We start from the raw sequence: 102,999 nt of genomic DNA on the forward strand, positions 1-102,999 counted from the left end.
TAATGAGCTTAATTGGGACAGTGTTGTCCTGGAAAATGGAGGGACCCAGATAACGCCGAGTCCGTGGGACCCGAACGGCTCCATGGTCTGGGCTGGGACACGAGTCCCAAGGGGGAACCAGATGGACCTGCTGCCTCCTGGCTCCACTGGGATAGAGGTGAGTGGTGGTGGTTAGCTTTGGCTCCAGACAGCTCTGGCACATCGTGGGTGCTGCAAATCCCTGGCTCCAGCCTGGCGTACGGGGTGGTGAGGGGCACAGTGCTGGGGGGATGCCCACTGGTGGCTGAGTGGGTGTGAGCCATGTGGGACCAGGCTGAGTTGGGGTCCTGGTCACCACGTGCCAGGGAAAGGAGTGGGGATGGCGGCAGAAGCCCCAGTAGTGCCTGTGTCTCTGTTCACTGGCTGTCGGCCATGCTGGAGACAGGAGGAAAGGCAAAGTGAACCCCTTAGGATGTGGGGAGGTGACTCTGGCTCAGTCTGCCAGCCAGGGAAGCTGTGCATCCCTAGGGTCCTGCCTGGCCTTCCTTGGTAGAGTGTGTGACTGCCAGACACCATGTGGACTCATCCTCAGCAGCTCCTGCAGCTGTGCTCAGGGCTGGTTGGGACAGAGGGATTGACCTGCCATCAGTGGTGGCTAGAGTGAAGTGAAGCATCCTGCATGCTGTCTCTCTGTGGCTGCCTTGCGGGTTGGGCTCCTCCCTGTGCCCAGCTGGCACTACTGAGGGTGGCAAGGCCAGGAGTCCTGTCCTCCCCTGCTCTTGCCTTGTCCTTTGGGCTGCCCTCCCCAAGTCCCAGCCCCAGCCAGGGCTACAGGGATGGTTCCTGTGACACAGAGTGACAGCCAGGTCCAGGCCCTGAGACTCAGAAATCTGCTCCATCCCCGGCTGGCATCAACTGCACCGGCTGTGGGGGAGACAGGCAGGGCCTGGCAGTGGTTTCAGGGCTCCTGACACTGTCACTGCCAGGAACAGAGAACAGGGGTGCAGCAGCCATGAGGCTGGACACATGTGGCTTGTGCGGACTTTCCAGGGTCTAGCAGGGAATGGCTCAGCCTTTTCTTCCCCGACGCAGAGCTCCTGGCAAAGCTGGGAACTTTCTAAAGTGCTTTGTTGTCCTTGGGTTTCCCTTTTGGTGCTGGAGCAAGTGGACGCGAGTGAGGAGACAGCAAAGGGCTGGGCAGCCAGGTCCAGCCCTGTGCCTTTCCTGCCCGTGCAGCAGGGTGGCACAGGAGACAGCAGGACATGGGACAAGGTGGGGCTCAGGAGGAGGTGTCTGGGCTTGGGCACCACATAGAGTTTGCCATGGACATGTCTGGGAAATGTCATGGCAGGCACTGGGCATCAGCCCCTTTCTGTGATTCCCATGGGGCCAAAATGGGACATGTCTGGGTGACACAGTGCCCAGAGCCTGATTTCACCAAGGGCAGCACCTCGGGGCAGCATGGGATCTATGTCCTGGTGCCACCAAGAATGTTCTTGTACTGAGAGAATTGGAAGTCTGTGGGTGCCGTTCTCAGTCCTGGTGGCAGTCCTGCCTGCATGTGTGTCCTCACCCTGCTGCTGGTAACCCTGCTGTGTCATTGTCCCCAGGGCGGCCCTCCAGGTCACACTCAACGATGTCACTGTCTGTGCGCCCGCAGCGCCGAGTCCTCGTCACCAAGATCAATAGGAGCCAGTCCTTTGCCGGAGTGAACTCATCGGCCGACCGGCCCTTCAGGTAGGAGATGGGTGCTCACTGTCTGCCACAAGGGATTGGGACAGGGACAGGCTTGGGCTTTGTGGTGGGACCTGCTGTGCATCCTGAGGCTCTTTCCCATCCAGCTGTCCCAGCATTTCCTCAGGGGCCATTTTGTTAGCCAGAGGCTGTTGCATAGGGGGCTGCAGGGAACACTGAGGCCATGTGGGAGGCAGAGCTCGTCATCCCAACCTTCTGTCATGCCATGTCTCGAGTGAGGTGAGGACCCTGCAGCCCTGTGGCTGCTGCCACTGGAGCACAGAGGGGGAGGTGTAGTTCACCTCATTCTTCAGCCAACTCTTAAGAGCTTCCCTGTGACCATCTCATAATGTTTAATGGGTGCAGTAGAGCTGGGGTGGCTTTGAAGTGTTGTGATGGCCTTGACATCCTGCGGCAGCCAGTTTCGGGGTTGAGTGCTGGTGTGAATCAGGGTTTCCTCAGGGTCACCTCAAACCTGTCACTGAAAGGTTTTACTGGCTGCCCATCAGCTGCAGTGTGAGGAGCAGCTGTGCCCATCAGCTGCAGTGTGAGGAGCAGCTGTGCCCTGCTCCATCCTCTCCAGCCACTGGTGATATTATGGTCCCTTCATATCCTTGCTCCTCCTCTCTGCTAAACCTCTCTGCACTTCCCTGCCAAACCTCTCTGCACCCTCTCTAGCTCCTGCCTACCTTCTCGTAGGTAGTTCTTGGGTCCCAGGCAGACTCTCCCTGTGCTCTAACCTCCAGCCCTGCTTGGCTTTGTCCCCAAGTCCTGTCCAGCCTCTGAGCCAAGTGACCCTTTCCAGGTCACTAGCACATCTCTGGATTTGTGGGTACCAGAGGGGCCCCTTAGAGACAGAGAAGAGGGAGGACTTTCAGATGCCTGCAGTGAAGTGGTTGCTGGGGAGATGCTTGTGGGAGATGCCTCCTGGGACCATGGAGAATGGGAATGAGGAGGAATGGTGGAAATTAGGTGCTTACCCATTGCTTGGGAGGAGGCCGAGGCATTCATTTCCCCACCAATGGTTCGGGGAAGTGTTTTGGTCACTTCTGTGAGGAGCAGCACAGGATGGGAGGTACAGCCTGAGGCTGGGAAATGAGGAGCCCGTGGTGTCTCCTGGGCACTGATGGCGTGACGATGCTTTGGAAGGAGGAAGGGAAGAGCCGGTCTGAGCGAGGCGTTGCTGGGCTGGGGAGTGACTCCATTGCACAAGGCAGGAAGGGTGGTGTTCGGGTCCTGGCGCTGGGTCGGCATCTCGCGGGTCGACTGGGGGAGGCAGCTCCATCCAGCAGGTTTGGTGACATCTGGAGAGGCATAGCATCAGTGAGGATGTCCCTGCCCCACATCGCTGTGCTGTGTGATGAGGTGACAAGGCTGCCGGTCTCCAGGGTGCTCCCATACTGGATTGGGATCCCTGCCTGATCCTGGAAGCACAAGGTGGCATATTTCACCCTGCCACAGTGCCCAGGGAGCATCTCTATGTCCCTGGCAACCTGGGATGCTGGTATGGAGCAGAGCATGGCTCCTTTAGAGGGCCACCAGGGCTGGAAATGTCCCCATAGGTACTCCAGAAACTCAGTTTGACTCCAGCTGGTGCCATCTTCATTCACCTTTGCTGCTCCTGAACAGCACCAGGGATCCCCTCACCTCTGTAGACACTACATCACAGCCAGACTATTGGACCCCGCTGGGATAGCGTTGTCTCCCTGCTCTTCTCCATCACCACATTTGTGGGTTTCTCCTTGTCTTTCCCATGATGTTGGGGCAGCCAGATGCACTGCCAGGGAGCTGCAGGCACGTGGTGCAGGCAGTGCTGCCCAGTCTCATGGCTCCATGTCTTCCATCCCCACTGGACACTTAGAATGGCTGCCAGGGAGTCCTGGGAGGGGCAGGCAGGTCCCAGTGGACCTGGCTTTCATCCCAGAGATCGCCATTGTCTTGACACAGGGTGCCTGGCTGACTGGGGCACCCAGCAGGACCCTGCTGTTGTATGCTGATCCCAGCCTCTCTCCCCAGGAATCTCTCGCCTTTCACCCCCACTGTCTCCCGCAAGACTGGCTCCAGGGTCAGTAGGATGTTCTCAATGTCCCACAAATCCCCACCACCCAAGGTGCCTCAGCCCAACCGTCTGGACGAGGTGTACGAAGCTCTCAAGAAGGGCCTGACGTAAGTGCCGGGTGGGTGGAGGCAGGGAGCCCCTGAGAGGCGTGGGGAGAGCTTGTGACATGGGTTGGGGTTGGCAGGTCTCTGCTCTCACCAGGCAGGGACATACCAGGTCTCCTGGGCATGTTGCCTTGGGGTCCCACATCCTACCACATCCCATGTAGAGGCATATATAGGTTCCCACACCTGGGTGCTGGAACAGGGAGTGGGAGTGTGTTGTCACATGTGCTGGCTTGGTGTGGGCTGTGGGGAGCAGGAGCCCTGGACAAGGTATCCCAACCTGACCCCCATGGTGTGGTTACCCCCAGAGCCTATCTGGAGGTGCACCAGCTGGAACTGGAGAAGCTCAGCACACAGATCCGTGAGTCCAAGAGGAATTCGCGCCTGGTGAGTGCCGCTTGGGAAGAGCCTTACAGGGAGCAGGGCTTTGGGTAGACAGGTGGGGTTGTGGGCACAGCTGGGGCAACTTGTGGTCCATCTGTTCCTGGTGCAGAGCCTGTTTCTGTGGGATTGTAGGGGCCAGCCCAGGCTCTGGTGTTGGGGCTCCTGTCCCTCTGTCATGCACTCTCCAGCCCTGGCTGGGTGCTGCATGTCCCACTGCCATGCTATGGGTGGTGGGTGCCATGTGCTGGGTCTTCTTTGGGTGGGCAGAGCTGGCTTTGTGCTACGTCTTATCCCTCTCATTTCTCCTCCAGGGCTTTCTCTACGATCTGGATAAGGTAAGCGGGATCAGTGTCTCATCCCCCTTGTATTCCCCTTCCTTGTGCCTGGGATGTGCTACTGCCAGCCCTGCTCTGCTAGCACTGCCCTGCTGCCTTGTCCCCTGGGAAGGAGAGGGACTGGGGCTGTGCAGGCAGGGTGGCCCTGGGCAGGGGATGAAGCAGAGATGGTCTTGTAACCCCGTTCTGGCAAACAAAAGCTGTTGTTAGTGAGTGCAGGGCTTGGGTTAGCTCAGAGGCTGGGAAAAAAGCAACCTGGAGCCTGGCTTGGCTGCTGAAGGACCTTCTGGAGCAGGGGAAGTTGGAGGAGGCTGCAGCACATGGGTGCTTCCCACTGGCTGCCATCCTGCAGCTCCCAGCCAGGGCTGGTGACCAAGACACGCCCCAGTCTCAGCTCAGGGGACACAGAGAGCACATCCTGACCTGTGGGTCCTCCATGGAGTGGCTGTGCTGCCACTCACACCATCTCCTCTGCTTTTCCAGCAAGTGAAGTCAATCGAGCGCTTCCTGCGTCGCCTGGAGTTTCATGCCAGCAAGGTGAGAGCTGGGACAGTGCTGGGCTGGCCATGCTGTCCCCAGCCCTGCCCCTCACTGCAGCTTGGGCCTGTCCTTGCAGATAGATGAGCTGTATGAGGCTTACTGCATCCAGCGGCGGCTCCGTGATGGAGCCCACAACATGGTCAAGGCTTACAGCACGGGCTCGCCGGGCAGCCGGGAGGCACGCGAGAGCCTGGCTGAGGCCAGCAAGGGCTACAAGGAGTACACAGAGGTGAGGCAGCTGCCTGGGGTGGGCTGGCAGGGTGCTGAGTCCATGGATGGTTGCTGATGGGTCCTGTCCATCCGTCTGTATGTTCCCAGAACATGTGTCTGTTGGAGAATGAGCTGGAGAGCCAGCTGGGCGAGTTCCACGTCCGGATGAAAGGTACCATGTCCTGCTCCATCCCTCTCCCGCTGCCTGCTTGCCTGTCTGCTGCCTGCTGACGCCTCTCTGCCTTCTCTTGCAGGACTGGCAGGCTTTGCCCGGCTTTGTGCTGGTGACCAATATGAGGTTGGTGGGACCATATGGGTTGGGTTCTGCTTTTCCTCTGCCCTGTTGTCCTTGGGGTGTCTTGTGGGTGTAGGTGGGTGCTGGTGTGGAGGGCATGTTGCAGGGTGCTGGTGGGTGGCGTGGGTCTGTGGCCATGCCTGGGGGCATACAGAGGGCACCCATCACCCTGGGGTCATGTCTCCCCCATACCCACACCTCTGCATCCTCAGATCTTCATGAAGTATGGACGGCAGCGGTGGAAGCTGCGAGGGCGCATTGAGGTGAACAGCAAGCAGGTGTGGGACAGCGAGGAAATGGTTTTCTTGCCCCTTGTCACCGAGTTCCTCTCCATCAAGGTACAGTGCATAAAAGGGCAGGGATGGGGTGGGCCAGTTATCCTCCTGCATCATAAAGTCATGTAGGTTGGAAGAGACCTCTGTGAACATCAAGGCCAACTGCTGAACAGCACTGCCAATCCCAACACTAAACCATGTCCCCAAATGCCACATCCACATGTTTTTTGAACACTTTCAGGGATGGTGATTCCACCACTTCCTGCGCTTCCCTCCAGCATCTCACTTAAACCTCACCTTCCCTGACCCATGGCTTCATCTCCCCCTCTCCTTCCTCTCCTCCTTCTGCAGGTGACGGAGCTAAAGAGCCTGGCCAATCACGTTGTGGTGGGCAATGTGTCCTGTGAGACCAAGGACCTCTTTGCAGCTCTGCCCCAGGTAGTGGCTGTGGATATCAACGACCTGGGCACCCTCAAACTCAGCCTGGAGGTGACCTGGAAGTGAGTACCTCAGCAGGCACTGCTGGTGGCACATGGCAGTGTTGGGGATGCCCAGTGGGCCATGGCAAGAGATGACCTGCCCCAGGCTGTCTCCCATCCCAAAACTGGGCTGTAATTATGGAAAACCAGAGCTGGACTGGAGGAGGTCCTGTGTGTCTTGTGACCCACTGGGCTGGTGCACACCTCTCATCTCCCTGCTGTCCTCCCCAGCCCCTTCGACAAGGACGACCAGCCCTCAGCTGCCAGCACCGTCAACAAGGCCTCCACAGTGAACAAGAGGTTCTCTACCTACAACCAGAGCCCGCCTGACACGCCGTCCCTGCGGGAACAGGCATTCTATGTAAGTGTGCACCAGGCAGGGCTGCTCAGGAGACATGGCCAGTGGAGGGGTCCACACAGGGATGTGCCTAGGCAACGTCTCAGAGGGTGGCACAGCTCAGGGACGGGTAGGCAGCTCCTTCCTCTCCAGCCATCCCACCAGGACTCCCCAGTACCGGCACCTGCTCCTCCCTCCCACGTTCACAGCTCCTCTTCTCTCTGCCCAAGAGCCCAGAGCGGGCGGCTGACAAGCATGGTTGGTCCTTGCTGGACATCTTTCGGGAGACACTCTTCGAGAAGCTGTCTCAGAGCTGCTCCTGCGGCGATGTCTCCTCGGCCGAGCTCGGGAGATGGCCGCAGCAGGGCCGCGTAAGTGCAGGGCTGGAGCAGGCCAGTAGCTTAGCTCAGCGCTGTGGCCATCCCGCAGTAGCTGTAGCCGCTCCTTGTCTCCTACTCACTGTCCCTTGCTGATGCCCTAGGGCGTGATCCTGCCAGGCTGGGTCTGGCTGGTTCTGCAGAGCTAGTCCCCAAGCTAGGGGAGCCTGGGTTCACCCCTGTGCAAGAGCTGGGCACTAGAGAGTAGACAGCTTCTCCGTGTCCCTGTGCTGGTGGCATTGGTGCAGTGCTGGTGGTGGTGCTGGTGAGATGGTGCTGGTGTGACAGTGCTGGCGTGGCACTGGTGTGATGCTGTCATGGCACTGGTGTGCCTAACGTGGAAATGGCATGGCACCAGTTCAGTGATGGTGAAGCATGAAGTTGGTGTGGTGGCTGGTGCTGTTCCCACAAGCCGGTGCTGGAGCTGTTGCTGTCCTTGCAGCCATGGTGGCTGGTGTCCTTGGCTCCAAGTGTTGCATCCCACTGGGGGATGCTAGGGGGCTGCTGGCTCCAGGACATACAGGGCTGGTCATGGGAAGCTGGATTGCCTGCTGGCAGGGGGTGAGATGCAGAGCTGGAATCTGCCAGGTCCTTGCTGACCATCCTGCTGTTCCAGCAGAGCCATGGCAGCCTCAGTACCCTCCAGCTCAGATCGATCCTGCCCCTGCTTGACACGCAGACAGCTGGAGGGGCAGGGGCAGCAGGAGCTGGGTCTCAGTTGACACCATTCTCCCCCTCTGCAGAACATGCTGCGGCGCCAGGAGGAACTGGAGAACGGCACAGCCTGGTCCATCTCCTCTGAGTCCTCAGACGACTCCTCCAGCCCCCAGCTGTCTGGCAGCGCCCGCCATGCCACACACAAGCCCATCGTGCAGCCTGAGGTGCAGGCCTCCGCCCCCGCCATTGAGATCTCCTTCTCCCAGCAACCAGAGGAGGTCGATGCTGCACTTGGGGCCAGTGGCAGCAATGTCCCCTCCAGCAGGAGCCAGCCGGAGGAGCCAGGCAGCCACAAGAAGGAGACAGTGGCCAATGGGCATGTGCCCTACTCCCGGACTCTGAGCCACATCAGCGAGGCCAGTGTGGACGCCACGATGGAGGTCAAGACTGCAGAGAGCTCTTGGGAGCCCGTGCCCAGCCTGGAGGACACAGGGATGGGCGAGCAAGACGCAGATGCCCTCGCCAGCGCTGCAGTGGCAGCTGCTGTGGCAGGGCAGGACAGGGCCAGCGAGGCCAAGCCCCGCGCCACTGTGGCATGGGCCACCTCCTGCGAGGAGGAGACTGGCAGGGCCGAGCCAGTGCAGAGCCAGGCATCAGCACAGGGTGACTGTGGCACCGCGGTCCCTACGGCACTGGCACAAACCTCTGCAGAAGAGAGGCCTGTCCCAACCCCACAACTACCTACCAGCATCCCCGAGGTGCCGCGGGGAAAGATGGTGGATTCAGGTCTGGAGGAGGCAATTGGCCTCCTGGGCTCAGCTCTGGATGACTATCGGGGACAGTTTCCAGAGCTGCAGCCCCTCGAACGGGAGCTCAAACATCTGGAGGAGATGCTGCTGGTGAGGGGCTCCCAGGGGTGTCAGGGGGCGAGGGCGACACGATCATCCTGGTGGTCAATGCCTAGGGATGATGGGGACAGGGCCAGCTGTGGTGGCAGTGCACAGTCCCTGCTGGCAGCGCCCAGGGAGAATGGGGATGGGGCCATTTCTGCTGGCAGTGCCCAGAGGTGATGGGGATGGGGCCATTCCTGATAATGTGGGTGGTGGGGCTGTCTTGGCTGGTGATCCAGGATTTAACTCCACCATGCCTTCCTCCACAGCAGAAGCAAGGTGTCTTCCTCAGCCGAGCCTCCAGCATCAGCCTGACAGTGGAGCACGCGCTGGAGAGCTTCAGCTTCCTCAACACCTCCGACATGGAGGACTCAGAGGGCTCTGAGGAGGAGCCTCTCCAAGACGAGAGGTGCACAGTGGGGCTCATGGGATGTGGCAGAGGGCAGAAGATGGCCTTGGGGCAGTTGGAATGGGGGATGTTCAGCTCTGTCAGGATGCCCAAGCATACTTAGACCTGTTCATCACAGCTTAGAGAAGGTTCAGGTCAAGAAGCAGCAGTACCTGGTCCTTCTGGTGGCACAATGTCACCCTGCAGCTCTCCATGAGAGGTGGGCTGGAGGCAGCCCCTGTGCCCCAGGACCTGTCCTCTGCTCTGTGGGTAGGAAAAGGGCCAGGTCCAGGGCTCCTGTGCTGATCCATTGCCTTGATCTCTCCCTGGCTTGCAGGAGAGCTGGCAGACCCCTGCGCAGTGCCAGGGCCCCCAGCGCTGGCGAGATGGGGGCAGATGACACCGGAATGTGCAGTGGCTCTGAGGCCAGCACTGACCCCATGAGCACCGGCAATGAGTTCCTGGATAAGGCATTGGTTCTTCACCTTAACAACTGCAACCGCCTGCTGCTGGTGAGAACCAGGGTGGGATGTGGTGTCAGGAGACACCCTGGAATGGGCTGTGACCCCTTGAGGAGGGTCTTGCTGCAGCCTGGAGGCTGTGATGTGGGCAGTGGGCTCTGTCACTGAAGTTCCTCGTTTGGCTGTGCCTTGCAGAAGCTGGGCACCTTCGGTCCCCTGCGGTGCCAGGAGATGTATGCCCTGGACAGGCTGCTGCGGGAGTCGCAGGTGCTGGAGATCGTGTGCCAGCTTACGGAGGAGCGTGCAGGAGCAGCCAGCTCGGCTGCTGATGGTAAAGAGACACAGATGAGGGGACCCTCTGTGCCAACCCAGAGGCTGTGTGAAGCCTGTGTCCCCTCGTGGGCATGGCTGGGCAGTGAGGGACCATGCCAGATAGAGGGCAGGAGTCACCTGCCTGCTGCCATGGCCTCGGGGAGGTCTGACAGCACCTATCTCTGCAGTGGTGCAGTTCTCGACACGGAAGGAGGGTGTGCTGCCCCTTTGGGACCTCTGTGTGGAAGTGCCCAACATCTTCACCTGCCCCGTGGAGCGGTTCCTGCAGGTGCTCAGTGCCCAGTATGCAGCTCCCATCAGCGAGCAGCACCCTGGTTTGGCTGATGCTGGTGAGTGGGTGCCCAGGGGTGTTTGGGGAGTTGCCAGCCTCGCTCAGTGACCATGAGTGGGGGCATATGGGTGCTGGGAGTTCTGCAGATGGGTGACTATGGCTGTTGCACATCCTGATCCTGGTTCTTTCCCACAGTGTGTGTGAAACTGGTGGAGGATGTGCTGAATCGCCGGCTGCCCCGGCGGCCAGGCAGCACCCAGAATGAGCAGGTCACCATCTTCCAGTACTGGAGTCACTTTGAGTCGCTGGGTACCCTGGAGCTTGACACCTACATGATGGAGCTGGCAGAGGAAGGTGAGTGTCCTCTCACCCTCCTTAAACCTTGGGATGGGGTGCCAGAGTATCACCATGGTGACTGATCACTCTGCAACACTGCCGTGACCATTCTGGGGCATCACCCAGAGGCTGTGCCATCCTTGGGGTGGGCAAGTCAGTCTGATCCAGAGCGTAGCCCACTTCCATGCTGCCTTCCCATGTCCTTGCTGTAAGTATCTGGGGGGCAGCTCCATCCGTTGGCACCCTTTGTGGGGCCACCTCTGCCCGGCATGGATCCTGGGTGCCCAGTGATGGGTGGCAGGGGTGCAGGGACAGCGCCATGTGACTCCCCACACCTTGGCTGAGCTGATGGCTTCCTGCAGCGCTGCTGGCACAGAACCTCAACTCAGATGACCAGGATGTGGTGCTGCGTGCCCTGAAGCGCATGCCCGAGGGCCGCCTGAAGAAGGAGGGACTGAAGGCACTGAGCTTGCTCCTCGTGGAGGGCAACAGCAAGGTGGTGAGCGCTGTGTCAGCCCAGCTCCGCAGCCTGGCGGAAAACCCCCGATTCCGCCAACGGGTACGTGCCAGGCAAGCCAGGGACAAGGTGGGCTGGTGCTCTGCAGCAGATGATGGCACTGACTCCCCCATCTCCCCCAGGCCCTCGTGTGCTTCCTGGAGCAGCTGGAGGACGAGGAGGTGCAGACACGTGTGGCAGGGTGTGCAGCGCTGGGCTGTTTGAAGGTGAGGGACACAGGGAGGAGGCAGCAGGGCTGCATGTGCCAGAGGAAGAGGAAACATGTGGCCGGTAACTCCGGACACACCTGCACAGCCTTCTGCTCCTCGGAGAGAAGATCTGGGGATGCCCCAAATGTGCTATAGCAGCAGGCAGGGGCAGAGCAGGAAAGAAAATGAGAAGGGAAGAAAGAGAATGAGGGGCTTTTCTGCAACATGGGGCTGCAGCGTCCTGTGCTGCCTTCCCCATCTGACTGTGTCCCTGCTCCAGCCCTGACAGCCAAAACTCACCTCCTTGTCCCTTCTCCTGCAGGCCAAGGAGAGCATTGAGCAGCTGGTTTACCTGTGCCAAACCGACAAGGAGCCTGTGCGGGAGGCAGCCAAGCAGAGCTTGATGCTGTGTGGTGAGTGTCCCACTGCTTCTCTGCTTGCTCCCCACCCACAGCACCCCAAGAGGCATCTCCTGGTGCCAGCAGTGCCCGTAAGAGATGGGGCTCCATGGCTCGTCCCTGCCTACCCCACACACTGGTTCATCGTGCTCCAAACTCTGCCAGGCAAGAGAAAGCTGGCAGCGAGGGCCAGGCATCCTGTGGCCACAGCACTAAGCCTGGTTGTTATTTATTATTTGCTAGATGGCCCTGAGAGAACCATCTGAGTGAGTTTCTAGGCTTCCAGATCGTGGCAGCTGCTGCACAGGTTGGGACACATGAGCTGTCCGTGTCCCCCTTGTCCCTGCTCTGGCCGCTTTGCTCACGAATGTCTCCGTCATAGAGCCTGTCAGCCATGTCATGTTTTGGAGTCTGTGTGTCTTGGTTGTTGATAGTGCACATCCCCCTGGCACCCTGACACATGTAGATGCCTTGTGTCCTATGTCCCAGCAGATTGTCCATGTCACCACCTCTTGCTAGGGATGGCTGCTGCGGGCAGATTTGCGGGCAAAGAGCACAGAGTGAGCCTGTAGCATGGATGTATGCATCCTTGTGTGTGACTGGGGGTCCTGGGAGAGCCCTCAGGATCCCCATGCTAGTGCATGCAGATGTGCACAGCTGTTGGAGCCACTGGAGCTTGCACAGCCCTGAGCACTGGTGCCTTGGCCCCAAGTGAGGCTCTCCACAAGCCAACACTCCTGCAGCCCAAACACGGGTTATCCCTGCCCTGTGTGGGCAGCTGAGAACAGGATTTGCAACCTCTGAATCAGGAGCTCTGGGGACTTTTTGATCCGGATCCCAGCTGGGACCTGCCCAGGGGTGTGCTAAGGAGAACATGAAGTTTCCATGCTGTGGCCATAGCAAGCAGGCTCAGCTTTGCCAGGTGTTATGAATGTTTCACTGGAAAGGCTGGGGTAGATGACCAGGGATGGGCAGGGGACAGAACTTCTGCAGTTTGGATCACTGACCGTGGCGTGTACTTGCAGGGGAAGATGGTAAATCAGCTCACCGGCGACTGGAGGAGACCCTGGACAGCCTCCCACGGATCTTTGCACCAGCCAGCATGGCCAGTACAGCTTTCTGAGACCCACGCACACCCACCTGCCATCCCTGAGGGCAAAGGCACCGCTGGGCCGCCCGGGCTTGCACGGACTGGGGACCCGGCAGCTCCGCTCTCGGCACCACACCACAGTATTACCCCGCCCGCCGGCAGCTCGCCACGGCCGCACACTGCCTTACGGAGCACCGCTTCCCTGTCCCTGGCCACCAGCCCCACGGGTGCCACCTCCGCACCACTGGGCAGGGGGCTCGCTGCACATCCCACCCTCTGATCGCTATTTAAAATACCCGGGAAGCCCACCCTTCCTGCCCCCCTCGTTGGCTACAGCTGCAGGGACTGGGGTGGCAGGGAGAGGTACCAGATTTCTCTGCCTCCTCTTGCCTTCCTCTTGCTTGAGGGCATGTGCCCTGTCCCAGAAGGACCTGCACTTTGGAAACCTCGCTGTTTCTTTCCAGGAGCTGCCAGGGCCATGGGGACTGCTGCCCTCTGCCACCTGGAAGTCCCCAGGACTTAAATAAAATGAAATATGAGATATTAATATATTCTGCTGGCGTTTCTTCTTTCCAGCTCCATGTGCTCCTGTCCCTCCCCAGCTTGTGGCTGTGGGAAGTGTAGTGAGATGTGGCCTCAGCCCAGAGCCTTTCCTGGCTTGTTGGGAAGTGCTGTGGAGGGCAGGGGCAGGAGGAGCGATAGAGGGACGGACAGACGGATGGACAGAAGCTGCCACCTTTCTTTTTGTTTGTTGTTTTATTTTATTTTTTATTTACAGATTTTTGCAGAAAAACAAAAGCAAAAAATTCTTTTCTATAATGTCTCTATAAATCTATATATAATGTTATTACAGAGAATGACTAATTTTGATTTTAAACCAGAAATAAAAACAAACCTTTAAAGAGTGATGGTCTCACTGTGAGGATGTTTCTTTGGCCCCAGTGCCCTGGGGCAGGGCAAGCTGGGGGTCAGCATGGCTGCCTGGAGGGTGACAGAAGATGTAATGGGAAATAATTGTGATTTTTGGCATTTCCCTGCCCTGCAACTCAGCCAAATGTTGCCAAAATCTGGCTGCTGAGCAAGGGATGCGTTACCCAAGGTGGTACAAGGTGGCCACGCAGGATGGGGCCCACTGAAACCAGGGCTGCCCTGGGAATGGAAACAGCCCTGTGTGTGTGCGTGTAAATCCACACGTTCCCCATCTCCAGCTGCTGTTGGTTATCTAGGCCCTGACTTCCAGTTTGGACCAGTAAGGACACATGTCCAGCACTGGAAGCAGATTGCAGCAGCTGTGGTGACCAGGCCGTGTTCCCAAATGTCCCTGCACCGGATGGGTGTGACCGGGAATGCTAAACCACCCTGTGGACTGCTCTGCTTCACTGGCTGTGCCTTGTCCCAGGATATCCGCCGTCCCCACCTTGCTGTTTGGGGACATACTACTGGGCTGGCAGGGAGGCTGCTCTCTGTGTCCCCTCTTGCTGCTCATAGCTCACCATCTTCCCTGAGGCTGGAGGGTTTTTGGAGATTTTTATGCCCCTCCTGTGCAGCTCCTCGGCACTGACAAGCTGCTGGATTGTTAGAAGCTTGCTGGGAAGGCAGCACTCTTTCCTCTGGCTCTCCCAGGAACTTTGCCCTCTTGGAAGCTGTGACAGACAGCAGCATGGTGGGGGCCACCTTTCTGACACAACATGATTGGCTCTTGCTGCTTCGATTAAATGTCCTGAGTTCAGGGGCCTTGGCAGCATGTGGCTGGTGACATGGAGCCTTCTGCCCCACTGAGGAGGCATCAGGCTATAAAATACATGGCAAAGTGTTGGGTCTTGTGCCACCTCCCGATGGACTGGGCAGAAAGGGGGGATGCTGGAGATTTCTGCCTGCATCATGGAGTGGGGCTACTGGGGCCCTTTGCTCCTACATCCTGCGTGCTGTCACCATGGGACTGGGGGCCACCAGAACTGCTCCCCCTCTTCCTGTGATGTATCCCTGGTTTCACTGGTGATTTTTTTTTTAAGCTTGTATCATTTGCCTTCCTCTTCTCCAAAGCCTGCTCATCACCTTCTGCTGGTTTAAATCCCTGAGCATCCACCATGATGGTGCACCTGGGGAAGAATAACTCCATGCACAAGTACTTGCTGGGGGACAACCTGCTGGGAAGCAGCTCTGCAGAGAAGGACCATGGAGTCACAGTGGACAACAAGCTGTCCCTGAGCTAGCAGTGTGCCCTGGGGGCCAAGAAGGCAAATGGTATCCTGGGATGAGTTAGGAAGAGCATTGGCAGAAGGTCAAGAGAGCTCATCCTGCCCCTCCAGCCCTAGTGAGACTACCTCTGGAGTGCTATGTCCAGTTCTGGGCTCAGTACAAATGAAATACGGAGTTCCTGGAGCAGATCCAGCAGAGGGATACAAAGATGATTAAGGGACTGGAGCGTCTCATGAGGAAAGTCTGAGTGAGCTGGAGCTGTTTAGCCTCGAGAAGTTATAACTGAGAGGGGACCTCATCAATGTCTGTCAGTATCTGCAGGGAGGATGCCAGAGGATGGATCAAGTTCTGCTCAGTGGTGCCAAGCAATAGGGACATGAGCCAATGGGCATTCCTGATGCACAGGAAGTTCCACATGAAATTGAGGAAGAACTTCTTCACTGTACAGGTGACCACACAAAGGAACAGGTTGCTCAGAGAGGGTATGGAGTCTGCCTCACTGGAGGGATTAAAAAGCCATCTGGACACAATCCTGCCCAATGCCCTCTAGGATGACCCTACTTGAGCAGAGAGGTTGGACCAGATGACCCACAGCGGGGTCCCTTCCAACCTTCCTATTCTGTGATTCTTTACCCCCTGCCATGTGGTAATAGACATGAACAAGAAACCCCCTCCCAAGCCTAAATTTTTCCAAGCTAAACAAGCCCAGCTCTCATGACAGCTGCTCCAATCCCTTAATCATCTTAGTGTCCTGTATGGTCCTGGGAGGGGTGTAGTTTGGAGCAGCAAAGATGCCCCCAAAAGGCAGCAGAGGCAGGGACACTGCCAGCACCAGCAGAGCTGGGGATTTATAGTCCCCAGGAAAAACAGCACCTATCCATTGGTGCTTCCCAGGGTTTCTAAGCACATCCCAGAAAGTTATAGCCTCCACTTTCTTCTTCCTCACTGCAGCAGAGCTTTTTGGGGTTGGCTCAGGCAGAATGTAGCATGTCATGGTGCATGTGATCCCATCTGAGACACCCCCTCAGCGTAACCACTTTTGGATGCAGTTTTATCTGCAGATGGGATTGCAGGAAGGGGGTAACCAGGGGACACTGCTGCAGCACTCATCCCTTCGCCTTCTTCCACCTGCTTTGGGGGCTGAAAAAACCCCAGGAGGGAAGCACATGGCTTTTCCCAAAGCACTGCATCACATTGTCAGCTTTAGGCAGCAAGAGATGAGGGATGTGGGTCCCAGCTGGCACATGCAACCGCAGACAAGAGCACCCGAGAGGTGGAAGGTGGCCCAGCCCTCTTACACGTTTGGTTTTGTTTGGTTTGTTTTCCCCTTTCAATAACTGCTGGAAATAAAACCAGCCCAGTGCCCCAGTGGCCAAAGCCATGAATTTAATTCACTCACCTACCTGGGTGTTCTCTTTGCCCTGCCAAAACCGTGTCCCCTCCCTGCAGCACAATTCCACTTTCCAAGATAAGTTACACCTTGACTGCAGAGATCAGAGCAGGAAAACAGACTTCTGTCAGGGTAGGCAGGGAGCTGCAGGCCAGGACAAAATGACTGCTCCTGGAATTGCAAGGAATAATCCCATTATTTATGTGGCTGTAAGAACATGTGGGAAAAAACCTCCAACAGATTAACTTAGGAATCTATTGCCCAGCCCCTTGTTCTGAATAGGTCTATGCCAGCATTGCCAAAGACCTCTGCCCTACAGACACCAGCAGGTCACCTGGAATTGCAGGACTGCCATTTTAACAGGACTGAACTTCAAACAAAAGGTCTTGATTTTGGGACTGCTCTGCTTCATGGTTGAACTCCCTGGGAGCCACTTTCACAGCACACGGGGACAGACAGCAGCACAGAGCACGTTTTGCGGCAGCATTTGTTATTTCAAAGGAGACAGTGTGCCAGCACCGCGTTTGTCAGCCAAATCTGTGTCAGCACTTAAAACATCCCCCTCCCGCACGGACGTGCTTGTGCTCAGCAGCTACTTGCTTTTCTTGTAGGAGCTGCAGCCCGTGGGAGGGTGTCTGTGCCACAGTTACATTATCCATGTGCTCAGGTTTGGGGAAGATGTTCCTTTTCCCCGTTTACTGCTGGTTTTGCTTTTTTTTCTTTTAATTGGAAGGGTGCATATGGATTCTGGAGCATTCTGCAGTATCACTTTTTACCTGCCAGTCTCAGGAAAGCGTCCTGAGGAGCCCCTGAAGACCATCAGCACAACATTCCCTCCTCTTGCACAGCATCCGGGCTGGTGCAGCTGCCCAGATTTGACACCAAGAGCAGCCACCAGTCACAATGACCCCAAGCAGACACTGCCACTTTGTGACACCACAAGCTCCAATCAGCCCTTGCATTTGAAATCACTTAAATCTTGATGCCAAGTCATTTTTGGGGGGTTGTAGCTCATGACTCTTCAGTCTGAACAGTCTTATGATTGGACCTCCCACCTTATCCCAGGCTTGTGTGAAATTATGTTTCCAAGGCACTCACTGGGGCACTTAGAGATGATTGGAACAGCTAAGCAGCCTGAGCTGAACCACAGCAAAGCAACAGCCTCCTCGTGGGCATTGACGTGCTCCTTGCAGGGCTGTCAGGCACATCCATACGGGCTTGTTCTCCAAGGACCGCACCTGGGGTGACAGCTGGGGCCTCGTTTCATACAGAGACCAAATGGTGCTCCAGGCAGCCTTCAAAACTTAATTCAATGCTCTCAAGCTCGACTACTGTCTCCCTTAGAGCTGAGAGAGGAGTGGTGGCTCCTGGGGGATTGTGAAGGTGATGGAAGCACAGAGGTAGAATGAGGTGGATGAGCCCACTCAGGGCCTCAGCTGGTCAGGAGCTCCTTGGCTTCAGTTCTTTCCATTCTGCTCGTGAGTAAGGCTTCTCTGGGAACGGCCTCGCTCAGGTAACTTTTCTAGAAGGAGCATCTGCCTCTGGGTGTCTAATTTGGACAGCGTCAGAGGCTGATTTTCAGGAGCACTCACAGTTAGGACTCTAGCTGGGGATTTGAATTCCCTGCAAATCAGCTCAAAAGCGCCTCCAAGTGAGGAAACCCAGGATCAGTAGGGCAGACCCCCAGCACTCGCTGGTGGATGGTCCGAGACACTTCTGGCAGGAGAAGTCCAGGAAAAGGTGTTTGCCAGGAAAAAAACTTCTGCTTCCTAAGCAGCGACATTCCTACCACAAGAGATACGACCCTTTGCCATAGGATGGCTCAAACAAAAGGCAGAGGGATCATTAGCATCCATTTACACCCTGCCCCGGGTGAGTATTTAAAGCCGCACAAGAGGCAGTTTTACACACCGCCACTGCTCCTCTCCATTTTGATTCGTGCCTGAGCTAAATTTTGAGCTTAAAGCAGGATTCATGGCTACAGAGGAAAGATACGCCATTCTCCCAAAAATTACAGCATGAGAATTGATGGCTTGACAGCTTAGAATGTAAATGATTTTTAAAAAATTCACACTACAGAAATGTTCTGAGCAGATTCTTCATGCTGTGCTGACTTAATTTCCTTCTACACCAACTCATCTAGTGGCCAAAGGGAAGGCGATGGATGTGTTTGGCTTTTTTTTTTTTTTTTTTTATTATAGCAAAGCTTTTGATTGTTCAACATTGGACTCAAAGATCCATGTGAGCTTCCTTCAAACTTAGAATATACTGTTTCGATGATTCAAATTTCTCATGCAATGAAAACTGCTCATGGTTGTGGGCTACACCATCACCTCTCATAATTAATGGCCACTTTTTGCCATTACTTTGCCGATAATTTCTTTCTCGTTCAGCCAAGGCTGCATCCACACAGGTCACCCGCTCTGGCTCCTCGTTAAGCTGCCAATGCCTCACTGGAACGGGCTAATGGACTATCTTGGTGTCATGATCCTGAGAAGGAAACTTGTTCTGGGTTGTCAACAACCCCCAAAGGAGTATCGGTGCTCAGAATGTGGCCCACGGCACTCTGCTGCTTTGCAAGGACTTGAGAGAGCTTAGGCTTAGGCAGGAGAAACCCGTAAAGCTGGGTCAGGGCCTGATGTCACTCTCAGCCCAACTCCCCTGGCAGAGAGACCCTTCTCTCCACAGTTTAGCAAGTCATCAGCATTATTCATACCAGGATCTAAGGGCACCGTTTACACATGCTAATGTATGCTAATGTTTTTCTGATGGGTTTGTCACTTGTTAAGCAGGTTGTGATAAAGCCTAGGCTGTTGAACAGCTTTTACCCCAACCTGCAGTTACATCTCAAGAGGCACAAATTTGAGGCAAGATTTTTAACATGGGTTTCAACTGTAACAGCCTTAAAACTCTTTAATTCTACCAGCTCGGGTTTGTGTTGAGGTTTCTTTACATTTAGGCTTCTGCCTGAATTCCTGGACTTATTGTCCTCCAGGGATTGATAGGGGAGTAAAAGGAACAAAAAATGCAGCTTCCTTCCAATGCGTCTGATTTTTTAACCATTAATATTTTAACCCATTACTCTTGCTCCATTTCACATGGGTTTTATGGTAAGAAAATACCAAGAGGATGCAGCATGAGCTCATAGAATTCTCCTCTCCTCAGCTTGCCTGTCAATCAGCTCTGGGTCTGCTACAACACTGCTGGAGATGAGAAAATATGTTAAACCCAGAAGACTCAGTAACCCAGAGAACTGCAGAAAATTAAAGACAGGCAAGCCCCTGTGCGTTCTCACATAAATTCATACATCTCATCAAGGGTGCCGTGGCTCTTTTCACCTTTTAGGGGAGAAGTTGTGGACAGAAAACCCCATGGTGTCTAACTTCTGATGGAAATCAACCTTGCTGACTTCCCCAGAAGCTCCCTAATAAACAGTGGGCATTAAATCCACCATTCCTGTTATGCTGAAGCTGACTGGAGCTGGTTTGCCCCACTCGATTATGAGCTTCACAAGCCCAAGGTCCTTTAAAACCACCAGGCAAACATCATCTTAAATCACAGAATTGTAGAATCCTAAGATCTCCTGAGTTGGAACGGATCCACAAGGATTATCAAGTCCAAATCTTAGTCCTGCACAGCACATCCCCAAGAATCACACCATGCGCCTGATATTATCCAAATGCTCCTTGAACTCTGTCAGGCCTGGTGCTGTGACCACTTCCCTGGGGAGCCTGTTCCAGTGCCTGGTCACCCTCTGGGTGAAGTACCTTTTCCCAACACCCAGCCTAACTCCCCCTGACATGGTTCCATGCTGTTACTTTAGGTCTAGTCACTGGTCACAGAGAGCAACGATCAGTGCTCCCCCTCCGCTGCCCCTCCAGAGGAAGCTGAAGCCCACAAGGAGCTGTATCCTCAGTATCCTGTTCTCCAGGCTGAACAAGCCAAGCTCCCTCAGCCGCTCCTCGAAGGCTTCCCCTCTAGACCCTAATTCCAGTCACTCGGTATTTCCAAAACTGCCCTATGGCTTTCCTGGTGATTAACTCATGATTGCATTGACTCATCTTCCAGCTTAAAGGAAAGTTTTGGTTGTTCAACCAGGGAAAATCCTTTCTCTGTGGCCTTATTCTCCTGAGGAGCTCCTTCCCACGGAGCTGAAGCACAGCCTCCTGCTCTGGAAGTTTTGCTGAGGTGAAGGGGGCAGTTTTAGATAAAATAAAGGGGTAGTTTTAGATGAGGTGAAGAGGGCGGGTTTGGCCAAGATTCAGGGGGCAGTTCCCACTGAGGAGCGGCGTGCAGAGCCGGGGTGTCCCCGGTAGTTGGATCTCGGGACAGCACTAACACAGAGCTGTGCCCGAGAGCTCCCCTCACGCCGCCCCGCCGGGCGCGCTCTGCCCTGAGGGGAGGGAAGGGCGCTGCCTCCTGCCCCCCCCGCCACCGCCCGCCCGCCCCTCGGCAGCACGTGACGCGCTGACGCACGCACGCACAGGCGCGCGCCGGGTGACGCCGCGGGCCCCGCGCGTTTGAAGTTGGCGCGCGAGTCGCGCCCTTACTCTCCCCCTCCCTCGCCCCGCCCCGCCCCGCCCGCCGCTCCCAGCCTGCCCCGCGCAGCCGCTTCCCCGCGCGCGCCGGCCCCCCCCGCCCCCCCTTCCCCCCCGCTCGGGCCGGCGGCCGCGGCAGAGCCGCGCTGGGTGGCGCGTGCGCATTGCGCCCCGCCCGCCGCCATTTTGTGTCCGAAAGCGACTGTGGAGCGATTAAACCGCGGGGCTGGTGCCGGGGCGCTTAAAGCGGCGGCGGCCGCGGCGGGGCGTGCGGGGCGCGGCGGCTCCTCCGCGGGGCCCGCGGGCGGCGCGGGGCGGCGGCGGGGCCCGGCGGCCGGAGGGAGCTCGGCGGGGCGCGGGGCGCAGGTAAGCGGCGGCGGCGGGGGGTTTGCAGTCGCGTTCTCCGGCCTCTAGGTGTCACGATGGGGCTCCGGCGCGGCTGGGGCCCCGCAGCGGCCGCCGCCGGGGCAGCAAGGGGGGCTTTGTCTCCCTCTACCGTCCCCGCGCCGCCGCCGCCGCCACCGCCGCCATTCCCCACAGCGCGGCGCTGGGCTGCGGCACCGCCCGGGCCGCGCGCCCTCCTTCCCTCCCCGGCCGCCGCCACCCGCCGGCCCCGACTCCATTTTCTTTCCTTTGTCTCCTCCACCGCGCCACCGGCGCTGATTAACCGCCCCATTACCGCCCCCTCCCCGCCGCGCCTGCCGCCCCCCCCTTCCCTTCCCGTCCCGCACGTCCCTTCCTTCCCCCCCCCTCCCCCGCCGCGCCGGGCCCGCTCCCCTCCCGCCCCGCCACCGCTTCCCGCCCCTCCTCGCACCTCCGCAGGGCTCGGCCCGGCGCCCTTCGCCCGCCGCCCGTGTCCTGCCGCGGTGTCCGGCCGGGCGCTGCCCGCGGGGACCGCTGCGTGTCCCGCTCCCGCCGGCCGCCGCCTCGCTGCGCTGGCGTGTGCGGCGGAGTGAGAGGCGCTGCGAGGCGCAGAGCGGGACTCGAGCTCCCTCTGCAAGGCAGGCTGAGCAGCGCCATGCAGCAGCACCGGGGCGGGCACGGCTGGGGGGCGCCCGCTCTCGCCGCGGTGACCGGCCGGCGGCCCCCCCGCACCCCCCGCGCCGCTCCCGGCGAGCGGCGACCCCGCCGTTCTGTGGCCGGGCCCCTCTCTCTCGTCCCGTCCCCGCCACCCCACTCCGGGCCTGGGGTCCCGACGGGGCTTCAGGCTCCGATCGGGAGCACCTGGGCTGCCACCGAGCCTTCGACCAGCTGTGTCACTTGCTGGGACCTGGCCCGGCTGCCCGACTCGCGGGGCACTTCCCCGGGAACCTCCCGGGCCTCTGCAGCCCGGCTCTTGCCCAGGGATGGAGCCCGAAATCTCATGGCAAAGGACGGCGTTATTCCCTCCCTTCCATGGGTCTGTGCTGCTTGGGGGGGGAAACACAAAACCCGATTCTTTTTGTGATGCAGAGGAGGAAGCCGCACATGCTCTGTGTCCAAACGCTTTGTTTTTTGTTCTCTACATCAACTTTAGATTTCTTTCGAATATATGTTTATATAGGATCGAGTTTGGCCTCGCGTTAACCTTGTGAAATCACTTCGATAGAAGGGTTTTGTCGTGTTGTGTGGGTCCTTCTCCATTCAGTGTAATCCTTAGGACTTGCCTGTTGGTGAAAATGAGCTCGCTTTCCTGTTAGTGACTTCCTATTTTTTTGCCGATCCTTTCTCCCCTTAAATGCACGCATGGCTGTTCCTCATCTCTGGCCAGTTACTGGATTCTGGTAATAAACTCCAGAGGTGTCATTAGAAGCATCTAAAATGCTGTTTACCACTTCCAGTGTATGTGTTTTTGTTTTAGTGCAGGAAGTGTGTAAATATCGTCTTGAATTCTCCAGCTTGTTCACCTTTTGCAGAGCCTGTTGAATTTGCAGAACCCCGTTGGGTATAAGAAATAATTCCATGCTGTATTCAAGCTATTCTTACTCAAACGATCCCCCTAACACTTTAGTGTAGTGTAGAAGACACCAGCAGAACTGAAGGAAGGAGCAATTTTAGCGTAAAGGCAAAGCAGTGCTTGCTGCTTTTTTTTTTTTCCCTAGGTTGATGGATTTTTACATCCATTTTGTTTTTCTTCTGGATGTGTAGGGCTAGCTCAGTTTGAATGTCATCCACTGTGCATGAGTAGTTACTAGGATGCACAGAAAGGCTCAAGAAACTTTGTGGGGTGTTTCTGAGGAGTAATATCTGAACAAAAGTGCAAAACTCGAGTTCCTGTAGCCTCCAGTGGCCCTGCAACTGAAATCACACGGCAAGTCTCGTCCATTTCGGACAGAGCTAGGAGAACTGTCACTACAGCGTTAAGTTTGCTGGTGACTCGTGCCTGCAGCATTACTGAGGGAAGGAGCTATTTCAAGAGCTATTTCAAGAGCTGTTTTCGTATGAGCAGGCTGGATCTTGACTACAATCCGTAGCTAATTTGTGTGCATCCTCACCAGCTCTTGGGGCTGCAGGTTGATACCCGCCTGCTGTGCTCCCAGTGCTGTGTCTTGAGAATGCCAGAAGCTGACCCGTGTTATTCTTGCCTTTATTCAACATTTACCTGAAAAAATCTAATTATATGGAATTGCTAACTTTTAAAGGAATTTATGTGCAGAATCTACTCCAGAATTTAATTTCTTCTCCTTCCCTTAGGACTTCATGTCCAAGAACTGCTTTTCTAATGAAGATTTTTGGAACTTGGATGTTGAGTATTATTAGGCCTGTCTGTTCTTGGAGCAAAGCCAGCCTATTCCTTGTGCTTATCCTTCATACTTAAATAGGTTCCCCTGACCTCTAGTTAGATCTCCCTGCTCTGTCCAAACAGTTTTTTTGTATATTACCTCTTTTTGGATATATTTTTGATTATATTTGCATAAAAAGTCCCTAATTCCCCATCGTGGCAACTTTAGCTTCTCTTACCTCTTTACCAGAGAGGGAATGGTTCCTCCTGTGCTTGTACATGCTCTAGAAATATGTGTAATAAGGAGCAGCCACTGCTTTACCTGCACACATGAGGACACACACTGACCAGAGCTGAAAGAAACCAAAGCTTTGACTGCTTGTTTTGTTTGTGTAAACTTACTGAACTGTACTGATTTGTTTGCTTAACTGTAAACCCCTGTTCATCCATTTGGCTTTAGTTCAGATTCCCCGTTCACTCTTTGTTGTACTAAACCTTGAAATGTCAATACAGTATCAAGCTCCGCTTCTCTGTAACCTACATGGTCTTAGAGACACACAGATCCAGGAAATTCCCTTTATTTGTTATATTTAGTGTTCATAAAAATGGTTCAGATCATACAGAGCCTTTGTTCTTTCAGTTTTTTTACTGAAACTTAGAATCTTTGTTGTGTCCTGACTGTAGCTGAAAATACTGCGCTCTTTTGTGCTGAAGGATATTTGACTTTTACTTAAAACACCCTGTTCTGCTGCTCCTCCCACTTCTCTCCAATAATTTATCATTCTTCAGGAATTGAATGAGGTATGCTTATCCTAGACATACTTAATGTGAAAGCGAAACAGTTGCTGCTCAGCTGAGTGATCTGGTTTTTTCTGATTAACAAAAATAACCTTGAAAAGAAGAGAATAAACTGAAGGTGAGATGGAAGTTTTACGTTTCAGGTCATGTTAACATTCAGGTAACTGTACACAGAACAACTCGGTTTGGGTGTCTAATGTAAATTAAAGCTAAAATGAAGTTTCCCTCAGTATTATAAAATCTTGAAAGCTATAAAATCTTTAATTTCCTTCCAATGTGGTTCTTAACAGGTGAAAAGAGAAGTAGTGCAGAGACAGCTCTCAAGAATGGCGCAGTTAACGTGCACTGACTTAGGGGACATCTCTGATAGAATGGACTCCCGCAGCGTTATTCTCTAACTATCCCTACAGGTGAAGTTTTGAGTCATAGATAGAGTTGCATTTCTTATGTAAAGATTTGTTTTTACAGCCCCCCTCAGTTCAAGCCCTCCCACAGTTTGCTGTCAGCTACCTGAGGATTTCAGTGTGCTGTGTGGGGCTCGTATTAAGAGGTGAGGCCAGAAATGGTTGAAAGCATTTAAAATCACAAGGGCAGTCATCAGTTAGGATGTGCTGACCAGTGACACCAGCGAGGGCTTCTGCAATGAGAGCAGTGCAGCAAGCTGAACTACGTGGTATTTTTATTTACTCCCTGCAGTGCAAGTAGTATGCCCAATTACATATTATTGTGTCGGTCAATTATCAGCAGCATCTTATTTTTCTGCCATACCTGCAAACTCATGAAATTTCTAAAGCTTCCTGGGTTTCACTCGGAAAGTGCTCAAATATAAAGACAGGGTTAAGTAAGTTCATCTTATACTGAAAATCTTGTTTTGCATATTTTTCTTCTCCATAATGGAAAAAAAATTCTGTTTGCATCATTGAATTTGTCAAATTCTAGTAAAACAGAAAGTAAATCACAGATTGTTTAGAGTGTGAATTGCACCTTTGTATTAATAATGCATCATAATGAGAAGCCTGTATATGTCTCAAACATCAGCAGGTAAAATATATAAAAGAACCAAACCCATGCTGAAACTTAGTACAAAAACCATTTAACCCCACTCCACCAGAGTATATTGGGAGGTGAGAGAGACATTTACCTTGGCATATTGGTATATTTTTCACCACTGGAATATCCTTAACTGCAGTATTGGAAGGGATATTTTATAGTCAATGCACTTTGGATCAGTAGTGAAATTCCAGGAGGTCAGAGAAGTGCTGATGTATCAGTATCAAAAGGAGATGGAGTGGATGAACATGGCAGGTAGTGGTGCTGTGCAGAGAGGGTGGCAGGTGCCCAGACCCCCTAGGGTGTTTGACTAGCTCTGCATGGTGTTAACACACATGTAGTTCACATTAATACCAGCTCTCCCATTTATGCCTAGTACAGAATTTAGCTAAAATAGAGAAAAGTACTAATTCTGGTAAATAAAGCTTTAAGAAAGCAAGAGCTCATTAAATTTATTATTTGGCCTTATTAAAGGACTTGATGTTGACAACCTTACTTAATAGTAGTGTTAGTACTGAGTATCAGTAAAAATGCCATTTAGTTCAGGATTAGTCTGGGGGTGTACAAGAGTGAATAGTTTCCATGGATATTGAGCAAAAACTAGTAATTGCTTGTCACAATTTGTTTTCATTAATGATTTTTTGGTGAAAAATGTCTTTAAAAACTTGTGCGTGATAAACTTATGGCTCATGGAAAATCAATGAGCACTAAGGCAGCCATTGTGATTGTCAGGTGAAGTAAATCCAGTCCAGTGTGTGTGCTAAGGCTGCTGCATGTAAAGCTGTGCACCTGGGAACAAGGTATTCCAGCTGAATTTAAATCAAGGCACCTGGTGTCCTAGAAAGCAGTGACTGAACTGTGTTCTGGAGTCATAGTGAATAAACAGCATAAACGTGAGTTTCCAAGGTGATGCTGTGACAAAGAACGTGATGTAGTTCTTAAATGCATTAGTGGAATAAGCAATGGTATGTTCTTGCCTGTGTGGGATGGGATGAAGTCATTCCCAAAATACTACGTATGGTTTTGGCCTCAGCACTCAAAAAAAAAAAAAAACACCTCAAAAAAATGACTGTCTGCAAGGGGATTCATCTCCAGTTTGATGGAAAACTAAGCTGTATTGCCATGCAATGAAATGTTAAGAATGTGCTGTGCAGTTTCTCATCAAAACTGAAGTGACTTGATGAGGGTCTTCTGATATGTCCCTGACAAAATAATACTGGATTTTAGTGAGCTTGCTCTAATCTTGCTGAAAACGAGAATTTGTAGCCCAGTAAATTCAAATTAAAAGGGTTAAGTTTTTCACAGGAAGGGTGATTAATTCTTGGATTATGATATGAAGAGCAGTTGTGTATTTCTTGATTTCTTAACATCTTTGAATCAAGGTTGTGGAAAAAAACCCTGAAAATTGCTTCAGCCACCTGCAATGTGCTGACCTTTTTTTGTTTCATATACATTTAGAGAACTGTCATGCATGAGAGGTAAGGCTCAGTGATAAACCAGGGGTGCTAAAGAAAAATGAGGGATAGCACCTCCTCCTCTTTTGAACCTTCTTCCCTCATTTTAAGTAGAGGTTTAGGATTTTTCCTTATCAATCAGGAATATGATCAAACCAGTAAAATCTTCTGAACAGAGGAAAGTAAGCAGATACTGATACATATTGGTGATGTGTCCAATAGTGTCCTGTATACTTGGTCCAAGCCTGTGACTAACACATCCTGATCTGTGGCTGTGGCACTGGGGAGCTGTTGGAAGGATAAATGTTACTTCTCTGCTGCCAGGACAAGCTGCTGGCTCATGTCCAGCTTGCTGCCTACCAAGCAGCCTAAGGACCTTGGCACGAGCACTGCTGCCCAGACAGTCCACGTATCAGCAAAGGAGTTCTTCCTTCCTGGTTCTGAGCATGGAAAATGCTCAGAGGGTGAAGCAAGGTGATTTTTATGGAATCCTCTAAAGAAGACATAGCTCCATAAAATTTTGTGTTACATAAAATTATTTATTGACTCACGTTTTATATGTTGCATTTGTATGCATTGTGCGGAATTACAATATCTTCAGTGATCCTAGTTTTAAACTGGATGGTGCTAAAATACTGACTTAATCAGGAATTAAACTAGGGAGCATAAAGCTGTGGAAGAAGGAGTAAACAGCACAATAATTTTGAGCTCTTATAATGCCTCATGTGTGGAGACTTGACGCCAAGTGTTTGACATTTTCTGAGCTCTCGAGGATGTTACAGTTACACTACAGGTCGATGGTGGACTAAGCATTGCTAGGTGGAGATTGCTGGAAGCTTAGGTATTTTCCATGTGTTACTATGTTAAAACGGCTATGTAATCTTGAGAACTCGGAGCTACAGAGCAAACTTGCATGTAATCCTCGTGCTCCTCTGGGTGGTAATTTCAACAGAAGCATGTGATGCCTGAGTTTGGCAATTCTGGTTTCTCCTGGCCGTTTGTAAGAAGGTGAATGGTGTTACAGAACTCAGTCTGTGCCCAGTCTGAGTGCTGTGCTTCCCCGTGCTCACTCACAGCCAGCTTCTTGGGTAGTAGATGCAATGAGTTCTGTGGTGAGCCTATAGCTTCTAAGAGCAAAAAATTAGGTAAATACACTACAATCGATGGGAAACCTGTTTTGGTAAGAGACTGTGGGGATACTGTAGGTTCAGAAAGGAATCAGCAAGTCCAGAGGCAAAGATCCCTATTCCCCTGGGTTGGTGTTGGGATAAGGGTTGGTAAACCACAGAAATGACTGATTGCACTCCCTACACAGTGTTTCTTGCTAGAGCTGTTGGAGACAGGCTGCTGGACTAAATGGACAGTGATCTGTCCTTGTAGGGCTTTTTTTTTTTTTTTTATGCTCATGTTGGATAAAGGAAATTTTTTCCTTTTTTCCCAGCCTATTGATAAAAGCTATACAAGGAGATTTACAACTCTTGCTGTTTTAGGAATAACACCAAAGCATTTAGGGAGGTAAAAGTCATGGTTTCCCTGGAAAATTAAGTTGACTCGCATTGGGATCGTTGTGGCCCCATCTCCTTCCACCTGTGTGCTGGCAATTGGATCCCCTTGTGATGAACTGGTTAGTAGAATTTGCTTCATGAGGGTAACAGGATGTAAGTGGATGTGGAAAAAATGCAGCATCAATTTTGATTTGAGCCTTTATGGAACCATGCCCCCAAATATTTTGGGGTAAGTAGAGGCTTTCTGCAAAGGAAGCCAAGAGCACAAGTAGTAATAGCAGCATTTGGCTGTTTGTAAATATTTTTTACTCTTTTGAGATGGAGCTGTAAAGTTCCCTGTATGTTTAAAATTGTTGTCTGGGCAGTTGAATTCTCCCATTGTTTAATGCTGAAAGAGACATGGTTTCTCTGGACTGGCTTCTGGGAGAGCCTTTCACTGCAGTAGAACCAGTAGTGATTTTTAGCCAATTACTTCAGCTTCTTGTATAGTTTTTCTGTCTCCTTGTATTTGATTTGCAAAGCTCTTCCCTTGAAACCATTTCTAACATCCAGAGGTTTAAAATTAGAGCAGGAAATGCTACTGAATTAAAAGTACCCCCTGGTTTTGGTTGTATAATTCTATGACATAAGTTAACAGTATTACATTTTAACCAATAGCTTTCTCCTCTGTGCTAAACTGTTTCCAGTGGAGGTTCAATCTAAACTTCAGTTTTGCTTTCCCAGTATGAACTGCAAGAAAATCCCTTAGAGGCACTTCAGGAGTTTCCAGATTACAGGTTGGAAAAAAAAAAGACATTTTTGAAGGCTAGTAGTTTCAGTCAAAGCTTATCAGATTATTAAAACATTTCTTCTTTTCTTTTCTTTTTGGAGGATGGAAGAAGTTAGTATTATCCAGCATTCCTGTTGAGTATATAACTTACTGCCACTTCTGATCTTTGAAGAGAGATTTATCACTTCCTGTGGCAATACTGAATACCCAAAAGGTACTCATTGATTACTTCATCCTTGCCTACCTTCCATATTTATTAATACTCTTCTCTCCTTCCTGCTGAAGAGTGACTGCTGTTGACTCCTGCCTACTCTGAGCTACCTAGAGCATTATGTGATCCCAGACTACTTTATGCTTTGTTCCTGTAGTGTGTGTGTGGAAGTAGTTTTGTCCTGTTGAAGCAGCTGCATCCTCTCCTTGTTCTATCAGCATTTTGACCTACATGAAGAAGAATTTGTCAGCTTCCATGACAGTATGATGGAGCAGACTATCAAATATTTAGATGTCTCACTTTCCTGATGTGACATCTGTAATGTTTTAGTGGCTTGTGCAGACAAATCCTTAGGGATGTTTTCTCCATCTCCACCAGACTGAAAGGAGGGAGATAGCATTGAATGTTTGTCCTGCTCTGTTATCAGTCTGGCTGTTCCTGGTTAGAAATGCTTGATCCAGTGTAGTTGTTGGTCAGAATGATGTGCTGCCTCTTGAAACAGGCTGTCCTGTGCTGGCAGCCGGGGGAGACTTTACAGCTGCCTTTTGGCATCTTTCTTCTTGCCTATCTGACAAGATACAATTTCTTGTTAACGTTCTGGAGGAAAGAGCACACAGTAGCCCTTACTACTTCAAAGGCAGATTTTTGCTTTTTTATGAGTTTAGGTTTACTCACTGTGGTCCTGGGTTTTCTACTGCAAATTAAAAATAAGTAGTGAGGTGCCTCATCAGTGCTGCTTCCCTGTTACCTTACTGAAGTTCCTGAAGCCTCCTCTGATATGAATCTTTGTACTTTGTAGCACATGATTGTCTCCTAAACAGTGAAATACAGTATCTGTGCTCTTCTAAAGCTGTTCTCTTCAATAGTGGGTGGGTTTGGATATCCACCACTCTGAAAGTGCAGGTCCCCCATAGATTGCTGAGAGTTACTGTATATCTGCACATTTGCTAAAGATCTGATGATTATTTGAGAGCTTGCAGAAGTGTACCAGGACCTCTAGAACTTGTGTAGAAGTGAGTGCTGAGACCAGTAAATCTCAGTTCCAAGAACATCATAGTTATAACTGCACAGATTGAAAAAAGTCTCAATGGTTTGTGTTTGAAATTTCAATCTTTCATTTTATGTAGTGCCAGAGAATGGTAGAATAATTTGGGTTGAAAGGGACTTCTTGTGGTACCCTGGTTCAACCCCTGGCTAAGTGCAGGGCCAGAATTGATGCTAGATGAGGTTATTTAGGGTTGTATTTAGCAAATATTTTTGTTTCCACAGCATCTCTGGGCAATCTACTCCAACGTTTGACCACTTGTTGTTGCAGCTGGTCTGTTATACTTGTCCTTTCACTGTCTCCTTCCAAGAGTGTGGTTCTGTCATTCTGCTGTATAGGTCTTGTATTCCAGACACCTCATTGTTCTGGCAGCCTATCTATGTGGGTTTTTTTCTGTGTGTTCTAAGCTCAACAATGGATGTGTGGAGCACTTTAAATTTTCAATTGACGCCTTTTTACTTTCAAGCTTATCAAACTTCGCCCATATGTCAAAGATCTGATGGAATGTAAATTCATGCAAGGCATTTCATGCCAGAAAATAAACCAGGTATTTAACAGAAGTTTGTTGCCATCTTTGCAGTAAAGGAGAGTGGAAGTTACTTTTCTTTCCCTTTAGGACATTCCCTTGGAGTGGATCAGAACAAGAATGCCTTGCATTTTTGCAGCACGTATGTTTGCAGTGCTGGGCAACTTTGCTCCCTGGGCTGTTCATTAGTAGGTTGATATTCCTTGAGCAGTGCCCAAGCAGCTTCAAAACATCTCTTAAACTCCAGTAACTTACTTCCTTAGTCAGAGCCAGTAGCTTGTAAAGAGAGAGGGGCAGTGGCTGTGCCTTGCATTAATTCACCATCAGTGCTAAACTGCAGAGATCCCTGTGAAATGTTCGCTATTTGTGTTGTCTTTAGTGTAGGAAAGAGCTGCAATTGCTGGTTTGTTTCTGTTTCCCCCCTCCTAAGAGTTTGGGTACAATCTTTCTTCAAAACAGCTTTCTTTACTTTTAATTCATTTGCCAAGCAGAAGATTAGGTTTCAAAAATGGAAGAAAACTATTTCTTGATTCAAAAATTCAGGAAATCCAAAGTAGGTGAGAAGACGCTTCCATTCGATTCAGTGTGCCTTTTTGTCCTGGTGGGTGTGACAGAACTTACGAGGTGATAAAATTCCACGGGAGGTGTTAATTTTGTATCAAGTGTCTTCAGAATGGAGAAGTCCTTCACTCTTGAGGCTTTTCTGTGTCAATTGAGAAGTTTGTGAACTTCAGGAAATGGCAGTCTTTTTCAGGGTTGCACAGCGTGGAACCTGGCAAGGATGCAGCTTGCATCAGCAGTCTTAGTATGCCCTTGGCAGTGGAGCACACCCCTCTGAGCATCCCCTTTCCTGGTCAGCGCTTGTATGTAGCATTTGTGATTTTTACAGAGTGAGTGTTAAATGAAAAGAAATAATTTCCAAACGTTTTTTAAAAGCTCACTATCAATGACCTTCCACAGCTCCAACAAACCTCTTATCAGTAATGCTCTTTGAAGCTGATAAACAATTAAAAATAGACTTGCCAAGTAAAAAATGCAACCAGAACCCAGAGTGGTGTGCCTTGTACTAAATAAATCACAGAAGAACTGGGGGGGAAGCACTTAAATTCAAAGGGTGTGAAACCAAACTAGTATGAAATCCAACACTGCTTGGCCCTCATCACTGAGTGCAGCAAGAATACGTGCCTCTGTTGAGAATTACTCTTCTGGACTTCCTTACCATTCACGGGGTTTTTAGCATGTGTGCACACTGAGGACTGACAAGGATTACAGAAGAGGAATAATGTGCTGCCTTGTAAATACTGTATTTCTCTAAATGTGTGAATATTTTAAGCCCTTAATTGATAAGGATAATGAAAGTTGCTTCAGTGAGCAGAGGCTGCTCTTCCTCAGGGTGGCAAAGTTAGAGCTGTGTTAGAGCTGATTTTGTTATTTTATATAAGTAGTATATCCAGTGCTGCATTGACAGTGTGTAAGGAGTGATATTTGCTGTCGTTTACACCTCTTTAGCAATAAAAACTCCTTCAGTGTGTGATTTGCTATTCCACAGCACAGGAGAAAAAGGCCATCTGAAGTAGGCAGAGCTGGCTCTAAAATGTCATGTTGCACTTGTAATCCGACGTGAGGCATCTGGAGCTTTGGGCTGTCAGAACTGTAAATGCTAAAGAGTTTGAGAACAGGTAGGTAGAGGAGCTTGTAAAATGAGTTCAGTCATCCTGGTGAAAAATATTAAAGCTGATTAAAATATTCCTTTGATTTTACCTATGGCTCTTTTGGTAAGTGAAGGGGTCCTCAAGCAGTTATCAATGCTGCTGCTGTTAGGGGTGTGGGACTACACATTTTGTTAAGCATTAAACATTGAACACTGCTTTTATTCCTCCCCCCATCCCCCCTTATCTTTCTTTTTTATGTAGTTTCACTAGTTCATCTGTTCTGTTCCAGAGTGTGTTCTGACCTCAGGAGCTGCATGAAGAATAGCCAGCATGAAGAGAACAAATCAGTCCAGGCAGAAGTGCAGAAGCGTCAAGAACATAAATGTAAATTGAGGGGGTTTAAAGTGTGGTATGTGTTCCATGCTGAGGCAGTAGTTTCTTGAACATAAAGCTTAACGTTGTGCTGGTAGAAACCCTCTTGCCATGCTTCTCTTTTGGCTGGCCTGAGTGTTTGGGCACACAAGAGACCTGGTCTGGGTGGAACTAAGTATCTTTTTGGCTGGGTGAGTTCTGGCCTGGGTTAGTTTCCTCACCAGTAGCTGCAGTCTTGAAAGTTCTTGTGCTAACAGCAGGAATAGTTGGGCGGATGGAGGGAATGAGTGGGCAGTTTAAAGGCAGGGATGGTTTCTTTGCAGAGTTGGTGTGTTTGGAAATGAGGCCTTACTCCTTCCTGGTAGAAAGGCTTATTTTCTTCCAAGGTTGAGTGCCTTTGTGGGATTTTGGGGGATTTTTGCTTCATCTGCTTTGAAGGTTGTAGCACTTTTAGGGTATGGTGTATGAGAATATTTGGAATATGAGTCCAAATGAATTAGGGGTGTGTGTAAAACAATGAAACTTGTTAAAATTTCAGCATGAGGGTCACTTTAAAGGACTCACCTGGGTTTGGTTCTGTTTATGTCTGCTCCAGCACTTACTAATTATGACTAACTTTTCTGTGATTCAAAAGCAAGGATGTCTTAATTTAGGCTCTGGGAGTTTGTCTTGTCCACCACCCTTCTGCCATAGGTGCTTTCAAAACTCTTCTGGACTTTCCTGTCCCTGCTGCAACAACAGTAAACTGCACCTCTGTGTTTGACAGCCTGACATTAAGTTAACTAGCACTGACTTTAGTTCTCTTTATGTGCATCAGGGTATGATTTGTGAGGTGACTAATAGTGCATGGGCAGCTATTGTTCATGGGGTAGGATCCCTGTTGCCATCAGAGGGATAAGCACTTCCTGCTCCTCCAATTTAAAGCCTGAATTCACTTGTCCTGGTAGAATATCACTACTTAATGAGTACTTTGTGCAAAGATAAAAGAAATAGCTGTTCCCCAGAAGTTTATTCTTGGACACTTGTTTGTCCAGATGAAGCCTTAGAGGAAAACAAAATCCAGATACTTATTAGGAAATCTCCAGAATGCCATGAAACTTGTTGCACAGGTCTTTTTTTCAGGTGTGGGAGTGGCTGGTGTTGCCATTTTGATATCAGGCAACGTAGCATCAGATGGCAGAAGAATCCTTCTCTGCTCAGACTCATTTTCAAGAAGCATCTTTTGCTTTTAGCAGTTTGACAGTAGCCTAAATGAAAGCCTAAATTAATTTGGGATGGGAGAAATGACCACAAATACTTGTCGATAAAACTAGTAATTTTTCCAGTATCTACCTACAGTATTAGACTTTTTGTGGCAATGGATTTTACAGGCTGTTTAACCTGAGATAATTTTTTATTCTCAATTTAATACCTTCAGGTTTTCTGGTGGTTTTTCATGATCTTCTACATCACTTTTACATTATGAAGACCTGTAAAAGGGAGGGACTGATTAGTTTTATGATCTAACATTAAAAATTCCTCTGGGACTGCTTCTTTAAAGTGTAAATGTTTCTGTATTTTACACCTGATTTAGTTGCATGTTTGTCCTTCTGGAATGGACTGTCAGGTTAGCAAAACATGATGACTTCCTTAATAATTTTGAAAGTGAAACTTCTTTAAAAAAAATGGTTGATAAGGATATATTTCACTCATATATCCCAGCTATCAGTAGAGAATTCTCTGAATGAGTAAAGACCTAGTGTCATCTAGTGAGATGCATTAGCAGTTATTGGAAGAAATAGTGAAAAATTAAAACTAAGCTTTGAAAGAATGTTATGAGTGGAAGGAGAAATTGAGGCAGAATGGAACAAATTTTAAGACCAGGAATATTAACTAATTTTGTACCTACTGCCTTTTTAATAGATATTTCATTCTCCAAATCTAAAGGAAAAACAAGGAAAAAATTATTCTTCCAGAAATAAAGCTGAAATGCTTTCACCAGGTGCAAGTTTCAAGCAGTTGACGTTATTGTATTTGCGTTTCTCTCCATTGTAGGCTGCAGCTTATTACAGCAGAATTAGCAGTATTAGTTCTGGAAGAGCCATGATCTGGGGCTTTCTGCCACTGTCAGGTGCAAGGATTAAGAGTGAGCTTGTTCAGCAAGCAGCTGAGGAAAGATGTGGAATTGAATTTCCTTCTGGCTGGCTGGGGGCCCCTGGGTACATACTCTGTTTCCATGTCTTGCATGAACTCCTGGAGTTCTTGATCCAAAGTGAAAGGTCAGATTTATTCGAGTAATTGCAAGAGATCACAGGTGTGTGCCACTCGCTGACTGAAAAATAGGGGTCAGTGCTGAGTGAAGCTTCTCATTGCTTTGCATCATTTCATGAGACATGATGAAATTCGAAAGAGCTCTGCTAGGATCCCTGGGCAGGAGCAACAACCAGGAAGTTTGATTCTGTAGGTTATAGGAGGAGCAGGGGAAAAAGAAAAGGGGGGGAAGTAGAGAAATGCCACGGCATGCATTTTGATTCTAGCGCTGCACCAAGCTGACTGTGGGTGGGGAATGTCCTGTAAACAGGGACAGGTGTGGCTGTGCCCTTGGGAATTTGTAGGGGTCGAAGGTAAAGATCATCTTTGATAACATCTGGGCCAAAGTCCTGCCTTCACAAGTGTAAGTAAAAGGTAACTTTGGTTCACAGGTAACAACTAATTGAATAAAATAGGGAGAGGGCTATGATCACAGATAAATACTGTGGAATTCAGACAGTCTGCTTGCCCACAAACTCACTGTGACCCAGAGGGTTGCAGTAGGCTTGAGAGAAAGAGAAAGCAATTTCACTGTAGTGTGTCCTGGATGGATGGCAGAGTGGAGGGACACAGCTCAGTGTAGCCTCCTAGCTGATGGAATACAAGGTTCCTGGTGCTGTGGTTTCCTGGCAGCTTTAAGCTGGTACTGCAGCTTAAGGTGGCCCCAGTGCTCCCAACATGCTCCCTTTCCGCTGCCCAAGCATTCGTGTGGGGAATTGGGTCAGGAGCTGAACATGTTCTAACAGAATTGTTTTTCTCTGCATTTGTTTTCAGCTGGAATTAGTTCTCAATCTAGTTCATTATGGTGAAATATTCTGTCAGTGTGAAGGGAGGAAGAATCTGAGAGCAGCTCTTTGGACAGCGAGTGCTGTGCTTGACTGTCTTACAGGGACGATGAAACTATTACACAGGTTCAAAATCTAGTCTCCTGTCTTGTTAGTGAGGAAAAAGTGGGCTCTAGTTGTCAGTTTAGTGTAAGGATCAACTTAAAACCTTTGAATCACTCGCTGGAAGAATGTGCTCTTACTGCCCTATTTAGACCAACCTCTCAGCACAGACACCTTGGTTAGGTAATCACCACCAACACTGACTGTCTTCTCTGATACCTTCACGGGGTCAGCACTTAAGGAGACCATCCTTCTACAGCTCTGCATTTTCCAATTGCAGCTGTCATTCCCATAGCTGGTTTATGGATTTGTTGGGGCTTGATCTTGACAGGTCCCTTCTCGTGGACAAAAAGCAGAAACATTTATTAATGTGTGGTGAAGTTTGCTTTTCTTTTCTGGGTTTCTTGCTTTTTGTTATGCCCTCTGAGATGCTGAAATATTTCTCAGAATAATTGCTTAGTAGTAGGTTAATGAGACTACGCCTTTTAAAATTTAAAGCTGCAATAAATGTTTGTCCATTCTACACTTCTTGTTTGCTTGCAGTGCCAGTGTTGTAAGTGACAAGGAGGAAATGAGAAAGCAGCTAGAGAGAGGGGTGTAGCAGTCATAAACAGTGGATATGGAATTGCATTCAGTAGGCAAATGAAAGATGTAAGTTTTTACTGTGAGAAAATTATTTAGTAAAATTATCCCAACATTTTAGTGTCTCCTGATGGTAGTAAATCTTTGATGTTTTGCATGTGAAAGGCACAGCTGGCCTGTTTGGTTCTGATGTATGTCTGTCTGCTTTAGAATAAGTTACATTCATGCCATGTTCATCTCTATCAGGGAAGCTCTGGTGGAGGAAATTGAAAGGCTGCCTACCTGTTAAACTGTGTTATCTTTGGCTGTGCTTAGCTGGGAGACTTTGCAGAGAAAAGATAAGGCTGTTTCACGATGGGAAGGAGAATGGCCAAGCACTCCTGCAGTTACTCTGCATCTGCTCGTGTCCTTAAATACTTACACAGACATGAAGCAGGAAAAAGATAGAAAAAAGTGCCCATTGTCTATAAACCCTGTTGGATATATATTTTTTTTAATCTTTCTCTTGCTTGAAGTGGCATATACAATAGATAACAGCAGACTCTTAGTTGAAGTTTTTGTTTATTCCTCTATTCAGCTTTCAAAGGTTGACAGGGAATGGAGGAGAAACGTAAGTCTCCCATGCTCTAACATAAGGCTTTATTTCCACTCCCATATAATTTTAATAAGTAGCTCATCTATAAGTGCCAAAGCCATGTCAGTTTTTGAGTGGGATCTGTATGTGGATTGACTTGAATTCAAGGCCTGAATATGTTGCAAGGTCATAGGAGTGTTAGCATTAATGTACCTGCTGATCCTTTTCATGATTTTATGAATGTCAGAAATTTACTGGCAGCATTTGGCTTCATTGTTGCTATTGGAGTTTTAATTTTTTTTTTTCACAATTGAAGTACATATTACAGCACTAAAGGTACTTTTCAGTTGCGTTAATGTCCCAACAGTTTTTATTTTGACTGTGCCTTGTTTGACAAAAATATTTTTGTGTTATTTGGCGCATAAAACTTGATGCGGTTCAGGGTTTGTTAATTTTAACGTGGCTGAGAGGCAGACAAATACCTCTTTGATAGTAGCTTTATGATAAATAACACTGCTAAAAAAACCAGGCACTGGCACTAACCATCCCTGTCCCTGGGTTTGTACTTTCTGCATTGGCAATTACAGCAAGTTATTTTTAATGCTTCTTCCATTCCCTTCAAGTACCTGAAGGGGCTTCAAGAGAGCTGGGGAGGGACTTTGTACAAGGGCCTGGAGTGACAGGACAAGGAGGAATGGCTTCCCACTGACACAGGGCATGGTTAGACTGGATATTGGGAAGAAAGTGAGTGTATCTGGGCTGAGTCTCTCCTGTGCTGCAATCAGTAAGACAGTTGGCACTAAATTACTTTCTCTCAAGCAACCTTTTAATTCCTTTCATTGGAATGAGGTGTCAGTTGTATGACATGCACAGCACTTATTTCTGCTTGTTCCAGCTTTTTAGATGGGCTGTCCATCAGTTGTCTGGGCAAGCTTAGGTCTGTTGTTGCATGTCACAGCTCTTTACCTGGCTAATTGGATTGTGACAGTGCACTGAGCTGTTCAGTGGCTGGTGTCTCTCGGTAGAGCCTGTTGAGTGAGCCTGTCTGTAAGGGCTGGCTTGAGCTATTAGTGGGAATTGTGTTTTCAGATATTCTTTGGGGGTTTTTTTGGTCATTCTCCTTATTTTGGAAGCTCTTGTCTTTTTCTCTTTTTTTCAGTCTTGACTTACTGCATCTTTTAACCTGCTGCTTTGTTTTCCTTTTTAGATTCAGTCACTGTGGAACTGAGCTGTTGGTGTAAGGTAGCAGTAACTGGTAGGAAGAGAGCTGGAGACAAAAGCCAGAAATAAAAGGTTGAGAGAAACTATGGAGTTTTTATTCCTAAAGTTATGCTATAATGGTCTTAGTTGTAGCATATGACATATATTTATCAATAAATACAAAACTTGCCTGTGAGACTCACTTTGTGAAAAAGGAGAATTAGGTTAAAGAAAAAGTAAGTTAAAAAAGTAGCAAATTGTTCAAGACAGAGTGATTGAGAATTGTCATGGACAGGCAGTGCAAAGCTCCCTGCAGCAGAGATGGAGTCTTTCCAGAGAGCTTGTTTAATAGGAAAGCACCCGTACATTTTACTCTCAAATTTAGGGTCCATTCTGTGTCCCTGCCTCCCAGTTAGAGAAGTTTGAAATTTGTAAATCCACACTTTTTCAGAAGAAATCTTGGCAGTTTCACAAGATTTTTGAGCTGTCCAAGACATCAAGTGAGACAGCTCTTTTACATTTCTGTAATTTTATAATATGTTGCTAATGTGACATCTAGAATATTGTAACATTGACCCTGTGGTAAGAGTTTGGTTTAAAAACAGATGTTTTCAGATCCATTTACTTGGAAAGGAGCAGACTCTAGTGGGTGCCTTGGAATAAGCAGGAATAGATGCTCATCTGTGCGGTGAGTTTTGGAGGCCACAGGGTCTGTGTCAGTGGACAGGGACAGTGGAAGTGGCAGGGTCAGGATGCAGGGTGTACAGGTGTAGTGGAAGGGCTAGGCAGGGATAGAGAGGTGACGCGGAGGTGGCAGGGTCAGGACGCAGTGGCGGGCAGGGATGGAGGTGACGCGGAGGTGGCGGGGTCAGGACGCCGTGGCGGGCAGGGATGGAGGTGGCAGCCCCAGCCCCGGTGCAGTGCGGGGTCTCGCCGCTCGGGGGCAGCCGAGCCCCGTCGTGTATCCCTGCTGAGCCGTGCGACAGGAAACGGGGTGAGAGGTGACAGAGGGACAGCGACCCACTAGCAGGGTCTGAGTTTCTTTACCAGACGGCTGTAGAATCCATCCATGCCTTTCACACACGTACACCCCGCACTGTGAGTGTCTTTAACCTGAGTCTTGCTGCAGGCATTTCCTTGGGCTCCCTGTACACTTGTATTCCTAGGCTGGCAAACTTCCTAACAACGTCAGCCCTATGCCAAAATCTTCATGTACACGAGTGACCTGTTCCTTGGTGGACATTAGGATTTTCTGCTGTACAAGTCTAAAATGGTGCCTTCCTGCTACTCCACTGTAGGATCATAGAGGATACAGGCAAATTTTGGCCTGTTGGCTTTCTTTCAGGTGACTTAACAGCCTGGTTAGCAGCTGATATTGATAGTGAATGTGGAGTTCTTTGTGAGAGCCCCACCTCTGCTCAGAGCTGCCTGTGCTTGTATCAAGGTTGCAGACCTCTGCTCTGCACCAAAACTGCATTAGCTTTGCAGATGGGCTTTTGCCATTTTTTCCTCCATTCCTTGCCCATTTGCATTCTTATGTGTTGTTTAGCTGTGTCCTTCCTTTTACCTTCAGACACTTTTGGTCACCTGGAAAGTCTTTCTCTGTAAATACTTAAGATAATTGTAAGACACTTTTGCAGTTGCTGTAGGCCAAAGACCAGCTCTGTTCTGATTGCCTGCTGTCTGGTGTTAAGTACTTACATCATCTCGTGTACTTCAGCTGTTTGTCCATATGGATTTGCTCCGACTTGAAAAGCTGATGGGTGGTGAAGGAAAAAGGAGAGGCGGGATCCCTGCCGGGAGCATGCAGGAAGCCATATGTCGGCATTCCTGGGTATGTGGTGCCCTCTGGAGACTGTGGCTGCCTACGACATCACAAATGTCAAGACAGCACGTTAATTTATGCCCCTAGTCTGGGCAGGCTGAAGAACAAGATGAGCTTTATTGTTCTAACAGCAGAAGTGGAGGATACTAGAAAAGACAGTAGAGTGAAAGTAAGAACTCTCTAAAAATAATAGCAATTACATGTCTTATAAATTTTAAAGCTAATGGAGACTTGACAGCTGTGCTTCATGTTTGTCTGTAAGCTTGTGTAAAATCAAAATTGAATATGCAAAATTAAGAGTAGCTATTTGAAAATAGTATGGGGATTTTTAAAGTGTTGAGTTAGCAAGGGAGATTAAATATTTATATTAATTCATGTAGCTGGTCTGAGAGGCCAGTCAATCTAATGGGAAAATGCAGAAGTATCTTACCAAATCTGACTGGATTCAGGAATTTTTCACAGGCTTAGTAAGGAAGCTGGCTTTTTTGTTGCTTTCCTCAGTAAAATTGACCTTGGTACCTTTTAATGCTTAATGAGGGGTATAAGAAATGGTATTCTGATTCAGGGAAAGGGTTTGGCATGGTTAGGAAACCTTTTATTCTTGAATAAATGTCCTTTTTTTTTTTTATGAAGTAAACCACCTGGAGCAGAGATGGTCTTAAAAGTGCTTCTGTGCTATAATCTTATTCCTTTCATTTGGGAAAAAAAGACAGCTGCAAAATGCTAATTTGTTTTAGCTCTTATTACTCTTGAAACAGCCTTCCTGTAGAATGAGAATGCAGGAATTTCATATTTTTCCCCAACTGCAGCAAAGAACACTGGATGATCTGAGGAGACAGAAAATCTGTGTTATGTTTGCATGCAGCTATTGTCAGAATTACAGTTAAGGCCTACCAAAATGCTGAGCTTTTGTATTGTTGATTGTTTGTGACTGTATGGATGGATTTACACAGGTATCATGAGATATCATTAGAATCCACCAGCTCAGAGTCTACATCATTTACACTGAAGTAAAATTTTACTTGAGCTGTGTCTCTTGCTGTGGCTCATTCAGCCAAGGGAGTGCACAGTGTATCTTCCTGCTCCACTCAGGGCCCAGCAGGGCCAGAGGTGGGAGCAGGAATTGAACTCCAGGCTGCTTACAAGAGACTTACTTGCCTAACTCCTTTATGTCCTTATGTTGTTCAGAGGAGTTTGAACTTAAAGAAAGTATCAGTAATTTGATATTAGATAAGTGCATCTTACATTCTTGTGCTTAATTCTTAGTGCTTTTTTCTTCCTGGAAAAGTTCTGCAGCTCTCAAATGTAATACTTTAAGGTTGGCTTTTTGATTTGAACAGTGTGGTAATTTTGTATCTTTAAAATTTATTGCCAAAGACTGCCTCTGGTGCTGCAAAGCTATATGAAATGATAAAAAAAGCTCAGTAAGAAATAATACTGCTGTGCATCTTGCTGGTGGGATTTGTGGTCTTTGAGAAACGGGAATGTGCGTATCACTTAATCTCTCTTCCTTGCTTTCCTTCTTTCCAAGAAGCTGATAGAGGTGTCTCACTGCAGGCAGCACTCTGTCATTGCCTTGGTTTGCAGTGGTGATGGGCTCATGGAGACCTACGGCTCTCAGCTCCTGTTTTCTGAATGTGATTGGGATGAGTAGGGTGTTTCCAGTTGGGCAACTTGTTCTTCTGTGGGGTTTGTGCAGTTGTTAAGCACATTGGATGGTGTGCAGCATTCATTCTCTTGTTTTTACAGCAGGAAGGTGAAATGGAAGGTGAGGCAGTCGACGCTATTGTGGAGGAATCAGAAACTTTCATAAAGGGAAAAGAGAGGAAAACCTATCAAAGACGCCGTGAAGGTGGGCAAGAGGATGATGCTTGTCATATCCCACCAAACCAAGCAGATGGAAGTGAAGTAGTGCAGGATGTCAGCAGTGGGGTGCAGATGGTGATGATGGATCAGCTGGATCCAACTCTTCTTCAGATGAAGACCGAAGTAATGGAAGGTGCAGTGCCTCCAGAAACTGAGGCTACTGTGGATGACACACAGATCATAACACTTCAGGTTGTTAATATGGAAGAGCAGCCTATAAACCTTGGTGAGCTTCAGCTGGTCCAGGTACCTGTACCAGTGACTGTACCTGTTGCCACCACGTCTGTGGAAGAACTGCAGGGAGCTTATGAAAATGAGGTTTCCAAAGGAGGCCTGCAGGAGGGGGAGCCCATGATCTGTCACACCCTCCCTTTACCAGAAGGCTTCCAAGTAGTGAAAGTGGGTGCAAATGGTGAGGTGGAGACACTGGAACAAGGTGAACTTCAGCCACAGGAAGATCCCAATTGGCAAAAAGATCCAGACTATCAGCCACCAGCCAAAAAAACAAAGAAAAACAAAAAGAGCAAGCTTCGCTACACTGAGGAAGGCAAAGATGTGGATGTCTCTGTGTATGACTTTGAAGAGGAGCAGCAGGAGGGTTTGTTGTCCGAGGTTAATGCAGAAAAGGTGGTGGGCAATATGAAGCCACCAAAACCAACAAAAATTAAAAAGAAAGGTAAGTTCCTCATCTGCAAGTGGATTTTGAAAATGCTTTTGTTGTGGTGGGACCTTGCAATGTGTTTGAAGCGAATGAATACATGCAAGTGGGAGGAAAGCAGAAATGCCCAGTGCTTCTTGCTCACTGTGTAATGGTGTTTGACTGCAGTGTTTCTTGGGCACACCTCCCTTCTCCTCTCTATAGGCTGCCAGGGAGATAATTTTCCTCAAGTATGATACTGTGACATTAATATTCTCATACAACTGTGATTGAAGAGATTGTTCTCTTTGCTGTAGTACATGTGTAACAGTCTGTGTGCATGTTTTACATCAGGAGCCAATGTTATAATTAATTCTCTGGGCTTTTTCCTAACCAATTGCTGGGTAAGGTAGATGGCGCAAAATACAGTAATAAGTATGTTTGATTTTTGTTAAAACTGTAAGGTAAGGAGCCCTTTTCAGATGGAGAAGGAACATTGAGTGCTGGCATGCTCGTGAAAATTTAATCCAAACCAGCCATAGGCAATGCAATTGGATTTAGCAGTGTGCGGTGGTTCCTTGCAGTAGTTACACTGCCAAGAGTCTTTCCTCTTATGTTACACAGTAGACCACAGTACTGTGAAAGACTAAAGATTAATTCCTTCATGACCAGGTGTAAAGAAGACATTCCAGTGTGAACTGTGCAGTTACACTTGTCCGCGTCGTTCCAACTTGGACCGCCACATGAAAAGCCACACCGACGAAAGACCACACAAGTGCCATCTCTGTGGCAGGGCTTTCCGGACAGTCACATTGCTGAGGAACCACCTCAACACTCACACAGGTATTCTTGGGTTTGCATACATGCTTTTTGTAGGATCTGCTCTGCCATCAGAGCAAACAGACTGAAGATAGAGCCCTCCTGTTTTTCTAATTCCTCTTATGGAACAAGCTAAAAAAGAGGAAAGGGTGCAGTTGTTTTCTGCCTGGCCAGGTCAGGTGCAGAGCTTATCCTTTTCATAGGTATAAAATTGATTCTGGGCTTGATCTCAAATTACCTGAAGTTACAGAAATGTTCTTTTGCCTTGGGCATTAGCACTTGTATTTTCATCTTTGTATGGTCACAGCTGGTTGGAGAAAAGTATGATGAGAGTGAGACTGAAGTTAAACAAGAGGGAATTGAAAACAGCAAAAATGCACTAACCCCAAAAAATAGATTATAAAATGGATGAATAAAACCTATAGCTAGGTGGTTGTAGCACATTCCTATTGTTCCTTACCAAAGTTCTGGGTATAAAACTACAGGCAATTGAATTGTGGACATACTTAAGCTTGTTGTGCCTTAAAAATAGTGTAATTCATATCCCTCATTTTCTCTGCTTACTGAAGTTATGTCTAACTAGTTGGTTTCAAATATGTAAACAAAAAGTGATACAAAAATAAAGGAGTCTGTTTCCTCACTGAAAGGATATTAATTCTCTAAGGTATTAAACCTATTAGTTATTTATACAAAACCTCTGATTTTTGTGCATTATCTGTTGCTCTAATTTAAGCTTTCAGAACATGGAAGCAGTGTTCTGAATGATTAAATTCACTTTACAAGCAGCAAATAAAAAAATCCACAACCAGCACTGTCCCATATTTTCTTTTGTCACTAAATCTGTGTCACTGTCCTCCTGCCTTGCTGCACACCCTTAGGTACTCGCCCTCACAAGTGCCCAGACTGCGACATGGCCTTTGTGACCAGTGGAGAGTTGGTTCGGCATCGCCGCTACAAACACACCCACGAGAAACCATTCAAATGTTCCATGTGTGACTACGCGAGTGTGGAGGTATGGGATTTGTTACAGTGATGAGCACTTCCTTGTGCGCTTCAGAGCTTGTTCACCATCTGGTACAAACTCTGTTCTTTGGCATTTCCTCTTTGGCCATTTGGTTGAAAGGCTCTGGGCAAAAGAAGTTATAAATCAGGGCTGCTCCTGGAAGCAAATGGTGGGGTTTCCTCAGTGAATCAGAAAGCAATTTGAGATTGCTTAAATCCTAGGTAATATCCATTTCCTCTTTGGAGACAATAGTTGTCGTTGTTTCTTAAATTATTTGTCCTTTAAGCTGACTGCAGGAATTGTAGTGTGCTCCATGTTGAAGGAGACAGACATTTCCTGCTGCAGTGGGATGTCCTTTCAGTCTACAAGTGCCCTCCCATTTTAGAAACATGCATTCTGCACATCATCTGTTTATGCCATGAAGGTGTCTGTAGCTAAAACTAATGAGCCTTTGTCTCAATATTGGTGAAAAGCAGCTTTGCTAATGTTAGGTGATAGCTTAATTTGCCTGAGCAGATTAGACATTCTTGAATGCCTTCCCTCCATGCAGTATTGTTAGATATTTTATAGGACAGCTTTTATATTGTGGAAGGTAATTTGAGCCAGATGATGAGCAACATAATTTAAAAAAAAAAGGGATGTCTGCAGTGGAAGAAGGCTGCAGTGGTAGAGCTTGAGTAGGGGCTTCAGGCTTTTTTTTTCCTACCCACGCTGTGCCTGCAGTGCTGTCACTTCAGGCCCTGTGGTTTGAGTGCTGAATAAGTGATGTTGCAGAGGTTTTCACAGTATAAATTAGGAAAGAATAACCAAGTTGGTCCTTATGAGGTCATGCTGCTTTTTGTAGGCATAAGTTGGTGATTAAGCAGCATGATCAGGCTGGAGTAGAAAATGCCTTACCATTGGTGGTCTTGCTTTGAGCTGGGTTTGTACCTTCTAAATAAAAGCAGGAGAACAAAGGAATTAAGCTTCCCCGCAACACTTCCCAGTGTCTCTCCAGGATATTTTAAAATTTTAGGGTGTCTTCAGATGCTGAGGTAGCTGATAAGGGTAAGGTGAGCACAGAGTCTAAATCAGGCCTCAGTGAGTGTGGGAACAAGCATCAGGCAAGACTGGGAGTAAGGTTGAGAGGTGAGGTAGAGTGGGCAGGAGTGAGTGGCTGTGTGCAATGGGAGATTGGCATTCAAATGTGCCTGTTTGGTTTTGTGCCTAAATAAATACAGACTACCATAAACTCTTGACTGATTTCTTGTACTTCTGGCAATCTGGCCTGCTCGTCTGTGCTAACTTCAGTCTTGCACTTGGCTTCCAGGTTAGCAAATTGAAACGCCACATCCGTTCGCACACCGGAGAGCGCCCGTTCCAGTGCAGCCTGTGCAGCTATGCCAGCAGGGACACCTACAAACTGAAGAGGCACATGAGGACCCACTCCGGTACTGATGCCGTGTTCTCTTAGTGTCAGAGTGCTGAGGCTGTGTACAGTGTGTGCTGACACACAATAAAACAAATATTATTGTGTAGTTTAATATAAAACCTTTATGAAGTGTCTAGCTGAAGAGAATGCACCATGATTTCTAAGTACTTGTAAACTTATAACCTGATAAAATTACTGCACTGAGAAATGAGCTTGGAGGATTCTGATTTCCTGACTGACTGTGAGGTGATAAAATGCAGGCACCTGTAGTATGAACAGAAGCAACTACTTCTGTTTTCAGTGTTCCATATGAGGAATAGAGCCATTTACAGTTTCATGCTTCAGTGTAGTTTTAAAAGCATCTCATGCATGTTAGTTCATAGAGATGCTAATTTTTTCTTCAATATGAATAGGGATGATTTTAGCACAGAATGTTACTGCAATGCCAAATTAATCATATTGCTAAAATTGAAGGGGGCAAAGATGCCCTTTTATGTATACATGAACATTCAGAACTTCCACCCCAAAATAATCTGATGTCACTTTGCTCACTTCTGGCAGCCTGCATGTAGGTCTTGCCTGCATTTCTCAGAGTAAGAATAAATAATTTTCTTAAGGATTGAACTTCAGTTTCGTTGTAGAAAAATGCTTACTGGAGCTAAAACTTCTAGAGAAAGACATTATTGAGTGCTTTGTAGTATTACCACTTTGGTTGTCTAGCTGTGTATTGCGAATTTCTGGGAGGTTGTTTGGAGCTTCTTGGTGAGATTTCTTTTTAACAAAAGTACTTGTTCTATTTTTACCTTTTACTCCTGAAGGAGAGAAGCCATATGAATGTTACATCTGCCATGCTCGCTTCACTCAGAGCGGTACCATGAAGATGCACATTTTGCAGAAGCACACGGAGAATGTGGCCAAATTCCACTGTCCTCACTGTGATACTGTTATTGCGAGAAAGAGTGACCTGGGTACGTGTCTTCCAACGTGGTTCTTTGTTAAAGATGGTACAAAACTTCCCAGCATTAGACCTCACATAACCCAACTGTTTCAGTTTCTTCTCATTATTTGAATTTTTTTTTCCAAGCATACAAGGTAAGCTAATGTTTGCCCATGGATGCAGGGTATTTACTGAACTTGGACTGAGACAGCATAAGGATTGGGATCTGAAAAGCAACGTCACTTGGCTTAACCTCCTGCACATTGGAGGCCATTAAGTTTCATGCAGAGATATTTTCATCAAGTTAAAAGGTTTTAATTAGACCAAGTATTTAACTTTCCAGGATTTGTAGCTGTGTGCATGCAAAAGCCCTGAGTCCTTGCAGTAGGACATTCCTGATCTAGTGAGCAGTACCCAGTGTTAATCCAGCAGGCAAGATCATATGTGTCTAGAAGGTGACAAACAATATCATGCCCAGAGCAGCTGAGGGGAAGGAAGGAGCCATGATTTGGCAGAACTTTCTGTCTTTAAACAGAATTTTCACCCAAGTAATGGGAAGGCAGGCTTCCTTCCAGTAAAGACAAGTGCTGCAGTAAGAGGCAGTTTGAGAGGAAGGCAGTCATTTGATGTCAGGAGCAAACAAGCTGATTTGCAGCAGAGGAAAACTGATGTTAGCTATGAAGAATTTCTCTTCTAATAATGCTTTAATCTACCCTAAGCTACCTCGTGCAGCTGTGGTATGCTCTTAGTTGGAGGATTTTAAAGAAGTGACTAAAACCTCTGTCGGGGATTATCTGCTGGTATCCCTGTTGCCTTCTAGCCCTGTCACTCTGACTTTTAATCCTGAAGAAAATCCTGTTTCCCCCCCCTAGTGAATTACCTGGCTTCTGGCTGTATCCAGGCAATTTGAGTTAGTCTTAAACATAACAGTTCACAAGATACTTCAGTTTGATAATCGTATGTCATCAAATCCAAGTGTCCTTAATCAGCACAGATTGCAACTAATAACCTAATATGGAATCCTGTGGAAAAGCCTGATGGAGTTTTTCTGCTAGCTGTTTCTGTCTGGAAATTGTTCTAGCTGGTTTTATTGCGAGTCTTTCAGGTTTTTAGTTGAATCCTAAATTAACAGTCTTACTGTTTTGGCTGAGCTTGGGGAGGTAGGATCACTGAATGGCCATGGGCTTATCTTTCATGCTTGGAAAGCCATGGTGGTGAAAGCTTCTGATTTCTTTTTCCTGAAGGTGTCCACTTGAGGAAGCAGCATTCCTACATCGAGCAGGGCAAGAAGTGTCGCTACTGTGACGCTGTGTTCCATGAGAGGTATGCCCTCATCCAGCATCAAAAGTCCCACAAGAATGAGAAGCGCTTCAAGTGTGACCAGTGTGATTATGCCTGCAGACAGGTAAGCTGGGGGATTGGCATCCCTTAAGAGTCTTAGGACAGAAGCTGAAAGTACAGGGTGGAAATCTTAGCTGTTAGGTTTGACCAGCTGTCAAGATCAAATTAGCTGTCTAAATCTTTTGAAGGGTGTAAAGGAAAGTACAAGCGGCCTCTTGGTGTGATGCTGTCCTGTAGAGAAGAACTTTATAATTCACAGCCTTGATGTACCTGTTGACCAAGGGATGAGAGTCTCCATACAGGATGGAAGTAGCTAGGACTGAATATGCAACCAATCAAGATGTTCTTGCATTGCTGTGGAATCATTCTTTTCCTGATACTAAGCATAAAATTTTGGCCTCATTTTAGCTAAAAACTCGCTCTTCTGTATCCATTTATGTATCCATTTATTTTTCCTGTCTGTGCCAGGAGCGGCACATGGTCATGCACAAACGGACCCATACTGGAGAAAAGCCTTATGCCTGTAGCCATTGTGATAAAACCTTCCGCCAGAAGCAGCTCCTCGACATGCACTTCAAGAGATACCACGATCCCAACTTTGTCCCTGCTGCCTTTGTCTGCTCCAAGTGTGGCAAAACATTCACTCGCAGGGTAAGGGAATATGCTTTGAATTGGGGAGGGTTGGGAATATGCTTTGAATTGGGGAGGGTTGGGGTGCAATGAGGCTTTTTTAGCTAAGCGGAGGGAAATGTTTACACAAAAGGAAAGATGGGTGAGGTACAGGGTAAATATGACTTTCAAATAGAGCCCTTCTCTCTGAGAGGGAAAGAGAAGGGAGAGAATTGAGAATTGGTACGAACTCACATTAGCATTGACATCATGGGCAATGTGGAAATGCAACTTTATTCATAAAGTTAATGAAAGTACCCATTTCTCCTAAAGAATCTGTCTTTAATGAAAAAAGCAAAAGACATAGTTACCAGAAATACGTTTGAAAATACAGAGCCAGAATGTCTGGTCTTGAATTCAATGCATGTTTTAACTTTTCTTGTGTTTTTAATCTTTCACTGAATAGAACACAATGGCCAGACATGCTGATAACTGCTCTGGCCTAGATGGTGGGGAAGGAGAGAATGGAGGAGAGACAAAGAAAGGCAAACGTGGCCGAAAGAGAAAGATGCGTTCTAAGAAAGAAGATTCTTCTGATAGTGGTAAGCACAACTCAGTACCTTCCAAGAGTTACAGGCCTGTGATTCACTGTGTGTATTAGTTGCTGGTTTGCCAGTTCTGCAGGTTTCTTCTGGCACTTGAAAGAGTCGTGTGTGGTTGGCAAACAGAACGTGATGGTACCTGGCCAAGTACAGAGGGATGTACTGCCTGTGAGGGATAATATAGATCGTGATGTCCCAGGTCTGTTCCAAGACAGAGTGGTTTAAAAAACACTGACACCCCTTGTGTCAGCTGTGCCATTCCTGTCCTGCTTGTGCGGGAAACTCTGGTAATTTTTTTTCAGAGTCCCAAAAGAGACTCCCTAGTTCTGCAGTGCATTGCTACAAAATGTTACCTGATCCTGCTACACCATTACTGGGTGGCATGTCCAGACAACTCTGAATAGCTTGATTACATGTGTGGAGGAAGGCTGGCAGCATCCGGGGGAATGGTGGAGATTAATACTATTTGTGAAGGAAAAACTCAGTCTCAGTTCTGTCTCCTGGTAGAGGAGAAACTTCATCATGTCTTTAACAGGAAAAGCCAAGTAGAGTCTCAAGACCAACCAGTTCAAAGGTGATTTTGCAAAAGGAGTGTTGCTGATTAGTCTTTTATCTGGTGTGCTTTATGTAATTAATTAAGAGGTGTAGGTTGGGAGAACAGGGATATTTCTGGCTAGATAATGCATATCTGAAATTTTCACATGGCAAACAAGTTTTGGGATGAGTATGATCAAACAATTTGCAAACCTTGATTCAAAAACTATACAAATTGGTGCTTAAACTCATGTTTGTATAGCTATTTGGAAAAATGTGTTAGTTGGGTGAATTAAGCACATGTAACTAATTGTGCCTTTAAAATATGAAAAGGTAATGGAGGCGGTATAAAACAACTGATGGAAGGTAATTCACAATATGAGATTCTGCAATAATGCATTCTTCGTACCTTATTTGAAATCTTCCTGGGTGTTCAGCCTGTTCTGGAAACTCACATTTTGTTTAGTTGATTTGGTCTGGGTTAAAACAGTTTCTCGTGGGGGAAGCTAGTCAAAAGTCAGGCTTGTTAATGAGCTGATGATATGCAGTGAATGATGCTCAGGCTCTGTGGCTGAGGGAATCCTTTCAGCCTCAGTTGAGGTGGCAAGTCTGGATTTGACCTCGGGAGTCATTTGATAGATAGGAAGAATTGACCAGTGTGAGCTGAGTAGCTGTAAGAATGATGTCCTAACCACCTGCTTGAGGAATTGCATTATTCACTCTTGTGTTTATTTGAAGATCTGCAGTGTCATGATGTTTGGCAACTACTGAATACCTAAAAATTATGAGCAAAGCTGGGATGAAACAGAGCTACTTGGAGGGGAAAAGATCAAATAGTCGATGGTAGTTTTCTCCTGGCTGCCCAACATTAGACAGAATGTTAATTGATCAACAGTGGGTTGAGGGGAGAATGTAAAGAGCCTCTGAAAAGGTGGGATCTGAGAAATCCAGTTAACAAATTTCTCATGGAAATATCCCTTGAGTGACTGTAAAATCATACAGCATATACATGTCTCAGTGTGCATTGGGGTTTTTCCCTTTAGTCAGATTAAAAGAAGTATCCTCATGGCCTATGTATTCATGACTGAAGCCACTCCTCTAGTGAACAGCCTTACAAATTTAAGGGCAATCATTTTGCTGTCCAAACAATATTATCCTATTTGACATCTCTCACTGCTTTTTATCTGCTCTGGTTTTGCCCAGAGCATTCTGAGTGAGTTGATGGTCCTCACCTATTAAATTTAAGGAGTGTTCTGAAGAATAAAGTGTAGAGCTTGAGGCTCTTGGATACCTGTTGGAGTTCTTGTGTTTCACAGAGATCCTGGAGTGGCTGCTACAGCTGTGTACATGAAATGTACCTCTATTATCCTTTTTCCCCTCTATTTTCCGCACACTTCTTGAAATCACCTCATGCCCACCCCTAAAACATCCCATAAGTAGTCCTGTGTGATCCAAAATGGCCTTCCCCCTGCATCCCCATAGTGTGTCTCATCCCCAGCCAGGAATTCCCCACCACCCCATATCAGAGGTGATCTCAAGAGCTGCTTCCTGTGACTCACTGGGATGGGTTTCACACCTGGTGGCTCTCCTGGGAGTGGCCTGAACAAAAAGCTTGTTCCTCAGAAGTCATTAATTTGGATTCCCACCTTCCACTGTGCAATCCTCTGCTCCTCTGGGTTGTGCAGGTGGGACTTGGAAGGGCTGTTGGACCCTCTGATGGGCTTGGGAGTAGCCCAGCCATGTATTATTTGGTCTCCCTCCTGCTGTTGTCTCTGAGCTCCTTTGTGGATGTGCAGAGTGGCTTTTATCACATAATCTAACATAATTAAATTTCCTTTTGCTTTCTGAAGGACATCTTGTTCTCTCTTAAGTGAGGCTAACAGATTAACAATCTGTTGCAGCAACTCCTGAACAAGGGCCTTTTTTGCCTTCTTTTTAGCAGAGTTGACTCCTTTTGGGTGGGATTTGATGGTGCTTCTCTGTAGATGGATGTGTTTTATTCTTGTCTAAACTGAAGATTTATCTGAGATCCTTTCTTACAGAGGAAAATGCTGAACCCGATTTGGATGATAATGAAGATGAAGAGGAGACGGCTGTAGAAATTGAGGCTGAACCAGAAGTTGAGCAAGAGGCTCCTGCACCACCTCCCAGTAAGAAAAGAAGAGGAAGACCACCAGGCAAAGCTGCTGCCCAACCAAAACAATCCCAGCGTAAGTCACTAATTGAAGCTTACCTTACACTGCTTGCTTGAGCACCTTTTTCCTTGGATTTGGCTGTTCTTCTAGATGTGATCCCTTCAAGTGAGATTGTTTTAAAAGTAGATAACTGTACTTGTCTCTACATTTCCAAGGACTCACCTTGAAATTTGTTGCAAGGGTTTCCTGGTCCTGAGGGAACATGGCCACTTCAGGCCATGCTAAAAAGAAAGGACTTTTTTTTTTTTTTTTTTTTAGTATTATTTCATTTCATAGTTGTGCAAACTGCTCACTTCTTTTTGTATCAGTTATGGGGCCTCTACTGATGTACAGTCCCTGGGAAAGCAGCTGCCAGAAAGAACATCATGGTGTTCTTACCTGGGCAGCTTTTGCAGGTTTTGCCACGAACAAAAGTGCTTCAGGCCTTTAGTTCTGATCAATGACTGCTCAGATGCAGGTGTTATTTCAGCTCTACTAAAATGTTCTTAAGAATAGACATTTTAACTGTGCAAAGTCTAAGTAAATAAATTCTAGTCTCAAAGTAGGAGTGGTAAATTAGTTCCTTCAAGAAGGTAGTGGCTTGGCTTTCTGCTTAGTGCTACAAAGTGTGGCCTGTGCTCTCTCTGGAATTAGTCTGTGGAAACATTTCAGGCTGAATTTGTCACTAGCATTACTAAATTCTCCTGAAGCTTTGCCTTAGGCCTGTATATTGATAAGGGGTTTGGTTTTGTTCATTACTCAACAAAATCCATTGTTTGAAAAATGTTTTAGCATGAAAATGCACCCTGGAGCTGTGGTACTGGGAGCCCATCTTCATACAGGGGCAAGAAAATAGATGCTTGATGCTTGGGTGAGTGAGGTGTGTTGAATTGCTCCCCACTGATGTGGCAATGCTTGTTGTGGGCCTCACCTTCCTTTTCCGTGGAAGAGTCTTAAGAATCTACCAAAAAGCTGCTTGAGGCATGCAGGCCAGCTCTGGAAACAGTAAAATAATCTGTTTCTCCCCTCCTCCTCCTTTGTTTTTGGCTTTCTAGCTGCAGCAATCATTCAGGTTGAAGACCAGAACACTGGTGAAATTGAAAATATTATAGTTGAAGTGAAGAAAGAACCTGATGCAGAAACAGTAGAGGAAGAGGAGGAAGCTCAGCCTGCTGTAGTGGAAGCTCCCAATGGAGACCTCACCCCTGAGATGATTCTCAGCATGATGGACCGGTGATGGAGGAAGACCACACTGGCTGACTGAACTGGCCTGGGCTGTGTTTAAGCGGCTCAAATCTATTTTTTTCCTTTAATCTTTTTTCTTGGCTTTGGGAAATGCATCATTTTAGACCATTTTACCAAACATACTGGGAAATAAAACGATGTTAGAATGTGATTTAACTAGAACTTGCTGTTTTATGTTAGCATTACAGGATCATGGAACATTAGGAAATATTTTGGAGTCCTTGAGGGTTTCCTGTGAGATGCTTGATTTAGTTTTGCTCTGAACTGCATTGTAAAGCTGGTCCAAGGGCCGTGTTTACATGCACCAAGTTTTAATATACAAAAGTGGAAGCCTTGACTAGAGTATGTGGAAAACCACTCCGGACTTGCCCTTCCAGTTCCCAGAGTCCTTGAGCCTCTTCTCTCAGTAGTGTTTTTAACTGTAAATGCAGACTTGGGAGGGTTCTAGACTTTTGAAATGTTTTTTTTTGTTTTATTTTGGTTTTTCTCTTTCTTTTTTTTTTGCTTTTTCCCACTGAGTAGCTCTGGTTCTCCAAGTCAGCTGCACACGGTAGTTTTGGCATGCTCCAACTGGTTTCTGTCCTTAATATGCTTTGCTTTCTGCAAAGCATTTCTGTAATGGTCAAGCTTGTAAATAACTTTTTTTTACATTTTAATCTTTTTCCATTAATTAAGAAGTATGCAAAAATGCAGTTTAAATAAACCCCAGTATTCTAATTCCTTTCAAACTAAGTGACAAGAGAATTGATAGAGTGTAAATGTTGGAAAAAACTGTTGATAAGGTAGAGAAAAGATGTACCCAGACTATTGCTTGCAGAACAAGAGAAACCCACATGTGAAATCTGGTTTTGAAGCACAAAAAAAATGGTATTTTATAGAATCTTAGACTGGCTTGGGTTAGAAGGCACTTACAGACTATCTATTTCTACCCCTCTGCCATGGGCAGGGACACCTTTCACTAGACCAGGTTCCTCCAAGCTCTATCCAGCCTGGCCTTGAATACTTCCAGGGGTGAGGCAGCCAGAGTTTCTCTGGACAGCCTGTGCCAGGGCCTCACCATCCTTACAAGGAGGAATTTCTTCCTAATAGCCCATCTAACCCTGCCCTCTGTCAGTTTAAAGCCATTCCCTGCTGTCCTGTCTGTCCATTCCCTTGTCCAAAGTCCCTCTCCAGCACTCTTGTAGGCTCCCTGCAGGCTCTGGAAGGCCACAATTAGGTCACCCCCAAAGCTTCTCCAAGCTGAATAACTGCAGCTTTCAGTCTTTCCTCATAGGAACGGTGCTCCATCCCTCAAATCATGTTTATGGCCTCCTCTGGACTCGCTCCAACAGGTTGATGTCCTCCTTGTCCTAGGGATCCCATAGCTGGATGCAGCACTACAGGTGGGGTCTCACCTGAGTGGAGCAGAGAGGCAGAATTGCCCCTTTCCTGCTGGCCACAGGGCTTTGGGTGCAGCCCAGCACACACAGCCAGGGCATGTCCAGTCTCACCCACCAATTCCCCTGAGTCCTCCCCAGGGCTGCTTTTGATCTGTTCATTCCCAGCCTGGATTGATCCCAAGAGTTGCCCAACCCAGGTGCACCGCCTTGCGCTGGGTCTTGTTAAGCCTCATGAGGTTCTCATGGGCCACTTCTTGAGCTTGTCCAGGTCCCTTTGGATGGCCCCATCCTTCAGGTGTGTCGCTGCACCCTAAGCTTGGTGTCATCAGACTTGCTGAGGGTGCACTCGATCCCTTCATCTATGCCATTAATGGAGATACTAAATAACACTGGTCCCAGTATGGACCCCTGAGGGACACCAGTTGTCACTGCTGTCCATTGGGACTCAGGCGTTGACCACTGCCCTCTTGATGTGACCATCCAATCAATTTGAAATACATAATTAACCTTCTTTTTGAGTTATGATTTCACAAGTACATTTTCTTTGCTCTATCTTGTAGTTGTATTTTGTGTTTATGAATCCTATGTTAAGACAAAAGTGGTGATTTATAAGTGGGTCACTGCAGCCCTCAACCTGGGCCAGGAAATTTTATTAATAGGTCAGTAATTCTACAATTTCTGAATCTCTGATAAAGACAAAAAAAGGAATAATGTGAAATACAAATGATGCCTGTATATGAAAATGTCACATGTTAAAATATGTAAGCTTTTTATAGAGCCTCAGTCTTGCTGATTTCAAACAAATTTTTCTTCTATGTATCGCTTTTAAGAGAGCTATCAGTTTAGCTATCAGACTCTAGGTTGATGCATTTTTGTACTTAGCTGTACTGTGTGATATTTTTCATTATTTTAGGAAGCCAACATGGGAAAAAAAATACTGTTATAAAATATGTAATGGGGTTTGAAAGCTGGGAAGGAGAATATACTGCTGTACAGCTAATAAATAATAACGGATTAACACGTGTGCTCACCGGCTGCTTTCTTTGTGTACATCAATGGTGCGACCTGGCAGCCATCTCCAGATGGAAAAGCTGCTCTTCCCAGAAGGATGCTGTCAACAGGAACCAGCTCCTCTCTCAATGCAGGTGTTCCCTCTGCCCTGTGCTGAATGCAAGGTACCTGTCCATGACCTTAAATCAGGGTGTGCTGCCCTGTGTGTAGAGGAGAGAGGCTGTAAAATGCAAATGTTGTGTTCACAGCTTGAGCTTGGAGTAACATGGGAGTAGTTGTTACTTCTGTTTCTTTTGGCTGTCATTTTAAATTATTGTAGCTCATGGGTTTTGTTAACAGAAATACCGTTTCCATTTAATTTTAGAAAAGGGGACTGGTAAGTGGGTGGAGTTTCTGTGGTGTATTTTTTTAATTACCTGTGACAGCAGTTTAAGGAGGCAGCTGTGAGCAGTCACTGCAGGTTCAGGATAGAACCTCCCTCTGCTGGTACAAGAGTCGCTGCAAATGACACTACTTAGGAGATTGTAACCAAGCATGAGAGTTGCTAGTTCTAGTTTTCACTAGATGTTTGGTGGCTTGTTATCCCAGGTCTTGAGAGATGGGCCTTCTATGACTTGCTAAGAAAAGCTGACTGGAGGTGGAAGCCTGGAGTCCTGAGCAGGGGGAGGCTGCTGCTGTGAGGAGGAGTCAGGTCTGGCTGAGAAATGGGTGAATGCTCAAGTGCTTTCCCAGCTGAAAAAAGGAGCTTGTGTACAAAGACCACAGGTGTGGTTGCTCCCAAGTGGCCTCTGTAGTGCTTATCTGAGGAATGATTTCTGAGGAATTTTTTTATTATGAAGTGATTCTAGAACTTTGTTCACAGACCCCAGCAAAGATTTAGTGGGGATGGGAGCTCTCACCCTGTGCCATCCTTCTTTTTTCCCCAGCCTAGCGTGTTACCTTGTGATCTGCTCAGTTGACCTGCTTTCTCTGTGCTTGCTCAATGGTCCTGTTATGCACACTGGCTTTTATTTGATATGAGCTCTGGCTCCTGCCTTGGGCAGGGATCTCTGCTTGTGTGCCTCTTGCAGGCTTCCTGTTTGCCCTTGGAGGAGCTGTTCTGGAGTCCAGGGCAGCATCCAAAGCCTGGATATGGACAGAACATTTCTGCTCAACCCAAGAGCTCTTATCAGTGGTGGAAAAGCTGGGCCTTGGGCTGTGAGTGAAAAGCCAGGGCTGGGATGGATCCAAGGAGCATCACTGCCTCTGCCAGCAGTTTGGCCTGGCTGCCATCCCTAGTGCTTGGGCTGCTGTCCTCTGCTGGACACAGAGGAGGTGGGTTTCTCTGGACATCAACAACCTGGCCTCCTCTCATCCTGGAACAAACATGGATCCAGGCAGTTCTGTTGCTGGTGGCTGCTGACTCCACTGGGTGGTGAACACCCTGTGCCCTTCCTCTTCCTGGCGCTCATCCCTCCACTGATGTAGCTCAGGAGGCTCGAGGAGGTGCCTCGGTAGAGGTTGGTCCTTTCCCTGAGCCGTGCTCTCCCCAGTCACCTCTTAGAAAAGAGCTGCTTTGTGCTGTGGTTGGGCTCTGAGAAGACATCGTCCCTGCAGGGAGATACTTCCTGCCTTTGCCTTCACACAGAAGGTGGTTTCGGAAGCACTGTGGCCCCAGGTGCATGTGGCAGGAGGGCAATGTCACCCACTCTTCCAGGGACCACCTTCTCCTGAGTCGTTCTACCTCTGGGAAAGCTCTATGAGCTCCTGGTTGGCAGATTGCAGCCTGGGGCTGAAAAGTTTGTCAAACAGGGGCAGTTTAAGGGGAGAAGGCAGCTGGCACCCTCCATCCCAGTGGATGCTGGTCACAGGGACCCAGGCTGCCTGCTGAGAGCAGCTCTGCCTCTCTCTCAGCACCTTTCCTGAGTCTCTAATGGGGCCAAGCTCAGCCAACAGTGGGAAATACTGAGTGCAGGCAAGCTCTGCAGCACTTCAGGGGGCACAGGAGAGCTTCCTGGTCCAGAGCCTTCCTGAATGAGTGGTTGATGCGCTCAGTCCTATTGCTCCAAGGAGGTCACCTGGCTTCTGCTTCTTGTCCTTGCTTTGGGACAGCAGTTTTGTCAGTTTGGCAGGACTCCTGAGGCATTTCTGCTCTGGAAAAGCTCTTCAGCATCCCACCACGGGCACCTGCGCTGGGCACCATCACCCATCTCCATTAACTCCCCTTGCAGGTTCCCAGTGCAAGGTGATGGGGCTGGACTGGCTGCCCAGCGCTGGGAAGGGTAGACTTGCCCTTACCCCATTCACCATTCATCTTCAGGCAAAAATATGTCCCCATGAAGCACCTCGGGAGGCTGCGGGATAGGGAGAGGTCATGGATCCTCCACCCTGGAAGGCTGGAGCTATGCGGAGATGCTACTGCTTCATGCCGGGAGGCACCGGAGGGCTGTCCTGCTCAGCCAGGGGAAGCCACGCGGGAGAAGAAAGGTGCTGGGTAGTGATGCCCTCTCCTCCCGGAGGGGCCGGTGGGCCGTGGGCACCGTCGCTTTCATTTCGCTTCTCTTGCTCAGGCGGTAAATCTCTCCTGACGGGGCAGGAAGAGGCACCGGGAGGGGGAGGAGGCACCGAGGCGGCAGCGCTGCCGGTTGGTAACCTCAGCGCTTCCTCCCGGCAGGGTGTCTTTCCCGCGGCGCCCAAGGATGCTGCCCTGACACCCGCATCCTCAGGCAGGTGACCCCGTGGTCCCAACCATGGCTGCGTCCCCGGGAGGGATCCCCGCCGAGCTGCAAGGTAAGCATCGCCCGCCGCCGCGCTGCCGGAGCATCGCTGCCACATGGAAAGCTCCCGTACGGGGCCTGCTTGGCCCAAATTGCCTCCCTGGGGTTGGCAGAGCCACTTTCCGGTCCCTCAGCAGCAGCAGCTGAGGTTCAGGGGGTCCAAGCAGTGTCTGGGGGTTCCTCTTGTCCACAAAACTCATTCGCCTGAGGACAGAGCTTGGACCAAGAGCATCCCCAGATAACCTGGCTCTGCAATGAGGGGATTCTGCGCAGCTCAAGCTGCCCGGTTTGTGGGTGCAGCTTGGTGCTGCTCAGTCCCATGGGCTGGGGGTTCTCTGGCCACTTGGGGGGTCCCCAGCAGCTCACCAGGAAGGCACATTCTGGGGCTCAGCGTGGGAGGGTGTGAAATACCACTGCGCACAGCCTTCTCTTGATTGATTGAAAAGGCAAATGGCCGTAGAGATCTCAGGGTCTTTCAGCCTCATCAGCCCCACCGAGGCTTGCAGTGAGGGGGGAAGGACCTGCATCACCCTGTCCCCACAGCCTCAGGTCCTGGCTCTACCAGGGTGTGTCTCTGGGGACATGTGGCTTAAGGCACTGGAGCCACGGCTGTGGTTCTGGTGCTGTTTGTCCCAGTGAGAGGCAGGGAGATGGTGCTCAAGGCATGAGCTATGCTCACACTGGCCCAGTGACCCTGGGAGTGACCAGACTGTGAACCTGGGGAGATTGGCACACATGACCACCCTGGCTGCTCAGTGGAGAGGAAGGACTTGGGTGATCAGTAACTCCCAGTGGTAAATTTGGGAAGGAAGGAAGAGAAATCAGGACCCTCTTGTCACTCAGTGCCAGCTCCCAGTGAGTGAGAGAGGACAGACAGTGTGAACCAGTGACCCCAAAGCCCTGTTCTTGGCTGAGGATGTGGCAGAAGATGGGGAGGTGGGTGCATCACTGGAGCACCAAAGACCCACAGCTGGTGAAGTGTGTGTCTTGTCTGAGAGCATCCAGGGTCTGTCAGGTGTGGGGGGAGAGGAGATGATTCAGGTGGGGACAGCATCCCCAGGACAAGCAGGGCGTGTGGGAGAGAACCAAGGTGACTTCAGCCACTTCATTTTATGTGGACATTGGTCTTTTCAGAGGGTATCACCGCCTTCCTGGGGACAAAGAAGGTGCTCCTGGTGCTGAGCATCCAGCTGCAGGTGAAATCCAAGTACGACGACTTTATCTTGGTATGTGCAGGGTCCAGCCTGTTTCCTGCTTTCCTGGCTTCCCCAGAAAGCTGTTTCATGGCTGCAGTGAGGGACAGGGGTGGCTTCCATGTCATCATGGTCCCTTGTCACACCTTGACTAGGTCCTGACGCCCTGGCGAGCCTATGTGCTGCTGGTGACACTGCCAGTGAGGGTAAGTGTGGGACTCTACATCATGGTACAGCCCCGTGGTTTCTGGGGGAGCTTGGGGCACTGTGGTGAGTGACCCATGAGTCGCCAGGGCCACTGGGTCTGGGAAGCCCTCAGAGCAGGATGAGGAGAGGGATGGGAGGAAGGGGAGGAGGTCTTGCTGGGGGGTTGGTGAAGGGTGGGGCAAAGGCCAAGCACTAGTTGAGGCATGGGCAAGTGTGGGAGTTGGGGAGAACCCTTGGGTTTCCTTTCTCCATCAGTGCTGGGGGTGATCCTGCTCCTCTCACCCACAGGTTCACAGCAGCTTCAGCTTCCTGGAGGTGAGGGAGATGACTGTCCAAGAGCCCAGTGTGGTGAGTGGCACCAACAACTGGGGCAAACCCAGTCAGGGCACTTCCCCACCTTCTGCCCACTCTCCCATGGCAAACCCTGGTCCGGAGCCTACCACAGGGTCTGGGGGTGTTCTGGTCCCCTCTTTCACATTGAGGGTCACCAGTGATGACCGCTGAGAGCTCCATAGGGTATTTATCCCTGTTCCACCTCTAAAGAAATCCTCTTATGGCCTCATCAAGGGTATTGCCTTGGAGCTGGAGGTGCAGGGAGGCACCCAGGGGTGCTGGGTGGGCGCCTGCACTTCTTGCTCTCTGGCATCCACGGAGAGCACCTGGCCATGGCACCTCCTGCTTGGCAGGGACAAGGTGACAAACGGCTGTTGACTTCCCAAGGTGAAGACAAATTTAGCAGGAGGGTGTTTTAAACCCCATTAATCCTCTTAGAGAGAGGCGGGCACATTGGACAGATGTGGCAGTGGGAAATGTGGGAGGGAGGAATTGGATGTCAAGGCTTGGAGGTATTGGCCAAAACAAGGCTGCAGTCTTTGCTAACATCCTGTCTGGCTTTTTCTTATTAAAGCATCACCAGCAACCACGGCCTCAGCCTCCACACAGGGTTTCTGCTGCTCAGCAGGCTGCGTGGCTGAGCTTTGGGAGAGAATTGAAGGAGCTGGGCAGAGACAGAGGGGGTGCAGGGGGTTGAAACCTCAGGGTAGAGGGGGGCGAGACATTTGACTGGGATATGGAAAGCCCAGGGCTTGTTAATGTTCAGGCAGTCCCACGCTCTCCTGCCTCCACAGCCCCGGGCACTGGCAGAAGCGCTGTCCTCGCGCGATGCCAGCAGATAATTGTCATCTTGCTCCCACGCCTCAATCAGCGTGTAATTAAATCAGGGAGCATGTTGCCATGGGATTTTTTTTTTCCTGGTAGGAGCCATAAGCTAAAAAAGCCCCAAACCCTGATTAAATACATTCAGGGAGGAAACCTCCATCCTCCAGCTGTGGCTGCTGCAGGCAGAGACAAAGCTGTTCTCGCCCCACTGCATCAGGCTGCCTCTGCATCCGCTTAAGTTGAATTTTCAGGAGGTTTATGCCTTATTCTGGCACACTTATGTATTTTATCCTAAATTCCTGGTGCTTGCAGCGTTCCTTCCACTCATGGTGTTCTGACTGTGCTGGCAGTGAGGAGCTGATGGCTGTCACTGTCGTGTCTGGGGGCTTGGGGACGCTGTGTGCTGCCAGCTCACTCAGGCATCTCTCGTCCTTTGGACCCTGCAGGTTGTCATAGAAACAGATGCAGCGTCTTACGCCTTCCGGTTCATGTCCTTGGATGATTTGGAGCAAGTTGTTATCCATGTCACCATGTCACTTAAGAAGGTCTTTCCAGACTCATCCCTTGGGTAAGGACCTTCTGCTCCTCAGGGGTGGTTGTGTAGGTACCAGAGCAACCTCTGCGCCCAGAAAAGCCTCAAATCTTAGGATCCTGGAATGGTTTGGGTTGGAAGGAACCTTAAAGATCATCTAGTTCCAACCCAACTTGCCAGGAGCCAGGACACCTGCAGCTAGAAAATCCCAAATAAACTGCACAACAGTGCTTTGAGCAGGAGAAATACACATGGATGGAGGCAAGACCCTGCTCCCTGACTGAATATTTCTGGCCACCCTACACACAAGGGTTGTAGCTAAGCATGAAGTGGTGGGGATGCTCTTCTCCTGGCCCACCCTGACACATCCCTCTGGTCCTTCCCCAGGGCACTGCTCAAGAACTGCCCTCCTAGCCTGTATGAGAGGATCCAGCAGATCACAGACTCACTGGAGGAAATGCTGCAGAGCAACCCAGGGCCCTGTGGTAAGTCCTGCCATAACTTCCCTCAGGCAGGAGCAGGAGGGTTGGAGCACCCTGGGGACAATTCCAGCCCTGCAATCCATCAACACCAGCTTTGCTGACAGCTCCCAGCTCTGCTGGCAGGGCACCTGTCATGGCTTTGGTCAGATGGAGCCCTGCTAGTGGGGTCTGCTGCCCACCAGCCCACCCCATCCCATGGGGCAGGCAGGAGCAGGTTTGAGAGGATGTAGCTCCCTAGGAAGGAGCAGGACAATGGGAAATGATGCTCAGTATCTACCTGCAAGGACCAGTAGCTGTGGATGCTTCTACATACCTCTTATGGCACCACTGGAGAGCCAGGAGCTTTCCCTGTACCCTGGTCTGGAGCAGAATAGCTCCATTATCACCTCAGCAAAGTGCCTTGCCTGGTATCCACGTGGATCAAGCAAAGCCAGCCACAGCCCACAGAGTTGGGCAATAATTTTGGGGCTGACAGTAGATCTCTCTCCCCTTTGAGGAGGGAAAGGGGAGCCCTCAGCATCCCTTCTGAGGCCCTGTCATACCTCTCCTGTTTCCCACTCCCCCCAAAGTTCTCCTCCTTGTTCCCATGGGAAGGTCTGCCCCAAGACTGCCTTCTCTTTGCAGGGGGATTTTCGGAGACCTATGCTGCTCTGTGTGATTACAATGGCTTTGCCTTCCGTGAGGAGATCCAGTGGGTAAGCTGGTCCATCCTGTGGATGGAGACAGTGGCAGTGTGTCTCTTGGTGGGCAGGGAAAGCAGTCATGGGTGCCTCATGCAGCTGCTGGGGCTGGGACAGCCCAGATCTGGGAACTGCAGCTTTGCCTGGCTTGAGTGGCCCCTGGAATCAAAGTGCAGATGGGAGTAGGGTGTCTTGGAGCAGGTTGTTTCCCAGATTGCCACCTAAGGGGAGCCTCTGGAAATCTGGGACCTTGCTGGGTGTCCTAATAGAGGAGAATCCTGCTGGGGACTGAGCCATAGCAGGACCTGCTGCCTCCCCTTCCTCTGGACACTGATCCCAGCCCCCCTCTCCCCACATCCTCGCTCCCAGCAGCCTGGGCTGTGTTGCCTTCTGGCTCAAGACCCCCCAGTCTGTCCCACCAAGCTGGGACATGTCCCCTGCCTGCCAGGGCACTAGGGAAAGTTTCAGGCTTGGGGTTTAGGCAAGTGACTCCCCAGAAGAGGCTCCCCAAGGGCACAGCTGCCTCCAGCAGCACCAGGCACCAGAGCCCTCCCCAGGACCACGTGCTGAGCCTGATCCATGTGTCCATCCTTCTGGGAAGGATGTGGACAACATTTACCACAGCCAGGACTGCCGGGAGTTCAACCTGCTGGACTTCAGCCACCTGGAGAGCCGGTGAGTCCCCTGGCTGTGCTGCCTGCAGTGTCCCATGCCACACCAGCGCTCATCCTCATCCTCCCTGTCCATATTGAGGGCCCCAACACTGCTTTTCTGCCCTTGTTAGAAGCTTTTATGGCTTATATGCTGCAGGGATGCCACATCTGCAGCCTGACACTCCCCCTCACCAAACACTGAACTCTGTCCCATGGGGCAACAGCTGAGAGTCCTGGCAGCCTCTCTGCTCATTTTTAACTCTTAAATCAGCCCGGGAGCTGTTTATGGGGCTGAAAACCCAACGTCATGGCAGCTTCTTGCAGCTCGTGGCTGTCAGGTGTTTCCCTATGCAAAGCAGTCACTGCTGCTCACTGCCCTGAAACTTGCACTGCTCCCTACCAGGCCCCCAGATATCTGTTATAACCTTGTTATCACCCTGTTAACCTGACAGTGGGGCCAGGAGCTCCAGCTGTGCCTGGAATTCTCCCTGTGGGGCTCATCCATGTCTCCATGCCAAGAAAGATGGAGCAAGGGCTCATCTCTCAGGGGAGGCAACTGCCAGGCTGGGCTGCAGCAAGTCAAAGTTCTGGGTTGAGTGTTTTGGGGAACAGAGGATCTGTGTTCAGCTGGCCAAAAAAAGAGACAGTTTTAGAATTTTTTTTTGGATGAGGAAGTAAAAAAGAAACTTGTTTCCACTCAAGCAAAACCTGTGGTGTTGCTCACATGAGAGCTCAGAGTTTAAAAGAATTTAAACCCCTGAGGTTTAGCTAGGAGCATGCAAATATTTTGATTAATTTTTTTTCCCCAAGGGAATAATCTGGGAATAATAAGATGATTTGTGTCTGTGGGTTGCTTTAAACCCACAGTCCCTAGTCCTGTTGTGTTGTTCTGTTCCCTGTGTTGGGGCACATTGACGTTGGGTGTCTTGGATCATCCTGGGGTTGGATGTCTTGAGACACCCTATAGTTGGGTGTTTTGGGTCACCCATTTGGGACCAGCCTTGGCTCATCCTGGCCCTTGACTCCCTCGTCCCTGTCACCCTGCAGGGATGTGGCACTGAGTGTCGCTGCCTTGTCCTTCAACCTGTGGTTCACCAAGCTCTCCTGCAAGGACTTCAGGCTGGTGAGTGCTGGTGCTGTGGCTCTGAGTGCACCAGAGGTGGCCAGGTTCCCAGGAAGGCTTTCTTCTCCCCTGGCAGAATCAGGAGATTTCGGAGCAGCTGCTCTACATGCTCAGCAAATCGGTGACATTGGAGGAGCTGGTGCTGGAGAACAGTGGGTTGAAAGCGTAAGTGAAGTGCCAGGCAGTGGTGAGCAGGGTCTTGGCACTGATGGTGGCTCCCTCTGTGCATGGAGCAGAGAGGTCCATGCATGGACCCTTGTGCCAAGGATGTTGGTGGCTCCATCCTTCCACGGTGTGAAGCTCACTGGCAGCAGAGACCCCCATGGCCTGGAAGGCCAGTGAATACCACCCAGCCCTGGAGATGCTCTGCTTTCTCCTGCTGGCTCCTCAGATGGAGCCAGGTCTGCCACACAGGCAGGAGCTGGTGGCATGTCCCTGTAAGGCTACAGGGCTGGTGGCTGTGTCTCCTGGAGGTGGCCAGGCATTGCTCAGATGGGTGACCCTTCTCCCCACAGTGATTTTGTGCAGAGGATGGCCCAGGCGCTCAGCAGCCATCCCGACTCTGTCCTGCACACCATCAACCTCACTGGCAACCAGCTGGAAGACAGAGGTACTCAAATTCTAGGCTGGGATGAGTTTACATCCCATTTACACAAAAACTGATGTTCAACTCCAGATCCCACCAGCAGCTGCCTCCTGCTCTGGAGGCTGCAGCTCAGAGTGGGATGGACATCCAGCTGAGATGACACAGCCATTCAGGGCTCTCTGCTCTTTCCTCAGGGGTCACTGCCTTCAGCCGGCACATGGAGAAGAGTCCCAAGGGTCTGCAGAGCCTCAGCTTGGGCAGGACAATGCTCACAGCGAAAGGTACAGCCCAGGTGCCCTTGGGAGGGTGCCAAACTGGTGCCAAAGAGGTGACAGGAGGGGCTGAAGGGACACCCTGGAAAGGGCATCTTCATGGATGCTGGAGGGAAGCTCCCTTGCCCTGCTCCACAGCTCTCCCCAGTGCAGGGGATGTGTGGCCATCCATCTCTCCCACTCTCTCTGAGCAGGGATGAGCACATTATGCAAGGCCCTCACAGATAACAAAGCCATTGGATTCTCCCTCCGGCACTTGGACCTCTCTGGGAACCCTGGCAGCCTGGCTGGGGATGACATCAGTGTGAGTACCCACACTGTGATGGGGTGACATCGCTCAGACCCTGTCCCCAGTGTGGTTTGGATGGCTGTGGTCTCCTCAGGTGTGTGCCCTGCCCTGCAGCACTCCAGGGATGGGGATGTCAAGGCTGCAACACTCCCCTGCCTGCCTGGGAGCAGCTGGGGACACCCTGGGGACATCCCCCCGTATCTCCTTGTGGGACTATGTGAGATGCCATTTGTAGCAAGGATGTATCCCATGAGAGAGTGGGTTCCTCTGCAGGATTCACCCCTGTGCTCAGGAGGGAGGAGACAGGCTGGAGCTGGGATTCCAGGGCTGCAGGGTGCTGGGGAGGATGAGATTCAGGGGCAAAGCTGCTGAGCCCCCTCTGCCCACAGAACCTGCAGAGCCTCCTCCGCCACTGCCACTCACTGTCCCACCTCAGCCTGGCTGGCACAGACTGTCCTTTGGATGCTGTGAGTACCACGCAGGGGGTCCTGGCAGTGAGCCCTGTCCTCAATCCCCTCCATCCCCGGGCTGTGTGAGGCTGCAGCACCTCTGCGTCCTCCACACGGCTCACATCCCCACCCTGGCAGCTCTTTGGAGCCCTGGTCCACGGATCCCACACCAGCCTCATCCACCTGGATCTCTCCAGAAACGTGTATTCCCACAAGTAAGGTCTGGGATGGCATGAGGGGGGTGTGGTACCCAGAGGGGCAGCTGGTGCTGGGTGGCAGATGATGCCATGTTGTGCCCATCCTTTTCAGGAGGGTGAAAGCCATCTCCCCTGACATCAAGGAGTTTTTCAGCCAGGCCTGCTCCCTCAGACACGTCTCCCTGGCAGGAACCAAGCTGCCAGCTGATGTCGTAAGGTGAGGTTGGTTCCCACCAAGAGAATGGATTTGGGGTGAGCATGGTTTAGGTGGGGCCTTGCTCAGGATTGGTGGGATGGATGGATGGATGGGTGGATGGGGCTGGGAGAGGCAGAGCTCTGGGAAGGACAACTTCTCCAGCATCCCACTCCCACTGCCTGGACCCTTGGGGGTGCCCCCATTACGTGCACCAATGTGGGGCTTTGGTGACTTTTCCAGGGCATTGCTGCAAGGACTGGCAGACAACAGTCACATCAGTGACCTGCACCTAGATCTTAGCAGCTGTGAGGTGAGGGTCCAGCATCCACAGGCACCACCCCTCCAGCCAGGGCATCCCACTGTGGCAGTGTGGGAAGGTCTGTGCCCTGTCTGACCTCCCCAGTAGCAGGATCTCATTTGCAGGGCTCACTGCCTCCCCTTGCACTGATGTCTTTCTGTTTCTTCCAAGCTGAGATCAGCGGGGGCTCAAGTCATCCAGGATCTCATTCCTGATGCCAGCTCCATCAGTGACCTGGACTTGTCTGACAATGGTAGGCTGGTTCAAGGTTTGAAGTACTGAAAGGGTTTTCCTGGGCAGAAACTCTTCCCACCTCTCTGCAGGTGTTTGCAGCCTCTGTTGCCAACCTTGCCCTGCTCTGGCCTCCAAAGCCATGGGCAAGTGATCCTAATTATCACAAACATCACCTCTGCCAGTTCTTAATTTCTCCTGCAAGGCCCCAAACTTTCGATCACCCTTGCTTGCTAAGATCTCACAGCAGACCACGCAGCTCTTCAGCAGCCAAATAGCTCTGAGAAAATTCATATGGGGAAACCAATGCTCCAAAAGCTCATGCTCTCACCCAAAATCTCTGGTCATCCTTTGCCAAAATGTGCCTCTATTTTTGGCTTTCTCAGTAGAGCATCTCTGTGCAGGAGGGACAGTCCCTAGCTGTGTGTTGGTGCCTCGTGCCCTTGGCTGGTTGAGCAGCTGGGCTAGCAGATCCCTGCCCATGTCTGCCCAACTTCCCTGGGGATGGTGCAGCCATGAGGATGGGAGTGCAGAAAGCTGCCTGAAAGCTGTGAGAACTCCACCCATGCTGTCCAGGGTGGTGAGTGGGTGATGGAGGACACATCCGTGTGGGATGGCAGAAAGCAAATGTCATCTCCAGCTCCCTAAGTGCCCCCGTGGCTCAACACAGCCTTGGCACCCCAAAATCAGGAGTGCTCAGAGTGGCTGCTCCCTTCCTGAGGTCACTTCTCAGGGACTCCAGCTCTGCGCAGATCTTTGGTCACCTTGGGGGAGCCAGAAAGGGATGAAGATGCCCAGGATCTTCCCTGGGCATCTCTCCACCATCCCATGGTGGCAGCTTGGTGGCTCTGCAGGTCTCCTGTGAGGTGCCACCTCCATGGACTTGTTGGAGCATCCTGGTGGGTGTCTCCCATCTCTTGCAGGCTTTGACCCTGACATGGTGACTCTGGTGCTCTCCATCGGCAGAAGCAAGTCCATCAGGCACGTCTCCCTGGGGAAGAACTTCAACATCAAATCCAAGTGAGTGCAAAGCGGCAGCAGCCAGACCAGGAGCCATCCTGGAACTGTACACCCACCTCGAGTGTCCCCATCAAAAGCCCATGGGCTGGCAGGAATTGCCTGTCTATCCTGCCTGCTCCAATGCGATGGGGAGGGACACCCCTGCCAGCACCTGGTGCAGTGTCAGAGATGGGTCATAGCCCAGGCAAGAGTGGGAAGGAGGACAGAGCTGTGCCAGCTGCCTCTGTGGCCCCAGGGCATGCACAAGTAACCCTCACACACACTGTCTCCCCCTGCAGGGAAGGTCTGTTGGATGTCCTGCACCGCATTGTCCAGCTCACCCAGGAGGAGGATTGTGTAAGTCCAGCTTGCTCTCAGTCACCCCAACCATCCCATCCATGCTCCTGGTCACCCTCAGCCACCACTGTGCAGTCTCCATGCAGGAAGGGCCATCCAGATCCCTCCCACACAGGCTGGGAGCAATCCTCCCTCTCTCACACTGCTGTTCAAGTCCTTCCACTTTCATTTTCCTTAGTCTGAAGCAGATGCTCAGATGGAGCAGTGGGAGCTGTTCCTGTTCATCTGGGAAAATGGGAGCCTGTGTCTGGCTAAAGGCATGGAGGAGACACTTGGTGTAACCTGGATTCAAGCACAGCTTTCAAAAAAACCCTCTCTTTTCTCCTTGCTTCCTGCCAGGCATCTGAGCTAAATCCAGCCTGTTGCCTAAGCACTCATTGCCCTCCTGTTTCTTGGGGTTCAGCATCACTTGGTCTCTCCAAAACCAGCACCAGCCCAGAGGCTGCTGGACAGGGATGGAGGCTGTCTGAAGGGTGACATGCACCTTGACATGAGTTCTGGCCACCTGTCCCCCTCCTTGTTCCTTTTCTAGCCTCTGCAGTCGCTGTCTGTGGCTGAATCACGCCTCAAGCTGGGAACCAACGTCCTGCTGAGTGCCCTGGGCAGTAACACCAGCCTCGTCTCCCTGGACATCAGCGGCAACGCCATGGGGGACACGGGGGCCAAGATGCTTGCCAAGGCCCTGCAGATCAACACCAAGCTCAGGTAGCAGCAGCTCTATAACAGCCTGTGGGTGACCCTGTGCTAAGTGGCCCTGATATGATGGCTGTGATGCTGATGCCACTAGAGGAGGCTTGTCAGGGCTCCTGGTGGCCATGGATGCAGTCCTGGACCACTCCTGGTACATGGTCAAATGCTGTGACTGTATCTTGAGCTCATGGCAGTCATCTGGCAGTGCTGGCAGGGAACATGTGAAGGGCAAGAGAGCAGCACCATCCATGCCCTGGTGCTTGCCAGCTCTTTTCCAGGCACTGCACAGCCTGGCATGCTGCAGACAGACCTTTGCAGTCACTGCCCTTGCCTTGTGCTCTGCCATCAGCTCCTAAAATGCCTTTTATTTACCACATTTTGTACACAAAGCCAAAGTAGGAGTGTCTGCAGAGGACAGAGAATGGTGTTCAGCCAGGGCTGTTCCTCTGGGAGAAGTCTGTCCAGGCCAGCAGGATGGTGCCTGAATGTGTCCTCCCAGCCCTTCACACCCTCCAGGCACCCACCTGGAGCATTTATAGCTCCTTGCATAGTCTAAGTTTAGGTTTTGAACACTGAAATTTTTATTATTAACACAGTTTTTAGGCTCTCTGGTGTCTGGGGTCAGCCTTGGGCTCACTCTTGCTGGCACCCACCTCAGGGCTGTGTGGGTGTGGGCAGGGCTCACCTAGGTCCTTCTTTTTCCAGGACTGTGATTTGGGACAGGAACAACACAACAGCCCATGGGCTCCTGGAGGTGGCTCAGGCTTTGGAGAGGTAAGAAAGGAGTCTCTTGGTCCTCCGGGCTTGCTACCACCATGCAAAAAAGCCTCTGCCACCAGCATGTCACTGTCCCCAGGGCTTTTTGTCCCCCTAAAGCAGCAAGGGCATCACAAAGTTGCACACATGTCCCAAGGGAGTTTGTCCATAGCTCTGGCCTTGCAGCTCTGGCCTGCCACCCATTTGGTGATGGCACCTTCATTACTGACCTCAGGGACTCCCCTGGGCTCTGCAGCCCAACCTGCACAGCCTCATGTCACCCAAGGAGCCCTGAGTGAGCACAGGGGATCTGCTGGTGGTGGTGACATGATGCTCCTCTCCTCCCTGCCCATGAGAGGTGGGTAGAGTTTGTTCACCTGCTGAGCACACCCACCACCCTGTCTGGTGTTTGGCTGTGCAGGTCTCTGGAGGTCTGAAGAAAGAGGGGTGCAAGGAGAGCCTGGGCAGGTGGTCACTCTCACCCCATCAGGGTTTGCTGATGGCCAGGGTTTGGCAATCCCTATCTCAGGGCTGGCCCTTGAAACAAAGCCCAGCCTGCCACTGGGTGGGCTCTGGACCTGTGTAATGTCTGTGGGGCCATGAAGGGTTGGGATGAGCCCTGGGTGCAGCAGCTCCTGCTCATCCCATTCTGCCTGGCAGGAATTACACGCTCAAGTCGATGCCGCTGCCCATGAGCGACGTGGCGCAAGCCTACCGCAGCAACCCCGAGAGGACGGAGGAGGCTGTGCACAAGGTGGGGCCATGTGGGCTGAGGGATGCAGGGCCAGGTGCCACCACCATTGCTCATGGCCTCTTGCCTTTGCAGCTCCAGTCCTGCCTGACGAGGAACCAGCTGCGGCAAACGCTGCCGGCACAGACCTTCCGGCTGCAGCAGGGCATCCTCACCACCTCTTCTGAACAGGTTTGATGGCCGAGCTGCTGCATGGGGCTGCTCTCCCCTGCCCTAAAAAACCCTGGCTTGCTCATGTGAGCTCTTGCAAGCAGCCAAACCCCCTTTTAACCTTTCCTGAGCGGACGGAAGAGCAGATTGGAGGGATGGAATAGGTTGCTCAGAGAAATTGTGAATGCTACATCCCTGGAAGCGTTCAAGCCCAAGCTGGATGGGGCTCGGAGCAACCTGGTCTAGCAGAAGGTGTCCCTGACCATGGCAGGGGAGATGGAATGAGATGATCTTTGAGATCACTTCCAACCCAGACCATACCATGGTTCTGTGATGAGGCTGGGACTGGGTGGAAAGCAGAACTCCCAGAATCCTGCTGGTTACATCCATGCATTTCATGCATATGCACTGCTGAGATAACTTGCTGCCTGCACTAACCCACACAGTGTGTTCCTGGCCCCCTGTGCACTCTTGCCAGCAAATCCCTGCCATGTGGCATTCCTGGTTATTAGGCAGAGATGCTCTGGGAGGCTGTAACCTGCCTGTGTCCCCACTGAGCACACTCTTCTCCCAGAAAGTCACAGCACGGAGGGGAACTGGCAGTGCTGCTCTGGCGTCGGCACATGACGCAGCCTCTCTGTGCTCCAGATGGTGAATGAGATCTGCCTGAGTGTGCAGAAGCACGTCGACATCCTCAGCACCTGCACGGGCAGGGAGGTGGAGACAGACATCCTCTGTGCTGAGGAGGCCATCAGGAATGCCAACCTCTCTGTCAGCGTGAGTCCACTGCACGGGAAATCCCCTCAGCTCACTCCGATCCATTTGGGATCGAAGCAGGGTATTGATTAGTTAATGACATCATTAACTAGCAGTCAGGGAATTCCAGAATGTCAATGCAACAGATGCACAGCACCGAGCACTTGCAAATATTAAAGAACAGCTGAGAATTTCTGAATTCCCTTCTAGAACAAGGATTGAAATGTTCTTAGTCCCCTCACCCCACAGCTGTGTGCACAGGCCCCATGGGGTTACAACCCACTCTGCCTCTGGCATCCCATGCTCACACATCCCGCCTGGGAGAGATGGGTGCTCCAGCTTTGAGCACACCCTGCAACCCACAGATGCCCACACTGGTGAGAAACCTCCCTGCATCCCTAAGGGGTGCCTCCCTGGGGCACCTTCATCCCACCCCAGCAATGAGAATGCTCCATCAGCCCATGACGAAATCCATCATGTTGCTTTGGCAGCTCCTGATTCTGTCAGACTGGTTTGATTCCCTGGTCTTGGTTCTCTCTCTCCACCTTTTCCTCCTCTACTTCTCTTCACCTCCTTTCCCCTTTCCCCCTACTCTCTGGCATCCCCCTGGCTACTTAATCTGGCAGAGACAGGCTGTATGTAAGAAGATGTACTAATGTAGTGAAAGGGATGGGTAAGGATGTCCCTGATGCAGGTGGCAGTTTAGCTGGGGTGCAGGAGGGGAAGGAGGGTTGATGGGTGCTGGAGAGAAACTGAGGGGACGCGTGGACTGTGAAGGATGAGGATGTTCCACACCATCTCTCTTCCCATGTCAGATCCTGCCCCTCTTGTATGAGGCGGGAAACACCCCATACCAGAACGGGAAGCTGCAGCACAAGCTGGAGTGTCTCACGGAGGAAGCATCACAGATCTGCAGCCGGGAAATCCAGGTGGGCAGCACAGGATGTTCATCAGACTTGGCCCAAGGATAAGGGGGATAGTGTCTAACGAAAACCACATGAATCCTCATAGAAAAGACATCAAAACCTTGCTTTCCTCCCCCAACTTCAGGCAATCATGCAGGCAGTGCTGGACACGGCGCAAGGCCTGTGTCCAGCTGTGGTGCAGAAGAGCGGGGTCAGGGATCAGCTGGTCAATGCCATGTCGGAGCGGATCTGCCTCCAGGACCACCTCAGCCTCAGCGCCGTCCTGGACCAGATGGTCACTGATGTCTTCAGCAAGCTGAAGTGGGTGATGTGCTGTTCTTCCTTCTCTCTTTTATCCACTGGCATTAACCTGTGGGGTCAGAGCAGCATTCTGGGAGCTCTCTACCAATTTGTCCTCTCCCCTTTCTGTGGTGGTGATGTGCTGGGTCCTGCTGCTGTGTTTTCCCAGCTGTGGCTTTGTTTCCTGCTTGGATCCAGTTTGGATGTATCCCTGGGGTGTGGGGAGACCCACGAGGTGATGTTCCTGCAGTAAAACCCCTTTGGCTGACCCCAACCATCAATAAGGGGATGTACTTGGCATTCTCCATCCCAGCCAGTGCCTATTCCTGTTCTTTCTCTGGCCGCAAAGACCCAGCAAGCCACAGTACATGGGCATGTCCTGGGAGCCCCTCTGTGTGCCACAGCCAAGCATCCATCTCCTCAGCAAGGCTCTCCCTGGGGAGGTGGCCCCATGGCTTGCAGGGGTGCTGGGTGCTGGCCCTGAGAGCCCTTTTTCTGCTCCCAGTGAAATCAGGCTGTCCGTCACAGCCGCTGTCGCTGACTGCATCGTGGATGCTGTGCTGGGAGACCTGACCACAGCCCAGTGCAAACTGGTGAGTGCTGGGGCAGCCAGCACCTGCGGGATGGAGATTTGAGGCTGGGATGTAGGGTTGGGGTCTGGGTACCCCAGCATTGTCCAGGCACCTGCATACCAATACTATGACCATGGATTCGCAGTCTAGGAAGCAGCACAATTCCCACCCAGGCTGGTTTTTCTCCCAGGTAATCCTCTCCCAGTGTGGTCACAGCAACATTAACACCCTGAGCAAAGTCCCAGAGCTGCTGCTCTGTAATGGTGGGGGGTGCTGGGGTGACTCCGGGCACTGGCCACTCCTGCAGTGGGGCAGCTGCGCTGGGCTGGACGCCGGCTAATCAGTCCTAAATCCGCTCACAAATCCCAGCCGTGGGTAGGGAGCAGAGCAGCACAGAGCACACAGGGCAGCCGAGCACACTTCAGCCCCTGGGATAATTTAAGCGCTTCCTAATGGTTTTAGGCAGAGAGCCTCTCCAAGCAGGGGCTCGACCTCCTGGTGCTGCTGCCGGAGTCGGCTGAGGACGATGCCACCGCGCTGGCGAGGGGCAGGAATCCTCCGGACCTCGCCGCAGAGGAGGTAGGGTCCGGACCCGCTGCCGCCGCGTGATGCCCGCGCTATAACCACCCTTTATCCGCCTTACCGGATGATGCCGGGCTTAGCGCCGCAGCCTCTCCGGGTGCACGCACCCCCCGGCACCCCCCAGGGCAGTGCTAAGGCAATTAGAGCTGGGAAATGGGACCATTAGCCTGCAAGGCCATGCTGCTGGCACCGGGAGCAAGCCTGTCGTTTGGCTGCCCAGCTGCTTGTACCCTGTCCCACTGTTGCTGCTTTGGGACCGGGGATTCGGTATACTGCGTGACCCTGGATGGGGAAGTATCCAATCCAGCACCGTGGGTAGTTTTGCAGCTGGGACAAGATGGGGGGGTGCAGCCCTGGGAGCCATGGGGTGATGGAGGGATTGAACCCTGGCTGGCTCTGGCTGCCACGGGATGCCTGTTGGCATGGTCAGCCTGTCCACACCGGAGCTGCTGCCATCCTTCTCTCCATGCAGTACAAGATGGCTCTGCGGAGGAGAAACAAGCATTTCAGGAGCATTCGGCCCACACCAACTGTGAGAAGTAAGGTCACTGGGTAACTGTCCCTCTGTGGTGTCATGATGCCTCCACAGGGCACAGCTGGGATGGGGGGCTCACAGCAGCCACTTGGGGGGCTCACAGTCAGAACCCCACAGGGTGATGCCACAGGCTGAGGGCAGCAGGATCTGAATCCTGCAAAGAGCCTGTCCTGGTACTGTGGTTGGGGTCTGTGGGGGAAGCTCACCTTGGCCTTGCTCTTGTGCTGGTTTTGGGGCCTCAGTTGCCCTCGGGCAGTGGGGTAAATGCCCTGAGCTCCCTCCCCATGTAGTCAGGCATGGGTGGGAGGTTTGTCTGTCACTGTGGGTGCCATGGCATCTCCCACGGCCATCCTAGGGTCCACCCTGGACATGGACATCACCCACCCACCCACTCACCCAACAGCCTCGGGGAGAAGATATTGTCCATGGATTTCCCTTGCTTCTGGTGTTGTCCCCAGAGTCCTGCATCCCTGGGAGGGGGTGAATCGTGGGGGGGGCACAGATAATGAGCAGCTGCTGGGTGACTCTGCTTTGGCTAAAGCAGAGCTCATGCAGACTCCAGTGCCCGGCACTCTGGTGTCCCCAGGGGACCCCTGATGTCCCTGAGCCCCACAGCACCCTGATGTCCATCCAGCGAGTACGTGGCAGGTGAGGAGCTGCCTGCAGGGCAAAACGGGTGTGTTTGTGAGTGTTGCTGGCCAGGCCAGCTCCGGCAGAGCTCGTGCCGTACCACTGCTGCCTGCTGCAGGTCTCGGGGCTGGCTGCGGTGCTCGGCTCGGCCCCCGCCTGAGCATCCCCCCGCAATCCCCCCAGAGCATCCCCTGCACGCAAACCTCCAGCGGCGGCGGCAGGATCCATCCCGGGCTGCGCCGCAAAGCCGCCACGCACGCTCCCGGCGGGCACGGCCACGCTCCCCTCCCCGCGGCGGAGCCAGCGCCCCGCTGACCCTCCACGCGTGGGCGAAGGTGACGGCGTCGGTGATGATGATGATGGTGATGATGATGAGGATGATGATGGGGAGGCCTGGCGAGGCCGGGTGTCAACAGGGACCCTCTCGCCTCTCGTAGGTGTCTCGGAGCTGGAGCCGGCAGCGGGTCGAGACGCCAGCGGGCTCCGAGCTCACCGGGCGCCGCCGTCACTCAGCCCCGCCGCGCCGCCGGCACGCCCTGCCTCCACAAAGGATGCTGAGCCTGCGAGCGGCTCGCTCCCCGCCACGCAGCCTGCCACCGCCACCGGATTCCTTATGGACCTGCCGACCGCCGGCGAGAAGCTGGAGCATTGCACCAAAGCCAGGCCCCGGCCCAACCGCCGGCACAAGCAGCCACCCAGCAAGCCGAATGTAAGGGGGTGCACGGCTGGCAAGGGAGGGGGGTGTGTTTTTTGGTGTATTCGGTGTGTTTTTCCCGTTTTTTTTCCGCTTGGGTGAATTATTGCGGTCAGTATTTGTTGCAAGGCAGGAAAATGAGATGCGCAAAGACGCGGTGGGTTTATTATTCTGCATTTCAGCTGCTGCTGGAGCCTCCTCCTCGGAGGGGGGCAGCCTGAAAGGATGGGCAAGGGGGCTGGGGGGGCTAGGGGAATCATCCATCCTCTTTCCTGCTCCCCACTGGAAGATGCTGAGCTGTGGGAGCCAGGAGAGGAATGAAAAAAACTGCAGAGTTTGGGTGCAAAGGGCCAGCGATTCGTTGGGCAATGGCTCCTGCTGCCTCCCTCCTCCTGAGCTCAATTTGCTCCCCCTTATCCAAAATCCATCATCCCTGAAGCACCGGCGGCCACCACGGCTCCTGGTGATGCTGGTGGGGCTCTGGCAGCCGTGATGAGGTGGGTTGTGTTCCCCCCATCCAACAGGCGACTGGATAGGGATCCTGCCTTTGCACCCACCTTCCCAAAGGAAAAGTAACTTTTGGGTGCAGTCAGTGGCGAGTCCAGCTCTGTCGCTGTCCCTGGGGCTGGATCCTGCTGGCATCATCTCATCCCCATGCCACCGTGATGCAGCTGGATCCTTTCACTTGCTGGAAAGCCCTGGCTTGCACGGCTGTGGTGGTGCTTGCCCTTGGATCATGGTGGGATCAGGGCTGGCATGGGGCCGGAGGGGAGGCAGGAGCTGTGTCCCACAGGCAGGGTGGGTGCTGGAGGTTGGCAGGCCAGGGGGCCATCACCCTGCAGTGGGACAGGCACGCCTGGCACCCTGGGTGGGCCAAGGCTTGAGCAAGGACAGGCTTTGATGGATCTGATGTGACAGGGAGAGCAGATCTCAGATGGCTGGAACGGCTCCTGAGCGGCATCAATCCAGCCGTAATGAAAAGTCATTATGGATTGAAATGCCACCGATGGGGAAGCGCCTCCCTCTCATCAATAGGAATCCACTGATGCGGTGCCACATGCCAGGGAGAGGAAGGTGACATGGAGGAAGGCTTGGCCATGGCTTGGACCACTGTTATGGGGATGGAGCAGGTGGCTCTCATGCAGGCTGGGGTGGCACTCCAAGGTTGGACTTGAAGCATCTGAAGGATGCAGATGTGGGTCCCTGCAGGTCACCTGCTCCATCACCCACCAGCAACACAGAGGTCCCTTTCTTGGAACTCCAGTGGAGGAAACATCCCTGCCAAAGGCTTCTCCCACAGTACTGGTGCCATACCTCAGCCACTGTGCTGGACAAGGGGCTGGAAGGAGCCTGGGGCTGTCTGGATCTCCCAGTGCTCAAGGGAGGGAGCAGGATTAGAGATGGGGTGCAGCAGATAACACCATGGTCTGGCTTTAATGCTGGGTATGATACGGAGGGTGCCAGCACCCATCCTGCAGGAGCACCCACTTGTTCATGCCCAGACATGGGTGACACATCTTCATCCCTGGGGGCAACTTTGCCCTGTGCTGAGCTGATAGCAATTGTCCCTCACAGGTGCAGCCCGTGGCCTGTGAGAACAGCGAGGACAGGAGCATCACCCGTGTGGACGAGGGGCTGGAGGACTTCTTTGCCAAGAGGCTCATCACAGAAACACTGCCGTAAGCCTGGGGGGTGCCCAGGGCCCTTCACCTGCCCAGCACCACACCCATCCCCAGGATTTCAGCAACCCCCCTGCAAACACTGCTGGTCCCAGTGCCAAAGTGATGATGGGGAATACCCAGGCACTTCGCCAGGGGAAGGGTTGAGGGAAGAGGAATGGGATGGCAGCCATGGTGTGCAGGATGTGACCATGGAGTCTGTTCCACAGCGGGGAGGCAATGAGGCAGCACCCATGGGAGCCATGCTGGGAATGGGTGCCCTTGCTGGGACACTGCCATCTCCGGTGGTGTGTCCAGGGTCTGGATCCATCCCTTTTGGGTGGGCAAGGGGAAAAAACTGATCCCTTACGCCTTGGCAGCCTGGAGCTGACCTTTTCCAATGCTTCGTCTCTCCCCAGCCCCACGACTCCGGAGACCTGCCCAGGATCAGCCCCTCTGGCTCCCTCTGGATCCCGCACGCTCAAGAAGAAAATCGGGAATTTTTTTGCCTTCAAGAAACCCAAATCCAGCCGGGGCTCGAGGTGTGAGAAGGAGCCCGAGGGTGGTCCCACCGCCCCCAGGAGCAGGCGCTCGATGCTCAGTGACATTTTACGAGCCCCCAGCAAGGCGGGCGAGTCAGGGAAGCCCCTGAGTAAATCAGAGGAGGGGGGGCTCTCTGTCGAGCCCCACGCAGAGCCTGAGCACTGCCAGACCCCCGACTCTGCCCGAAGGATCCGGCCCAAGTACTCTCGGGAGGGCAAATCCCAGTCACTCATCTTGCTGTCCGGGGAGGATGAGGATGCACTAGGGGTCAGGCATGACAAGGTAAGGACTGTCACAGTCACCAAGCCACCACTGCTGTTCAGCTCACCTGGTGGGTGCTGCTCCCACTCATGGGTGTCGGTGGGGTTACCAGGGGATGCAGGGACACTGGAGTGATGGCTGAGGATATCCCCTCTGGGTTGTGTCCATGTCACCATCTTCTGGCAGCATGCCTGGGGGTGGGAATGTGAGTGCCCCACAGGCAAAAGTGTGGGTGCTGTAGGTGCTGTGGTGGGTCCATGTCCCTGGCAGGGCTCTGTCTCTCCTGCAGAAGAGGCACCTGGAGAAGAGTGAGGGGGAGTTGTCCAGCTCCTTTGAGCAGCGTGTGCAGGTCATGCTCCATCGCATCGGCGTCACCAAGGGCCCGGCTGCTGAGAGCAAGAAGCAGCAGGTGGGGACTGGCTCCATTTTTGGGATGGACCCTCCACCTCCAGGGTGGTAGGAAATGGTGGTCCATGGGGTGGGGGACATCTCCCTGCTGGGACTGGCAGCACCCAGCTCTGTGCTGCCACTGCCCAAGGCCTCTGCCCTGTCACCTAACCCTGTGCCAGTGGTGGGTTCCTATGCACTGCATGGTGTCTGTCTGTCCCTCCTTTCCTGGCATGCACCCATCCCCTGCAGCCACCTCAGAGCCTGGCAGCACCCTGCCCTCTGCACCCATTATCTCTGTGGGTACTGCCTCCCTGACATCCCTCTTACCAGGTTTTTTTCCCTTGCAGAACAAAGACAGTGAGATCAAGAAAGCTGGCTCAGATGGTGAGGGCTGCATCCTCCCCACCCTGACACCCACCCAGCTGGGCACCCAGGGGTGGGCCATAGGCAGACCACCTTGGACTCCCAGCTGCGGGCCCCACTATGTCTTCCCCTTGCTGGGTGTTGGTGGCACTGGGCAGACTCCCCTCACTGATGCTGGCTGGTGGCTTGTGCTTGCAGGGGACATCGTGGACAGCTCTGCAGACTCCCCACCCTCCCTGAAGGCCCGCACACACTCCGTGTCCACAGGTGGGTCAGCAGTGCATGCTGGGGGAGTCACAACAGCCCCTGGGGCAGAGGGCTTTATTCCCTCTCCTAGCACCAAGCATGGGGACTGGAGCCAACAGGAACTGGTGGGCACAGGCACATGGGCAGAATTCTACCCTAGGGAGGGTGCCCTATGTCCATGGGTGCTCATCCCTGGTGATGGCAGATGGACACTCAGCCCATTGGCCAGTCCCTGGGCTGACTGCAGGCTGGTTCCTGGCACCAAGAACCATCCCTGGGGCTGTCACTTGTGGACATCCACAGTTCCATCCTGCCTGCCCCACAGGCGCACCCTTCCATAGCCCGGCCGCCACGATGGAGCCCAGTGCCGAGCCCCAGCCAGCCTGGAAAGCCCTGGGAAGGCAGCTGCCTGCTGAGCTACCAGCCACCAGCTCTGACCAGCCCCGGCGCTCCTTCATCCTAGCAGAGCCCAGCGGGCTGCCGGAGCCTGGGGGCCGGGAGGGCTGGAGCAGCAGCCTGCCACGGCTGGGCAGGAACGTGCCGGCGGTGCTGCCACGGAGGGTCAGCCATGGTGGGGAGGTGGGTGCTGGCACCCTGCCCACCCTGCCCACACCGCCCAGTGCTGAAGGTAGGGATGCACAAGTTGCCCATGGGTCCCTCATCCCACTGCTAGCCTGTTCTTGGAGCCCTTGGGAATGGAGGGCACAGGGAACTGAGCACCCAGTGCTGGGTGCTGATGTGGCTTGCCATTTGGTTGGGGAGCTGCAGGCTTCCCTCCAATGGCACCTCCCCATTGCTTTTCCAGACAACCGGCTGATGGCACGGCTGGCAGCGCCTCGGGGGCCTGGCCGCCGAGCACTGTCGGTCCATGAGGAGCAGCTCAGGGAGCCCGAGCGCCCGGCAGAGCTGGGAGGTAAGTTGGGTCTGGATTGAGACCCCAAATCCTCCTTGCACCTAACACCAACACAGGTGGGTGGTGGCAATCCACGTGTGTGGTGGTGCTGCCTGTCCCAGCTGGTGGGTGATAGACAATGGCACTGCCACACTGGGAAGTTCCCAAGGGGGACTTGGAAGTGGGATCGGTTCCTGAAGGAGCCAGGCCAACATGCCCCACCCTAACACGTGGCGGGGTTGTGTTTCCCCCAGTGGGCACTGTTCCCCTGCGCCTGCGGCGTTCACCTGTGCTCAGGCACAGGACCAAGCACGAGTCCCTCTCAGAGATGGAGGGTGAGCCTGGACCAACCTCTGATGCTGAAGGTGAGATGCTCCTCTCCCTGCTGAAGCAGGTGTTGGGCTACCAAAGGTCCCCCCCATGCTTACGCCAGCACCCTGTGACCTCTGTAGGTGCCACGCCGCAGGACTGGCCCCGTGCCGGGCTGGAGGAGCCGCAGGCTGGCACAGGCACTGAGGGTGAGCAGCCGCAAGCCCTGGCACAAACTGTTGGGAATGCACAAGACTCAGCTGCCGTAGACCAAAGATGCCCGGTGCCGGGCCAGGAGGAGCCAGCCCTGGGACAGTGAAGCCCCTGCATGTCACCACGCTGTTCCCAATAAAACCCTGCAAGCAAGTGCGCCATGCCGGGTGCTTGGCAGCTGGGGTGCGGAGAGGGGAGACGGGGCACAGGGCTGGCGTGGATGTGCCAACGATGGCATTGCCCAGTTTTCACCATGGGGACAGCCGGGCCACCAGCATCGCCCAGGATGCCCAGGGACTGGCAAAGCCTGCAGGATGCATCCAGCGGTGTTGTGGTCCCCAATGCCCTCTGCCACTGTGGGCTGCAGCGGGGGAAATGGTGATTTTAGGCAGCCAGCTATTTTTAGGAAGCGTTCCCAAGGCACTTTCACCACTCCAGCTCCTGACCCCATGGGGTATCGCTCTCTCCAGCCCCCGCCAGCCGCAGGCTTCCATCAGCGGGACCACGACCCAGCGCATTCCAGCACGCAGCTCCATCCCTGCAGCTCCCTGACGGCACCAGCGTGATCCTGACACCCCAGTGGCTTTCTCCTGTGTTGCCCTCTGCTCCGGACCAAACGCATTCCTTACACGGATGTTTACGACAAAGCAAGATGCTTGTTTTGATTTTTTTTCTTTTTTTTTTTTTAATACAAGAGCTGTGTATTTAAAAAATATACAATTTTTATTTTTAATTTCTACAGCATAACCCTGCAGGATATTTTTTGTAACAAACAGTGCAGGACCCTACCAAAACTATTCAATAAACCATCCAAGCTCCTGGGGTACCTTTGAAGCAGGATCAGGTTGTGTGGCCTCTGCCATCGCTGCTATGGTGGCAGTGGGTCACCTCTTGTCCCCAGTTGCTGGGCCAAGGCATTTGGAAAGGATGAAGAGGTGGGAGAGGGATGCTGGCTCACATATAGGCATTCCTGAATGAATGCTTTTCTCCCCTCTTGGTACTGAGGATACTGGCTTTCAACAGGTCATGTGCCAGCACCCCTAGAACCAGGGTTTCTGCAGCCAGGCCAGCCCAGCCTGCAGTCCCCTGGGGCACAGGGGTGCTGGTGTCCCCACATCGCTCCCCAACCACTCTTCCCAGTGTTTTGGCGGACCCATTAAAGAAACAAAGAAATGAAAGACAGGTTGGGCTCAGGAATCATCATCATCTTCCTCCTCCTCAGTCAGTATCCAGCATGCCCACTTCAGCATTGCCTTTGAGACCCTGAAAAACCAGACAAGAGGAGGCAGAGTGAGAAGACACCCAGCTGTGGACACACCACTGGGGCAGCTCGTGACAAGGGGTAAAGCAGAGGTTGGGGATTCACTGTAGGAATGTCAGTCCCACTGCAGGGACAAGGGACAGCCACGAGTCCATGGCTGATATGGCACTGACCTGATAGATTGTATCTGCTGGCAGAGCTCTGGGCTTGGAGCCTCGTAATTGAACTGGGGCGGTCTCCTGACACACTGCAGAAACAGAGCAGAGTGAGATGGGTCTGCCCCGGAGTGCTGCCCCAAGCAGCCTGAGAGCCCAATACCGCCAGGAAAACCATAGGATTGAGGTGTCTCTCTCTCTGTTCTTTCAATCTTATTTTACCCAGATTGTTTGGAAGATGCTCCAGTAATTGTTCCCACCCAGCTCAGGCTAAACCACATCTTCACTGTCCCTGGAGAGATTTAAAGGCATGTGGATGTGGCACTTGGGGCCATGATTCAGTGGTGGGCTTGGCAGTGCTGGGGAATGGCTGGGCTTTGATCTTGTGAGGTCTTTTCCAGCCTAAGTTACATGATTCCCTCATGATTGCTTCAGTGTTCCCAGATCCTGCACCATCCACACTGACACCTGCATTCAACTTCCCACCCACAGCAGCCTGGTGAGGAAAGATCCTAGGATGGACACTAGCAGTGAGGGCACAGAGAACCTCTCAGGGGACAGCCAGCCCTCAGGGGACCCCACCAGCTGCTTCGTATTTACCGGCTCTGGAGCTCTGCGCTGCTCTGGCCTGGAGCTGGGCCCAGCCCTCACAGGGGATGCTTGCTCTTCCTCTTCTTCCTCCTCCTCCTCTTCCTCCTCCTCCTCCTCAAGCTCCTTTCTATGCCGCAGCCCTGCCTCCTTTCGGCTCTTCTTTGCATTCTGTGGGCTCATGAACTCCAATCTCGTGCCTGTGCCTTTCCCTCTGCCCTTTGGGATCCTTGTGGGATGCTGATGCCCACTGGGGCCCTGCTCTTCTTCCACCATTAGCTTCCTCTTGGCACGCACAGCATCTCCTCCCTTTGCCCTGGCATGAGCCAGTCCAGGCTTCAAGGCATCTGGAGGGGAAGCTGTGCCACTGGAGCAGGCCTCCTCCCTGCGAGGCATCCTGTCAGGCTGGGATTGCAAGCTGCTGCTGGGCAAGACTGGAACAACTGGGGAAAGAGTGGGCAGGGTGGCCTGAGAACCCCTTGATCCCTGTGGGCTTTGAGCATCACACGAGGTATCCCAGGCTCCCTCCGCAGCTGATGCCGCCTCAGTGGTGCTGATCTCCACTGGACTGGGATTCCTGTAGGAGCGGAGCAGGGAGGGAGAGGAGGTCTGTACTGGCTCTCCTTGTGGCAAGCCCTCGGCAGAGCCCTGGCTACACACTTCCAGCAGGTCGGTGGTATTGCTGTCAGCAGCCACATCTTTCTGGGCCTTCGAGGGAGGATCAGGTTGAAAGCTCTTTTCTAGTACAAGGAAAAGCATTGACAGTTTGAACAGGGTCCTGGTGGTGGGACATGCCCTGCCACACAGGAAGTGTCAGGGCTGGAATGATGCAGGCACAGGGCAATAGGAACACCACAGCACTGCTTTTCAGCCACGGGAAATCAAGCCAGCATCCAGGATGAGCTATACCCAATGAGAAGACAGGAGCTGTCTCCTGCCAGGAAGGCAGGCTGGATGTCCTGTGACATGGGGACTCACCATCTGAAGAGCTCGCGGTCAAAGACAATGAGGGCATCCTGTTCCAGGGGTTGTCCAGGGATCCCTCCAAGCTATCCGACAAGGTGGGTGATGGAGCACCTGCAATGAAGAAGCTGGAGGGTTGATTTTGTCAGAGAAAGCAGCTGCCCATTCCCAGTGGGTCCCCTGTGCACAAGGTCTCACACAGAGACAGCTCTTGAGGGGTCTGAAGCCCTTTCTAGCCCAAAATGTGGTATATTCCAGTCAGACCCTTTCCAAGGTCTCATCCAGCAGGCAGCCGAGAGGCAGACACTGCCCAGAGAGCAGGCAGGTGTGAAGAAGGCCTTTTCCTGCGCCCTGCACTGTGCAGGACAGCACCTCCCTTCAGCTCCTCCTCTACATGGAGCTTCCACAGATACATCTGCAGCAAAGCCTGGCAACACCAAGCCCAGCAAGGTGACACAAATTCATCCTGGTGCTGAGCCAGAGCCAGGGAGGAGCCCACACTTGGGCAGGAGATTCAGGCTCGTTACAGCATCAAAAGGACAAAATGACTTTTTGTGCTCCCAGCACAATGAACCAAAGCTTCAGGAATGGAACCATTTCCTGCCTGCTCAAGGTCTCCCAAAGACCTGGCCACACCAGTACCTCCTCTGCTTAATCCAAGGAGATGGGCAGAGCCAACTGTAGAGGAAACTACAGGCTCGATGGGATCTGGAGCGTTCACTGGAGGCCATGAGGACAATCCAAGGGCTGGAGCATCTCTGCTATTAAGACAGGCTGAAAGAGTTGGGGTTATTCACCTTGGAAAACAGAAAGCTCCAGGGAGACCTTAGAGAACCTTCCAGTATCTAAAGAGGCCCCAAGAGGGCTGGAGAAGGACTTTAGACAAGGGCCTGGAGTAACAGAACGAAGGGGAATGGCTTCACACTGTCAGAGGGCAGGGTTAGGTTAGATATTTGGAAGAAATTCTTCCCTGTGAGTGTGGGAAGGCCCTGGTATGAGTTGCCCAGTGTAGCTGTGGCTTCCCCAGCCCTGGGAAGTGTTCAAGGCCAGGTTGGACAGGGCTTGTAGCAACCCAGTCTAGTAGAAGGTGTCCCTGCTCATGGCAGGGGATCAGAGCTAGACAGTCTTTGAAGTCCCTTCTAACACAAACCATTCTAGGATGTGGAGGTCCTGCTACTCACAGCTGGTTTGGGATACAACACTTGGGTCTCCTGGCACTGTCCCATCATCACTATTCTTTCCAGGAGCTGTTTTGCTTGTATCTGCAACAAAAGAGGCACTGTTGTCCATACCCCCAGCATGAAGCAAAGCCAGAGCAAAGGAAGTCTTCTCCCCACCCCAAGGAGTCCCTCATTTCACATGCTTGGGTGCTGCACTGCCCACCTGTGTACCCTGCAGATGCTGCCTCAGAAGAATCACAAACACCTGCCTCCTCCTCAGGAGGGATCACCAGGGCGCTGACTGGGACCATGAAAACATCCTCACCCCGCTGAAATGAGACACGTTATGTGGTTTTTGCTGGGCAGTCCTTCTCCAGATGCAGGAGCCCACATGTACCTGACAGCCCAACACCATCTCCTTCCCCAGGAAACCTCCAGCTCTGCCCACTGTCCTTCCCCTTCCTTCTCCCACCCCACCAGAGCACCCTGAGCTGTCACAGCCCTGTCTCAGCTGGTCCCAGCAGACAGACTGACCTCTTTCTTGCGCTCTGCCTCCCATGGGGTGATGGGAACCTCATCCTCCACTGTAACTGGCTTCTCCTTGGATTTCTGTAAATCCAAGCATTCCTCAGCATTTTCCTTCAAAATCTCCAGCTGGTTCTGTCCTATGGCATCAATCAGCTGAGAGACAGAGGGCTCTGGAACAGGAACACACAGACATCAGCAGAAGAGACAGCTGAATTCAGGCAAGCCTCACCTGCAAATGCTTTACCCTGCTGCATGACTTGGTGACTGTATGACACTAAAACCTGTGGAAACATCCAAAATTCTGCATTTCCTTTGCTTCTAGAAACTATCTTTCTTTCTCCACACATCCTGGACCAGCATCATGAGCACAGGCATGCAATGTCCTACTCTCCTTTAGCTATCAGCACCATCTCACCCTGTTTTGGGCTTAGCAACACACGTTTGTGAGATCTGACCAGGCTCCTGCTACCTCTGCCTAACACGGACTAAGTTGAGGAAACCCAGGGGGCCCACCAGGCAGCCAGAGCATTGCATGCACCCCCATAACCCTTTACCTGAGTTGAGAGCATTCCTCACAGCAAGATTCCTCCTGTAATGACCAAGGAGAAGACAAAGCCAGGTTAGGGCTTGGGCATATGAAGCTCTCAGTCACATTCAAGCATCCTGGCTTGGGAGTAGTAGCTTGTGAAAGTAGGGGATCCCCCACTGGGTGCTGGATCTGGCCACTGGCCTGTGCTCAGTATTCCTGTGACCAGGAATAACCATAACGGAGCCTCATTCCTGGAGATGGACTGACCAGAGTTGGATCACCAAGGGTGAAGAAGGAGCTGTGCCAGGCTCACCCACCTGCTGTGCTGCCTAACACTGGCAGGAACAAGCCTTCCACAGGTGTTTCCTGCTAGCTCAGAGGAAGAGATTAGGGATGTGTCACCACCATCTTATTTTGCATGGACTACTCAGCTCTGTCATGTTCTGGGGCAGGGAGTCACACAGGTTAACCAGGAGCTGCCATAACCTGTGCCAGCCCTTGCCAGCCTGCTCTAACCCCAGTCTGAGGTTGCACACTCCCATCAGGGTGTCTGGATACATCCCTGAGACCCATACTCACAGCCAGAGCTCCTTAATCTTCTTCACCACAGAGGGGTCCTGGTTCCTGCAGAAAGAGAGAAGCCAATTCCTGATTCCCTCCAAATCCCCACCTTCCTTCTCCCTTGCCATGCAGACAATCCCTCTTTCAAAAGGTCCCCAGCACAAGCAGGTCACATCAGGACTCCCAGGGTCAGAGCTGCTGTGGGAAGATGAGGAAGCCTCCCTGAGTAGATCCCCCACCCACCCATCCCATGGGCCATACCCATCAGATGATTCAATCCTCTGCCTCTGCATGGGCAGCACGATGAACTGCTGGGTCCTGAGGTAAAACTCGCAGTCCTCCTGTGGGGAGGACAGAGCCTGTAAGGCACCTCTGAGTCCCACCTCTGCCCCGCCTCCCCGGGGGCCAGCTGGCACCCACACACCCACCCCAGCTCTGCCACCAACCCTCCAGTCTAAGGCAGGGTCCCCTCACAAAGGACAACCCCTCTTCAAAGCGGGGCTTCTATCTTCCTGTGCCAGCTAATGGCTCTGCAAGAGCCATAAGCCAGGGTGGGCCAGCTCAGGGGAGGCTATGGGGACACCTCTGAACCCCTGCAAGGGGACAGTGGGCAGCTCTGCCACCAGCCCATGCAGGCCTTCTGTGGCTGCTTAACAGCCAGGGGTGACAGCCAGGTGGTCCTGGGGGAGATGCACCCCATTCCTAGGGAGGGCCCATCCCTACCCCAGTGCCCAGATCAGCTGCCACAGACCCCACAGAAGCTGCATATGAATATGAAAGGCCACCCATCACCTGTCTTCAGCTCCTGGGAGCAGCTGGAAGCAGGCAAGAGTGTAGAAAGCACAGTAAGGTAAAGGAACAGGCTGCTTCCACTCCTCAGAGCACTTACCAGCCTGGCCTCGTCCTGAAAACACACCGTGTACCTCTGCAGGACAATAATTCTGCAAGTAAGGCTGGAAAGCCTGAGCTGCAGGTGGGCGCTGGAAAAGGAACAGAGCAGGAATGCCTTGAAGAACAGAGCTGGACCCCCCTCAGACACACAGTGGGGCTTCCCCAGCAACTCTGCCAACCACACCGGAGCATTCTGGAACATGTCTCAGCATGAGCAGCAGGGACCAAGGGCTCCTTATTCCATAATAATTCCTGCCTAAGAGTTGCTTCTTCATGCTGCTTATCCTTGGCTCTGCTACCAGCACCCCCACCAGTTTAAGGGTGTCCAAACAGGGAAATGGAGGAAAGCACTGAAGGAGCAGCCCAGGCTACCATGGTTAATGCTCTGGCTCCTTTCACAAAACCCATGGGCTCTACAGTCCTTTCTGATGGCATCACAGCTTCTGCCATGGATCCCTGCCCATCCCAACCAGTGGACACCAGAGCACGTGCATTCCGGCTTTCATCTCCTAAGAGCTCTTTCACACCAACTTCCCACCCTGAGGTTGCTTTAGCTTAACACAACCTGAAACAAGACCAGGCAGGAGCCCCAGCTCCTCACAGCAGCTGTGGAGAACTGCTGTCCCAGCCATGCCAAGTCACGGTGGAACCCACTTTTCCTCTGCCTGCAGAGCTTCGGGTGTAATGACCACACGGATGTAGCAGGATCCATCAGAGACCTGCACGACAGCATCTTGGACGACCTCAGATTGGCCAGGAGCAGCTGAGTCACTCAAGACCTGTCAAGAGATTGGAGAGGGAGAAAAAAAGAACTCTTATTTATAGAAACGGAACAAGCATCACAGGAAAGCGGTCACCATACCAAGCTCCTCCTCCCCGAAATAAAAATCACAGACATTGAAGAGGAAGAATTGCACATCCACAGCCACCAAACTGGGAACCACTGAGGACTTCCCAGAACTTAGATTTCGGAGGCTGTTGGAGCACTTTGGGACAGTCCCTCTGGGTACCTACCCGCACCACCTGCCCAGCCACGAAATTCTCATGCTCATCTGGCTGCTCATAATTCACCAAGAGGTCAGAAATCCATGGCTCCAGGACGTAGAGTTTGGGAGAAGCCACAATCTTGTCTACACACACAAGACTACGTGAGAAGAAACAAGACACCAAGCCATAAGCAGTGCTTCATCATCTCAGGAAGGGTTTTGCACCCCAAATACACCCAAATACACACCAAATGCACCCAGGAGATTGCTCAAATCCACCCCAAATGCACCCCCAAACCCAGGAGATTGCTCAAATCCACCCCAAATGCACCCACTTCTCTGCAAGGACCCTTCCTAAGGGCATTGTGCTGAGGAAGCCACGCTGCTGGCGGCACACAGGTCCTGCCGCATCCTGCTCGGACAGTGGAGGGGGACACCCGTAGCTCTGGAGTATGTTCAGCATTCTGCAATTCCCCCACACAGGACAGGACATTTATTTCTATCTCCTTCCATACTGTTTATTAACCCCCAATAACTATTTTCCTGTGACCAGGTCTTAACAATAACTCTCTGAATTCTGGAAGGGAGAAGAACTGGGGACAAACAGGGCCTCGGGACGGGTAAGGCTGGAAGAGGCAGGGGCTGGGGACAGGTGGGGCTGGACCGGGCGGGTTTGGGGACAGGCAGGGGCTGGGGACAGGCAGGGGCTGGGGACCGGCAGGGGCTGGGGACAAGTACGGTTGGGCAACACAAGGATAGGACAGGCAGGGACTGGGCCAGGCGAGGCTGGGCCAGGCAGGGGCTGAGAACCGGCAGGGGCTGTGAGGAGAGGCAGGGGCTGGGCCAGGCACGGGCTGAGGAGAGGCACGGGCTGAGGAGAGGCACGGGCTGAGGAGAGGCACGGGCTGAGGAGAGGCACGGGCTGAGGAGAGGCACGGGCTGAGGAGAGGCACGGGCTGAGGAGAGGCACGGGCTGAGGAGAGGCACGGGCTGAGGAAAGGCAGGGGCTGGGCCAGGCGGGGCTGGGGACAGGCAGAGGCTGGGCCAGGCCGGGGCTGAGGACACACAGGGCTGACCCCCCTCCCGGCCCCCCTCACCGCTCCCCCGCCGCCAGCCCCGGGCTCGCCCCGCCCGGCGGAGCGGCCGCCGCCGCCATGGCCGCGGGACCCGGAACAGGAAGCGGGCGGTATCGTCACTCCCGGGGCGGGCGCAGGGGCAGGCCGGGGCGGGGGTCGGTCCCTGCTCCCCGCCCTCCCCATCCCACCCCAACCAGCTCACCTCTATCCGGTCCGCATCCTTATCCGCTGCCCTATCGCTGTGCCCGTCCCTGGCGCTTTTCCTGGGCAGACACGTGCCCTTTTAGGAGAGAAGGATTCGAGGAGACCTTAGAGCTCTTGTAGTACCTAAAGGAGCTACAAGAGAGCTGGAGGGGACTTTGGACAGGGGCATGGAGTGATAGCATAAGGGGGAATGGCTTCAAACTGAAAAAAGTGCACGTTTAGATGAGATATGAAGAAGAAATCCTGGTAGGGTGTGAATCACTGGCATAGGTTGTCCAGAGAAGCTGTGGCTCCTCCATCCCTGGAAGTGCTCAAGGCCAGGTTGGAAGGGGCTCTGAGCCTTGGGGAAGGTGTCCCTGCCCATGGCGGGATTTTGGAACAAGATGAACTTTTAAGGTCCCTTCCAATCCAAACCGTTCCAAGATTCACCATATTTTGGCCAACTCAATAGTACTGTTTCCCATTCAGTGGTTCACATGCGATTCCAAACCATACCTGGAACTCTACCTTGTTTTCACATCCTCGTTTTTACATTCTTTCCTTTAGTTTCAGCTCCAATAGCTCCAAGCAGCCCCAGGGTCTCCCCCCGGTGGCTGCCCATGGGAAGAAGCATCCTGCAACAACAGCCTTGCCCATCCTTTGTCTCATCTTAAGGTATTAAAGCACTTAACATGGTCAAATCTGTCAAGCAAGCTGGGAAATGTTCTGGCTGAAGGGATGGCAAATTCGTCCTATCGCCCAGTTCAGCTGTGGCTCAGGGTGGCCAGTGCCTTTTCATCCCCATGCCAGAGGCTGTGGCTCTGACAGTGGGCTGGTGTGGAGGGCAGTGAAGTGGCACAGCAAGATGGCTAAGTGTCACACTATTGGGTTTGCATGACCAGGTTTTGGTAGGGGGGAGTGCCTCAGGGGGGGCTTCTATGAGAAGCTGCCAGAAGCTTCTACCATGTCCAGCAGAACCAGTGCCAGCTAGATCCAGGGCAGACATGCTGCTCACCAAGGCCAAACCCTTCAGCAATGGTGGTTATGCTTTTATGGTAACATATTTAAGAAGAAAACAAAAAAGTTATTGTGCAGATGTAACTGCTGCCAGAGAAGAGTGGAGTGAGAACATGTGAGAGGAATAGCTCTGCAGATACCAAGGTCAGTGCAGAAGGAGGGGGAGGAGGTGCTCCAGGCACTGGAGCTGAAATTCTCCTGCAGCCCCTGGTGCAGACCCTGGTGAAGCAGCTGTGCCCCTGCAGGCCACGGAGGGATGCAGAGATCCAGCTGCAGCCCATGGAGAAGATTGCTCTGGACCAGCTGGATGCCTGAGAGGAAGCTGTGAACCCATGGGAAACCTGTGCTGGAGCAGGGCCCTGGCAGGAATCTGCAGACCTATGGAGAGAGGAGTCCACACTGAAGCAGGTTTCCTGGTAGGACTTGTGACCCTGTGGAGAACCCATGTTGGAGCAGTGTGTGCCTGAAGGACTGCACCCCCTGGAAGAGTAATCCATGTTGCAGCAGTTTGTGGAGAACTGTTGCCCATGAGATGGACTCATATTGAAGAATTTCATGGGGAACTGTATCCCGTGAGAGGGACCCCACGCTGGAGCAGGGGAAGGGCTCAGACTCTTCTCCCTGAGCAGCAGCAGGGAGCACATGTGATGAACTGACCATAACCCCCATTCCCTGTCTCCCTGCACTGCTGAGGGGGACGGGGTAGAGCTGGGAAGAAGGAAGTGGTAGAGGGAAGGTGTTTTTAAGATTTATCTTATTTCTCATTATCCTGCTCAGATTTTGTTAGTAACACATTCAGTTAATATTCCCAGTTCGAGTCTGTTTTGACCATGACAGTATTTGGTGAGTGATCTCTCCCGGACCTTATCTTAACTCATGACCTTTTGCTATATTTTTTTTCTCCCCTGTCCAGTTGCAGAGGGAAGTGATAGAGTGGCTTTGGTGGATGCTGGGCATCCAGCCAGGGTCAACCCATGAAGCACACAGAAGAGTGGGCAGTAGAGTTTGCTCTTAAAGACAAAAGTTTTTTGATTTTAGTAATTTATTTGGAATGGTTACATAAGGCAGCACACAGATGGAGGATCAGATCTCTTGAACGTAACAGCTGGTCACTGTACTGTTGCAAAGGTCCTTGGAGTAGCATCTCCAGCTGGAGCAGGAGAGGTTCCACAAGCTTACACCCCCTAGTCTTGCCCTATCACATCCCAGAGAAGTGGCTATTACCTTAAACTACCTACACAATATCTCTGAACTATCTTAAATATACACATTCCACTGTTGCAAATGGTCCGTGTAGTTTGGGTGATGCTGCAGCAGGAACCAGCTGGGGAGGCTATGGGATCATAGAATTAGAGAATCATTTAGATTGGAAAAGACTCCTAGGATCACCAAGTCAAATTTATCCATCATCAGATGCCCAGACTCTCCCTGCAGGGTGGGGACACATGGAAACATGCAGGTCATGGTTCTCCATTGACTTTAGGTGCAGCAGGAGCTCCTGTGCGGTGATTCTATGATTCTGTGATCTTCAGACCTGTCCCAAAGTTCCTGAATCCACCAGTCAGATGCTGCCCTGGGAATTCAGTCCATCAGTTGGTTCAGTCTCTGTTGCAGGAAAGAGTTGGGGAATACCTGGACCATCCTGGGACGGAATGTCCACCTGCAGTGCATGTGCCAGGGCACAGCCCTGGCTCCCAGCCTCATAAAAGTCACACCCAAAAACTGAATTTTATCATGGGATCATAGAGCCATAGTTTGGGCTGGAAGGGACCTTAAAGACTATCTAGTTCCAACCCCCTGCCACAAGCAGGGACACCTTATGCTAGACCAGGTTGCTCAGAAACCTGTGCAGCTTGGCCATGAACATTTCCAGGGATGGGGCAGGGATTATCCTTCTATCACACTTAAATATTATAGCTGCTGTTAGAGCAGACTCTGAGGAAGGGATTGCTCTGGACAGCACTGGAGGGTTTTTTCCCAGTGGTCCTGGAAGGTTTCTAGGTTTCTCAGCTAGTTCTTGTGGGCAAGGAACACTTGCCTGTCCTGGCTGCTCCATCCTCAAGGGACATTCACCTGTCCTGGCTGGTCCATCCCCAGTCCTGGTTCTGGCATTGCACAAAGGCCAACAAACTGCACTGTGCACAGTCAGCGAGTCCAGCCTCGCCTACCTGACCTTGGGCAAGGGGAGGGACAGGCCTGGGATCCCAAGAGGGAGGGAGGTGGTGGGAGAGAGCGTCTCAGTGCAAGGACAGGGATAGTGCTGGCCCTGAAAACCAAAAGGCTCAGGTTTGGTAGAGCGGGGAAGGTACAAAAAGCAGCACTCCAGACACCTAGCCCAGGGCATTTCCTGCCTGGGCAGGACACTTGGATCCCTTTGCGTCATTTCACAGCCACCAGGAAAAGTGGATCATGGGTATGGACCAGAGCCAAGAGATTGAGGTGCACGCAGAGAGTTTCCAAGAGCCACGAGCTGATGCAAGTCCTCATGGGAACATGCGAGATAACCAAGTAGCAAAAGGCACTGTCAGAGTCCAGACGAGAGCACTGCAGCCTCAGTGGGAGCAGCATGGCAGGACTCCACGTCCGCTCCCTTCTGGTGACTGGGGCCAACCGGGGCCTCGGCCTGGGGCTCATCCAGCATTTCCTGAAGATGCCAAAACCACCACAGTGGATCTTTGCAACCTGTCGGGATCCCAAGGGACAGCGAGCTCAGGTGAGGCCAGGTGGGAGGCAGCAGCTGTGCTGGGGACAGGAGCACTTGGTGCCAGGGGAAGATTGGATCAGGGAGGGGGTTTGCAAGGGGCTGCAGCTGCAGCCAGGCACCTGCAGAACAAGTCAGCTGGGCTGGGACACCATGGGACCAGTTATGCATAGAACGTATGGAGGGGAGAATGGCACATGGCATGTATACAAGGCACGGAACCCCATGATATGTGGCAGCTGGAGCAGTGTGTTGGGCACAAAGTTTTGCAGGGACAGAGATGGAGTGGCATGGGCTTTGCCTGGGGAAGGCTGAGTCTCTGCACAGCCCCTCCAGCCTCTCCATGCCTACACAGTGCCTTCTCTTGCAGGAGTTACAGAATTTGGCCTCCAAGCACCCCAACATCATCATCATCCGGCTTGGTAGGTGCCCCGAAGTGGGGATCCTTTGCCCCAGTTCCTCTGGCAAATGCCCAGGCTGAGCACACCCTGGGAGTCCTGTGCTGGGAGGGAGTGGTGCCAATGGGCTGGGGCCTGCATCGGGCACTGCTGTCTCTGGGGGAACAGAGGGGACTCCCCCATGGGGATATATGGGCACTGACCTCCCCTGTGTCGGCTCTGCAGAAGTTGCAAACCCTGCCAGCATCAAGGCAGCTGCAGCCAAGGTGGGGGAGCACCTGGGGGGCTCTGGGCTGAACCTCCTCATCAACAACGCTGGAATTGCCAAGTTTAACACACTTGATACTGAGACACTGGAGGACATGACTGAGATTTACACCACCAACACAATTGGGCCCCTGCTGATGAGCCAGGTGAGACCCTCATCTAAGCTGGGCTGTCCTGGGGGAGCATGAAGGCCCAGTGGGAGGGAGTCCTGCCTCCACTCTGGTTACCAATGGGCTCTCAGTTGATGAGAAACTCATGGAGCTGTGGGATGGAGCTCAGCAAGAGCTGGAGCCTGGCAAGGAAGAGGAGGGAGGATGCCCCAGTGCTGGTGTCAACATTGCCCACTGTGGAAGGAGCTGTTCTCCTGCCCTGTGCCATGTCCGTGTGTGCTCCTGTCCCCTCTGTGTCCTCACAGGCATTCCTGCCCTTGCTGAAGAAGGCTGCCCAGGGGAGCCCAGGCTCAGGGATGAGCTGCAGCAAGGCTGCCATCGTCAACATGTCCAGCATTGGAGGCTCCATTGCTTCTTCCTTTGGCTGGGACCAGATGCAAGTTACCTCATACCGCTGCAGCAAGGTACTGTCACACATGCTGAGCACAAATTCGCTCCCCCTGCCCTGTCCAGCCATGGGACCCCTTGCAATGGGTCCCCTTCCTCTCCCACCTCCATCCTCTCCCTGTCTGCCCACAGGCTGCTCTGAACATGCTGAGCAAGTGCCAGTCCCTGGCATACCGGGAGCACGGCATCCTCTGTGTCGCTCTCCACCCTGGCTGGGTACAGACTGACATGGGCAGTGCTGCTGGACACACGGTAGGAATTCCCCTGGGGCCGGTCTATCAGAGCTCCTGTGCTGATTTTCCATGGGTGGAAGTTGCTGTCCTGATCCCCTGCCCATGACTTCCCTGCCTGCCCGATTGCTGCTGTGGCACCTGCCTCTGTCCCAGTCCTGGGTGCTGGGTGCCGTCATCCCCTCAGTTCTCTGTTCAGTCCCCTGCTCCCTGGGGTTTTCAGCTTTCCCTTTGCCCTGCTGCACCTCTTTCCCCTGGCTCCATTTGCTCCACAGCCCTCAGCCAAGCCTTGGACATGAGCTTCATCTCTCCCTCTGTCCCACAGCCCCCTCTGACAGTGGATGAGAGCGTGCAAGGGATGCTGAAAGTCCTCTCCTCCATCTCTGAGAAGGACACGGGCGCCTTCCTGGACTGGGAAGGAAAGGTTGTACCCTGGTGAGACACCAGTTCAGCATCCTGGCAGCAGGACCCTGTGACACTGCTCCCCCCTGTCCTACATCCTCAATAAACTTCTGCTGAGAACCCCCAGCTCTGTTGTGCTTTGCCAGCTTAAGGGACAACCCCTTCCCAGATATCCCATTTGCTCATCCTGGCATGAGGTGGTGCTCACAGCTACCCTTGACCCACAGCTGTCACTGGCATCGCCATGAGTGACAACCTGCAGGTCCCATGGCACTGTGACTGCCCTCTGGACACCTCTCCTCCAGGAGGCACTGGAGAAGCCAGAGCAGATCTCCTCTCCTGAGAGGAGAGAGACCTTCGGATCTCCTGCAGGTCTGGCTTTCCCCTGCCCAGGCTGGTGTGCCCGAGGCACTGAGGGTGACAGGGACCAGCTGCCCTCTCCCCTCAGCTGAGGGATGCCTGGTCACGGGTGGGACAGAGGGACACACAGCATTCAGGTAGAGCACAGGGATCCTGTGCCAGGCTAGGACAGTGGGGTTTGAGACTGTGTGTGGAGATGGAGCAGAGAGGCATCAACTGGCAGAGTTTACAGACATGGGGGTACAGGGGGACCACAGAGCACACGTGGGGTGGGGAAGGGGGGAGAAGCTGCTTCCCAAGCCCTTTGCCTCTTCCCAGCAGTGTGGAGAGGGCTGAGGGTGAGCAGGGTGACCATGCAGAGGGGTCAGTCAGTGAGCAGAGGCTGCAGCATGAGCAAGGGGCGCCGTCCATCTGTCCATCACCAGGGCAGGCTGTTCCCTTCCCAGTCGAGAAAGGCTCCAGAGGTGGCCTCTGAGAGGCTGGCCAGCACAGTCAGGATGCCCCTCACACTGTGCTCCACTGTCAGTGGTGCCTGCAGAAGAGGACAATGGGCTGTAACAGAGAGCAGCTCTTGGGGAGGGTTCATGCCCAGGAGCAGCATCTGTTGTGCTCGTATTTTTCCTTACTGCCACACCTCTGTTCTCCAGGCTGGGTTGCAAAGACAGGGCTGGCTAGCTTATGTACTTGGCATGTTGCAGTTTGCTGCCTGCTGCCTGCCTGCTCTGCCCCAGGAGATGGTCCTGGCAGCCCACAGTATCACACAGCATCCCCCAAGTGCCTTTGCCCTCCTCAAGAATTGCGGATACGGTGGGGGTCCTGCCGACCCTCTCCAGCACAGCCCAGTACCTTCTCTGTTCCCATGTCAGTCTTCACCCAGCCAGGATGGATGGCCACACACAAGATCCCCTTGTCCTGGAGCTCTGCAGCCAAGCACCTCGTCACCATGTTCTGGGCAGCCTGGAAGAGGTACAGCCCTGCCAGTATGACCTGGATTGTGTGTGGGCAGGAGAGGGGACATTTCCCAGGCAGAAAATGGCAGTGGAGGTGGGAAGTGGGACTCAGTCCTGGGACAAAGCATCAGCACGACCCTCCTGAAAGGCTCAGTCCCAGCTGCTGCTGTCCCAATCTCTGTGCTTCGTCCTGGGAGAACCAGGCAGGGGGTGGGTAGCTGGGGCAGGGGGTGTCCCATGGGCTCCCTCCCTCCAATGCCTGGCACAGCATCTCACGTGGCACCTCACCTTGCTGGCCCGGTATGGGTACATGGGGGCCTGTGGCAGCCCGAGGCACAGCCCGATGGAGCCCAGTTTGCTCGAGATGTTGATGACAGCAGCCCTGCTGCAGCTCAGCCCCTCCTTCCCCGCGCCCTTCGCCGCCTGCTCCAGGAGTGGCAGAAATTCCTGATGCAAAGACACCAATGCTCCATTAACATGTGACAGATCCCCAGCTTGAAGACCTTCCTGGAGGGCTCTGTCACAGACTGTGGACAAGCAGTTAGACAGGGACTTTTGGCAGAAGCACAGAGGATAGGGCAGATGCCCCAAAGAAGGGCCAGGCTCCAGCCTTTCCCCTCCCCAGGGAAGGAGCAAGCCAGCACAGTGAGCCCAGTGCAGGCAGAACCTCCAGGTCAGGAAGAACAAAACACAGGGGATGCTGGGGCTGGGCTGAGCTGCTGAACTCCTCTGGGTGAGAGGAGAGATCCATGGAGGTGGGAGGTGGCTTTATTCCCACTGGGGAACATCTTCCCAAGCAAGAGAAACCCAAAAGGTCCACACCTACCTTGACAACCTGGAGTGGCCCAACCACGTTGGTGGCAAACACATCAAGCATCTCCTGTGAGTCCAGGGAGTGCAGTGTGGCGTGGGAGCTGATGCCTGCATTGTTGATGAGCAGGTTCAAGCCCTGGTCCTTCAGATGAGACCCCACAGCCCTCACGGCCCCTTGGATGCTGGGTAAGTTCACTGTGTCTGCCAGGGAAAAAGCAAACGGAAAGCTCTGAAGGGTCACACAGCACCGAATGGAAATTGTGCTGTGGCTGGAATGGTTCTCTCTAAACCAGCATTATCCAGAAAGGATGCAGCAGCTTTAGCAGGTCAGGGCCTTAAGCACATTGGAATGAGCAGCAATTTGCCCTCACCTCTTAGTTTTGCAGGCTCAGCCAAATTAAACCTTAATTCAACTGATTTTGGGTTATGTGGGAGGCTACTGGTAGGAAAAACTTGTCTGTATTTGCTTTCTGTATTCAAGGAATATATAATCATAGGGGTGCTCAGTCCTTGCACACTGGGACTCCCAGGTTTATTTCCACAGGGTGCCAACACAGATGGGCACATTTGCAGGACAGATACTGTCTTTGGGGAAACAATCAAACTGTGCTCATCAAGCCCTTCTGTACTGCACAGCAGCTATAGGTGCTGTTTACACAGAGGGGGGGCATGCATTTCATTGGATTACATGAAGATCCCGTCTGGTTTATGCTGTTCTGACTGATCATTTCAAGCTATCTTTGTCTCTTTAAACAATTTGTGCTTAAATTTATCTTCCACAGCACAACTTCCCATAGCTTTGCAGTTGTTTGTTGGCAAAAATCCTTCCTTTTTCCTTGCCTCTTCCTTCAGTTTAGAGGGTTTTTTTGTTTGTTTGGGGTTTTTGTTTTGCTTTTTTCATTGATTGGTTTTGGTTTTTTTTATTCATGCTGTTACCCACAAGGTTTTGGAGCTGACAGATGAGCTGAAGTGGGTACAAGTAATGAAATATTTGGGATGTAACCTGCAATATTTGGTTGAAAGCTCTGAGTCTGAACTTACCCAGCCCTACTGACCAAGTTGTGGGGACAACCCCTCTCAAGCAACAAAACACAATTGAAATTGGGCTAACAAGGATAAGCATGCCCAGTGCCTTCCTCTTTGCTTAAATATTGGTATAGCTTTTGAAATTCTGCCATGCTTTAATTGCAAGATTTTTCTAACTTAGGCAATAAAAGTATTTTTTTTTAAGTTCGTGTCCAGCTTTCAGGGTTGCTTGTTAGGATTTGCCTCCTCTACTGGATGCTTACCAACTGAAGTGGCCATTGGTTTTTTGTTTAAAAAGGTCATCTAAATACCTTCAGGATGTGAAATGGGCCATTTAGGCCAGCATTAAACTTTATATATTGCCTTTTAATACCTTGGGTATACCACAGAGCCCTTAAACCCGTGAATATTCACGTGTGTGGGCAGGTTGGAGTGTGCTCTTGTTCCCATGCACATTTCTGTGCCTGTTTTTTGCAGATGCCAATGTGATGAGCCTGCTGGGAGTGGGGTACTGCAGGGCTAGATTCCTTTTTTGCAACACTTTGGCCCCTGAGCTGTGTTTCTGTTCTCATGCTTAGACAAGAGTGACTTAGCAAAGGTTTCCAAGGCTGAAGACTCCTTTCTTGGAATATGTCATACACTGATGGGCAGCAGAACAATCCTTTTCCTGGCATTTTTAACTAGTCAGGCGTCTTTCTGGTGGTAAACAACTATGTGAGTGGCACAGGACTTGTTGCCACCTTGCCTGTGCAGCACAGATGTTTGTAGAAGTGTCCTGAAAATATTTGAGGGGGATATGGTGGGATAATCTGCTCTGGGCCTGCTGTGAGGGGAAGGAACCTTGGGATTCAACAGGATCTTGCATGTTCAGCTGCAGGAAAAATCACTGAGTACTTTGGAGTGACTTCTCTTTGGATAATGATGGGATGAAGTTCAAGGTTCAAAGTTAAAGGTCACTCCACTGCATGTGAGAGATCTTTTGGTCACCTGGTGAATGATTAATTGCTCTGTTTGGATTAGTTGAGTCATTGCTCTAAGGCATGTGGGACCAACACATTTTTAGTTCTTACCCCCCCAAATTTGCTGAAATAACAAACTCTTGTCTCCTTGGAAGAAATAAGGGTGGGAAAGAAAGAGAGAATGAAAAGAAGTGACAGATCTTACACATTTTTGTCTGGCCCACCTCCATGGGAGCAGAGAAGGGGTAAGAGGGCATCTCCCCAGTCCAGACTGTGGACTTCCCATGCCTCTGGGCCTGAGCATCAGCCTGGGATACCAGGCTGATTAGATTTCCCACATGTGTAAATTTTAGCTATTTTTTTTCTCCCTTTTTTACCTGAAAGAAATGCCAACCATGGCCACCTCCATGCAGATCCCAAACCAGCCCTCCTACTTAGGAACCATCCACAAGGTTACTGTGCCCTGTCTTTCCTTTGCAAACCCATGTGTCCTAGCCCAAAACCTCGGCATTGTATTTAGCATCTTTGGGAAGAGACAACATGCCTTTCCCATGAAACCTGCTCAGCTGAGGTGTCCAGACCCACCTCTGCCTCCTCTGAAGCCAGTTTGACTGCTCCAGCCAGAGGACAGCTTAATTTGGAGGGAGAAACTTGCCCAGGTGTGCATGGATCCCTCCCTATTGATCCCTTCCCATCTGGCAGGACTAGACCTTCCTGGAAAAAAATGCCCCAGTCCCATCTCTGAAGCCAGCAGAGAGCTGGAAGCAATGTTGGGTGCAAGGAGAAAGGTTACTCCATACCTAGCTGGACCAGTTTGATGCTGGAGTGCTGGGCAGCTAATTCTTGCAGGGCCTAGAAATAAAGTGATGGAGCAAGGGAGGAGGTTAGAAGCCACCAGCAGCACAGCCAGGTGTCCCATCCCTGCTCCCAGGTCACAAAGCCAGGATGGCTTTGCTTTCTTTGGGGAAAGTTCACAGGGCCATTCCCAGTGAATGGGGCAGGGCAGCTCCCCCACAGCTGGCAGGAGAATGGTGCTGCAAGGCTTAGGAGCTGCCCCCCATCCTGAGTAATCCCAGCATGGAAGAGGGGTTGGCTGGCCATTGGCACAGCCAGGAGCAAGTGCTGAAGACATGTCTGCGTCTCCAGCCTCATCCCACCCGGCCACATTGGGCACTGCCTTATCCAAGGGGCTGGGGGGGCTCTGAGACCCCCAAAGCACTCCTGCCCATACTGCTGGGCTACCCAGCCAGGGCAGCAAGCCAGCAGGGCTGTGAGGACTGCAGATTCCCGCTGCCCACTCGGCTCAGGACCATCCCACGCCCGGTGCCCGCACTGACCTTCCCTCTTGGACCCTTGGGATCGCGGCAGGTGGCAAAGATGTGCTGGGGGGGCCAGGGGCTGGCGGCGAGCTGCCGCACGAGCTCCAGCCCGATGCCCCGGTTGGACCCTGTCACCAGGACACTCCGAGCCAGCGCAGCCATGTCCGCAGCCTCCGCGCCAGTCGGTGACACATGGCAGGATTGCCGCCTGCTCGGCCTGAAGAGGAGCCAGGCACAGCCCAGGGTGTGGCTCCAGGCACCCACGGGGATGGGGACAGTGCCAGCATCAGCCCTGCCCCAAACAGAGCCAGGGTCCTAGGAGGACCAAGGGCTCCCTGACATTTGGCACCTGCATTGCCCACATTGCCACCATTTGGCTCCTCTAAAGCCCCAGCTCCCAGGGTGTCTGTAACAGCAGAAGGGTCCACCTCTTCCACAGACTTAGAAGAGCAGCACCAGGAAAAGGGAAACAGGTTCAAATCTGGCTGTGCCCAGCAATCACCCAGTTTGGGGGGTGAGTTTGGGACGGTTGAATTCTGGGATGTTAATCTGAAAGCCAGCCTGAGCAGCACAAGGAATGCAGTTCATATACTGCAAGTTCCACTCCTGCCAACACTTCCCCCTAGAGCATCCAAGAGCCAGCAGTGAAAGACTCCCCACTCCTTGTAGCCCCAACCACCTACTGCTGGGGCTCCAAGCTCACATCCATCACGTTCCTCCTTGCTGGAGGACACTGCTGAATGCTTACAAGCCCAAAAAAGTGCCTGTAAAGCCAAGGAACCTGCAGCCCAGGCCAGCCTGGGGGCATGGATTTTGAAGATGTGGAAGTATTAAAAGAAACAAAGAGCTGCCATGTAAAAAGCTTCAGCTTAAACAGAAGAACTGGGGCAACCTGAATGTGAGGTGGGGGAGGAAACAAGCAGAGGAAGGCAGTGGGGGTGGGTCCATCCGTGTGGATGTGCCCAGTGGGACATACCTGTTGCTCAGTCTGGCAGAGGGGCCAGAAGTCTCTATTCCCCAAGTAGCTGAGTGGTTCCACACTTCGGCAATCACCAAAGAAACACTTGGGAGATGGTGCAGGGCCCCTGCGTTTGGAAGATGAGCTTTCAGGTGATACAAAGAACGGAGGGGAGGAAGCAGTGATGTTTCCTTCCAGGGTGGTGGACTATGGCCCCCATGAGAGGTAAGCGTGCTGGGTGTGGATTTGGATGGTGTTGGAGTCAGACCTGCTGTAGCAGACGTTCTTGCGGGTGTAATCACCTGCACAAACAATTGCACTGCACGGACTTGCTTGCTCTGCCAGCAGCATCCAGAGCAGAGCTCCCATTAGGAACCACTAAGACTGGAGTTTCCTCTTTTCCTTCCAGGCTCCTTGGGAAGGAAACAAAAAAAAAAAAACCCAAGCGAAGAGGGCTGCAGGGCCAGAAATGGCCACAGGCCAGGGCCAAGCAGGGGAGTGGCCTTTGGAAAGGGCTGACCAATGGTGGCCAAGGACAGCAGCACAGGCATTCTCATGGCTCCGGAATCACAGACCAGGGCCAGAAAGGATGCACCAAGGAAGAGATGAGACCAGGCTACAAGATCCCAATGGTATAGAGGCATCTGGAAACCATCCAGCTTAGAGAGAAACTGAGAGGAGTCGACTCCAAGTCCTGTCAGGAGGAGCAGGGTCAGCAATGACTTCAGAGCAGGTTGCTCAGGGCTTGAACCTGACCTCAAAAACCTCCAGGGACCCCACAGACTTCCCAGACCCCATTTCAATGCTTGACTGTTCTCAGAGTGATATTTTTGGTCACCTCCCCTGTGTACACACTGTGCCCCCAGGCCTGGGTCCATAAGGCCCTTCCTGTGAGCTGCCTGACCAGAGCCATGCAGTGACCCCTCCTGCATCTCAAGGCCCTGGCCTTGACCCTGCAGACCCCAGCAAAGACCCTGTAGCCATTACATCCCCCAGCAGGGCTTTGGTCACCACTCCAGCACCCCCAGCCAGGCCCTGCTCCTCCACAGCCCCTCCTGGCTGAGCCTGACAGGTCCCTTCTCCCTCCATGGGAACAGGCAGCATCATTGTTGCAAAATGTGGGATGTGTCACTCAGTATTATCTTAAGTCAGGATGTTCTTTGATGTAAGACCTTTGTACACTTTCAAGCCTAATCAGCAGGAAAGGAGACCTAATCACTGGAAGAAGCAACAGCCAGCATCCCTCACTCAAGGACGTTCTGGAACTAACAAGATTTAGGGATGACATTGCTGACTTGGCAAAATACTCCAGCTCCATGTATCTTACAGCTGAACTATCTTCATTGTAACACTAAAAGTCACCCCTACAGCTAAAAAAGACCCTGCCCAGGGGAAGACCCTCAGTAGAAGTTAGCTAGGGTTACATGATTTGTGTGGAAAGTACTAATAAATTCTGACAGAAGGGCTGTGCTTGGGAAATTACTAACTCTGAATTTCTGCATATGAATAACGGCACGGAAAGTCTCGGGTGTGCT

At 51.7% G+C, this 102,999-nt stretch overlaps 6 protein-coding genes across 31 annotated transcripts in view; 4 read left to right on the forward strand and 2 right to left on the reverse strand.

Annotated features, from left to right (window-relative positions):
- Positions 1 to 13,542, forward strand: part of RIPOR1 (RHO family interacting cell polarization regulator 1) — a 32,139-nt gene extending 18,597 nt beyond the window's left edge. For 6 of the 9 annotated variants that reach the window (XM_085071605.1, XM_085071606.1, XM_085071600.1 and 3 more), the window contains 22 exons: positions 1,590 to 1,716; positions 3,730 to 3,879; positions 4,185 to 4,263; positions 4,572 to 4,595; positions 5,079 to 5,132; positions 5,212 to 5,364; positions 5,454 to 5,517; positions 5,600 to 5,643; positions 5,853 to 5,978; positions 6,267 to 6,415; positions 6,626 to 6,755; positions 6,962 to 7,102; positions 7,852 to 8,664; positions 8,925 to 9,064; positions 9,381 to 9,555; positions 9,700 to 9,835; positions 10,005 to 10,166; positions 10,304 to 10,462; positions 10,807 to 11,003; positions 11,084 to 11,167; positions 11,472 to 11,562; positions 12,573 to 13,542. In XM_085071605.1, coding sequence (XP_084927731.1) covers positions 1,616 to 1,716; positions 3,730 to 3,879; positions 4,185 to 4,263; positions 4,572 to 4,595; positions 5,079 to 5,132; positions 5,212 to 5,364; positions 5,454 to 5,517; positions 5,600 to 5,643; positions 5,853 to 5,978; positions 6,267 to 6,415; positions 6,626 to 6,755; positions 6,962 to 7,102; positions 7,852 to 8,664; positions 8,925 to 9,064; positions 9,381 to 9,555; positions 9,700 to 9,835; positions 10,005 to 10,166; positions 10,304 to 10,462; positions 10,807 to 11,003; positions 11,084 to 11,167; positions 11,472 to 11,562; positions 12,573 to 12,670 — 3,270 coding nt within the window. In that variant the 5' untranslated portion in view covers positions 1,590 to 1,615 and the 3' untranslated portion in view covers positions 12,671 to 13,542. Of the gene's footprint in view, positions 1 to 1,589; positions 1,717 to 3,729; positions 3,880 to 4,184; positions 4,264 to 4,571; positions 4,596 to 5,078; positions 5,133 to 5,211; positions 5,365 to 5,453; positions 5,518 to 5,599; positions 5,644 to 5,852; positions 5,979 to 6,266; positions 6,416 to 6,625; positions 6,756 to 6,961; positions 7,103 to 7,851; positions 8,665 to 8,924; positions 9,065 to 9,380; positions 9,556 to 9,699; positions 9,836 to 10,004; positions 10,167 to 10,303; positions 10,463 to 10,806; positions 11,004 to 11,083; positions 11,168 to 11,471; positions 11,563 to 11,790; positions 11,855 to 12,572 lie in introns of all 9 variants that reach the window. The other 3 variants (XM_085071604.1, XM_085071602.1, XM_085071599.1) reach the window with 2 other exon arrangements.
- Positions 13,543 to 20,928: 7,386 nt separating this feature from the next.
- On the forward strand, positions 20,929 to 55,779 carry CTCF (CCCTC-binding factor). Of its 13 annotated transcripts, none has more exons than XM_085071608.1 (15): positions 24,555 to 24,673; positions 28,996 to 29,048; positions 29,143 to 29,255; positions 32,373 to 32,502; positions 32,765 to 32,859; positions 41,954 to 42,746; positions 43,380 to 43,550; positions 44,405 to 44,538; positions 45,839 to 45,959; positions 46,759 to 46,908; positions 48,122 to 48,282; positions 48,687 to 48,869; positions 49,294 to 49,429; positions 52,006 to 52,173; positions 53,193 to 55,779. In XM_085071608.1, the coding sequence occupies exons 5-15, from the start codon at positions 32,806 to 32,808 to the stop codon at positions 53,372 to 53,374; spliced, it is 2,253 nt and encodes a 750-aa protein (XP_084927734.1). In that variant the 5' UTR covers positions 24,555 to 24,673; positions 28,996 to 29,048; positions 29,143 to 29,255; positions 32,373 to 32,502; positions 32,765 to 32,805; the 3' UTR covers positions 53,375 to 55,779. The 13 variants fall into 13 exon arrangements, with proteins under 13 accessions (XP_084927747.1, XP_084927740.1, XP_084927743.1 ...); XM_085071615.1 differs by having other exon boundaries at positions 41,957 to 42,746; XM_085071610.1 differs by having other exon boundaries at positions 32,378 to 32,502.
- Positions 55,780 to 58,374: 2,595 nt separating this feature from the next.
- On the forward strand, positions 58,375 to 81,452 carry CARMIL2 (capping protein regulator and myosin 1 linker 2). Of its 2 annotated transcripts, XM_085071596.1 has the most exons (40): positions 58,375 to 58,541; positions 59,663 to 59,754; positions 59,877 to 59,927; positions 60,217 to 60,276; positions 61,533 to 61,654; positions 62,006 to 62,103; positions 62,725 to 62,795; positions 63,382 to 63,455; positions 64,481 to 64,556; positions 64,633 to 64,721; positions 65,072 to 65,166; positions 65,337 to 65,423; positions 65,609 to 65,718; positions 66,093 to 66,170; positions 66,291 to 66,367; positions 66,462 to 66,566; positions 66,786 to 66,855; positions 67,015 to 67,096; positions 67,998 to 68,094; positions 68,373 to 68,430; positions 68,963 to 69,135; positions 69,826 to 69,894; positions 70,537 to 70,630; positions 70,703 to 70,798; positions 71,426 to 71,554; positions 72,349 to 72,462; positions 72,584 to 72,759; positions 73,244 to 73,331; positions 73,773 to 73,889; positions 74,365 to 74,431; positions 75,495 to 75,766; positions 77,327 to 77,430; positions 77,829 to 78,234; positions 78,503 to 78,622; positions 78,951 to 78,987; positions 79,165 to 79,233; positions 79,538 to 79,840; positions 80,018 to 80,125; positions 80,359 to 80,469; positions 80,557 to 81,452. In XM_085071596.1, exons 1-40 carry the CDS (start codon positions 58,502 to 58,504, stop codon positions 80,730 to 80,732), a joined length of 4,461 nt encoding a protein of 1,486 aa, XP_084927722.1. In that variant the 5' UTR covers positions 58,375 to 58,501; the 3' UTR covers positions 80,733 to 81,452. The 2 variants fall into 2 exon arrangements, with proteins under 2 accessions (XP_084927722.1, XP_084927723.1); XM_085071597.1 differs by lacking the exon at positions 79,538 to 79,840.
- ACD (ACD shelterin complex subunit and telomerase recruitment factor) lies at positions 81,331 to 89,483 on the reverse strand. Of its 5 annotated transcripts, none has more exons than XM_085071624.1 (16): positions 89,346 to 89,462; positions 88,584 to 88,712; positions 88,277 to 88,406; positions 87,917 to 88,041; positions 87,261 to 87,351; positions 86,633 to 86,712; positions 86,390 to 86,434; positions 85,836 to 85,870; positions 85,287 to 85,451; positions 84,977 to 85,078; positions 84,775 to 84,855; positions 84,236 to 84,367; positions 83,609 to 83,707; positions 82,643 to 83,370; positions 82,061 to 82,134; positions 81,331 to 81,889 (listed from the first exon to the last, which is right to left on the reverse strand). In XM_085071624.1, the coding sequence occupies exons 1-16, from the start codon at positions 89,402 to 89,404 to the stop codon at positions 81,817 to 81,819; spliced, it is 2,148 nt and encodes a 715-aa protein (XP_084927750.1). In that variant the 5' UTR covers positions 89,405 to 89,462; the 3' UTR covers positions 81,331 to 81,816. The 5 variants fall into 5 exon arrangements, with proteins under 5 accessions (XP_084927750.1, XP_084927749.1, XP_084927751.1 ...); XM_085071623.1 differs by having other exon boundaries at positions 84,977 to 85,082; positions 85,288 to 85,451; positions 89,346 to 89,461; XM_085071625.1 differs by lacking the exon at positions 88,584 to 88,712 and having other exon boundaries at positions 84,977 to 85,082; positions 85,288 to 85,451; positions 89,346 to 89,483.
- Positions 89,484 to 92,962: 3,479 nt separating this feature from the next.
- LOC146432173 (uncharacterized) lies at positions 92,963 to 95,205 on the forward strand. The gene is made up of 6 exons (XM_085071628.1): positions 92,963 to 93,237; positions 93,596 to 93,647; positions 93,849 to 94,036; positions 94,306 to 94,464; positions 94,580 to 94,699; positions 95,003 to 95,205. Exons 1-6 carry the CDS (start codon positions 93,091 to 93,093, stop codon positions 95,114 to 95,116), a joined length of 780 nt encoding a protein of 259 aa, XP_084927754.1. The 5' UTR covers positions 92,963 to 93,090; the 3' UTR covers positions 95,117 to 95,205.
- A 115-nt stretch (positions 95,206 to 95,320) lies between these two features.
- Positions 95,321 to 100,848, reverse strand: LOC146432174 (uncharacterized). The gene is made up of 6 exons (XM_085071636.1): positions 100,525 to 100,848; positions 99,988 to 100,039; positions 97,216 to 97,403; positions 96,678 to 96,836; positions 96,286 to 96,396; positions 95,321 to 95,971 (listed from the first exon to the last, which is right to left on the reverse strand). Exons 1-6 carry the CDS (start codon positions 100,666 to 100,668, stop codon positions 95,858 to 95,860), a joined length of 768 nt encoding a protein of 255 aa, XP_084927762.1. The 5' UTR covers positions 100,669 to 100,848; the 3' UTR covers positions 95,321 to 95,857.
- Between the last annotated feature and the right edge of the window lie 2,151 nt (positions 100,849 to 102,999).

Source organism: Lichenostomus cassidix, chromosome 11 (genome assembly GCF_008360975.1).
Source record: "Lichenostomus cassidix isolate B80296 chromosome 11, HeHo_3.0, whole genome shotgun sequence".
In the NCBI taxonomy this organism is placed as follows: Eukaryota; Metazoa; Chordata; class Aves; order Passeriformes; family Meliphagidae; genus Lichenostomus; species Lichenostomus cassidix.

Coding starts and splice junctions, on each gene's coding strand:
- CTCF (XM_085071614.1), top strand. CDS start 32,806: ATGAAGAGAACAAATCAGTCCAGGCAGAAGTGCAGAAGCGTCAAGAAC. Junction 32,860..41,953: donor GAAGCGTCAAGAACATAAAT/GTAAATTGAGGG, acceptor TTGTTTTTACAG/CAGGAAGGTGAAATGGAAGG. Junction 52,174..53,192: donor CCAACCAAAACAATCCCAGC/GTAAGTCACTAA, acceptor TTGGCTTTCTAG/CTGCAGCAATCATTCAGGTT.
- CARMIL2 (XM_085071596.1), top strand. CDS start 58,502: ATGGCTGCGTCCCCGGGAGGGATCCCCGCCGAGCTGCAAG. Junction 66,567..66,785: donor CTGCCAGCTGATGTCGTAAG/GTGAGGTTGGTT, acceptor TGACTTTTCCAG/GGCATTGCTGCAAGGACTGG. Junction 69,136..69,825: donor CAGATCAACACCAAGCTCAG/GTAGCAGCAGCT, acceptor TTCTTTTTCCAG/GACTGTGATTTGGGACAGGA.
- ACD (XM_085071623.1), bottom strand. CDS start 89,404: ATGGCGGCGGCGGCCGCTCCGCCGGGCGGGGCGAGCCCGGGGCTGGCG. Junction 82,135..82,642: donor AGCGCAGAGCTCCAGAGCCG/GTAAATACGAAG, acceptor CTGTTTCTGCAG/TGTGTCAGGAGACCGCCCCA. Junction 81,890..82,060: donor CAGCAGATACAATCTATCAG/GTCAGTGCCATA, acceptor CTGGTTTTTCAG/GGTCTCAAAGGCAATGCTGA.
- LOC146432173 (XM_085071628.1), top strand. CDS start 93,091: ATGGCAGGACTCCACGTCCGCTCCCTTCTGGTGACTGGGGCCAACCGG. Junction 93,238..93,595: donor CCAAGGGACAGCGAGCTCAG/GTGAGGCCAGGT, acceptor CTTCTCTTGCAG/GAGTTACAGAATTTGGCCTC. Junction 94,465..94,579: donor CCTCATACCGCTGCAGCAAG/GTACTGTCACAC, acceptor GTCTGCCCACAG/GCTGCTCTGAACATGCTGAG.
- LOC146432174 (XM_085071636.1), bottom strand. CDS start 100,668: ATGGCTGCGCTGGCTCGGAGTGTCCTGGTGACAGGGTCCAACCGGGGC. Junction 96,837..97,215: donor GGCCACTCCAGGTTGTCAAG/GTAGGTGTGGAC, acceptor TCTTTGCATCAG/GAATTTCTGCCACTCCTGGA. Junction 96,397..96,677: donor ACCCATACCGGGCCAGCAAG/GTGAGGTGCCAC, acceptor TACCTCTTCCAG/GCTGCCCAGAACATGGTGAC.